Genomic DNA, 118,533 nt, shown 5'->3' on the forward strand with positions numbered 1-118,533 from the left:
CTTCGTTGCACGCAAAGCGTTTTAAACAGATCTTAGATCTTATATAATGGTTGATATTTACGGAAGAAGATATTCTTCTACCGGCGTTAAAAAAAGAAAGATGACATTGATCTGTCGAAGTACGCGACTAAAGATGAACTCGCTGATATTATGAATCTTGCTGGAGTTGACCCAGATGAGGTTGTTATTTTTCAGGATCGATATGGTAAGCTAAAAACTAGCAATATCAGGTGGAATGATATAGTTCGACGAGTACTCGGTGAAGTCACGGAAACATCCCTGTGTTTACTGACGGTGGTAGAACCAGGGATTCAAGTATGTCGTTTGCAACTATCAGAGATGAAATTGCAACAAGTGTTGCTAATCGTTCGAGAAACACCGGCGACACAATGACGGAAGAACTCAGTATGAACGGGAATAAGATAGTAGTTTTGAGAGATCCAACATCCGACGAAGATGCCGCAACAAAAAAAAATATGTTGACGTTAACTACAACACCGTGGATGGTAAACTATACACGTTGCGGGCCGAGTATGACGTTCACGTAAACGCGTTTGCAAATCTTCGCAGAAACTTTAGAAAAACCGATGAAGCCATACATAAATTCTTCGGCACTCCGCTCACCGTTGACGCAAAACTCTCTGATATCAAAACTAACATCGACACAATCAAGAAAACACAAGAAGATATCGTAAGTGGGATTCCTGGGATTGTCAACAAAATTAGTCTGATTAAAATTCCACCCGAAGTAACTCCCGGGCATATTACCAACATCGTATACACAGTATCATCTGGATTCGCAACATGGTCACAGCAAAATAATACTATCAGATATACCGCAACAGTCACTGGCGTGTACAGGCTGTCTGTGTTTAGTGCTGCAAAATTCGAAATATTTACAACGTATCCATGGCAGCATTCAACTGATAAGTTTTCTGGAGTTGTGTCTATCATATTAAACAAGGGAACCGAAGAAATATTTATTCTGGAAGCAGTTGATAAGAAATTAACCGCGGCATCTTACTGGTGGTGTCTGGAATTTGTAGCTGAAACACCTCAATTGGTCACTGTATAGAGTATAATGGACGTTCAAAATGATGTTGCATCGCAACATTATAGGTATAATCAAGCACGTGAATGGCAAACAGCGTTGAAAGATATCATCGAACAATATACAGTAAAAATAAAAAAATATCGACGACGACTAGTTATCGTCGACGTGATTGTTTATTCAGTATCCGCTGTTGTTGCTGGAACCGGTGTGTTATTATTAACAATGACAATGATGACACCAGTAGCCGTGACAATCTGTGTTTCAGCTACAACAACAATTGCAGGTGTTCATAATATCATCGCGAAAAAATATGTACTTGCACGAATAAAAAACTACCCGATTACACGATAAAATTACATAGGGAGACAACAGCATATTCCAAGTTATCTTCGTTGTTATCAGCAAGTCTCAGTGATGGAATAATTTCTGATTTCGAGTTTTCAGAGATGATTAAAATATACAACTACACTGGTATTAAAGGTACGAGTATAATCACTAATGACATCAGTAGAGCTACTTCAACAGATAGTGACAAACACAACTCCTTTGAAAACCACGATAATCTCAGTAAGCTCGACTGATCCTGAATTTAACATCAATTTTCCAACAGCAATTATAGTAAAAGAAATTGCACTAGCACAATTACGAGTATATCATAGTTGACCAAATATCAGATCGAAATCATTTAATGGTACACGAGCAAATAATTCACTCGTATTTGCTAATAAAAATAAACCCGATGGAACTCCCGATTGGCAGGTTGTTGGAATACCAACTGGTAGTTATGAGATTGAAGAGATCAATGAAGAATTTGCACGTAGAATAAAATCAATAACCGGAAGAGAGTAAAAAATATCAATTAACGTTCATGAACCGACTTTATCTGCCACGATTGAAATACACTCGCCTGATTATGCCGTAGATATTTATCAATCTTCAATCAGAACTGTTTTAGGTTGGCCAGATACTGCGCCAGAGTATCATGGACCACCAGAACCGAAGTTAAATGATTTTATCACGGACGAAAAATGTTTATAACTAATCCAGCATATTATGAGGACAAGGAGTTTCCATTACCTCCTTCTACTTCGCATTTATATAGCTTAAATCTATTATATCATAAAAGTGGTGGGTATTTTATCAATGAATAATTAATAAAATCACTAGCTGGAAAAATTAAAAATGAATATATACTTGTCTCTGCAAAATTAGAGCAACAATTTAAGGATTATATTTTTGAGTACCCCAATGACGATCTAGAAAAAAAGATCATTGAATCACAACAGCATTTATGTAAAATTGTACAAGATCTTTATTATGTTAACAAAACATTTGTTGACATTGTCACAAGTAGGGGTATTAAAGAAATTAAACAGGCATTTCTTGATCATTATAAAATAACCGAAGTAGATATAACAACGTTCATAATACCAGATTTTTCCACGGACGACTTAAGAAGATCAATTAATAATATTATCAACAAATATTTTCCTAGAATACTCGATGCGTGGCCTCGGATACAATAACGATCCATACGGAGGCGGACACCACATCTCACCGGGAATCGTCAACATAACTTCAACGATCGCGATTAATCTCGTTTGTGATGTGATTGATGGTATCTATCAAATAGATCTTGGAAAATCAAATCAGGTTCAGCAGGGATATATCTTATACACGTTCACTCCACAAGTTCCCCCTGGGAATTTGATCGTGCAAGAACCAACTAATCCTGTTTATCTACTGTGTCATAATAGTGCATTATCACGAAAAATTTTAAACTCACTGATCACCCCGGACGCTTAATTGACCTGCGTGGGGAAGAATTAATTGTGAATCTCTATGTAAAATCGTAGATTTTTATCATAGATTTTTATCAGAAATATTTTTTTTATCAGAAATATTTTATTATTATTCTGAAATATTTTTTATCAGAAATATTTTATTATTATTATGAAATATTTTATTATCAGATATATTTTATTATCAGAAATATTCTGAAATATTTTATTATCAGAAATATTTTGTTTTTTATGAAATTGATGGGGTAGTTAGGTAGTCAAAATCATGTAAATCGATCGGTTTAATAATTCTGATGGGTAGTTAGGTAGTCAAAATCATGTAAATCGTTCGGTTTTGCAAAAAATACTACAAAAAATATCTTATTATTATTCTAAAATATTTTTTTATTATTATGAAATATTATTCTGAAATTGATGGGGTGGTTGGTACTCAAAATTAACAAAATCAATCAATTTTGTATTTCTGATGGGGTGGTTGGTACTCAAAATTGTAAAAATCAATCAATTTTGTAATTCTGAAGGGTAGTTATATACTCAAAATTATACAAATCAATCAGTTTTGCAAAAAATGCTACAAAAAATATTTCAGAATAAATAAAATATTTCAGAATAATACAAAATATTTCAGAATAATAAGAATATTCCACGTGCTCGGTCGTTTCATGACCTGACATAATTTTTCTTAATTGTCTTATAGGAGTATTAATTGTTTTCTTTGCCTCATATTCACGAGATAACTCAAATCTATTTTTTTCTACTGCGGCAGAGAGAATGGGACGAATTCCTTGACCTAATCATCTTCTACAGTAGCTAGTGACTGGAACATCGCCGCCTGAATTCGTTTTATAAACTTGTATTCAGACGGCAGTGTGTATCCGTTCTCACTTTTGCGATCTTCTAAAATGTCAAAATCAGAAATAATTTTTTCAGGATTCTGTTCATCAGATATATTAATACCGTCTTTTCTAATTTTTTAATAGCAGAAATAACATCATTGATATTTTCATGGTTCATTATAAAGTGTATATATATCTTTAAAACAAAAAAAAAAATAATCCCCATGTAAACTCCTAGCCTGCCACCGCATTCTAGCAAGTTTAGAGGATACACGAAACACAACCCCCTATGAGAGACCTAACCCGTCAAACAACGGTCTAGCAGGCTCAAGAGGGCGTGCTTGGTGAATGACGACACAGACAGCACAACCTTCATATAAACTCCTAGCCTGCCACCGCATTCTAGCAAGTTTAGAGGACAGCACAAACATATAATTCTCATATAAACTCCTAGCCTGCCACCGCATTCTAGCAAGATTAGAGGACAGTACAAACGAATAAATCTTAACTAATGTAAGGACAGTACAATATATAAATCTTAATTAAGGACAGTACGACATTAAGGACAGTACAAACATATACGGTGCCATTCTATACACTCAACATATTTTTTCACACCCCACCATAATCAACCTATGGGTGATGTAAAAACATACATCCACCACATAGTGACATGGTGGGAGGGTGTTTTTTCTGTTGAGTGTCGGGGGTTTGGTGGAGCCCCCAATTAATTATAAAAATCGCAAATAAGCGTAACCACCGACGGTTGTCAGTCATGGGACTCAATCGCCAGACGTCGAGTTTCATACTTCAACGCTCTAGCAATGAGCTACTGAAGCATCTGACAGATACACGTTTCAGAAATTATTATATAGTTACCTATAGTTACGGTTTCTGAATAGATTGTAAACTATACATATCTCTGCATTAAAACAGCGGTTTATGAATAGATCGTAAATATTTCTGCATTAAAACAGCTTGTTCTGCCTTGATCTCGTAACAGATCTAAAAAAAACTTACTATATTGTACAATGTAACCACATTTATTTTTCTATTTTGTAAGTTAGAAACCCTAAATATCCTTCTACTAGTACAATTATGTTACATTATTGATATTAATTATGACGTAGATGGTTTATTAACTAATTACGACCATAAAATCTCAATCTACGGAGAAAGACATATTTACAGAATTATCTCCCTTCGCTCAAGTCGAAAAATAAGTAGCATGCGAGTGGAGAATGCTGACCCCCCAAAAATAAAAAATTAAATAAATAGTTAATAAATATAATTCGAGGTAATTACTTGCTAAAGATGATAGTTTATCTCCCTAACAATAATATAAAATATTTTTTTGTTTATAATTTTTGGAAAAGGTAGTCTTGGTTATATTTTCTGCGACGTATTTTACCACACGCGAGTTAATATCAAAATATTTGCCAGCTGAATTTATTGATTGAAAAATTCTCTCTTCGCAAGTCTCTGTATTGAAGGATTTAATTGCTCTAGGAATGTTTGAGTGTTTACCAGTCCCTCCTCGTGTAGAGTTCTCACTCTGCGTAATAGCCTGAAGGTTGTGTAGAGAATTGTTCTGAGGGTCTGCGTCAATATGATCGATCACAAGACCATCTTTGACCACTCCGAAGAAACACTCGTATGTGAATCGATGACAGAGATACTTTTTCTTCCCAGCACCAAACATTAGATAGCCAGTATTACTAACGGAACCAACTGGTTTTTTTTCAATCTACAGTGTCTAATCACACCATCACGACTTGCTTCGTAGTTCGTTATTATAGGATGTTTTACAAAATCCTGGTTTATATTTTGCTCCATATATTTTAATATTATTTGTTTAAGTCATAATTTACCTGCAAACCTATTTAGATAGTCCTCTACGGATTTCATAGTTCCGTCCCTGACAGAGTCAGGTTATTATTTTTTTATCATAATATCTGTTAAGTTCTCTGTATCTTTTTCGATCACATTGTGCACACAACTGTGTTTTACTTCTATCTCCGACACCATATCGCAGACACGGTATTGGTCCTAGACTTCCACCACGAATGCTTTGCAAGTGTTGTCCGCAGAATTCCTTTTTACAGGATTTATTACAAGGAGTTAATGAACCGATCATCAACCATTTGCATTGAGACATTGTATATATAGTATTTTAATTTATATATTTGTTTGAAATATAATATGAACGAATTCGATAGATTATCCAGAATCAAGCCCTGGAAAACATATAAATTTAATCTCGACAGGAGATTTCCTGACCTACCGATTCGAGATCTGGTTGATCCGAAAAAAAAAAGTTTGATTAGTAAAATTCACAGCGCCAAGAAAGAATTTCACGCAGATGGCGCATATCACGTATGGTCAACGTTCAAGAATATGCACAACACCAAAGGTGTCATCGATGCTACGATGAATGACGAACGAGCAGCAACTATCATTAACCACCTCCTTGATGAATATCAAGGCAATCGAAAATATCTTTTCAGAATAAAATTTTTCGTGCTAACAGAAACAGATAATTGGATTATCCGTGACAAATATGATCCTGTACACCATGGTGAAAAATTGCCATACTGAGTAAAAATTGCAAACCAGGAATGTTGACTGGTATTGACAAACCGTATTATGAGCGAGCATATCCTGTAACAGCAGTTATTTATGGAATCTATCCGATAAATGAAAAACACAGCGTTGATAATCTGAAGCCGATGAAATTTTCAAAAATAAACGAGTAATACAACATTTTACCGTTTCGACTCGTGGAAACGGTTTAACAGATAAAAGACGTAAAATAATAAACGAGTGGGGAGAAATGGTTAAAGATAGCGGGGCGTCTATCAAAGATGTCGCTGAGTTAGGAAAAAAATTAAAATTCCCAATAACTGTAAAAACGATAACTGGAGAGATTTTGTATGAATCAAAATATAAATCAAAAGGAGCTTCGATTGAAATTATTGATCATAACGCGCACGCGTGGACTAGCGCAGTAACAGTGTTTCCACGACATCGAACTGTTAAATTTTAACCCCCAGATAATTCTGGGGGAGGCATGTTTGATTTTATTAACGAATTAAGTGAAGTGATCTTGTGTCGGTATGGTTATTTCAGAGTTCTGAGAACGACGAATCAGATGGAAATACGTTTATGGAAGAAAAAAGTAAATTTGATCAGTTTGTACGACCTAATGGCGTTATTTATCGAACAGATCGTCTTCACACAAAAATGAAAAATCTTGCGCTGCGATATACTGATGATACTGACGAACTATTGAGCAACTGTTTTACTGTTCCGTCAGTTGCGGCACATTTTGCTAGAAAGAAAAATTCGTGGGAACCAACTAGATTTAATTTTCTTGATGATATAATATCGAGTTGTGTCGAATAAGGACACGGTGGACTATGGAATAGTAAATACGATCATAAAGATGTTATTTCGTTTGATATGGCTGCATGTTATCCGGGAAGTTTTCTCGGATACGGAGATTGTTCTGTATACTTCAGGAGATTCGGTCATCCGACACACGAAATGTCAGTTTAAAATCCGGTAATGGTCTATTTATCGATACTCTGTATAGTGTATCGATAAATAGACCATTACCGGATTTTAAACTGACTGGATTCACTTGTATCGAGTCATTCGAGTTTGCTAAAGATCTCCATACGATTTGTTATGTTTTGTTCGGTAGGCATTTTTCGGAAAAACGTTGGGTACCAATAGTACTATTACGATATATGCATGATTGTGCGATGATAATATCGCTGACGATCAGTGAAGCAATTATATCATATCGGAAACAAACCGAAGTTTGGTTACCACAACAAAAATAATATTCCGATGATGAAAATCCTGATAAAACCGATTACGAGAATAAAATCGCAAAAGATCTTGATAGAAAATAATTGGCAAGTTCACCCAAGGAGGATCATATGATCATAAACGACATTGTACAAGATTGATTATGGACGATGCTGAGTTAGATTTTATAATCGCTGATACAACGAACAGAAACACGTTTATAAGTCGAGAAATAGCTTTCTTGCCAAATGGAAATAAACTAGGTACAATTGTGAGCTACATGGACGGTGAGTCACCTCAATATACTCATTTAAGATCTTCTGTGTTAGCGTACGTTTCGATAAATCTATTATCGATGATAAATAACGTTTCTGAGTTTTGCTGTCAAAGTCGCTACGGATTCGTTTTATATCAAAAAAAATATTCAGGATTGTTGGAAATATAAAATATCGATACTTGTGCATCATGGGGTTCGTGGAGAATAAAAAAGAAAATATGCTTAATTATTCCGAATCCGCTGATGCTGAAGTTAAAGATATTTATTGTAAAAAATATCAAACATTAAAGCAATCGTCTGCACCATCGGTGTACGATCCAATAACCAGAAATAAAACGGTTTATCTAAACGGACCTGGAAGTTCTGGTAAAACCACTCGAGCGATCGAACTATTTGAGAACTCAGATATATCGTGCTAACACCTACACACAGACTCGCGCGAGAAATGAAACAACGAGGAGTACAATCATGTACTTATCACAGCTTCTTCCGATAGAAGGGTGATGCATGGACTCCTGATCGAATGGGAGAAAAATACATTCCAAGGATTATAATCTGGAATGAAATATGTACAGTATCATCAGAAACATTAAAAACATTTCTTGATTGGTTATTAACAAGAAATATTGCTATGATAATGTGCGGCGATCATGGTCAACCACCACCCGTAGCTGGACCATCTCCACATGATTGGCTGAGAAATTTCGTTGATTATTACGAAGAAATAAATGATGATCATAGAGCACTTGATGCTGAATTAAGTGAGTTAAAAAAAATTAATCAGACTACAGCCGAATAAAACCCAGTGTGAAATTATGCGTAAAATAATTTCAGAAACTTCAATGAACGACTTTCTGCAAACGTGGAGGCCAAACGATTTGATAGTGGCAAGTAGAAAGATAGTTCGTGATACACTTCAGCAGCGGTTGTTTTAGTTACATAAAGAAAAGTTTCCAACGTTACCAGATCCTTTATGTTATGGACCAGCAGATACACGGCGGCAGAATATTGACGTTGATATACCAAGAGAGTCAAGGAAGAAACAAAATCTCGTTCTTAATGATATTGTCGCAGTTGATGTCAATGTTGTTGAAGATGCATTGCGCGCTGATAAATCCCTGTGGATGCTAGGATACGCGATGACGATTCATTCATCTCAAGGATTAACTATTTACCGATACAGTTGTTTGGATTATAGATGATCGTATCGAGTGGTCAAATTTAGTTTATCTCGCAGTATCCAGAGTCAGAAGAATATCTCAACTGAGGAGAATTGTCTTGGACGTTACAGAAACCACTGGCGGTGTCCTCGATGACAATGATATAAAAAGAAAAAAATTAGCTAGTTATAAGCAAAGTGAAAAAAAATAAATAAACGCGATTTTAATCTTGATGTTGAATTTATCAAAACGCTGAAACAACGGCAGAATAATCATTGTGCAAGTTGTAATTGTATAATGCTGTGGCAGTACTCGAATAATAATCCAAGACAATTTACCGTAGATAGAAAAGATAATCGTCTTGTCCATACACGCGAAAATGTGATGTTGACCTGTCTTGAATGTAATCGTAGTAGGAATGCTGGTACCCTTGGTGCTAGTTAAGTGATTGCGGTGGTAATTGAGTGTCTTCGGGAATTACTTGTAATTGTTCACGTACAAATCCACGCTGAATAGCAGTTGAATCCAGACTGAAGATTGCAGGTCTACCAGTAGATCTTGTTATGTTAGATATCTTGTGCGTCGTAATACTCCAAATAGAATCAGTCGCTCTTTTTTTACCACCTTCAAGTTCACCGGGCTCATTTAAATATCTTACAGTGGTATTACTAAATACTGGCTGCGCTGAAAAATCACGCTGTATTGGTATATGCGCTTTTGTAATTGCATCAATGGGTTTCATGTTGGTTGTTCGAGTAATCTCATTATTTAACGCGGTTATCACACTTGGTAATCTTGCAACCCATTCCCGAGATCTCTTGTCTTGAATAAATTCCTTCGCGTATTGATATCCGAATAACCGCTCAGCGAGTGTTCGATTAAATCGTTCAACAATTGCCTGATCACGATGAATTGTAGTATGCCCACGTCGTATTTTGACATTATGTCGCTTCATCAACGATGATACTGGACGAAGAAATTCCTTGCCAGGATCAACCTGTAATAGTTGTGGCCATTGCAGACCACCTTGTGGTCCAAGTCCTCGTTGATAAATTCGTTCAAACGCAGAAGATACTTCAGATGATGTTTTCGTTGATAGCGGTTCTGCATCTTTATATCTACTTGCAACATCAACAACCGTTAGCGCGTATTTGTATGTTATTTGACGTCTACGTGCTTTAATCTTATCATGAGGTATAAACAGAATATCAGCCTGATGAACTTCATTAGGAACACTAACATCGAAACACGCGTACTGAATTCGTTTCGGTGGTGGTACGTAAATTTGCCATATTGCCTGTTTGGATAACCACGCGTTAGCAGTAGAACGTGTAACCGCAGCTGCATCAGCCAGTTTACTAATTGCTGCTTTACCCCTCCAGTATCCTCTTGGAGAATAATAAATCGATTCCATTTATACATTACCAGCCCCTAGCGCTAATTTACCTTTCATTGCTGATTTTACTAGCCAGTTAGATAATGATTCTCTGATATTTTTTTTATATAGAATTTAATGAATAAATCAACTTCACATCTGCAATATGTCTGTCTTGTAGGTTTTTGCTTTTATATGCTACATCATGAACGTGACATCCTTTATCAATATCATTTATAGGATATTCACCTGGTTTTGGTTGATCCTGATTATCAAGCCTGATATCGAGTCGAGTACCAGGACCGCTATAATTATATCTTTGTAGATGTTTTTCTCCTGGGTATTTAGCCCACGGAGTGCTTGGGAACTTTGATATTAATTTAGCAATATCACCACCATCTTTTTTAGGTAAAAAAGAAAACTATTTTTCTGTTACATGCTGCACATTTTCCACCATATGCTGTTCTCGCATTTTTTGTTGTAACCGTGGATAGATTATTAGTTGGGTTTTAGTTCTACAACGTAAACAATAGAGATTCATATATTTATATAATATGGATATAATTGATTTCTCAGCGACTCGAAAACGAGAACCTGTCAAACACCATCCTGCGTTACCAAATTCCATCAGAATGATTATAATAGGGCCATCTGGAAGTGGAAAGACACAGTTGTTACTTAATCTTATAATGAGATGGTTAAAATGGGATAAGTTGTATTTGGTAGCCCCGTCTGCAGATGATCAACAATGTTATGATGTATTTAAAGATTTTAATGAAAAAGCAAGATTATTGGATGAAGATAACGATGTTATCGAGTTTATAACGGATATTGATGAAGCACTATCCGTAGATGATTTTGACGGATTTAATAATTGGGTTGTATATGATGATGTGATGCTGGACAAACAATCAAATCCAGTTAGGATTTTTTCTCGAGGTAGACATAAACATTCTGATGTGATCTATGTTACTCAACGATATGTACAAATACCAAAAGTGATAAGAGATAACTGTAATATTTTAGTTGTGTTTAATGGAGTCGATACGCATACGTTGCAAAATATTCATCAGACTTGGTGTGGCGGTGACATGGACATAATTAAATTTAAAAACTTCTTTTCACGAGCGCAAGCTACTCCACACGGATTTATAACAATAAACACTTACATGATCCCAGAACAAGATATCGTGTGGGCCTTGATAAAATGTTTGGATAAATTAATAGCAGCAGAGGAGGTGCGACCTCAAGTTCGTTCGTTTTTGTAATGTACTTGCTATTGACGAGTTTACGGTCGGAGAAATAGTGTGGATAACCCCCCAAGAGGGACTATTAGAGAGGACCTATCGGAGAGAGTCCTCAATGTAGTTAGTTATTTTGATTTTTAAGGTTATTAATCCCTTTTTTTAGGAAGGTTTATTTCGGTATTTGGACGCTTCTACAAAAAGGTCTGTTCACCACCTCTGCTGCTCTATTCGTTGTCATCAACTGAAGTTTAGTGGATGCTGGGAACAAATGTTATTTCAAGTTAATGCCTGTTTGAGAGTGAGTTATAAGGATGGAAGTTAATCGTGAATATAGACATTCATGCGTAACAGACGCTAGCATGATGACCCAACCACATATAACACACGCACAAGTTTAGGACCCGTAAAAACAGTTTTATTATCACAACAGATGGAAAATACACAGTGTATACGTGTGCATATCTTTTGGTACAGAAATTTAAAAAGAATCTCTTCTACATGTATATTAAAGCTATGAACCTGAATAAAATATATTTGAACCAATAAATCACCGAAACAAAAAAGTCGAAATCCGAGAGTGTCTAGCTCCAGTGACGTTGAATGCAAACTTCCACATTAGCTTCTTCGAACGGTATCCCACTTTATAGAATATCTATATTCATTTTGAATACAAAGTTTATTATTCCTGAACCGTTCAACGGGGAACAATTAAAGTTGCTAAAAAAACACAGTTAAAAATACATATACACTAACTCTTGATTGTATGAACAAGCATAAACATACAACCTTCTCCTGTTCTTTGGAACCATCATAGATTACCTGAACCAAATCATGGATAATTATCGGAAATTAACGTAGCTTGCAGTTTGCATTAGGTGGGTTTTAAAACAAAAAAAAAGTTCTTTATCATTTTCAAACAGATTTACATCAAAGATAATGAAAAACTCCAAAATTGAGGAAAAGAGTTTTCGTCGATTTTAACAATTTGGAACAAAGGGAATTTATATATATTTTCTTTTAGTTTAAAGATTACGAGATTCACAAACAGTGTAAATCTAGTTTAAATATCTATCTATACTGGCAAACTATTTCTCAGTCCGAGTAACGAGTCAATTACTATGTGGATACCGTACAATGTACAGTATTCACATGATGTTATGGTAGTGTGGATCAGTCTTCTAAAATTGACTCTCAATCCGTCCATAAACAATTATCGGGATATTGTCACGTTTAATATTTCGGTGATTTCGGATAAGAATAATTCGAAGTGTTGGTCGCTTGAGTCTAGTTTTCGAGTACTTGGTATAAAATACCGATCTGAGGCGTAGAAACGTGTACCATGCTTGGTGTACAAGATCAGTAAAGAAATGATGTTACATGCAACTAAAGTGCTGATAAGATTCGTTAATGCAAAGACAGATAACGCTTGGGTGGACTGAAGTATATACGTTCCAAAAATCAATCAAAAGAAGAAATGAAAATTTTACAAAATAATTTATTCATCTCATAAATAAAATCAATTTGGGATTCGATTCAAGGAACAAGTGTTATGACTCACGATTTTGTTACTTTTACCTTTTGTTTTCTTTTCCTGTGTTAACTTTTATGTTTTATTCATGAGCGTCTACCTTGAGCAAAATGGACTAGTTTTTACCCTAGCACACAAATTAAAATATTAAGCAATATACCCGAGACATGTACTGAAAATATTTTCCCAAAGAAATTATATAGTCTATTAGAGTTTCCTTTTCGTGACAAGACTGAACAAGAAAATAAATATTACTTGTTACAAATCTTTGGGGAGTATGTCTGGGATATTCATTTTCAAGGATGCATAAATGTCCAGTTAAAGCTCTAGAGAAAAATTAAGAATAAATTGATGATTGATGATGCCTAATTAGATGCTAATTTCATCTTGTGCAAAAAACTGCATTTTAAAAACTTGTCCCATTGAAAGTGTTCCACCGCTTCGAAATATGAAACAAATAAAAGAAATAGGTTACTTAATGTTATTGATGAAAAGAGTTTAAAAATAATTTAGAAACTAGAAGAGATGACTAAATAAATTTTTTCGAATACAATTGGCTTTGCATCTCTTGATTGGTTAACAGTTGTCACTTACACTTTGCTTAACAACCAAAGGGTAATATTCAGATCATTAAGTGTCAAGAAAGCAATGAAGCCCTTATGTACAAAATGTAGGTTTGTGGCGTTATTGTTACCGCTTTGCTGCCTAAAAACAAATGACTAATGCAACACAGTTCAAAAACAAAGCGCACAAATATATACATGTAAAAACTGTTACTTACTTTTTCAACCAGTATTGGGTATTTATATGATATCATTAGGGAAACGATTTGAACAAACAAATATTTAAAATGTATTGCTAAATCTCTCAGGGAACAAGGCAAGAAAATAACTTAGTCATGCATTAGAACGATTATATATAATGGATTTCGTTGACGTGTATAGCGTAACCTAGGGAATTGTTTTTGTTGACTAACACTAACTGATTATATGTTCATCTCGTTGCAGGTCGTTGGCCGCAAAATGCCCCTATTTTATAATGTGCACTGGTACTTTACCCTTGGGTCTTGCGCGTGACTTTTAGTACTTATAGGATGCATATGCTGTAGTCAATGCATATACTTACCTAAACTACATTCATATTTTATTAATAAGATGTTCAAAACTGGAGAATACATCACTCATTTATTGTATATGACAACGTCAATATTATATCATTTGGTGAATTGTTTTCATGGTGCGTAAGACAATGCATTATTATATTATTCGCGTTTTTCTGTTGTTGTTGCTGTTTCGTTTTTACCATATTTGTGTTTATTTCACTGTTGCATTAAGATTTATAGAGAGAGCTTGTAGAGACTCTCGTACTTCATTATTATAATTATTTTTTATTCGCATACATTATGTTCGGTGTAATCACATAATCCATGTCCATTCTGTTTGTATTTTGTTATAGCAAGAACAGAACAGTAATTTTGGAACCAAGAAGACAAGTTGTCTTCTCTTTTCATCACCTAAATCAAATTGTATAAACTCATCTGTTAAACAATATAACTATGACATTATTGAAGAACTAACCCAAAGCAAATATCTAGTACACTGAAACTATTATAAATGTCAATGTTTTCATGTGGAGTTTAAAAGAAGTGTTTATATCTTAATTAAATCCCAAATATGAGGGTAGAAATTGTTTTTTTTTTTTAAAAGCATGTGTCTTTAATAAAAGCCAATACATCAGGTTGCAATTCTTGCAAAAACGTGTTATCTTATATTGTTTTCGTTGTAGATGTTCGCAGGTATTTGTTCCATTCGGTTCCTCTATCCCGGAAAACAGTCAAGGATATTGTAAGAGAGTCAAACTTTACGAATGCCAAAAATATTCTTGAATAATGGAAAACGCTGTTTTGTGCATATAATCGAATGCTAGTTATCTAACCCGTCAAAAGCATTGAATTATAGCGGCCAATAATTCTCATCCTTTAATGTAACTTACTTAAAATATTAACTCTTGGTTGATATAACAGACTATTTACAACTTCAGTTTTTCTATTTGGTAAGGATACAATCTCCATGGGTATCAATTTAAAATTGGATTATCTAACTTTTCTCCATAGCCTATTAAATAATATCAAATTTGATGAAATCTTGCTAAAAGAGATTTCGATCACCGAATAAAAACATCAGAGAATGTTGTTACGTGTTTAGGCTCGAATAAACAGTAAAATAAGAGCGGAAACAACAAGCTTTGAAAAAATAACAAATAATTTTTCCCTGGAACAATTCTGTAAAAATAAAAAAGGAACATACAGTTTTGAGAATCAAATCCAAAAATAATCCAAGAATATTCCACTAATTAAATTTTACAAGTCCAATACATAAAATGTTGTAATGAATTCAAGTTCGAGTCCCGATAAAATCCATAATGGAAGGCGATGACATATACTGTATCCTTTGTGGTGTTGTAAAGTCAACAGTTCTGTGTTATTCACAAGTAATAATCCGGTGTCTGAATTAATAAAATGTCTTTGTCCAAGAATTTTGTATAAGCACTCAAAATTTTCCAGGAAAACGAATTATCCTTCGGAATCAAAATATTCAGAATAAACAATAAAATGTAAATCCCAAAACTGGTCACAAACAAACGAACACCTTAACATCAAGTATTTTAAGCCCAAACTGAGAAATATCTCTATAGACTTCGGTATAAACCCTGACTACTGCACAGTTTCGGAAGACCAAGAATTGAGAAAAATAGGCTGTTTACATATAAAAAATAACGTAGCCCCCGTATGACATTGATATAAACCAATCATTTTATTCCCAGAATAAAAAAATAAAAAGTTGTTTTCTTCTCTCACTGATTACTAAATCAAGGTCGGGAACTAGGTCAGGTTTAGGTGTTTACAACTGAAGAGTCGAGGTCAAACTATTTTCTGGAAAATATAAAATTCCTAGTAAAAAAAATTAAAATTAAAATTAAAATTAATTAAAATTTACAAACAGACAATTAAATTAAATCAAATGTACATAACAGTGCCTAAGTAGTTTTCGAAGAAGAAGGTTGTGCCCAAAATACCTACCTCGACATTGTAATTTTTTCTTATGACATATAGGTATAAAACAGATACATAAAATGTTAGGTATAGTAAATAATTAAGCCTGTAAAATATTTAACTGTCAGATCATTATTTGGTAATGCTCTCATCAAAAGAGTCACTTGAATGTCTTTCACTGTATGCATCTTCCCGTCTGACATCGGGAAAAAGCATAAGCATACAAAGTGAGTTCGTCCCTTCGTGGCAATAGTTATGATTATGATCACCATAGGAGGTTTGAACATTATTCATTGAATGCTGACACACATTTGCTCCTGATAAAACTGCAAAATTACTATTTGCGGCTTTGGTGCAGACATTTGTTCGGATAGACTGATCTGAAAGACAAGTGCCTGAACTCCTTCGTTTTGTGCATGCTTGCAATTTGTGTTGATAGATACAACAGGTTGTTGGTATTCCGGTTGATTTGGTTCGCCGGCGCCCATGTAGTTCCGACGATTCGTTTGTGCAGTTTTTAGTGATAGATTCAATGTATGTTTCGCTGCTAACCTCTGTAATAATCAAGCTTGGCATGGTGTCAATGAATCTTTGTTCCAGACCTGCTGGAATAGGAGTGACATCCATATCTGAAACATTTAGTTCACATCATTTGCATGTTGTCTGTATCAGTTTCAATATATGTGTCTGTTTCAATAACATATTCGAAGGTCATAACCTTTTAGTACCCTTCGTAGGTTTACGTGTTGTTAGAATATAAACATATATATACAGGCTCTAGAGTGTGTGTGTGCGTATTTGTCAGAGCAATAAAATGGGAGTAAATAGTTACGCTTTAAAGGAAACATCAAATTCGAATGGGTCGTGCAGATTCTATGCTACATTGTACATATATTTTCATTATATTTCTTTGCTTGTTTTGGTTATTGTTTAAATTGTTTTAAATTGAAGCAGCTCTACTTTTTTGAAAAAATATTTAAATTCAGTTTAATCTTGAAGGAAAACATTTAATTAATGATATAGAATCTGTGACGTGCGTAGTTTCTTTAAAAATGTATATTTAGTAGTTAGTACAACGCCAGTGCATTATATAGTTATCATGTAATGTTCATAATTCTACAGCCTGCCACAGGAGAAGAAATTGATTCCTCTTTCCAGTGCAGCGAGCTGAATTTATTATTTATTAGCTAAATTATTGTTTCACCTAATAAGACAATTCATTTATCGACATAGTTGACACGTACATTAGGGTAGATGTATCCTTTAGACTTTAAATATTTTCGCCCATTAGAGGGGATGCTTGTGTATAAGTCTAACCAATTTAACTAAATTTCTACCAGCTGATACAGAAAATGACAGTCGTTTCTTACTAGGAACATTTTTGTTTAAAACAAGAAATGTTTAGATTTTCCTCAAGTATTTAACCAAATTCAAAAGATTAAATATGTTTCTCACTTTGAAAATTGAGATAAATTTGAAGTTACATCCACACAATAAAATAAAATTCAGTGTTGATAAGACTTCAATTTATTTTTGCCCTTAACAAGTTATCTTACATATTTGAATATGTGCAAAAATGTATTTACTGAAATTGTTCTCAATTATATCTTGCTGCTGCTGTGTCGTGGCACTATCATTGGCGTATTTAGTTACAAAAAAACAAACAATTGACCACATGTGATACAGCGGTAAATTCGGCCATTTCGTTCATCTTTGATGCAGTAGACCATATCAACTTTCCTTTTCAAAGACTTGCAATGTTAGTCGTCGCGAAAATACTAATCTTCAAATCAACGCAATGAATAGTGATCGTTCTTGCTGATTATTGTTGATAGTTTCTTCCAACATGTTCATTTGTTCAATTTATAAATCTGTCCTAAGTATTTCCTAACACTATTGTATATCTTGGAATATTACAATAAATCATATGAAATTTATTTATATAACGCCACATAATTAATGAAACTTGTTATAATATCATCTGTAATACCAAAATGATTGTTACCTCTGAATTTAAAATGATAAACGCTGCGGTCATTTGTATATTATTTTTCGTTATTTCGCAAGTGAAATAAAAATAATAGTACACTATTAGATATAATTATACAATTTCTTTAAGCAAAGAAATCAATAGTATTCATTATTGACATAAATAAGTCCTTACTATCTTAGTGGAATTTTTCTTCCATTGATTGTGAGGTGGAGACCGAAAAAAAATTTCTTATTGAGCCTGGACTTGTTATACAGACCTTGATACTCTGATTGCTTCGGCGTTGTCTCACAATTGTGTTGAACATTTTCCTCTGCACTCGGAATGGGTTTTTGCTCGTCTTCTGAGGATTGTAACCAGCGCATAACCTTTTCGTGAGGGACGATTGTACGTAGAGGAATAGATTCTGAGTCCCAATATGGCAGGGGATTTTCCAAAAGTGTATATTCCTTTTCAGAACAATTATCCGTGATGTGCTGATCTAAAATAAAAAATATATCTAATTTAGAAATGAACACTTTTCTGCTTCTAAAGTGTTTATCCTTTTAAAACCTAACCATTGGCACCACTTGTATATAAACATCATGCTAGCTTAATGATTCTGTAAAAAATGTATTTTTTAAAATTAAGAATGATACAAATTTGCTATTATTCTTGTTTTTTGTTGACGGTTTTTAGGTAAGCATATAAATATGCAAGTCGAAATATTTTGTTGGATTTATTTGAATAAGCAAATTAATTTACTTATTCAGATGCTTTTTGGAAAATATCAGAATTTTCCGGTGAGACATATACATATATAAGTTTAATGGGACTGTATTGATATTGTCGTGTTAGATGTACATTAGAAAACAATCACTAGTTTCAATGCTCTAAGGACGACTTACACTAAATACAGCAATTCAGTAAAAAATATTGGGAAACTAATTAAAACAATGCATCGAATACAATTAAGATGAGTGCCATTTAGAACCTATCTTTAAAATAAGTTAAATTAATCATTTTTCTTTAGCTTTTCTGGCAAATATATTTGGAGAATAGTTTATTTTTTTAGGTGTATCATTTGCCGCTTTCCTGTCTAAAGGAAAGTCAAATGTATCAGTTAAAAAATAGCGTTAAAACAATGCCTTGTTTTCTTATCTGATTTTCTGTATTTTCTTCGTATTTTTATTTAAGGAATTCTATGCAAGTAGGACAACTCTGTTGGGCATTAATACATTTGTTTCCGAGGGCTACATCACGTATCTGTTATAAGTTGCACACGTGAGTTATGACGGGTTAGTTGCGATTTGCATTTACAAATGACAAACTGCACACATAGAAAGGACGAGTAAATCTTTGATGAGGTTTCATCCCTTATAAAGGGTTTATCATGACAAATCGCATCAGGTGTTTGTTTTTTGTCGAGCACCATTTTCATGAATCTGGAATCACTTAAAAATATGTGATAAGTGAAAGGTTTATTATGACTCGAGAGAAATAGAAAAGGAGAAAGATACTTTTTAATTTGATTTTGAGACTCTTGGCGTTCTGTTTCAGATACTGGGAATACTGGACTATGTGTAGCACGACCTACAAGCGTGCTCATTATGCTGGATGTTACACAATTGGATCGCATGCTATATATCGATTAAAAAAGAAACTTTCACTGATATTGCAAAGCTGAATACCTCTTTAATTTGTCTTTATGATGAAGCTGTTTTATACAATATTCTATGAAGGAAACCTTTTGGAGGTTCATCGTATATTTTGTTTTAAGGTTAGGAAAATCCCCAGACATTTGCAACATACGAACAAAAGGACTCGTTAGATTCTTTGTTTGAGTTTTGATAAGAACTGTAATCTCATGTGTTTTTTTCCTAATACAAAAATAGGCGCTATGGAATGACTAATACCTTTAAAGATTTGGGTCCACAAAATATACTTTTTGGTGCCAAACATCAGCTTATATTGGAATAAATACCCTACATTTTCGGCCTTAACATTTTCTATCAACCCTTTCATATACTTTAAGTATTTCGAAAACTTACCGATTATGACGCGTGCATCTAGTATTGTAGTCATCAATATACATTGGCTGGAATCTACCGCAGGCAAATTTCCTTCTTCCTCCCCTATAAAATAAAAATGTATAGCATCGATTTGAAACAAACGTTTCATCTTTTAAGGGCCCATTTCCTCTAAATTAGATTATCAGCTGATATGATGATAACATTTCTTGAAGCTCCTTAAAAATATAAAATGATTGCTTAATTTAGAAATCAACTTTCATTAATAACGGCTCTCAAGTGCTCATGCGACCTCATATAACCCAATAAGAACATTCGAAGCCTGTTCAATCGCATGATAAAAATACTTTGGACGTAAATAGTGACCATTTTAAACTGCCCTCAAACCTATGGCTGGTATTACATCATATCAACCTCAATGATGATACTATGACTAGGTTGGATGTGATAACTAACAGCAGAGTAATCAATAGTTTTACGCTGTTCAAACCGAATGATTTCTTCGATTATTTATTATAACGTTGCATGAATGACTTTACAAATTAAATCTGTATATATTTCATTGATTATTTAAACGTAGACGAGTGTAATCGGCAGCACCTATCGTTTGCCGGATGTTTGTCCCCCAAAATCTTACCAATTTGGGATGTATCACCACGATTTTCTCCGAAGCTCTTTCAGAGTATTCAGGTTTTCGACTAGGATCGGAATCAGGCGAGGGTGTTCCGAATGCAGATAACAATATTCCTCTATCGTAATGAAAGTAACAATTCTCTGTACCTATTTGCTGTGATGCGCCGCGTTGATGCGAAGCTAACACCATTCACACCCGTTCTGTGAGACGTTTTCAAGCTAGCCATTGTTGGAATGATGTTACTGGTGCACTAAGGATGTCATTGACTGTTCATTGGGAAGAGAGTTCTGACTAGTTACAGGCCTATGATAATAACTTGCAAATTCAGGCCTCGTACCAGCGAGACTCGCGATGTATTTAGTTTTCAGTTTCAATTGCAAAACATTTCAGTAACATGTGATTGAAACGCGTTTACCGAGTTAACCCTATGTATATTTGTGCTGGAGGGCAGGGTGATGATGCTGTTATGTTCTGTTTGTAGTATCGAGGATCGTCCAATCGTCATCATTTCGGCCTTCAATAATGTCAGTGGCGAGTAAAAGGGCTGGCATTGATGCATTTATTTTGCGCTATTTGGATTTCAATAAGTAAATCAGGTTGTGTACATCATCTGGCATATACGTCATACAATGGTTTACGAAAATTATGCACATGCAGGAATTTATTGACTAAAATCATCACCAACAAAACAGAGTGTAATCAATGAAGAGAGTTCACCACAACATAGCTTTCAATAGTCTCCGGTAGTCACTGCAAACATTTGTGATCATGCAGAAAAAACGACGTTAAGACGGAAGTGATTTTTATAATTAAATGTTGGATCTGTTCCAGTTTATGTGATCCTTTTACAATCCTGTCTCTTTACATGTTAACTTTCAAGATTAAATTTTTTGCGCATTGCATTCCATATCGTGCTGACATACCGTTAAGCTCTCTACAGACATGCACACATATATAATGGGACAAAGCATAATAGACACAGAGCAATAAAAATTATTTTTTAATGGCATCAAAGTGGAGATACTATCAGTTCTTAGAAATGATGCTTTTGTATTTTTCAAAATCACTGTTCTTAAAATCTTCTTCAGAAACTATAATCATTGTCCACTAACGGAAGCCAGAATATGAGTGGTGAAGGTCACAGGGTTTGAGTAACCTTGTAGTGACCCCCCAGTATTTGGCAGATTTCATGCATTAGCAAATGCATTAATAAGTAAATATAAATGACCCCAACACGAAACGCGCACAGCATGCTGTCCACTCGTCTCATTCCTATTCTCATTCACATATAGAATATTATACACATTTAACAAGCTTATTTTACACAGAATTTTTCATAGCAATAATCCAAATGCGCATGGTTTAATGTGACGTCATAAAGGATACTCTTAAAACCTTGAATAGTTAAGCAAGAGTAGAAGAAATCTAACGAAGCTTGTTTAATGTATGGTACTCATAAATCATAAAAAGAGAACTAATGTATTAATTATGACTATTTCCCCCTTCTCCCCTTGTTGGTTCACTGATATAAATTACCAGAGCAACTATAATGTCCCGGCATGGCAATTTAAACTACATAATGCCTATCATATTCTGCACTTTCAACCCTCATCCTCAACTTGAACAGTGAACCAGCACAACCTGAAATTATTTCGGTTATTCCTGCTAGGTAGAAGGAAGGTATACAAGTTGGTGAAAAATATTAAAAATGACACCGTCACTGAAACATGTGTATAATTTGAATTCTGACCCCTTCCCAAGTACACTACGCCATTCCCCAACCCCACACCATTAAAAGAGCTAAATAATATCTCCGCTGCTCCAAATATACCACATGGTGCAAATTTATAGTTTCATGATATTTTACAAAGCGGCTTATAAGTAAACAACCATAACATAGACAACCATATTAACTGACTGGAATTGGGAATTTGTGTTCTGGGTACATTGGTGGTTTTATAGCAAGCAAATAAAGAATTAAAGGATATTTCAGTATAGCGTTATTTACTCCTCTAACCCCAATTCATCCCCCATTGCAAATAAAGAGTTAGCTTTCAATTAAAATACATTTGAACATGTAACTGAGATTATTTTCACAATTAATACAGTTTAATTCTAGCGTCAGTTATTTGCTTGAATTTAGGGCTTTTTTCGACAGGATCAAATCAGGAACAAGTTTCACTTCATCTTTTGGTTGACTGTTTTGGCGACCGTATCGGTAGTTATCTGACGTCCATGGTCCTAAGTGTAAACGAGGTATATTCACGGTTCAAGGGAATGAAGCAAACGGACACTGGGTGCCTCTATATCTGGACATAGTACATACGCTGATGGTGGACAAGAGGATGTTTTCTTTATCCTGCGATACCGGTTTTCGAACGTGAATAAACCATGTATCTAGCTTAATGACTCTTGGTAAAAACAGATAGCTTTGTCACAGCACACACACACACCCGGGTAGTGACACTTGGATGGTTAGAGCAGGTGCCGAAGACTTTTCGGTATGCCAACCCTGGAGTTAATGGCTGTGGAAGTTTTACCGGCATTTGCTACGCTGAACATTTGGTAGCTTTATTTACATTGTTATTCTTGTGCACGGAGCATACTATTTTGATGAAAAACCTGGTGTCTTGTATTTGCTTCAAGGGAAGATCTTTGATTTGGCAATAAAGATTATGAGAGTACTTACCATCAAGCATGTAAAAGTCGTTCTCTAAGCTATGTGCCAGTTGCTCACTTCCCGTTCTTCGGAGTACCCACAAGAACGTTTTCAGGGCAAAAATACTATCTCCGTGAAGAAGTCGTTTTAAAAAGGCTGCAGCTCTATTGCTCTTCAAACTAATTTTCATCAGGTCATCATACTCCTGGACTGTGAAGATCTTTCGCTCCACAAAGGTATCCTTATATGCCTCAGGATCTATCTCTTCAATGATTTCAGTGTACTTCTCGCATATTGCAGCTTTCATTGACACCAGCATTGATTGTGATTCTACATATACATGAAAAGCGATATATGATATGCGTGACCCACAAATACGAAGAGTAGAATAGTTTCCTCTTTCAAACCTTTATATACGAATAAATTTAAGTATCGGTGAAAATGTAATACTTTGGAGAATCACGAATATTAATACCTACAAATTGCATGAATCCATAACTTTGACATTTTGACTAAAGGAAGCAAATATGTTTAAAAAATGCAAGGGGTTGCAATAGGAACTAAACAGTTAACCCTTCTTATATTTCACAGCAAATATCAGAGTACCTTCTTTTAATATTTTTGACTCGGTTATAAATACCGTACATTGATAGTGGCAACGATGCATTTATATTTGTATTAGACGACATGAACATACCAAGGTACATATATAACCTACTTAAATGCTTTTATTTTACACTCTATTGAATGATCATACCTTGGTTTGTCTTAAGTGAGTTCCTCGTTGACAACAAAATGTTGTAAATTGCCTGATGTTTGCTTTCTAATTGTTTGAAAAAGAAACTTCGTGTTTCATCATTGCTAGACAGGACAAAGTCCACAAAACGTTTTGTTCTCTCGTGACGGTTTGGTGACTTTAAAATGTTTTCAAATATTTCATCTTCGAGGAAGCCCTTTTTCGCAAATACTTTCAGAAACTCCCGGCTGTCCAGTTCTTCAGGTAGGTAAGAATAATTCATCCGAATTTCATCTTCTCCAAGCTTTATTTCGAACACTGAATCTGCAATGAAATTAAAGATTTAAAAATTAAGTAACGAATATACAGCAGATACAAGACAACATAATATGTTATGATTAACATATGTCCTGCTTGTGTAGTCTGGTCTATTGATATCTCAAGATGACTGGCACTATATAACGTGAAAGAAGATATCTGAACTTGAATATTTTTAAAAACAAAACATCACTTGTATGAATTGTCACTATATAAAGAGCGGTCATAGTACTTTATAATGTGTAATAGTCACATGAAGGCAAATTTGATTTTGCACGATGTGGATTGCTAATTAGCAGATGTTGTTATCTCAGCGATGGCGATAAGGTACTTATAATTGGCTGCCATAAGAGTGCATCGTTTCCGCATGTCGGAGGTATTCGAATGTAACGGACTATAACAATACTTTTATATTCTTGCAGTAACTTTAAGTGAACTCTTTTATTAAAGGATTTATTCATAAAAGAGATACCATAGGAAATATTTCCGTTATGGTTGGTTGAAAATTTAAAGTTTGAAAGTTTTTTCCCTCCTAAACACGAGTTGTTACTAATATTTTTAGCGTGTTCTTTACAACGCGTATCACTGTATATACATATCTATCTATCAATCTATCTATCTATCTATCTATCTATCTATATATATATATATATATATATATATATATATATATATATATATATATATATATATATATATATATATATATATATATATATATATATATATATATATATATATATATTCAATACTATTCTTTATAATGGTAACCAGAATATGACATGCCATTGTCTGAATTTCGATCTTTTTATTGCAATCAAATGCAAAATTTAGTAAGTATATAAAGTTTAAATTTGTGAACAATGCAAATAAAAAACTACTTTTTTCTTTCGGGAGCTAAATATGCAACTATTCTCCCCAAATAAATCACGATTTGTTATATTTGCAGAATTGAACTAGGTGAGTTTTCATCCGAACAAATTATTAAGCATTTACATAGTTTAGAACAAAAGAAAAATCATAATTTAAAGACCCACCTGTCTCACTCGTATTATCCAATATTTGTAACATTGACGTGCATTCCATTTTCCTGAGCTGGCGCCTAAAAATGACCCTCGATCTTCCTGTGTCTTCTTGCAGAAGAAACCTTAAAAACATATCATTTCTGTCTTCGCCTCTTACTGTCAAAGCCTGTTTTAGATTTTGCTTCGACGCCTCGGATAGCATTTTGTCTTGGAAAATTGCTTTTATGAACTCGGAAACGTTTGGCAAAGATTTCGAGAGGTGGGTAAAGTGACGTACAATGGCCTCCTTTGTGATACTCTCTTCCTTTATCGGAATTGGTGCTGAAATTATGTATTTAGAAATGTAAGAAGCAAGTAGTAAAGCAATATTACGTCTTAGTTTATACGCAGTGATACTAAAATTTAACATTTGCATAGTAGAGCATAAAACTCAGTTCCTCATCATTTACTTTTAATAAAAAAGAAAGCATGAGGACATATTTTACAAATTTATGAGGTCACTGCAGAGTAAATATAAATATAGAGATAGCTGAAAGCTCTTAGTAATATTCCATAATACAACATTTTAAAACCATTTAATTTTGGACGATTATGTCTTAATTAGCAATATTGATTTCTCTTTCACTAAATATTTTATTCAAATAGTTAAACCTTTTCCAATTTTCATACTTGGTAATGATGTCTCAGATGCTTGAATTTTTATTTGGATTGCCGTAAGTTTTGCATCCTTCAGTTTCTGCAAATTTTCTGCCGTCAAAAGGCTTTCTACGACAGCAATAATATCTTCCGGCTTAGAACCTTGCAACTTCTTCAGTGCCATAGACGAAATGGCTGCATACGAATTACTATCGAACCATCAATTATTCCGTCGCATTTAAAGTGCATTTTAGACATGGTTTCTTCCAGGTTGAGATTTGGCGAGTTTTCGTGGTGTCCGACCACTTCGCTTTCCACGCCCGTTTCCTTTTCTGTGGTAAATTCAATATGTAGCTTGATATCTGGTTGGTTTTTGAAAGATCCTGTAAACACAAATGCTATACATAAATTAAATCATATTTCATATTAGCTGTATAATTCAAAAGCTCTATTCATTTTATACATTTTGAAATGTGTTATTAGACTTGTTGCCATTTCTGTAAGAATGTATATACCACTGATCATACTAAGACTTTTTGTTCCATAACAAAATCGATTTACACGTTTATCAATTATTTTGCATTTAATGTACAATTCTTACATCACATCATTACCTAGAACAAAATCGAAAACTGAGGTAATGTAGCGAACTGATTGTATAATTCCACTAGTGAGTAGCTGTGAAATTACTTTGAATCATGGTACACCAGGATCAAGGAAAAAGAAAAGGGATATTAGAGCGGAGACGTAAAACATCAGGCAACCAACAAAGTATTCGAATAAGGTGCGACATTTCTCTTTCGCTCGATCTTCATACACTCGAATTACAGTGTCCACAAATCATCAACGATGTCACCGTGGCACCATCTATTTTAGATAGGTAACCCAAAAAATAGATAACTCGTACTCTCAATGTCAAACATGTTGCATTAAGACGATTTGTGACTGAATTACTAACTATTCTACCTATGCAAATGAAGTGGACCAAACGAAAAATGAAGACAATCATCCTAGCACATTGCATGTTATAGTCCGTTTTAGTCTCTTAAGCGGCCATACAACTAACTTTTCTCCATATTTTCAATATCCAGATCATTGTTACTGGATTTAATGCTTAATATATTATTGAATACCTTTATATTTAAAGTTTCCATAATTAAAACGTTAAACATTATGCAATATTTCACACAGAAGCACTTTGGAAGAATTACCATATAGTTTTTCCTCCGTAGATTTAACATGACGAGGAGAAGCTATAATTGGCTACTACCCCAAATTAACCTGTCGTATCACGTGCATGGAGCTGGCATTGTTGGCAATGGGCGGATCGACTGTTCCTTGACAATACGTTATAGTTTAATGGGTATAAAATGAGGATACCATAAAATATTTTTTTTAAAACTTGAAATTAACAAATTATAGAATATACAATCCTCACCTTTTTATGGATTTTTTAGTTGCATAGGCAGTCTGTGATCATCAAAAAGACAATTCATTTTAGAGACAGCGAGTCTCTGTAATGCCAACGTCATTGACTGGACATTGCTATTTTTAAACCGCAGCATAAGGATTACACAAAGTAACATGGCAGATCCAGGTAGAAGAGGGTTGTAGGTTCATCGTTTACATTATTATCCCTTGCAACGAACACTCGTAATATTGGTTAACAAAGAAGTCAGGAAAGAACGCAGCTTTAAAAACCGTTAAATCATTCAGTAAAAGAATCAAAGTATTATTATCTAGAGCTATTATTAATTTCTGTCCTTATAATGAATATGCATTGTGATGGCACACGCAAAAATAGTATAATACCTTCTTGATGTAATGTCCAATTTCCGTTCTTACAAGAGAGCTTCAGCACGGCTGAGAAAGAAAACAAATATATATATATATATATATATATATATATATATATATATATATATATATATATATATATATATATATATATATATATAATATGTGTGTGTATGTGTGTGGGTGTGGGTGTATATAACTCGTTCGATATGCCTTATGAATACGTCTCGATCTGACAGCGATGGCATATTCCTATGCCTTATCAAACTCGTTCTTTCCACTGACTCAGAACTAAACATGTATGCACTTTTATGTATTGCTTACATACACACATCGGCTTTGAGGTAAACAAAGTACATTTAGCATATCTCTGTGAGTAAAATTCAAGTCGAATTTAGGTTATGCATTTCGAATTCACTGCGACTATATGACTCGACGCGCGGATATCAAAGAAGACATAAAAAAGAGATCCAATCAGTATATCTGACACGGAATCCAAATAAGCAGCTCGTGTCGAACGCGAGATCAGGCATGTAAGATTAAGTGAGTATGTAATAATATTAAATCTTTTACCATGATTAGAAATAAATAAATTGTTCTCACATGTACATCTGTATTATTCTAAAAAATGCTTGAATCGTTCATAATCACACGCTTTCCTTTCAGAAGATAAAACAGAAGATTTTGTTAAGCGTTTGTGCGTTTGTGTGTTCGTTCTTGCACACGGTTATGAACATTATTAGGCAATGTCTAACATTGTTGTTATTTACTTGGAAGGGAATGGTTTTAATTTTAATTCTTTGGCGCCGTTATCTTGGAATTAAGATCAGATCCCTAAAGCGTCACGAAGGGATCTATGGACATGCTGTCTACTAAAGTTACAAGAAAATTTCTAGGTTTTCTGCTTTGCTTATTACTTTGTCATTCGATTATTCTGTTATATTGTTATGCATTGAAGGGATAAAATGTTAATATGACAAACGTAAAAACCTTTGCAATGCATGCTTTATAGTTACCCTTTGTATCGGAATATGGAAGAAGTTCCTGTTCCTTAGAGAGAAGATCAATTATGCCTGCAAAACTTCGAAAGCTCCTTTGCAAGATGCGGCAGAATGATACTAGGTTGTTTCGAACATTTTTCTCCACACAGCGTAATAAAAAGTCGATACGCTTTTCGTTGGATGGAGTAGTCCAAATGTCCTCATGATTGATGAAACTAATAACTTCCACTTCTAAAAGATCGTCTATGAATGTCTTTGGTTCGAAACCATGCTTATGAAGCAAATCTTTGAGCTGTCCGAATTTACCTTGCAGAGACATACAATTCTTGGATTCTGATTCATCTGAAAAATATAACCCACAATGACATGCAAACCTTTATACAGAACTGAATACAAATAATTATAAAAGAGACTAATGTGCAGCCTGTTTAAACGTCCGCTTGAATATTAATAATGGCCAAATGTATTTAACAAATGTGTACAGTAGTAAACATCTGGAATATTTAGAGGTGCATAATGTATCAGTTAGATTTTAGATATACAGGGACATCAAAAGTTCACTTTGTTTAACACATAACACAAGTAACCTTGTGCAAATTAAGGCAGTATAGAAGAGCGAAACTTTGATCTGTATTAAAGAAAATAACAAGACTCTGAAACAAGGTGTTTATATTTGGTTTGGATTGTTAAACTCGGCCAAACATTTTCTATCAGTTTATAACTTAATATGAAACAGACACAGTGCTCTTCTATAAACTAAAATGAAGGTCAATTTAGACAGTAATTTCAGATAATTAGTACAAAGTAAAAAAATACCTGTAGACGAATGTCTTCTAGTATAATGTGTCACAGGTCAACAAAACAATGTTTGAATAAGTAGCCGTAGTTCGTATTGATAATAAGAAGGGCATATATTTTCATGGTGGATTTTTTCAACAATGACATGGTGGACGCTAAATTATTGTCTCGCCAATGTACCGTTTTGGGCGCTTTACTCACTGTTGTAGGGTTGCGTACGTGTCACTTTAGCAATTATTATTATTATTATTATTATTATTATTATTATTAATTTATTTATTTATTTATTTATTTGAGCTATTCAAAGCTCAAGAATTGAAATAATGATTGTACTGTACATACCAAAACTCACTGCAGCACTATGTTCTGTTAACTCACTTAAATTAATTAACATGTTTGTTTGTTTTACTTCTCTTCAGCAATATGTCGGACAGCCACTCGTCATTGACAACAACATCATGTGTAAACAGTAATTAAAATTACTGGCATTTAAATTTAACATGGAGAAGAATTTTGACGATGTGCATGAGGACAGATAACTCATATTCTAACCTGTTTGATTCTTATTCTGAGTATAGTTGTTCCCGGTCTGACTCAACAGAAGTTCTGCAATATAATCATAACCACATTTTCTGAGAGCATCCATGAATTGATTCCACTTCAGCTGAGTGATATCGCAAGCTACTGCCTTTATGAGTAGGTCTGCACTCCTGCTTCGTACATCTCGTGTTGATCTGATTTTTTCCTGGTCGTCTTGGCTTATTATCCCGGCTTGGAAGAGCTCATCTGCAAGACCCAATGCTGGGTCAATTTCACTTTTTATTTTCTTGTAGTTTCTTTGCAAAATGTTGATAAGATTGACCCTAGCCGATTCGTCTCTTAAGTAATCATAAACCAGTTCCCTGAAAATGAAGTGGAAGAACGTTCATGAATGTAACGCATATAACTTTAAATAAATTAATAAGTTGTCACTTACTAGTAAGATGTGGTGGGTTTAAATCCACTTGTAATGTATGGGCAATGCATTTAGAGACGAAGAGAAATGAAAATTAATTATAAATGAATGTAAATAATGAGTGTCTATATAGACAAATCAATTGAATACATATACTAATAAATAGCGTAGTTACTGAATTGAACAGTTCAAATAATTGGTATCCAAATGTATATTAAATAACTTATGGGATGCATACTATATTTGAATTTATTCACTTTACAGAGTTCGAAGCTTTCATGCAGCTATTGCTGCCATTCGGAAGGGTGTTATTGGGAGTAACCTTTTTGCCTTTAAGATATTCAAAAATTTGAAATTGCTATTTGTGTCGATACACTTTCTCATGAAGACATACTGTGAGCACTCTTATTATTAGCAATGAATATAAACGTAAACCTGCCAAGAGACATTTTCCAAAACATCTTTATTTACATATTAGTAAGTTTCCAGGCACAAATTTACCTTAAAATGATGCAGTGAAAACAGAAATGATATTAAGATAAAATCAGTAGGTTACAATCTTATTGGAGGTGTGGTAATACAGTTATACAGCCGCAAACATATGCAAAATACGTACGAATATTAGAAAAAAATATTATTGTCCAGAATACATTTTCCATGGCAAACACTTTGCATAAATATCTATAACATACGTGACATCTGACAAAGGAATGTAGGAGATCTCCAGGAACAAAAATACTATATTAAGATGATATAGCGATATATATCTAAAGCATTAAGATATGGTTCTGTAAACAGGAATAAAAGAAAAAGGTTGGTGAAATAATTTTGATTGTAGGTCTTCCCAAAACATAATTCCCATATTAAACTATTTTTTAGGAATGAGAATTTATTACACATATGTAAATCAATAGTGACATATTATGGGAGCCGCGACTAAGATGACAAGTTATATGCGTTCAGTTCACAAACCCCTACCGACGAATTCAACTTATTTTTAAAATAGCTGTAAGTAAAGTAAATGTGTAACGCCTGTTCATGAAAAACAATACAGTAGAATGAGAAAATCTTGTATTATTTATTTTCAAGTGTAATTTATCTGCATATTAGTTAGAGTTTAGGCTGACATTTCAGTTCCATATTGCTTTTCTCCGGTTGGGAGGGGAAGTCAATCATCAAATTAAGTGCAACAGAGATCAAGTACTATACCCGCAAAATGTAGCCCGTGGGGCTCGAATCGCAGGGCCCCACTTCAGAATGTTCGATCATTCATCCAATTAGGTCACAATTGTTCAAGCACTTATAAAGAACTTACTTGTGCTTTCTCATATCGCACCTATTTCATGGTATATCATCGTATCAGCGTATTAATTAGTATAGATTTAGAAAATGTAAAATTAATTTTAAATCGGTTAAGGAGTTAATGCAAAATCAAACGTTTATACAATTTATATCTGTTGCGCACATATTTACTGAACATATACCCTGCTGGAATAAACTTAAAACACTGAGGTCAGGGTGTTCATTAACTGCTGCTAAATAAAGACTAAGTAAGAATCACGCTTGTTTTAACTGGTTTTGGGAAGTCGAAAAGATGTTTAAACCTATTTGTAAAGAAAATCATGCTCTTGTTTGGAAAGCTTTCATGGATCTAATTTTGGGAGAGCATATACTAAGGATGAGTCGCTCAACGTTGATCAAAATCAACTCAATTGTTTTCGCAAAGTTAAAACTTAAATTTTCCACCAGAAAGCTATGAAAGCTACACAGCGGCAAAGAACTATGTCCTGACACAATGTTAATACAGCATAGCCTATTAAACAACCATGTAAAGCTTATTCAAAAATGGTACAGGGTGTCTGCAGAAACTACGAAAACTACAGGTATTAAGAAAGGCATACTGGGCAAAATTAGTTTACATCATGACCGAAGGAGCACTCCTAATAAATTGGATCAATACAGGCCTGGATCAACCGGTCTACAGAGGAAGTCACAGTAATGTTTGTTCTCGTATTCACATGCTTGTCATGTCGCCCAGAGTGATTAAAGAAGCATCTCGATTCACAGATTTGATAGAATTTGGACTGATGAATATGCCCACCAAGTTTGACACAAAGATATGCAATGGTTCTGAAAATCACTTAGAAATATATTGCAGAGGAAGCTACCGCGGACTAACTTTTCATAGGGCATGACTTACATAACATTGTTTTAGTTTTCTTTTAAATTGGCTCAATCAACAGGGATGCTACATAATATATACCATATATATATATGGAAGCTACAAAGAACATGGAATATGGAATATTTCTACCAAATTTATAAATAATTGGGCTAAATGTTGTTTAGAGCAAAAATTCGAAAACAGATTTTTAATTTGGCTGTTATGGAGCCACAGAGATCATATAAACTCCATCTCAAACTAAAGTAGTAATTCACGTCTTTAGGAAAATTTCTAAATTAATGGTTTCTTATAAATTGGGTCAGCGGTGCTCAGAGTAGTCTAAATTGAAAACTTCTGCCGAAGGATGAATGGATAAGAAACACTAGACTGACAAAGGTTGGTAACAAGTGCCATTGGCTAGATGAGCTACAATGATATAGTGATAGCAGAAGCAAAATCAAAAGAAAAGAAGATCGAAAATTTATTTACTGGTCAAATTTTATTTTTAGTGACCTCCGTTAGACCGTTAGAAATTCAGAGTTTAAACATCGGACATGGCAAATTCTTCATCTTTTCTGAGAGTTCTGTACACTATTTGGAACTAATTCATCTTGAACTATGTATATGCCTCTAGGTGTTTGTGTGTGTGATTTGGATTTTAACGTAGCTTTAACATTTTTTTCAGTCATATCGCTTCGATGTCTGCAGTGTGACAGTTTTATTGTGATGTCTAGCACAGGGACATCATGCCGCAGACATGTAGCATGATGTCTCACCCAGTCACATTATCCTGATACCAGGTAGACCAGTCCTAAATCTAACCTCTTAATGCTGAGCGACAAGCAAGGCAACTGTTAGTACCATCTTTGGTATGACTCGGCCGGGGATCGAACCCACGATCTCCCGCATCCGAGGCGGACGCTCTAACCACTAGGCCACCGCAGCGGTATCTAACGAAATAGGCATCGATATCATAATTAATAAATGTAATTAAGGGTAACACGATTTATGGTTCAGGTATTAACGTAATTTAAGTTACTGTAAGGCATGTGCATTTAGTTTATTGTTGCATGCATACGTGTACCAATCTTGTTTTGGTTTACTGATGCATGCATACGTGTGCCTATATAATGTTGGCTTATTATTGCATATATATATATATATATATATATATATATATATATATATATATATATATATATATATATATGTTTTTAATTTGATTTACCATATATATTTGTGTCACACAGTAAATGATAAATCTAGGAAAGAAAAGAAGAGGTCTTGAAGCAAATAAAAAAGATATATCCATACGTTTCTACCATAGTGATGGCATTGCCTCTTTTATTTATCGACAAAGGTGTTCCCAAATCTGTTAAAAATAAAAATATAAATTGTCGATTAAACGAAGTTGAATAACGTCCAACTAGTTAAATAACATACATTTTAAACTCCTCGATGCAAGCAGTAGCTGCGTCCATAGCTCAACATAAACAAAATTCCGACTCATTATATTTCAGTTCGCTCCAATACCATCCAGCTTCCCCTTTCTGGAACGTGACCCATGGACGTAACCCTAAATTCCTTACAAATGTTATATGTCCTTCTGGTATGCATAGGGTTTGAATAAAAATGTTCAGAACTGTTCTTTCATTGCAATTGACTTTAGAGTTATCCTTTGACCCCGTCCGATGAACCTTAGGAAAGGGACCACAACGATGACACTTTCTGATAGCTATCACGTGGGGAACCTTATAATACCTAAAAGCTTAGCAGGCTGGATGGGCACAATATGTAACTGCAAATTTTGACAAAAAGTAAAGTGAAGAAACATTGACCCTGATAATACACGATAGAGAATTTTTAATTCGTACTCTAAGGAGATTCTAACCCAGGTCCGCGGGTAAATGGCACTCATTGCTTTGCCTGCACACACGAGCCCATATTCCCTCACGACTAAGCAAACCGTATAGTACGAATCTCCGTAGAGTACGAATTAAAAAATCTCTAACCTGTATGATAGTATTATTTGTATTAAAATATTAACTCTGCCTACTATTATCAAGGATTCTTATATAGAATACAAGGATGGCACTTTCAGATCTGTCTGGTGTATATTTATAATTCTCTATAATTAATTCTATATACCTTGATTTCTTTCATAGAAATCCGGAACGACTGTGCAGATAGATGATAATTAATTATTAGTTCGTCATGCGAGTGTGTCTGCTACACACGAGTGCATATAACACCGACTGAGTATTGGTGATGTGTGCTTAGTCGTTAGGGAATATGGGCTCGTGTGTGGAGGCAAGGCGATGGGTGCCGTTTACTCGCAGACCTGGGTTCGAATCTCCGTAGATTACGAATTAAAATTTCTCTAACCTGTATGATAGTATTATTTGTATTAAAATATTAATTATGCCTACTATTATCAAGCATTCTTCTATAAAATCCAGGGATAGCACTTCCCACTCTATCCATAAATATTGAGTCGAAACGTAGAATAAACAAAGAAGAAAATATAAATCAAAGCAAATGTCGTATGTCATGCCTGTCTGCGTTAAATCTAAACAATTTGTATGTTGCGCATATCAGCAAATGGTTATAGCTATATTGCTTGAATTAAAAGTCGATTACCTGTACCAAATCCAGATGATGGTGTCTTTTCAGTCAAACTTGCGCATGGGTGCATTGGTGATTCAAGCCCGGAATCAAGAGACGGTGATGTGTTAACTGTAAAAGACTTACTTCATTTAGCCGTATCTGCAACAATTATTCGACATAACTTTACACAGTCCTGATTAAAGAAATAACAATAATAATATTGTTATGGCCGTACATTGTTTGAAAAGCGAAGAAAATAAAGGTTATATATATGATGAGCAGAGAATATGTAGATTTATCACGTGTAAGCTACATTGTAATAAGGCAAGGAAAATATACCGGAAGTATTATTCAAATATGGTGTCAGTGCTGCCATTGCGGATTAGCAGGTTTAGTTAGGGAATTTTGTCACGGGCGAAATTATGTCCTCCCCCAAATAAGTAGGATATTAACCTGTTATCAGTAGAAACTCTATCCAGATTTTGTCTCAGCAAACTCTTTTCAAACAAGTACGGCTGCATGAAATGAAACATATGGATATATCGCAGTTTGTTCCACTGCTTTAAAATGGTTATAGACGTGAGAAATTATGTGAGAAGTCACTACAGTTCTAATATCCGCATTAACAGTAACAACACAAACAATAAAAAAAGAAAAATATGGAATCGTTAAGAAAAAATTATTCACCTCTCCTCCTCGCCTGATTATGTTTGTTTCTCACCTATTGACAGAACGTTTGTGATTGGCAAACGAAATATTTAACTTAACTGCTTGTGTTATTATTTTTATGTAGTTATCATGTTTTGATAACCAAAGATGTATTGCTATCTTTGCTAGGAAAGGCTTGTCGTTTTATTTTATTTCACACAGACCCATGCTAGAGATATCTAGCTGAAAGGGTATTTTCAGCAAATGCTCTCTTGTGAATGAAATTTCGTCTGAAGCCAGCAAATGTATTCAATTACTGAGAGGGCTAAACACTTAACATTTAAGAGAGAACTTATTATGTGTCCTGTTAATCATTGTTTATAGCAATATTTCTGACGTTTATCTATCTTCACTAGAAAGAAAATTGTATGTGAATGTTTAATTGTGAGAAATGTTTATGCTACAAATGAAGTTCTTTACGGAGACCGCGATGGTTATTCCCTATTATCTTCCTCCATACAATATAACAGGTAATCTGACTGGCTCAGTTTGTTCAGTTAAATTCTGTCAGATATTGGAACCCCATCTGGCGGGCAACGAATATCCGAGATCAATATGGAATGGAATGAATCATCGTCCCATGGCCGGCGAAGATGGTAAACTACCTGATCATTGTTCTTGAAATATTTTATGGATGATTAACTCTCGGATATTGTTGAAGAAAATAAAAATAAAAAAACTGATAGGGAATGTATAAGTATATTGCAGAACGTGGCTTTTAAGAGTTAAGTGAAATACACGAAAATGATATTGTTCAGATCATGTGGGTGTGACAGAAAATTTTGGAATTACGATGTGCGTGATTTATACATTGTTGATTATTTTAATTATTTACGTTAAGTGTTGATCGAACATCTGAAATTTACTACTATATTCCTGGTTTATACAAAAATGGTCGGTGGAGTCTGGGACATAAAGGGAATTTAACATAGACAAAAAATGTCTATAGGTTTAAAATTGATAGAACTGTTTGGTGTGAAATGTAGCATTGTAACATTATAGGCCACGTCAGGCTCTCTACTTTGAAATGACATTACGCCGAGGGTTTAAAAACGTTCGGCACTGGGGCCTGTGGCAATAATGTAACATGGGAATGGTACTCTGGTTTTTAACAGTCAACGTGGAGATGTCACTCGGTGCAAACAAATGCCACTTGGGGATTAAAGACAAATTAGCACCATTATGACTTCTAACAGAAATTATTATTATGATCCAACAGTGTCGATTCTGGGCAAATAGGGGTGTCAAGGAAATATAGAAATATATTGTCTAACGGAAAATGTAATGGTAAAACTACACTTACTAGTTCTATGTTGCTTAATATGCATTATCCTTCCATCCATAACATACAATACCCCTTCATCTACTAATCGCAGCACGGTTTTGTTTCTGAACAATAATCATAGTTTCTCATCAAGACGGGGCAAGGGAAGGGATGTAATTTAAATTCATTATAAGCAAAAATCAACTTTCGTATCCCTTTCTGTCCCTAGAAGAGGTGGGCGGTATTACCGGTTCACCGGTTTATTTGGTGATACCACGGTACATTTTCACTGTACCGGTACTCCGGCAGTTTCCGTTAGTAAGTAAGGAAACCCCCAAGCAATCTTGTTAAGCATTTAATATTAACACGATGTTTCATTGTTCATAAGCAAACAATTAAAATATCATATATATGTTTTTGTACAAATAAGTTGTATCTTTCATAAATTAATTTTGAATATTACAATAACATTATATGTATGATTCTTTGATCAAGCATTTGACACGTGTCACATGGTGGCCAAATGGGATTTGTGACACATTTATATTCAAATTGAACTTCTGGAAACCTTTAGGATCGAAACATTTTTGGGTTTCAGCTATTTAATAGCGTATGTTTATGTGTTAAGTATACTCATTCCTTTAGTAAGACTGCAAGTCATCGATAGATTTCAGGAGAGCAGATGACTTTTGTTTGAATTTGGCATTATTTCTTTAGTCCATTAAATATTGTCTCGTTTCTCGAGTAAGTGTGTTTTATGTTTACTTGCCCCATCCAAAAATATCTTGCCTGGAAGTATCGCACTTAAAGTTTCCAAGCCTATTAAATCAATACTATAGACTGTACATTTTAAGCATCATTGTCAACACTTCCCAACTTTATGAGCAAGCTCTCTAATTTCAGCATGTCTTTTTTAGGGTATCAACTAATGTGTAAGCAGAATCATCTGTCTTAGTTACAGTTTTTAGATTATAACATATACAACAATTACCATATACATGGCAAATTCATTTGCTGTGTACTGACCATTTACTTTCGGGGGAACTGCAATTTTCTTTTGCGCTGAGAAATATTTTTTCTGTATCTCAGGTTAATTTTTTTTAAAGAATTAGTTTAACAAAATAATATGGCGTTATTCTGCTATAAATAAGAACACATATATTTTTCCAGCAATTAAGAGACAAAATGTTAAAATGTTGTCCCAGGCCCCTGCCCCAGAGCATTCAATTGTTGGTCCATAAAAGAATTGCGGTATACCGTGGTACGTATCGCGGTATATGCACCGCGATACAAAATGTTTCGTGGTACCCAGATCAAGTTGCTAGAATCCTCTTGTAAACAAACTAATACCTCCTCTCCTATCATCACCCGTTAAACAAAATGTCCATTCCCTACCACCATCCTATTCCCTATAATTTTATCGGCGGATTGAAGAAAAGAAAATACCAAGGCACAAGTACAAATATGACTTTCAAATACATAAACATATCAGTTATAAATTCTGTTCTCAAGCGCCTCACCATACTACTGCTGATTTGATTTACTCGCGCATTAAATGAGAAAGGCAGCTTTGAATAGATGCATTCATTATCTATCCAAGGGAACTTTGGATATTTCACGCGCGAGTGGATATTGACAGAGTGCACAGAATTTGTCAATAAACATTACAAATTTATCTAAATACCACTTCACAGAACATTATCCCAACTATGTAGATACATATACATTTTAAACTATTTGATTGAACTAAGAAACTCAAATGCCATTCCTAAAGAAGAAAAAGTGTTGCTCTATGTATGTTGACAATTTTACTGGAAGTGGAAATACTTCCAATCAGTGACTTGAAACTCTCAGTTTTGTCACATCCAGAATCGTACACAGGAAAAAAACATGCCCTCGTGATTCAGATCATCCCTAATCCTTTCGCAAAATATTTTGGAAAAAGCGTACACTACTATTATTTAACAACCGATTACAGTAATTAAAAAAATAGTATTCAATAATTTAATGTTCTTTGATTTTTCTAGTGATCAGTAATATAATTTCAGATATTTGTTTCCTATTATACTTCTGGACTGCTTTTAATTTAACACAAATGTGCAACACAGTTCATGGAGGAATACATTATGCTTCGACAGTTGTTAACATATTTCAAGAAAGAGTTCTTGCTTTTGAAACTCCTATCTTTTAAACACAATCTCAGAAAATGTTTTTTGATAACAGGTTTTAATTATAATTAATTTTACAAATAGTCTAGATATGAAGACATTGGATGAAATATTTCGACATGTAACTTTCAACCTATGAAAAGATAGGGAAGAAATAATTTCATTGCACTATTGTAATTTTTTAAGAAAGTTGTAACCAACAAGTTGACCAGTGTACTTAATTATCAGATTTTTATAAGCACAGCAATAATAATAATAATAATCATCTAAAAATAATATTTAACAGCAACTATAATATAATACGTTTATTGCTCTTATTTTCATTATTGTTTATTATTATTATTATTTTTATTGTTATTATTATTGTATTAATTTCTTTGTAAATATTGCAAACATTACGATAAAAAAGATTGAAATAAACACAAAACGATACTTAAGCATACAAAAGATATGCCTAGGACACACTATTTAATCACTGATCATTGCTTTGAGAAAAAATGAAGGTAGACAATTCTGGATTCATTTACAGTGCAGATATGTATTGCAAAATATTAGCTTTTCGAAGTAATGGTAAGAAAGATAAAATTTAAACAAAACTGATTAATCCACAAAATGTGTTAAAGCACAAAATATCTGAAACTAACATTCTTAATATAACTTCCCTAATGGGGGGGGGGGGGTCGGATGGCATATTTTGTAAAGCAATCACGTTGCTTTGCTTATAATTAGCAGTACATTTGTAGAGAATGCATAACGCCGTTAACGATATATGCAGGGTATATATTATGATAATTTACTAAATTTTAGTTTATGAACAACTTGATGATCTTGAGTTATTGTAGTACACATTGCCAGTGTTCCAATGGGGTTGGTCTGTTAATGACCATTGAGGGAGGAGATGGTGGGTGGTAAGATGATGTAATGTCAAATTATAAGGCTTAATCAGTAGCTAACACTTGGATAGGGGTGTTGTACATGTACCTTGAAAAGGAGAGGCAAACAAGGAATTATGCAAGAGACTGTTATTAGCCTCTTACTTGCTGTTTTCATGGTGCTTGTTGGAGTGGGGGATGAGCAGAACTATTCCTATTAGTTGGAATTGGCAGCAGAATTCAAAGAGCCAACCTAATTAGATAATCTTATGTAACATTGCATGATCATATAGAGTACCATGTGATCAGTCAATTATCTGGTTTTTCAAATGTACAGACAATGAATGTAGAGTTTCACTTCTCTGGCTTTTCAAAGGCACACACAATAGATGTTGAGTGTCCGCATCAAACTTTTCTTATAGTACTGTGTTGGAACTTTTCTTATGGATTTGTACTGGATTTCAATCTGATGGTTTTCCATATCATGCAAACTGATTTTCTGTTCATCTTCCTGATCTTGCGTCGTAATAGTCGAGTTGACCCTCTTGCTCATCAGCAACGGCCAATTATAATGTGACATTACCGGTGAATTGGTCTTTGCCAAACATATACAAGAACCTTCTATTCCAGGCATTCATTTCAGCCCGGGAGTAACGAAATCTCGTCAATTCCTTTGTTCAGGGAATGTAGCAGCAACGGTGTTAATGATAATCAAACAGTTCTCGGAACAGACAAGTTCGCCCATGCGCAACCAGAAGTGCCTTCAACACATCCTAATATTTCGACAGCTACCCAATTGTCCAGGATGGTGGTGGCATTGCAAAATACTCTGACTACATTATCTGAAACTGTTTCGCTCCTTGACTGACTCTAATAATAGTGGCACGAGGGAAGCAAGGATCAATCTGACACGCTATTCTTTAAGGCATGCAGAATCATTGCCGCCGGATGTCCCCGTCATGGACAATAATGCAGCCCTAGGCAAGGCAATTTCCATCTCTTCAGTGACGGTTACAACATACGAGGCAGAATGCTTGCCATTCGTGGTGATAGTGCATCGGAATCTTCGCCAACAAATTCAAGGTGCACAGATTCCTCCAGCTCTCGCCTTATGCAGAGGTAATTGCAGTACAGGTATGGGAACTTCCGGCATTAATGTCTGGGAGTAATACAATTGTCCATTTTGGTAAAAAGTGCTCTTTCTCCATGTACCTCGGAAGCTTACAGGCGCAGTTGGAAACACTACATCTGTTTTTTCAACCACTTAAAAAACTCCACAGCACTATCCTTTTTTCTTTCTTCTCCATGTACCAGTTTGGCAAATTTTTTCATATCTTTTTGAAAAACACTATGCGGTATCTACCATATCTACCTATGTCTCGGCTATTGGCAATGTACAGAAACGAACAATATCTCGGATCCAATCAATTCCTTTTTTTCTCAAAAACTTCTGCAAACACTTCATAACATTTGCAACAGACTACCTTTGATAAATGTATTCTACAACAAAAAAAAAATCATTCTAGTCCTGCCTAGATTCACTCACAACGCCATTAGTGTTGCTCTATTTAAGTCCATGTTTCTCCTTGCCCTTCATACATTCTTGCAGTTAGGGGAATTGGCAGACAACCTTATTGCGAAAAACCCAACTTTAGTTTTCTCGGGTTCAGATAAGTGACGTTGGTTTAATTGTCAAGTTTACACATTACAAACACTCCAAGGGTATCCCTTTTGCATAAGTGTCATGCCCCAAAAAGTACAAGACATGTGCCCTGTTCATGCGCTTCGTCACTATTTACAGCTATTGGGGTGGCATTTGGGACCACTTTTCCTTCAATCTTGGGGGAGGGGGGATTTTCCTATAACTAGTCAGGAGTTCAACTAAGCCTTGCATACATTGCTCATGCTATGCAGTTTTAATCCTACTTTATTGAAAAGTCATACTTTTAAGATTAGCGCAGCATCAGGGTGCTGACTATTGTCTATCAGACAGTACTAGTTGGGTCTTGGGTATGGGCCAGTCATATTCCTTTCAGAAATATATCTGCATGAACGATACAATTTCAAGTTTGTAATATTGTGCTGACTTCAGGTCTTTTGTGCACATCATCATATCATTTCCTACTGCCTGGTTCTGCTTTTTAATTTTCTTCTTTCAGGTCTTGTAGATGCACATACCGGTACCAATGTCCACATCATATGGACACTGCACTTCACATAGGTTCATTGGAGAGCACATCACTTCATATGGGTTCATGCAAGACATGACCATCTTACAACACGTCATTCTCTCACTTGTGTTCTGTGACAGGGAAATGCAAACATGTTTTGGATAGTGAATGCACAGCTCGGCAGTCTCGTGCGTGCACAGACCGATACAGCCGTCCACATCATATGGCACTGCTCTTCATATAGGTTTTACTGGAGAGCATTTCATATGGGTTCATTGGAGGCGTGACCATCTTACAACATATCGTTCTTCCACTGTCGTTCAGTGGCATGGAATACAAACATTTCTGGATATTGTGTGTCATTTTGACACAACATGTGCAGGACTGGAGGTGTTAATGGGGAAATCAGTGGCTAAAGAAGAGAATTCCGGTGAACTGTTACAATTCTGCAACTGCTGAAATCATTAACAAAGGCCGATCCAAAATACCTCTTATAATGAAATTTGTTACAAGACTAATTTGGTGTGCTGCCAAAGGACAATTCGTTATGCAGGCTCGCCATATACCTGGTAAGAATAACCTTATAGCTGATGCTCTTTCTCGATTTCAGAACGAGAAATTCCGGCACTTGGTACCCCAAGCAGATCAAACTCCAGATGTGTGTCCCCCCCCCCTCCCCGGCCTCCGGTTACAGAGTTGATGCTATTTTGACACTGTGTGTGCAGGACTTGTGGTGTTTATTAGTGTCCAATATTACTAGATCAGTGTACAGAAATGACTTACAGTGTTTGGTGAATTTTCGGCCATGTCAGGCAGTGTTACGAGTGCTTACTCTTTACCCGTACTTTTAAAGATGTTTTGATTTATTTCGCCACATACTGTGATTCAAGATGTGACATTTTCAACAGACAAATCTATGTTTTACTGACGTGGCCATCTTTAACAAATGGACCAATTTTGTGCTAGTTTCAAGATTTCATTCTTTCGGAACTCGTGGTTTTGCCCCGGCCCTGTATGGATCTGTATTTTAGTCAGCGGCGGAAGGGTACTTTAGCTGGAGGTCATTGTGCAAATGCTCCTCTATTTGTGGATTCCATGGGCCGTCCATTTAGTAGGGAACTTTTTTCTGTCGTACTTGAAGCTTCTACCGGCACGCATGGGCTTTGATGAGCAAAAAGTGTTCTCGTCATTCGTTTTGTATTCGATCAGCCACACCTGCACCTGCAGTTGGTTAGGATGACCATCTAATTAGGACTTTAGAACAATGGTCTTCGTCATGTTATTCGTGCTACATCAGAGTTCACTCTAACCTTTACGCTCAGGAAGAGTTGTGTACATACAATAAGTATCGTGCTTTGGACGCCAGTCCTTCCAAACACTACAAACTGTCATCCTCTTGTGGGCCCTCACATATTATTATGTTTTTAATTTATCAGTAGCAGTTTATTTACTTTAATATTTAAAACGCAGGCAATTTTATTCTAGATTTTGTAGTAGCTATTAAATCTGAGAGATAATTTATGTCATAGATCAGACGTTTTAATACAAAATATATTTTATTTCCGATTAGCAGTTTTCAAAAAACAATTCCTCGTTTTAAAGATTATGTTATTGGAAGAAGTGAGTAAATTTAGGATGAAGTCAAACAGAAAACGGAACTATAAACAATTAACAAAAGAATTAAAGGAAAGCATGGGGAAAAAACTCAGTTATGTACAATATTTAAGAAAGTGTTATGGTTTTGAAGCCATTCAGTGTGCCACATACTTTTTATGATTAAGCGCTTTGCATAACAAATTCCTATCACAAGAATGCACAACCACGTGTTTACAAAAGTACCATACAACAGAAAGTAGAGGATGTGATGTAATTAGAAACTATCAATGTGTTGCAACTTTACTTATTATAAGACGGGTAGACCAATTAGTAATATGGTTCATCATGGAAAAACACGCTTTAACTGAAGATAGGTTATTTTAAAATGATGCATACCTTGGGTGATCTTACTTTGTCCTATGGCATCATGATATGTAGTAAATATGTCACTAGAATCAAGGCTGGTCTGCGGACTTTCATGAGCTGACTTCACAGGTGAAGATGAAGGTAACGGATTACGTTCTGTCATTCCTAGAAATAATAAAAAGGAACATATATGAATATTAGAAGTTGCATTATTTGAATGTTTTATCGACTCTTCGATAAGTACTGAAAGATAAATTTGAGTAAATTTGCGCATGCTTTGCAACAAAAAGTATCTTGAGTTTCATTCAGCTATAATAAGAAGCTGTTGGTGTATTAGAATGTATTACACTGCTTGAAAATATTTTTCGTTTAAGAGTTTACTATTAAATATCATATGGTCAGTTATTTTATCATTCGAGTTTATCCTCAAATATTTATACTGGAGGTATAAGGCTAATTTTTATATAAAATATCTGCGCAGACATTATCATCAGTACTGATTATGTAAAACTCTTGGGCTTTTAAAATTTATAAGTTTACACGGGGCAAGTTAATATACCTTTTGAACTCCGCAAGTAAACTGTTTCAACAATGGCTTCAGGCTTTGAGCGAATTACTTCTTGGTTAGTTTCCATTGAAAAAAGCATCGATAAATCTTTAGGAAGCATGCATGTTCTGGTGTCCACTTTTCTCATATTGTTGTGTGTTCCACAATCACTAACTGAAAGTCAAAGTAAACATATCTTCTATGAATATATTCGCTCTATACATAAGGTTTTAACATTATGCCAGTAGTGACTAATATATTAACTCTTATAAGTTAATCATTACTTCAATGTGAAAGGGGCTATACAATAAATAACTTTTATTTATTGTGAAACCCCTTTTACATTGAAGTAATGATTAACTTTTAAAGTGTGTTACCGTTGCAGACATTGAGCTTAATTTCATTCTGTATTACTTTAAAGTAATTAACTGTCGCTTTGTTTGTTAATAGTAACACAAAGATTAAGTGCACTCATGCAGTAGAATTGGTAATAAGCAACTTTGAGATAGTGTTACTCTCAGCCTTCAAACATCAACATCATTCTCTGGTTCCTGTTAACGAAATTAGACAGCTTAGTTTGAAATAGTGTTCATATCCAATACCACAAGAAAAACAATGACCGGTTGATGAATCGAGCGTTTGTTCAATTCTGTTTAGAAATTTAAATTCCATTATTAAACTTAAATGAATCAAGACATCTATCATTTTATTTCATTAGCCTGCGGTTATATTAGTGAAACGTATGTCTAAATCGAAAGAATAACAACAAATTAATTAACCAATATACGAAGTGATTTAAAACTTTCTGTTCATTACGACCAATGCAGTTATAAGACTTTAATATATATATATATATATATATATATATATATATATATATATATATATATATATATATATATATATATATATATATATATATATATATATATAATCACTTAAAATGCTGTTGGTTAATACTGTGAATCGATTATTGTCCGTGGTTTCCACGTTTCATGAATTTCATGGTTGTTACAGATCACGAATATAACGACCCACCGAATAATTATCTTTCTGTGGAACAATAGGATCATTTTCTAATCAGTTAAAATTAGTACAAATAAAGTAGCACGAAAATGAAAAACTTCGGAGTCTTTGTGAATGCTGGTACAATTACCACTTTTAACCCTCTTCCTCTGTTTTTTACACTTAGGTATCTCTTGCTGCCGACAAGATAGAGGTGTACTTTTCCTGCAGAGAAATATTAGTATAAAAACTAAATATATATTGCTTAATTAACAATCAATAAATGATGAACACATATGGTCAATGTTTTCATGATTGCTGTTATTGAGTTTCAGATTCACTTTCATTTTATATTCATACTTACGTTCAGTCTCTGCAAGATAAAAATAATTAAACAATCTAAACACATTTTGTTTGCAAAGTTATATTATCCTGTGAGGTAGCTTTTGTCATCGCACTGACACCTTTGAATCGTACTAATATGCTTATTTTGTTTTATATAAACGTTCGCAGTTCTTTTAAGATCATCATCGACAATTGTCCTTGTATGCCGAATTAGATGCAATTATATTTGAAATTTATCAATTCTAAATTTAACAGGAGAAACCTCAATTTGTAATTTACTACACATTCTCTTGTCAAACGTTGCTGATGCATGTAAACAAATATATTATTATTATTATTATTATTATTATTATTATTATTTTTATAGATCACGTTTCAATAAAAATTAGCGATGCCAGACTGAGTCAGATATCGATACGGTAAGACTATATCCGACTGACTGAGCACGATATCAGTTCCAGGAGGTCAAATCAACTCGAGTCAGGTATAAGTCTGAGTGAACGGTGTCATTCCAAGGACAAAGAGGTAGGACGACGTTGTAATATAAACACAAGCTTATACACACACAATATTGAGAGCAACAATTTGTGATGATGACACATTTGAAGACAACACTACAGTTGTGTAATATCAAACATCCTTATTTTAAGTTTGAATCAAACTTGTATTGGGGGTGGGACGAATACAAATATGCCAGTATTATGTTGTATATGGTCTACAAAACAAACAAACGAAAAATAAACAAGAAAGGAAGACTTACTTAAATATGTATGCTGTATATTAATTACAAACTAAGTACATGTACCCAAATATTTTGCTGAGTTAAGTTAATATTGAGAAAATGTACCAAATTCTAAAAACAAATATAAAATCACTGTTTTTTCTTACAGACAGCAAATGCTGCTTTTCCTGTAATTAAATGGAAACTACAGAATTTAAATGTGTACAAGAAATACTCACAAGAACTAATTTGATGGAATGAATTAATGCAATAAACATACAAAACCTGAAAATAATTTCAATAAAATCCACGACAGAATATCATCTGTTTCACTAGTTATCACTAGTTATATAAAAATACGTATGAAACATAAACGGTCAGGTTACAAAAGTACTTGCCTATCCTTGCATATAGTCACACATACAATCTCTCCTCAAGTGAGGTCAAATAACTTAAGTCCATATTGGGTTACATACATTTATGAAAGTGCTTTGTAAGAGCAACATACACTTCACATTATAAGTAAGATTCATTGATTGGTTGCATTTTAACGGCGCATCAGCACTGTTAGGCTATTTGGCGACAAACAAAATGTTATCTGTATAATCTTTTAAAAATTATAAAAGGTCTCATATCGACCAGCGATATCAAAACCAAATAGTTGAAATTAAAACGATAAGATGGTAACGGTGAAAAATAAAGCTTCCCGATCAACGGGGGATGTAAAAAGTGCATGTTAAGAAAGAGTGAAGAAAAGGTATTAAAAAACGGACGGTATATATATTTCATAAAACTGTACAAGGTGATAGCATAAAAATTAGAGTTTAGGGTAAATATTCACTGCTTTCAGGAACTCTATAATACAAGTGATGTTTATTGTATCAAAAAGTTCCTTCATGTCATGCACATTGTAATACTGATCGCGCGTAGGTTGCACGTCGAAACACTCTATCATAAAGTGCTTAACAGTGATTGGTTCATTGCAAGAAACGCACTCTGGTGGGTCATCACCTTTTAGTATGTGGGAGTGGGTTATATAAGTATGACCAATTCGAATTCTTGCAATGACTACCTCCTCCCTACGCATGATTCTGTCGGAAGGAGTCCATTCTCCTAGGGTTGGCTTGGCGTGAAGTTTATTATTCACTGCATCATTCCATGATGCCTGCCACTTCGGACGTAAAGCCTCTTTGATACTAGGTTTAAAATCAGTATACGGTATTTTAAAATCAGATGGTTCATGAGATGGGGCCATTTTAGCAGCGCGATCTGCCTTTTCATTACCTTTAATACCAACATGACTAGGTAAGAAGGGGAACAACTGCTATACGAAGACATACAAGTTATCTCTCTTTTGCCATTGATATATTTTGCTATTAACATAATGTGCGTAGATGTATGTTTCAGTTCACTCTAAGCCATTAATGTTAGACTAACAAAATGATTAGATTATTCTAAAATAATTATATATCGATCATTATGTGTCAAAACTATAAATACTAAAAGCATACAAGAATTAAAATACACTTGCCTCTTTTTTTCGCGACATTTTTCCAATGGCTCTCCTCTATCTGCTTTATTAATGTTTGACAGGTCTTCCTTAACCATTACATCGCCATCAATTTCAGAAAGAACTTCCGGGAATAAAGCATTCGCCACATTTGTTTCATCTTTATCTATGAAATAAGAAATTCCTTTATCCAAGTTATCATCATGTTCTTCTAGTGGATCTGTACTTCCTTTATTATCAGTGTAATCCTTCGCGATATGAATGTTATGATGAGCGTCACAAATTGTTTTCTTTGACGTTGACTTTATTGATTGATTAACTCCAATGAATGGATCAAAGTCCTTTTTATCAAATGTGCTAGAATTCTGGTTCTCGGATTCCATGTTGACACGATGATCAGACTGTGAATGTCTTCACATTGTTTTTCTGAAAATGATCGTATGTATCAACTGTATCATACGACTACAAGCTAGTTCAGTGATACGAGCTATTAAAGTAAGCATAGTCGATGACGACAATTAAATTGTATATTAGTACTAAAATTAAACCTAATTTGTTTTAAAGCGTACTTGTTCAATATTTGGCAGACACAATTGCCATTAATTCATTATATTTGCAAACGTTTCGAACATTGCTAACATTCCGATATGGCCAATGACTTGGATAAAAATGAGCCTCATTAGCAGAATATTGTAGGCATGATGGATTACAAGACCATCTTTATTTCTATTGTAAAAGACATAAGGTTGACAAGCCTAAGAACGTTGATAATTAAACATAAGCATTTAAATTTCAAACGTTCAAGTAAATATTATACTTATCAAGGTGAATTTCCTGAAAATTTATAAATTCAATCCAAAGCTCCTTTTATTCTAAGAATAAAGATTTTATGATGTTACTTAAATTCATTTCGTTTAATAATACAGGCAATAATAAGAACATGCCATGTTTAATTCGACTCTAATTGAACTTAAAACCTACAAATGTTATTTAAGTTCGTTAAATGTTTTGTTTTGGTCTCTATATTCAGCTGCGGAATTTAAATAATCGTTGGTGTTAAATTTTGTTCTAATTAGTAACATTTTTCTTTGCACATTCAAAGGCGTGGTATGAATGCATGATTTAGTGCATGCTTTAAATGCAAATTTATGCATATATTAGAATCATATACCCTAAAATAAATTACAAGAAGGGAATAACAAAAATGAATAATGTTGTATGTGAAATTTATTTGTTCATTAGGGTCCAAAAAGAGACGTTTGTATGAAATTCAAACTCAAACTAGAAGAATTAACGTTACATGATGAAATACCTTAAAAACAATGCCTATTACATGGTATGTGATTATACTGTAAATGTTTGCTTATGGAAAATGAGAAGGACACGTACGGAAAGAACAAATACTTGTTTCCTTAAAACCAGAACATTGCCAGCTCTACTGTATAACTGAATGGCCTTATTTTAATATATTGTGCAAGAAAATCTCGATATTCCGACAGATGTCTCTTTTACTACAATGACCGCACACACCCTTGCTGTTTGTTTTAATCGTGCAGCAATCCAGTGAGACCTGTGCAAATAAAAAAAAATAAACTTTGCATTAATCTGGGGAAAATGCTTTAGATTAGAGAGAGAGCCACATTAAAATGTCTAACCATAAAGAGGTGATGACTTACTGTCTTACATATATAATCTGCATTTAATCTGCAATTTTTTGTTTGAAAAAGATTTTCAATGTATCATTAAATCAGTTGAATATATCAGCATTACTTCAAATCACAACGTTTTGTGACCACATCAAAGCTGAAATGGCGCACACTAGTTGCAAAGCGCAGTCTGAGAAACCTAATGTAACCGATGTGTTCAAAGTATAACATTTCAAAGTTTGGTGACTCTTTGGACACTTTATTGAGTAGCTATGACATTCAATGACAGCTGTTGACATATCTTAATGCTGAGCGCCAAGCAAGGCAGCTGTTAGTACCATTTTTGTAAGTCTTTGGTGGAACAAATGTAGATACGGATATATCAAATATATTATTTTGATTAAATTGTGATGTAACAAACCTCTCGTGTTGCAATACACACATTCCAGTGCGTATAGTAGAACATTGCGAGTACTGATCCATGTGTCGGAGTGCAATCTGAATGTACAGGTTCGAACAATCGAGCAGAGAACTATTGATTAAATATGATGATATTTAATAATATAGTCCGAATATTAGTAGTGATTTATTTCTTTTGAGACAGTCGACAAGTTTTGCTTTGTATTTAAGGAAATGCTTTATTGACTGCAAGCTTACCTAAACACCAGCCTACAAAATCTAAGGAACTTTTCCACAAAGTCAGCTCAACAATGTTCTGCAATGCTTCCATTTGGTGATTTCACAGTACATGAATATACCATAATTTACACAGATCTTTCGAAACTTATACCATCATATTGCTACAGCCCTCGAATAAGTTGAGACAAGTTTATTTTTATTTCCCTTGTGGAGCCTCACGATGTACCGTCTGCACCAAACAACAGGTGCTCGTCGATTCTCGCGTTTGATAGCTCAATTTAGTAACGAGTAGCCAACAATTGTAGATATTGTGTATTTCTCCCGAGTTAATGATTACAAAAGGGTTGTAGTCAACAGGAATGAGCGCTAGAAATATCAGTAAAGGTTCCTTTATTGTAATAATTCAGTCACGAGGCATCTCGGCTATTTTTGGCGTCTCCCATAATTCCTTTCGGTAGTCAATGTTTCCGATCCGTGACGTCAGGGGTTACAGGGGTTATGGATTTGGGTCTGATTATATCAAGCTCGACAGGAGGGCAGAGTTCGAGTCATAGGTTTGTGTGTGTGTGTCTGAGAGAGAGAGAGAGATATTTTGATTTTTAACGTAGCTTTACCAATTTTTCAGTTATATCGCTACGATGTCTTGTTGTTGTTGTTAAGTTTAATTATAGTGGCGTGCGCACAATTGTGCATGTACCACTTTTTTCTGACTGCACCGCAGTCTGCTAGTTGTTCCTGGGGAAGGGGATGGTGCCACCTCCCCCAGGCTTTTATGGATTCAAGGAACCCTGATAGTTTGGCCCCAATCTGTAGGTCCATAAAGGTCCCTACAGTTGAATGGTTTTGGCTGTCGTTAGTGGGAAGGTGAGCTCGGGAACGGTCCTGCTTGCTTTACATCGCTGGTTTCTTGTTGCATTTGCCTGGTGTTTCTTGCGATTTTTTTTTTTTTTTGTTGTTATTTTTGTTATTTTTTTTTTTTTTCGATTTTTTTTTCTTCTTCAAAATGTTCTGAAAGGAAGGGGGGGATGTTCTATGCTGTTTATAGAGGTTCTTAGTAGAAATCATGTATGAAGCTACGATGTCTGCAGTGTGGCAGTTTATAGCGATGTCTAGTACTGGGGCATCATGCCGCAGACATGTAGCATGATGTCCCACTCAGTCACATTATCCTGACACCAGGCCGACCAGCCCTTACACTAACCTCTTAATGCTGAGCGCCAAGCGAGGCAGCTGTTATTAACATTTTTCTAACTCTTTGGCATGACTCGGCCGGGGATAGAACCCACGACCTCCCGCATCCGAGGCGGACGCTTGACGTGATGGTCTAGAGTGCGGATGTTGGGTTGGACAAATTTAGAAAAATGTAACAAAAAAAACCAAAAAAAACTTGCTTGAGGAATAATAGTTGTAATCAGTCGTTACTTAGCACTAATTGTCATTAAGATTTAGAGAAACTTTGATAGATATTTATCCTTATACTCAGGTAACTTCACACAAACTGAAACGACAGTGATCCAAATGCAGCAGACTACAGGTTATTGCAGTACTGTGCAGCTTATACACTTTCTTCAAAACATCGATACACAATATACTTTTTCTTCTAATTGAAACTTACGCTGCTCATAAAAAGTTCTTTTCAAATTGATTTCAAAGGTTTTATATTATTGTCGATTTGAGCAGACTTACGACTCCCCATGCGCCAGTTTGTTTTAACTTTAAGGTGATTTATAGGTTAGGTGTAAGTACACGCAAAGATTTTAAGGAGTTGTGATAATTTTCTTTCATCCAGAATTATAATATAAGTTCTTGACTGTCGAGTCAATATCAGTTCTGAACACTTTGATAAAAAAAATAATACTGCATTGGTCTTCGTCAGGCACAATTTTTGTTCTGTTGAAGGTTGTTTCCTACTCCTTTTCTTTTTTCTCCTCCTCCCTCCCCCCTCTCTCTCTCTCTCTCACTCACACACACACACACACACACACACTACTTATACGGTATTTCCAGAAGTAGTATGCAGGTTCGTGCAAGAAACACTAAGCAGTCTCATATATGCTATTCAGTCTTGTTATTTTTCGCCTCTTCGTCTCACCTCATTCTTCACAAATTTCTTCTCTTTTCTTAGGGGTGGTGATAGTTTCACTATTACGTATACTGGTGATCACATATTTTGTCTGAATCGCAGTGGTATATGTCTGTGAAAGGTTCGCATTCGTAAAGCTGAGCCACGGCACGGTACAATACGTTCAAACAATAATTTTAATGTCAATTTAAAAATTTGCATTTATTGATAACTATTTGATATTATATAAAAAGGCAGTTAAAGAAAGAGAAAGAAACAGAGAGACAGACGGGAGGATTGAAAAATACAATAAAAACGTTCTCCTGCAATATGTGTTCCCTCTATTGTATAATTTTACTTTTGCCTCTTATGTTCTTTGTATGTAACAAATATGAAACATGAAACCTGAGATCAATTTGATGCTGAATTGTAAATTATAGAAACATTCACGTGAGTGGACAATGTAAATATATTCAACAGACCAAACTTGTGGTCAAAAGAATATGTTAACGAAATTGTGTTGCTGGTTCGTGTGTTACTTGCATAGATTAGAGTGTCTATCTTATGATTAGCAATGCCTTATTTTATACGAGGGTCTGTTACATCATAAAACACTTACTGGCCTTATTTAACCTATTTAGTACACAGAATGTTAACATTTCCTTTGTTAGAAAATGGCAACGTAAGGCGACCGAGCTGGAGATATTAATCGCATCTATTCTATAAAGTCGGAGTATGTTTTCAAATGTAAGAAACCGGCCATTAGAAATACTTACTTTTTATCACTGTCACGTTAGGATAAGCTCAGTAATTCACTTATTCCTTCACACCAGTACGAATGAAATATATCTTGTTATGATGTTTTCACGTCCATATCAGCAACCCGGATGTAGCCAAAAATAGCATAAAAAGTGGGAAATTCCAACCTTTGATTGCAGGTATCCCAAAGGGTTTCGAAACTACTTTTGAACTGAAAATATTTAATTGACCGTAAATGTTCTTTATTATAAATAATACGTTTACGTGTATTTTTTAGTTAGAAAAATGAGAAATAAAGTTCAAAAATTATATTTCACAATTTCCTTAGTGTTTGTTAAAATATCCAAACAACATAGCTATTTGTAAAATTAGCATACATATATTTGCATATCGTTGCCCTATTTTGAACACCAATAGATTTAAAATGCATTTAAGCAAGGACAAGGAAGTATAATTGTAAAGTGTATCATATTCACAACCACTATGCACATAGCAAGGCTGCTTTTATTCTTTTGAAACGATGTATGCAGCTCTGAATGATCTTTCGACAGCGTTTACCTTTTTGGGTTGGCATAGAACCTGACGTAAACTTAATTTACTAGACATCGCCCATTACTTTCAGCATTTACTTAAGTTTCTAGTCTACTAAGTTTCTGATCTACTATGGGATATATATTTGCCGTATACAGCCTTATGGATGCACTTAACTGTTGTTGGAGATTTTCTCACTCGGGTTAATGTTAATAACATGTTTGATTGTCTTTCTTCTTGCAAGTGGTACAGTCCTGCATTCTTACTTCAAGCATGCATGAGCTGAAGGCTTTTGTGATTTAAACAGGTACTTAGCAACAAGTTCTTAATTCGAAAATATTTTTAATTTGAAACTTATACTTTGGACTATTCTTATGAGTTCTTATCTATTCTCTTCTTTTGTTTCTTAATTACTCCTTAAATATTGACAAGCACTTTTGGAAAAAAGCACATAATATTACCTATCATTTAGTAAATTGTTAGTTACTACCGCTACTCAATAATCTTCAACCAAAACACGTCGATATGAACCTACATAACTATCTGATATGTTTCAGTACATATCATTCACTTCTAATACTACTCGGGGCTTAAATAGGGAAGAAAGATTTATATCGTTTAATACTGTTTAAAGAAGAAAGTGTATGAAGTAATACGCTTTTTGGCAAATAGCTAAACTTTAATTCCGGTATACAAAGTAATCAATTCAGGTACCATAAAGTTGATATGAAATATATCCATATCATATTTCATATCGAATGTACAAAAAGTATAGCCGCAATGACAACTTGAGCGCTGTATTAAAATAAAAACTAATTTCATCAAAGTAAGACCTCGAAGCTAACTCATGAAATAAAATGACAACCTGAAAAGTTTGTTGTCTCAATCCGTTACAAATACTGACCACGAATATATATTCTGTGCAATATATATATATATATATATATATATATATATATATATATATATATATATATATATATATATATATATATAATAATAATAATAATGAGGACTTTGTATAGCGCCTAATCTTTAGAAGCTCTAAGCGCTTTACAACATTAGACAACACCTATAAGATAAAAAAACATATATAATGATATGATTACAAACACAAACACCATGAAATTATAAAACATAACAAATATGCTGAGAATATTAAAGGCAGGAAACATTATTAGGTCTTTAAGCTTGTTCTTGCAGTTGAAATAAGTGAGTTTTGAGAGCACTCTTGAATGTGATCACTGTATCTTTGTGTCTAAGTTCAGTGGGCAATTCATTCCACATTGCTGGGCCCTGGTATGCAAAAGAACACTGTCCATATGACTTTGTTTTCATATTAGGAATAATGAGTATACGATTGTCAGAAGAGGAGCGTAAGTATCTTGCTGGTGTGTACACGTGGGTGAGGTCGGATAGGTATGTTGGACTAGAGTCCGTCAGTGAAACGTAGCACAGAGAACAAATTTTGTGTTTGATTCTGGATCGAATGGATAGCCAGTGTAGGGTACACAGCAGCGGGGAGGTGTGCTCTGATCGTGGTATCTAAGCATGATCCAAGCAGCTGTGTTTTGAACTTTTAGAAGTCTTTGGAGTAGATATTGAGATGAACCAGACAGAATTGAGTTAGCATAGTCCAGTCTTGAAAGTACTAATGAACACACAAGTGTTTTAGTGGCATCAGCTGAAAGATATTTGCTAATGGAGGTGATGCGTCTCAGCTCAAGATATGCAGCCTTGCATATGTTCATGACATGTTGGTGCAATGTGAGAGTACTGTCCAGAGTAACACCTAAGTTTCGTACTGATTGTGTGAATTTAATGTTGGTGTTGCTGATATTTATTGCTTGAGGTAAAGGATGTGAATGAGAAGTCTTTGTGTTGTAATCAGAATGGCCTCAGTTTTATCATATTCATCTGCAGCTTGTTACATGTCATTCATGATTTCACATCAGAAATGCACCTCTCTACACCTTGGATGGTAGCATCAACTTAAGTTGGATGGCTAGATTTGTATATTTGGGTGTCATCAGCGTACAATTGGCGAGACACTGGATGATGATCTATGACATTTGAGAGCGGCTGAGTGTATAGAATGAATAGAACAGGTCCAAGAACAGACCCCTGTGGAATATCACAACATAGATCAACAGGGCTGGAGTGTATTCCATTTGCATACACAATTTGTGTCCTGTTGACCAAGTAGAACTTGAACCACAGTAAGGCTGTGTCATGAATGCCAAAAACATGATGGAGACGGTGAAGTAATATAGCATGGTCTATTGTGTTAAATTCTGCAGACAAATCAAGGAGGAGGGTGAGGACTGTAATCTTTCCGCTATCCAACGCAGAGAGAATGTCAGTAACTACTTTTAGAAGAGTGGTTTCAGTACTGTGGCAAGGGCGATATGCAGATTGTTCATTGCTAAAAAGACTGTTTGAATTCAGATGAGATACAAGCTGGGATAGAACAACCTTTTCTAACATTTTTCATATGAATGGGAGACTAGAAACTGGGCGGTAGTTCTTTAAATCGTTATGGTCTAGTGTTGGTTTCTTCAGCAGAGGCTTTACAATGGCAGTTTTGAAAAATGATGGGAATTTCCAGGATGAGAGAGAGGCCTTAATATAATCAGTTAGTGAAGGCAATACTGGATCTGAGCACTCAGTCAGCAGTTATGTTGGAACTGGATCAAGTTCACATGACTTTAGTGCACTCTTCATCAGGATTGTACGTACGAAACCCATAGAGACAGGTTCAAATGCTGCTAATGGTTGCCGCTCAAATTCAGTATCCCGACTTGACTCTAATGGCTTGTACTTTGTCACGGAAGAAATGTACAAACATGTCCGGAAGGTCAACTGGAGAGAAGGTAGTTGGAAGTGGTGTAGATTTGTTCCTTGACATTAGCTTGTTAGTAATCTCGAAGAGCTCTTTGCAGCTGGAACTTTCCATGATCTTAGTAGTGTAGTGTGTTGATTTCGCTGCATGGACTATATTTGTGACATTTTTCATCGCGGTTTCATATATTTGCGTATGAATAGTGAGTCTGGTGGAAAGCCAAAGCCTTTCAGCTTTACGGCGGTCTCTTTTAGCAGTGCGAAGCCTGTCCCTAACACTTCTATACCATGTAGAACACTTTTGAATTGATACTCTGCACTTGGTAGCTGGGGCATGTTTGTCGTGCAATGAACACAGGCAGTTATCGAGTTGTTCTGCTGTAGGAGGTAAACAAGTTGTTAGGTTTGCTTGGATGTCATGCATTAGTTTGGTTCTATTTATCATACAGAGGTTTCTCTTAGTAGCAGATAAAGGTGGAGGGTTAGGGACTGATACGTCAAGATGGCATATAATGCAGAGGTGATCTGATGCAAGGTCATGGGATACCAGGAAGGACCGTAGAATGTTATCATCAGGTCTATGAAGAATCCAGTCTAAAATGTGACCATTTTTATGGGTGGGTTGGTTGACTGACTGTTTAAGGTTGAAAACATTAATGGAATCTATGAGTTTTGATGTGTTTGGGTTTCCGGGACAGTAAAAGTGAAAGTTGAAATCTCCAAGAATAATTAGGTTGCTAACTATCGAATTTCCATACTCCAGGAGATTCGGAAACTGCTCCAAAAAGAGAGATTCAATCAGCTTGTTTTTTCTACTAGGAGGAGGGCGGTATAGGCAGAAAAAATGGATTGACCTTTGCTCCAGTGTGAGTGTGGTTTGGACTAGTTCAAACGATGTGTGGTCGAAATTTAACGTTGTGGTGTGGTTAAGACGTTTGATCATGGAGTTCTTTGTGATGACAGCAATTCCACCTTCGCGAGAGTTACGGGGGAACGACTTGATGGAGTAACCAGTGGGTGTTAGATCTGCGCACTTGGGCTCATCGCCTGATGTTTTTAGCCATGTTTCTGTCAGGAAAAAGACGTCAATATTCTGGTCGTTGAAAAAAATTAACTATTTCTATGCGCTTCTCCAGTGGTCCTACTGATTGGGCATTGAATAATGCAATGCGCAGAGGTATCTCTTGGATAGTTGACACGAAGGTTGACGAAATAATAAGGATTTAATTAGGTTATCTAAATTAACGGTCGAATTTTTAAATTATCGAGCCGGAAAGGTCATAAGGGAGATAACTGGAATTCTTCTTCCTGTTCTACGCCGGCCTGTTTTGAAACAACGTTTCTTTTCTCGCTTCTGTTTACATTTAGGTAATGAAGAATGTAGTCCCACTTCGTTTAGTCTAGAGCACAGTGTAGTGCGGAGAGCCAATGAGTGGTCATTTAAAGCAATAAATGAGGGTCCATCGTAGCATAGACGGGTTGACTGGCGAGTATAACGTGATGGCGATTTGTTCAAATGGAAGTTGTAGCAGTGGAGCAAGACAGCTGAGAAAAAGTATAATTGTTCTCATTTCCAAAACAAGGAGATGAAGAAACACATACGAACTGAACAGCCAATACATGATGAACACAATAACGTAGACGAAGACAGGCAACAAGCACAAATATCATGAAAACGGCACAAAAACGGAACAGCTGCGCTTCATCAAGCCGGTTAAGCGATAGCGGCCATCTTGAATTCCTGTCCATATATATATATATATATATATATATATATATATATATATATATATATATATATAGCAACAGATTAAGTAACCATTTAATATGTTAACCAAAATATATAATGAAATAGAATCTCAAAACGACATGAAAATCAGCAGTACTGACCTGAGTGATAAAAAACAGTGACTAATAGTTTTTCCTTTATGCACGTATCACCAGAAGTTATTTTATTTATGATGTGTGCAGATAAAATCCAGAGTCTTACAGATAAGAGTTTCATATTTAAATGCCTTCTTTTAAGTTGGGATGCTAGGCTTTGTACTATTGAGCAACCGTCTAATTTAAATTTGTTGGAAACAAACTATGCAGGATGAATTTCCAGTACAAAGTATCTCTCCTACAACAGCATGTGCGAAACTGAAAATAAAATGTATCATGTTTCTAAATAGTACATGGATACACCTCAACCTCTTCTCAGAACAAATGTCTGAAGCATTTTCCTAAGTACAAAGTTATTTTACTGGTATTGCAGACATACAAAGCTCAAGGTGCTTATAGGCAAAACTCACTGTACTATCATTGTACCAGATTTTTGAAACCTATATGGATAAAGTACATAGAGGTAAAATGCATGTAAAAATTATTTGAATATTATTGTAATTTATCTGGATAGAATCTGATTATTTGTCAGCATAATAATAGAACAAAGTCTAGTCCTGTTTCGTTGTCTACTTTGGTATTAAATCTTAATTCCCCGTCCTACCCCTTATCAATCTGCAATGAAAACAAGGAATGTAGTCATATAAATAATATAATATTAAATCACATTTTAGGGATCGTGCGCAAAATTCTTGGGAGACTTGGGCTCAAATTCAGTGAATGTGGGTGATATACTTTGCAACCACCTAAGTTAGCTCAACCTGTCAACCTTATGCAAATTTTGTACACGCCCTTATTACGGTAATGGAAGTATACAAAACTTACACAAAATAGTGTTCCAGTGATAACTCCTCAACTTTTATTTTGACTAGATATTCACCTACCGAGCAATTCAGAGCTTAAAATGGTATAAGCAGTAATGAAATATGATGTAAGTTTAAATCAAGAAAACTGGGATACGTTCGTTTTCAACGGTATCATTTGTAATGGAATTGTAAACAAGAAAATTGTGTAGATGATTGAGTTCGTTTATTCCCGTTTGTCTATAGCTTCATTTATCCACTAGATATGTGTACTGCCAACTGGATAAGTTTACATTACTGTATGATGCTACAGACTTCTTGTAAGTTCGGAAATGAACTGTCGAACTCTCTTATGGTACGACACGTCTTAATGATTAAGAGTTCATTATACACTTTGTCAGAATTAAATGAAGCAATAGTTTGCAAAAATATTGTTAGTAAATTAGTTATATATGTATAACTAAACTCTAATTTATCTTTAGATATATGAGTTAAATTAAAAAGTGACAGTCCTACACTGCTATGCACGAAATTGCTAAATTATTAAGTAGTTACAAAGTTATTGTATTACACATGGCAGTCCGTAAGTCCGGTAGATCACTAATTTCTGTCCTATAGTAGATATATCCTCATGACAATCTGACATTAAATGACAATGGTCCACATAACATATATTTGCTTTCATTTCCTACATATTTACATGCATCATAATTTGAAATAACTCTTAAATTTTAAACTCTGACCTGGGCAAGTGTGCTACCATTTACTGCAAACGTTTTGGGGATCCCGGACCTATCTCTCTTATAATACCAAAGGCTCACCCAAGGAAAGATCTATTGTTTATGGTAAGGCATGCATATTGTTTCATATTAGACAGAGAGTGCTGATCCAATCATTTAACGCCCATAAGACCACAATTCCTGTCTTGGTAAACATAAAATTGCTGATACCGTTCTCCAAAGAAGTGTACTTCCTACAAATAGATGAATTATTTCAAAATTATAATTATAATTAAATGAAGCTTAAAAGTCCTTATAAGGCCAATGAAGCCTGTCACACTAGACCAACTAGTTGAGAAAACGTGTACCAGTCGCAAACCCGGTTTTATGTGGGAACAAAGGATGCGTTAAGGTCTGGTTGGAATGCGATAATGATGCTCTTTCAAACTAGATTTCTTCCTGGAGTTATTCCAGTAAGTCATTAGTATTAGTATGGAGATGAGTAAATTGTAACACTTTTATTAAAAATGTACCAGTGGTCCTGTGTATTTTGATCAGAATCCTTTGTTATTTCCGTAGGTCTAAATTTACATTGCTGCAAGTATAGACGTGTAGGGATTTTTTTCTGCTGACAAAATTTATTGTGAAATCTCCTTGCGCTCAAAGGCCAATGGAAGGGATGCTAAACCTCTGAAGGTCTAGAGGCGAAGGGAAGACTGAAAGAGTGCTTTTGTCGGAAGGTTTGTCATTCAAGTGGGGACTTTATTATTTCTTCTTCTTTCGCACTCAAATACATGTTCATGTTTTAAAATTCCAACATGAAATTTGCTTCTATCCTATTTGCTAAAAAAGAGAGGCAACTCCAATCGAGTGGGCAGGAATACATTTTGCAGTAAAGATTACTGCTGTTATAACAGATTTTGCACCAGGCGTTTTATAATAGACTAACTGATTGGTACTGAAATGAAACTTCTACTACTCCGACGACTACTACTACTACCACCAGCTATTTCAACATGCTTCAGAAAATCAATAATGATTTTAATTTCTCTCATTGTCATCATTTTCCACCAAAAAAAATCTCTTCATTCTCGACCAGTCTACCAAGATTACCTAAGAAATAAAACTGCTCAAACTAATATAATTCTCTCGCTGTAAAAGTTAATAGTTATCCATTTAGTTTCACACTTAAGAAACAGACTTTACACAAAACTCAACATCGTCAGTTTTTCCTTTGTTGTTCAGCCTTTTTTTATCCTGATAACAAGAATATGTGTTCTAACTCCATTGCACATCACGAGTTTGCTAACTTATTTATGATCTACGATTCATATACCCGTCAACTGATAATTATGCGGCTAAGCACCAAAGTGTAGTTTCTCCAAGTTATCTTTATAATTTCATTTCAAACTGTTGATTTTACTTCCATTGTCATCGTCTATTCTTTAAAGAAATTTTTTCATCTCTGTATGATTCTTTATTTTTGTCGTTTAGCTAGTGTGGTTAGCCATTTTATATGTGACTTAAGCACTTCGTGGGCAAGAAATATGTAAAGATGAAACCTACGGGTGGGGTTCTCGTTCTACAAATATTAGGATGTAAAATCCTGTCATAATATCGAGTAAAAAAGAGGCCCCACACCCTTTACTATTTCTGTCTGTAAGAAACACATTGCATTACTTACGGAATATTTTATCATCTTTTTATAGATTGTAAAAACTGCTTGATGATTCCAAAGAATCCACCAGACGTAAACACCGTCTTCTTTATATTTCAGGCAAAATATAAAGAAACTATCAACTTCATTTGAAGTGGTGGAAAGTTTCTTAAGTTAGTTCTTATATATTCAGAGAGAATTGTGTTCAACATCATGCGGAATATTACATCTTTGGACAGAAGAAAGAATCGAGAATGTAATGTATTCAGTGCTGCAGGAATAATACACCACGCATATACGAATTTACTCAATTTTCCTACATCATATTGACATAAATCAAGACGACTGGAGATGTAACTTTAAAAAAAAGTAATTTTGGATCACAGGATGGCAGATTTCAACGTAGAAGGGCAAAGGCATACCCTGCAAGGGGACGACGGCTCTGGAATTCCGTTCAAGAGACTCAAACCAAATGAAACAGGTAAATATTCCTTGTCAAAATATACTATGTACAAATGTGTATAACTTTCTTGTTATTTTATATTTGTTTCAAATTGTACAATTACGCATTTGCTGATATTTCCGTTAGCATTTTTGTACTTGTATTAAATGAGCATTCTCTATTGTTTGATGACTTACGCTGATTTTAATAAGCATTTTTACCAAGAATGTTTGCATAGTTTAGAGAATTTCTAATAAATGTGCTTTGTACACAGAAACAAAACTGTCGATAGTCTAACCATTTTCTTTAAACTTAACCAAGAGGGCATGCAATTGTTTAATCAAAACCAAACGATTCCGTGATTCCACCACATAGTTCATCTTGGACACTCTTCTTGTAGCAAACAGTGGTCAAGAACAAACAGATTGAGATATGTGGATACAACGTTACATGAGGTGCATACCTTCCAGAACTTGTGAACTGTCTTCATGTTTGAGGTACTGGACTGACGTGCCTCTGACACCTATGCCACAACTTCACGAGGCAAAGCACTTGCAAAGTTCAAAAGGTATTTATCTTTAAAATAGCACAGCACAGCTTACCTTATAAGGAATTTCATAAATTGAAAAGCATAAGACGAAATTAAACACAGAGACCTGAGGCAGTCCTAGACTTATATGCACGAAATTACTAATCGGTTTTGAAGTTACTATCTTACACTCTGGATTCTTTTAGCATGAGTGATCGCTAATTTCTTTTCTATAGGATGCATTCCCTAATGCAGACTCTGATGTGAAATACAAACATTTTAAGCGTGGTGGGGATGTCTGGCAGTAGTCATGGTCTGAATAAGCAATAGTTGAGCAAGTATGTTCAAGTGGGATCTAAACATCTTTTAATCCATCCTAAATTTGTATATTTTCAAAAAGTTCAAAGTAACCATATCAGCCTGAAACATAATGATCTATTGCATTCAGGAGCAGTTTCGTCCATGTATCTACGTCAAATTGCAGGTATACGTGTCGGTAACAGCACATTCACCAAACAAATGGTCCACACATGCGGACGCACCACTCACATATGTGCGTGTGTGTGATTTGATTTCGAAGTAGATTTAACAATTTTTCATTCATATCGCTACGATGTCTGCAGTGTGGCAGTTTATAGTGATGTCTAGCACACAGGGACATCATGCTACATGTCTGCTGCATGTCACATTATCCTGACACCAGGTCGACCAGTCCTAAATCTAACCTCTTAATGCTGAGCGGCAAGCGAGGCAGCTGTTAGTACCATTTTTGTAAGTCTTTGGTATGACTCGGCCGGGGACCGAACCCACGACCTCCTGCGGACGCTCTAACCACTAGGCCACCGCAGCGGTATCTAACGAAATAGGCATCGATATCATAATTAATAAATGTCATTAAGGGTAACACGATTTATGGTTCAGGTATTAACGTAATTTAAGTTACTGTAAGGCATGTGCATTTAGTACCAAGTCTTTGGTATGACTCGGCCGGGGATCGAACCCACGACCTCCCGCATGCAAGGCGGATGCTCTAACAACTAGGCCACCGGAGCGGTCCCCACTCACATATACACACACGCATGCATATATATATATATATATATATATATATATATATATATATATATATATATATATATATATATATATATATAGTGCTGAGGACTTAGTACAGTGCATACTCTTTGGAAGCTCTAAGCGCTGTACAATATTAGATAACACATAAAAACGTATACACCGACAAAACTATAAACACAACACCATGAAATTACAAAACAAAAACATGCTGATAATACATGAGGAAGTAAAGATTATTAGGTCTTTAAGCCTGTTTTTGCAGTAGAAATCGGTACGTTTTAAGAGCAATATTTCATGAGATCACATAGTCCAGTGTCTAAGATCATGGGCAATTGATTCCACGCAGCTGGGCCATGTTAACGCAAAAGAATATTGTCCGTATGACTTTGTTTCCACCGTGGGAACAATGAGAATGCGAGTGTCGGAACAGGCGCATAAGTTTCTAGAAGGCGTACACACATGGGTGAGGTCAACGAAATATAGCATAGTAAAGAGATTTGTCTTTGATTCTGGATCGAACGAGTAGTTCGTAAAGTGTTTAGGGCAACGGGAGTTGTTTAGCACATGCTGAGCGCTCTTCGTGCTCTAATGCGTCTCAACTCTATGCATGCAGTCTTACATATGTTCATTACATGTTTGTATAATGAGAGAGTGCTGTCGAGAATAACACCGTCTGGGTTTCGTACTGACTATAAAATAGTTTGAGGTTAAGGATGTGGATTATAAAGTCTTTGCTTGGTGATCAGGATAGCTTCAGTTTTATCATTAGTCATTTGCAGCTTGTTGCACGTAATCCGTAACTTCATATCGGATATACACATCTTTACGCCTTGAATCGTAGCCCCAACAACAGTTGGGCAACCATATTTGTATATTTGAGTGTCATCTGTGTACAAGTAGTAAAACAATGAATGTCTGTCTATGATATTTGAGAGTGGTTGAGTCTATAGAATGAAGAGAAAGGGGCCAAGAATAGAGCCTCGTGAAACACTAAAACATAGATCAACTGGGTTGGAATGTTTTCCATTGCTGACACAATTTGTGACTTGTTGACTATGTTGAACTTGAACCATGATAATACCGGATCGTGAATATCAAATAAGTGATGGAGACGGTGAAGTAATATATCATGGTCAAAACAGACCAGTCTATGAGAGCGAGGGCTGTAATCTTTCTAATATCATAATCAAAGAGAAGTTCGTTAGCTACTCTCAAAAGGTTAGCGTTGGTACTATGGCGAGGACGACATGCAGACTGTACATTGCTAAACCACTGTTTGAATTCAGATGAGATAGAGTTGGGATAGAACAACTTTCTCTAAAAAATATTAAATGAATGACAGGTTAGAAATAGGGTTGCAATTCTTTAAATCGTTAGGGTCAAGTGTCATCAACAAAGGACTTACAATGGCAGTTTTGAAAAATGATAATAATTATCCGGATGCGCAATAAGCAACATCGATTAGTGAAGGCAATATTAAATATAAACACTCAAGTAGCAGTAATGTAGGAGTCGGATCGAGTTCAAATGACTTGGAGGCGCTTTTCATGACAATTATATGAAACAAACATTTAAGGTATTCATATCAGTCTCGGGGAGATGCAGTCCACTTCATGCTGAGAATAATGCATTTCTGGTTTTTAAATATGCCAAAACCGTAGTGCTTTTCTTCTCGCTTGAGTTAATTTATTCATATGTGATTCTCTAGTGTGTCTTTTCTGGAATGCGACTACATCACTTATGTTGATGAATGAAATATTCCTATTAGAAATGATGAAATTATTAGAGATTTACTGAAAATAAAAAGCACAACCCCTGGACTTGATATGATACCTACTCGTTTTTATCAGTGCACGATTGAAACGATCTTATCATTCCTTAACGCTCTTTTGAATACAATCTTTGAAGATAGCTGTTTTCCTACACACTGGAAGAAGAGTATTATCTGTCCTATACGTACGTGCGGTAACAAGAGGTATCCAAATCATGACAGAGGGATATAATTTATTGATGCTTTATGCGCGATCTTTTCCGATATATTGAACAAGTTGTCAGAGGACAATGGTCTGAAAAATGAAGTTCAAGCAGGGTTTAGGAAAAATTAATCCGTATGCAATACTATCTTTATTCTTCAGTCACATATATCTTCTTTGAATTCTCTAAATCGTTAGGAGCAAGTGCCGGTTTCATCATCAGCGTATATATATATATATATATATATATATATATATATATATATATATATATATATATATATATATATAAGGAAAATAGATGGTTGACTGTATTGCCTTTTTGTCGATTTAAAAACAAATCTTTTGATAAAGTACAGCATGATAAATTATGGTCGTCATTAATACCCAAGGGTATGAATGGTAAAACAGTAAACATTTTAACAGTTATGTATAGAAACCTATAAAGCTGCGTCAGAACACCTAAGTTTTAACTAGTTACTTTGAATGTACATTAGATACAAGGAAAGATTGTGTTTTGGGCCCTGTCATGTTTATCATTTTTATCAGTGACTTGATTACACAGCTGAAGCTCGAATGCAACAAAAGGTTTATTTATCTCAGAAGTTATTGATGATATTTTGTAATACTTTGCGCTGATGATGTTGCTAATTACGTTGATATAAAGCTTCTGTCGAACCAAATGAATGTTATTGAATGTTTCTGTCATAAAACTGGTATGTTAGTCAATCTCAATAAAACAAAAATGATTGTTTACAGAAATTGGGGATATCTCAAACAAAACGAGGTATGGTTTTTCAAAGTACATCGTATTGAGTGTGTGCATTATTACAAGTATATGCGTCTATTTTTCATCCCAAAGTTGGTTGCTTTGGACAAAAGCTAAGCAGATACAAGCAGCTCAGACATAAAAAGCAACTTCAAGAATTTTTAAATATAAAAATTGATCTGGCTGTTTTAGTGTATTGGATGCTTTTAAACTTGTTGGTTCTGTAATAAATCAAATTGCTTGAGATTAGTAAGAAATATGAGGATATGAATTTAGTTCAGATAGTGAAATACAACGTTTGTAAACAGTATTTAGGTGTTCCTAAAACTACCAATAATGCAATTGTGGCAGGGGAGTGTGGATGATACCAGCTTTGTGCCTGTTGGTTTTTACGCTGAATTAAATACTGGTCGAAGTTTGTAAGAATGCCTTCAACTCGCTACCCACACCAATGTTATTTAATGATAAGTCCAATTTTTATAAATGAAACGGATTTTCTGCAACACGATTGGCTGTAAACGGTCACGTGATACTGATTCTGGAATTTTTTACACATCGATAAATTCTGACTACTTTCGTTTTTTGTGCTCTTTGCAGTATAAATAAACATTGCAGACAAATCATTGTGAAACGATTGTTTCATCTTTTAAATTTTTTATTCAGCAAATAAATATAAATTATACCCTTTTTATACTTTTTCAAATATTCTTTGATTGTAATGCATAGTTTACAATTTGGCGTTCGTCTGCTACATAGTCGCGCAAAATGGCCGATTACGGTGATTTTTCACTGCAATTTTCTGCGGAGTTTTCTTGAACAATTAGATGAAAAGGAGTTAAAAGAAATAATAGCAACGATTGAAGCAGATGAAGATGGATTTGACTATAATGTGGATGGATGTTACAAACACTGAAAATGAAACAGAACAACAGAGATTGATAAATTCCCTCACACAGCTCCCCATGACATCATTCACCCTAGCCATACACAACAACAACAATAAAAGTGTTCGGAACTGGGCCAGTTAATTTTGAGGCCGCTGTGGGACATAAACCAAGATTCGAGAAATTATCTGAGGATGACTTAAAAGCTATTGAAATAAATCAATGCTCAGAGGCTACTAAACGAAACACAAAATGGGGTATTGGCGTTTTAAGTGGTAATTTTTTGTAAATTTTTCAGTTTTAATTTTGTTTGCTTATTTAAAAAACGTGAAACGTGTGTGGATGTTGGAGGTTTGGTCAATATGACCACTTACACAAATATAAAAACAAATATTTATGAGACCATTATTCAAAGACTGAATAAAGGTTTTTAAATGGTAAAACTACCATCTCCACCAATGTGACTTGAAAATTATATATAATAATCCATAAAGGTGATTGTTTTGTTAATTTAAATTATTTTGGATGTGTAGTCATTAATTCCTTCCAGCACTCCAGAACTCAACCATGCAACCAAACAAAATATATGGCAGGTTTTGCGAGCAACTCTACATTTAACAACCGCACATTTAATTTCAGATTAGATAACTGAAAGGGTCTTGGTAAGTATTAACGCTGATGAAAAATATATGAAATGTTATTCCTGTATAGGACATACTATAATAAATAAAAGAATGTTATTTTCTTATATGAAAAGAAATGTGCTGACACCACGAGTAGCCATTGCCTAAGATGTAAAGTATGAAGTTGCAGAATAAACGTAACTGTGACAGTAGTTACATTTCATTTGACATTAGATCACTGAAAGGGTCTTCATAAGTATTAACGCTGTTGAGAATGATATAAAATATTATTTCAGTATACAATGTATTTAATTGTTACCTTTATGTTAGTAAGGGATATCATCATCTTGTTCATATTTCCATGTTGCTCATTGATAAAATCCACTATGATTTAAGGTTTGATTAAACATTTAATCTAGCACACTAGTTCATTCTGTATCAGCTGTTATTATGTAGGGTCATGATCATCTGACGTAGCAGATGAGACTGACTAAAATTGAACAAGAATTTTGTAAATGAACTAAATGTGTTGAAACCATCGGTAGCCGTTGCCAAAGATGTAAAGTATAAAGTTTCTGAATAAACGTAACTGTGACATTAGTCAATATGTTCTGTACAGTTCTGTATTATAGGGCGATGTGAAGCGGCGAATGAAAGGAAAGTACGCGCTGCTCGGAATGCATTGTTGATGGAATAAGGTGATTTGACGAAGAAAGGACGCAGTTGGAATTATAAGGATTAAATGATCATGGTTGTGTATTTATCAATGTGTAATTTTTATCTAATCACTCACAAAGTTAACATAAAGTCCTATATTGAAAAGATTAGATGACTAGCCTTATCACCTGGGCTGACAAAGTTAAAGACGTCATTTCGCTTCGGTTTTGGGTATGTCTGCTAAATCAAAATGTGGGAGAGAAAAACAATTTTTCTCATTATTTTTGCAAACAAATGAGGATTAGACATTCCAAAACTTTCAAAGTTAAATTAACAATTTACGTAACTGTGTGTATTATAGCATGTATAAAACCGACATAGAATCGAAAAAATACCTCTTATGTCGATTATCACATTATCTTAGGAACTTACTTGCTAAATGTAGGTGTTCAGCGCATACCATGAAAATAGAGACAGGTAAGCAACGCAGAATTGAGAGAAATAATAGGTATTGTGAAGTATGCCGAGTATTTATTTGGTAGAATATGAATTCCATTTTGTTTGTGTTTGTCCAGCTTATGAAAATTTCAGAAAGATATACTTTAATGAAGTTTGTTATCTTTATCCGTCTGTAAAAGAATTGCATCTCTCATGAGTCATATTAAAATATTAATTATAAGAAATCTTTCTTACTATATCAGTGCGGTTTTGTTTCTTAGATAATATTTGATAACTCAAACAAATGGTGGATAATTTACTTCGAGGTAGTAACATCTTTAAAATATTATGCACCGATTATAGGAAATTATGTACGTATATTCATCATGAACGCCCTACTTAACATCTTTGCACCATGGCGTACATAATATTTACTTGTATTGTATTTCGTAATATGGGCCGATGGCCTAAATTACTGAACAAAGTATTAATATTAGTAGTAGCAGTAGTAGTAGTAGTAGCAGTAGTAGTAGTAGTATTACTATTATTATTGTGTCTGTATGCACCAAATCCATAGAGACAGGTTCAAATGATGTTAAAGTTTGTTTGTATATTCTGTTCGCAACTGTATAGTGATGAGTCAATTGAAATTATGTTGTCAAGCGTATCTCTAATATATTAAACTTCTTCAAGGAAGACATTTGCAAACAGGTCCGAAAGATCGACTAGAAAGAAGGAAGTTGTCTACATTTACTCCCTAGAATGAGCTTATTCGTAATCTTGAATGCCTCATTGCAGCTGAAACTTTCACGGATCTTATTACCATAGTAGATTGATTTTACTGCATGAACTATGTTTGTAACATTCTTCTTGGCAGCTTCATATAATATTGAGATTGCTGGAAAGCCAAATCCTCTCAACTTTACAGTGTTCTCTTTTAGCAGTGCGAAGCTGATCAATAATGCTACTATACCAGGAAGAACACTTTTGAATTGAAAATCCGCATTTGGTAGTTGGGGTATGTTTGTCGAGCAATAAATCCAAGCACTTGTCAAGTTGTACTGCTGTGGGAGGTAACGGAGGTAACACAGTTGCTGGATTTACTTTAATGTCATGCATTAGCTGGGTTATATTTATTATACGGATTTTCCTCTTAATAGCAAACTGAGATTATTAGCTAGAGACTGATGCATGAGATGGCATATGACGCATAGCTGACCTGATGCAAATTTGTGGGACACCAATGAAGACTGTAGAATATTATCGTCAGGTCTATGAAGCATGCAGTCTAAAATGTAACCTTGTTTATGGGTAGGTTGGCTAACTGACTGTTTCATGTTGCAAACGTGAATAGATTATAGAAGTTTTCATAGGTTCCCAATACACTCAAAGTGAAAGTTGAAATTTCTCAAAAAAATAAAGTTGAGACCCAGGAGTTTAGGAAACTGTTCGACAAAGAGAGACTCAGTCAGCTTCATTTTGTTTTGACTAGGTGATGGTTGGCGGGGGGGGGGGGGGAGTAGAGGCAGAAAAATATACTGACCTTTGTTCCATTGCGGGAATGTCGTGTGTACAACTTGATGAAATAACCTGAGGGATTTATATATACACTCTTCAAATGTTTCTAAGCCATGTTTCTGCTACGAAATGATGTCAATATCCTGACTGTTAATAAAGTTAATTCCTTTGCTCCTTTCCAATGGTCGTACTGACTGGGCGTTGAATAATGCAGGTAAGAACTGATCTCTTAATTGAATTAATGGTGCTTTTTAGATCAAAGCGAAAATAGTGTACATATGTAAAATAATTTTATTGATTTTTTTTCATTCGGTTCTAGTATATCTAAGAAAAAAGAAGTTAAGAAAGCAAAGTAGCAATGATTGTATCACGTCGCTTATGATTCTAACTGTGGTATGTGCTAGACTGTTCCAGACAGCTGCTTTTATTTGCTAAGCTACCCATATTTGGCAACAAGATTTTGGAAAATACAGCTAAAATAACATACGCATTATCCTTTGTGGCTTTATCTCTTGGCTTTTAACTTTCAGTCATTCCCATTTTCTGCTTTAGCACAGATAGAGTAATATAAACTGAAATCATCAGATGATTATCAGCATTAACACGGTAATCTGCCTTATCAAAGATTATAGCGGATTTTATCTTTTTTTTTTTTTATCCCACTTACCGATCGTCTATCAGAACGACAGTGTCTGAAATAATCGTGTTTATGTTAAAAGCCACTGGTTGTGTGTCCAATGTTACAGTATTATTTTATTGATAATAATAGTTATTGGAAACAAACCGTCGTTATATAGATCCGCGTGTGTCTTGTAAACACTGGTTAATCATTTTTATAATATGAAAACGTCTCCTTCTTTATAGGCCTCTCAATTAGGATAAATATCGTGATCAGTGTGTATTTGTAGTTCTCTCTTCTCCATTAAAAGTCTTTAAAGAGTCCGTCTTTATAGTCCCAACCCAATATGTTCATGCTGAAAGTGTAATCATCTGAATGTTTAATTTGTATTTATATGTGCCATTTAAGTTATTCTTGTTTGAAACGTGAAGACATATTTAAAACTGTATCGTGATGAATCTAATATCCTAAACATGAATCAATACTTTTTGTATACTGCAATATAAATATTTGGAACAAATGCTAGAATTATTTATACACAAGGTCTATCTATTAATCAAGACTTAACGAATTACAAGTGTAATATATATATATATATATATATATATATATATATATATATATATATATATATATATATATATATATATATATATATATTCTCAAACGATTTGAAAGTTACAATAACCAAGAATTATACAATGTAAATAATCTGTTTATATTCTAAGCGACTTTGTTTTCAAGGTGGTAGGTGACATATACTCTTCGGGGCAAGTCAGAAGAGGAAACCATGGTCTCGACAAAACGTAATTAATTATACTACTACTACCACCGCCTTATTGTTTCAATAGTTATTCTTATTCTGCATTGGACGAGGAACAGTTAATTCTGGATGTGACTTTATAACAGTGAATGTTTTGAATTTATGATTTATGATGATACAAATCACATTTCTCTTCAGATAGTGAACAAAGTGTTAAGGCTATTCAGCAAACTTGGTACGGTGTTATTTTGCAAGGTATTCCTTTTGTGGGCTTAATAAGTCTCCAATATGGGCTACACCTGATTACCCGTACAATAATAACCTTCTATTATTCTTTTCTTATATATATTTCGTGACTAATTTAGAATAAAGTATGGGCAGATCATTTATTTATTTAACATACCTATAGCCTTATATAGTATGATTTGCACTCTGTCTTTGTAAGCTAGATTTGATTATGTCAAAAGTATGCGATAGTCTGGTTATCAATGTCTACGATTTCAGGTGTTCATAGTCTACAAAAACCGAGGTTTGCAAAATCAAGGGCATCAGGACCTTGCAAGAAAATTATATTTCATGTAAAAGGGAAATTCTGCCAAATTCTGGACTTGCAGATGAACTCATTCAGATCGTAATCATAGTACAAACGAATACGAAGATATCAGCGGACATCCTTTTTTAAATTTTAGCTTACAATCTTTCTTCCTCAAGAATGGATGCGTTTATTGGGGCCTTAAAGAATTGCAGTCATGGTCATGTTGCTGATCTGTTAGAAAAAGAAACAAACAAGGGAGAGCTCGAATATCTCAGCAGTGAACATAAGTTTTTGTTTCTTTTACATCTCTCCTTCGTTTATAAGTTTTGTGATTTCTTATCATAAAAGTTGTTCGCCAAACTGTATTGTAACACTTAACGACATCATCGGGTACTGCAAAGTATTTAACATTATGTGTGAAATAAAATCATTGCTTGTGCTCATGTGAAATAAGTATGTGATCAATATAATCTTACATCTGTGTTCACTTAATCTTAAACATATAAAACTCGTTGAAAAGCATAAAATCTCCACTCGCTTCATGCAACTTTGCATAAAATATTGTCCAATTCCTTTCACAAATTTTATATCAAATAAATGTGCGAGTAAGATTCACTATATATTAAAAAGTCATTTTATGTAAACTATTTTCCATTCAAAAGATAAAATAAGATGTTTCTGACAATGATCTTGGACGAATAAATGCCAAACACTTTGACCTATATGAGACACATTTGGAGTTAAGAGTAAGTCCTAATATAAAGTCTTTAGCAAGGCTCAGCAATTCCCTATATCACGGAAAGATGAAAGTAAAACTTGAGAAAATACTCGAAGTACATTAAGGTACGCTGAAAGTAAATTTTACCTTCATTTGTGATGAGAGCTGAGGACGATTTATTTTTTAACATGAATATAGAAATTTATCATAAAACTGTGCTACCCTCTCCTGAGATGAAACATTTTATGCATGACACGATTTATCACTGAAACTTATTGTTTGCAAACATGTCAGTAACATTGGTAAAGTTACTACCTTTCACAACGTTATTTTTAGTACCTGTAAAGCTGTAGTGTGGGAAATCAACTCTGATGGAATACAAACTTGTTATTGATGACTTGATCTTTCCGATCATTTTGGCATTCAATTTGAAAGCTTTGAGGGTAATGCCTTAACAAAGGAAACAAATCTTTGGATGTTAAACTTTATAAAAATCAAAGCAAAACCAAACAAGCGCAGGAGATACTTTTTCGCCTTTCTTCCTTTATCGAGGTTTATAAAACAAAGTGCATCACTGAATGAGAGAGCATATAGCCAATCTTCTACAAAAGTCGCTTTTAAGCAAGAAATAAGCATGTACGTACAAATACACTCGCATACACACACCCATATATATATATCTATATCTATCTATCTATCTATCTATCTATCTATCTATCTATATATATATATATATATATATATATATATATATATATATATATATATATATATATATATATATATATATATATATATATATATATATAATTGATTTTCAGTACTACTACTTCATCTGCTACGTATCGTAGATGTAATTTCGCATCCATTCATCCACGTTTGTAAGTTTGTAATGCAGTAAATATATTATGTGCAATTTTAGATTCTTCGACACATCAGAGGTTTGCACCACTGAAAATGAAACTGTATATGGTCAAAACTTTGCTTATTCATGATTTTGAACCTAGGTGTGTTATAGATCAGCAATTAGAGAAAGATATAATACATTTCATAGAACATTAAGATATTTACACCATGCCACGCAACACAGATAGGATAAATGCAACACTGGACTGCGTTAAGAAAAGATTAGAGAATTTAGGACCATTTTTTTCACGTACACCAGCAGCACTCTTATACGTTGACTTAAGAAATAGAACACCTCCTGAAAGATACTGAGTTTTTACAAGAGTCGGCTAGAGAGGATAATATTCTTATATATTCACATTATATATATATATATATATATATATATATATATATATATATATATATATATATATATATATATATATATATATATATATATATATATATATATACAGAAAGCTGAGATTTATAGTTCAGTAAAATTTCGTTCGAGTAGATCTAACTATCCATAACTCCACAACAGGATGTTGTAACTATAATTTAAATTTTATATAGAATTAAAACCGAATCATTATACTGATGTTACAGGTTTATTTCTGCCTCCCCCCTGAAAATGAAAACATATACTATTTAAATCTTCATATTCATTTCCTGAGGTATGAGAGTGAATTTAAATTTTAATGATTATTGAACATGAACATCTAGCCTATAATAAAAAAATAAACTTTATTTTTATAAAGAGATTTTAGATGTTGTCCTTGTTTCAACATTCTGTCAGCAATACTATTATTATCCAGCTGTATAAGTTCAAATGGAAATAAGTTCAAGGTTCAATCTGGGCAATTTCACAAAAATACTGCTTCAAAGTAAGATAAAATATAATTGTAGTAGGGTAACATGTTAGAACTTATCATCAATTAGAGTCTATAATTTTGTTTTTAAATTCAAACTTAAACTGGCATAAGATTGAACAAGTACACTATTACTGCAGACTTTTCATTTATGTTTGAAACATTCTTAATATATATATCTTTGGGCTGATAGCATCGAATCCTTCTTTTACTGTCAGATCCGTTGCAGCTGCAAATGACTTTACCGAACGGAAGGTGGGACGTTCAGCGAAAAGGTGTGACTATTTCTTTTTCTTAATTGTATTTTTCTATTTATAAATCGATTTCGAAAACAATAATATGTTTTATTAAATTCTTGTTTTGAAACATCAATTTTGTATCATGAAAGTTAAATACATTTTACTATAAACAGTTTAATTGATTTTCTGGTATAATAGCAGATTACGATTCACGTAACGAAAATTGAATTTGCTGGGATATAAAATTATGGCAAGAAACGAAATCTTGAAAAACGTAAAACGGAACCACATGAGTGTCAATTTTGAAAGACCTCCTTGGTATAATTTAAACAAGTTGGATGCATTAATAACATGTTCTTGATAGAAGATATATAGCGACTTGGACTTTGATATGAAAATAGGTTCGTTCGAGAACTGTCAAAATATGACAATCCATATCAGCTTCAATATGGATGTGGAACATGGGGTCAATGACGAGGTCGTGAAACGTCACAAAAACAACACTCCAAACCCCACTCTAGATATAAAGCTGGCGGAGTTCAGTATGCAGAATGGTGATATTGACAAAGGATCTGTGGTTATTCGTTTACAGTCCTTGTCATGGAAAGCCTTGAACAAGCTTAAATCGGCCAAACCAGATGATATTGAAACCATAGTCAGATAGATTTTGACTTAACAAGATATGGAGAATATAAAGGAATCAGGACTCAAGTCTGTCAACGTAAAAATTGTCGCATACACAAACATGTCAAGTATGAATGTGTTTTTTATCATGTAATATAATGTAAAATGTAAAACGTTTTTAAAATTGATCATTTGTTTCAAAAAGGAATAAGTGGAAGTAAAGCGTATATGACATTAAATGTAATTGTGTCATGACGGAACAATTGTGCAAAAAGGCTTTAATAAATAAATGTGTATTGCAGGAAGAATTCGAATATTTCATGCATTAATCTCAGACTATGCTGTGAATACGATATTGAGGAAATCACATAAATTTAATGGATTATATGCTGCCATTCTTCTAGTATCATTAGGATAAGAAGAAAAACATATTACATGAAATTTCTCACCCACCCTTTCTGTTGGAAGCGGAATGTATTGTAATATAGTACATCAGGCAGAGATGCATGACAGACAGATGGGGTACTCATAATCCACTATCGTGTTCTGTAACAAACATAATATGTAAATGCCCCAAGAAACTGCTTTCCTATCTGTAGATATCATGTATATATCTATATTGCAGCACCAAAAGAAGCAATCCAAGAAGAAAGTGTTAGAAAGGAAGCAATAGCGAAGCACTTTACATATCTCAGCAAATCCTTGCCTAATATGTGGGAACTTATACCAGCATTTATTCAAGATGATCAAATCAGAGACTCAGCAAAAGCTCTCCCAAAATTGTTGATGCATCTTAAAAGAGACGCAAGGAACAAAACATGTATTCGTTTTCTCCTAGAGGAAGAATCTGACAGGGTGCGTGTCATATTCAAACATCAACTTAAACAGAGAAGAATGATACACTATGTAAAGATATTGAAAAGTCAAGGAGACGGATGTTTGTTAAAACAATTTATAGATGTATAAGGACGCGAAACTATTCAGAAGCAAATCCTTCTTAAATAGCGGCTTGTAGGCTGTTTCTGTGAATTGAGTAGAAATAATTTATACCATGCTAGTGGACATAAGCGTCAAAATTGTCAAAATTGTCAAAATTAAGCACTGTTATTCTTCTTAGTACATCTCCATGTCGTATTCCGTTTACACACACACACACACACACACACACACACACACATATATATATATATATATATATATATATATATATATATATATATATATATATATATATATATATATATATATATATATATATATGAAAAAGTCTTTATTCTTACATGTTATATTCACTACGGGCAATTTTACAACAAGAGATATACCATTCAATGTTGTGCCGTTATGAACCAGTCAGTACAGTTTGACCTAATTCAAAGTTATGAACAAAGGACGAGACAAAACTTTGTGAGAGATCAACTCCAAAAATTATAACCCCGTAGAGTTATGCAAGAAAGTTTTGAATTAAAGATGTTACAATAAGTATGAGTCGCAATAATTGACAATAATAATAATAATAACAACAACAACAAATGTAATTGCTTGGGTAGATATTACTGCACCCTTTCCGTCGCTTGCAAAATTAATGACTGGCAGTAATTTTCACAAGTCTGCAACGGGAAGATTAGATTTTTTCATTTAGGCCAAATGCCCCTTGAGCTTTTAATTGTAGTATCCAGTAACGTTTCGTACGTATGCGTTCTGTGTATGTCCACCTTATGTTAGATCGCTAAAACCTCGATCAACTCGACTAAATGTCCGTTCGAGTTGTAGTGGATGGAGACTTTTCGTGTCGATATTGCTACGAATGTAGCCTTTTCATTCGCTCTCTGAAATCAATGGTTTCGCAAACACTTTGAATGGCACAGATCTCGCCTGTCAGGAGATAGATTGTATTATTTGCTTGACCTTCAATCTTCTGATTAATCATGTAAGTAACTCCTGAACTTGTTATCGGACATATGTTCGCAAATTAGGCAACGCTTGCCTCTACAATGGTATGCACCTGAATATGTGGTCTTGTTTGAAGTTACTCAGACACGTACCAGATAGTGCTTGAGATTTTTAGGTCTATGGTACGCAATCATATGAAGTTTGTGAAATATACCTTTGAAGCATTCAGACGATACAATAAGGTGCCAATTCTTGCGTATGATCTGTTGTAGGTTTGAGTAATTGGGCTGAAAAATCAGCACGAAAGGGGCACACTTGTTGGATTTCCTAGTCTATATTTCAGGACTGTTCCTCTGTCGAGGAGTCTAGTTTTATTAATAGCCTACTCAATGCAGCTCCTTTTGTAAGGTGGCAGGAATAGAACATACGTGTTTGGTTCAAACGCACATACCATAAGGGAGATTTTTTATTACGCTCTGTAGGTGGAAGCTGGTCGGGAGTAGATATTGGTGATAGTCATTAGGTTTAGAGTTTATGTCAGTTTCTATGTTCCTCTCCGGAAGAGTAGATTGAGTATCCAAAAACATACTTGACCTATTCGATGACACCGACGTAAATTTAATAGTAGGGTGAAAGTTAACAGCAAATTCAAAAAATATTTTGAAATTATCGCTTGTTTCGATCCATTTTGATTCTATGTAGTCAATGAATCTACACCAGCTCTGGGGTCCATATGATGTTTCGTTCAGAAAATTTCGCTCTAGTCTTCCCATCTAAACATTGCATACAAAGGTGCAATTTTAGTGCCCATTGCAGTCCCATTAATTTGTAAGAAGTTTCATTGTTGAATTGTTAAACTGGAGAACGTGTGTTAAGCGTTTGACCAATTAGGACATTGGAAGGGATGGGTCAAATCAACTGTCTCGTGTTTCCTTCCAGGCAGTGATACCTTCCTCGTGTGGGATGTTCGTAAATAAGAAACATACATCCATGGTGATGAGGAGAGTGTTATTTGGCAGGTTAGTTTTGGGTGTTTTGTTAAGATATTTCCTGGTATCATGGATATACGAAGCGAGTTTTTCAACGAACTGCCAAAGGTGAACATCAACTAACTCAGATATTTTTTTCAGTGGAACGGCTGTCTCCTGAGATTATCGGCCTCCCCGGGTTACCCTCTTTGTGTAGTTTAGGGAGAAATTAAGATCTCCCTGGTTTGGAGTCCACTGGTAGGAGGTAAGCTAGCATTGTGTCATCAATGTTTTCTGCGTAATGCCTGTCTTTTAGTGTCCGACACACAGTTTCAGTGTTCAGCTGTTGGATCGTGACTGAGTTTTGTAAAATCTCTAGTTCACAAGTTGCCTGGTCGACTCAAGTGATGAAGTCAGATGTAATTATGACAACAGCAGAGGACCACTTTTCTTTTGGCTTGATGTCAATATCTTCCATCTAGTGAATTTTTTTAGGGACTGCATTACTTGTGGGGTTAAAAAGTCCTTTTTGGTGTGGCTTTGTTCGTGAGAATTTATCTTATATTTAACCGCGGACAAGAGTGTCTCCAGAGATGGAACCTTTCTAGAGGGTGGAATTTAATCGCTTTTTTGCGGAATAAGTTACACTCATTGGAACCGACGCTGAAATCTTCAGCCTCATCACTTAACGTCTTTTTTAGTCCCATCCTTCTTGGAAAACTCGCAAAGTCTTCTGTCAATTCCCGTACATTGTACTTTTTCGGCCTGGGACAAAAGAACAAATCAAAACAGTTAACTATCTGAGAGAAGATCAGTCTGTTTTCTTAAAGATAGTTGTACATTAATCAAAAGAAATGCATCTTAACAGGTACATCACCACTTCCAGCAGTAGATTTATTTTGGAATACCACTAAAGTTTATTGAGGACTTAATAGGACTTGTGTTAGTAATTCTAGTAATAATCGGGATTTAGTTCGCAATACAGTACAATCTTTTTACTTTTTTCATTTTGTATTTGATGGAAATAAATTATTTTTTTTAAAATTGTACACAGCTTGTTGCTTCTCACTCTTTTCTACTGCCTATATTAATACCATATATTCGTAAGATTAAAACACCCTTGTACATTAAACATGTTTTAAAATACTTCTGTCTTGTTTGTTGCGATTAATTTAGTAGAATAGCATCTGAGACTGCAGTACAACAGTACAATTATTCATATAATATGGTATCATTTTGTTCTAAACTTTGTACAAGATGACTTATTCATTAAATTTTGCTCTATCGTTTATGTGTAACAATTTCTGTTTTCCAAATGAAGCTTCACTGGGTGCTGAATATTTTTAAAAATCTAAATGAGTTCTATCACATTTGTTCACATGCATTCAATGTGCTTTAAAAGATGTGATAACCAATGTACCAAATTATCGGAACAATAATAAAATGAGGAAATTTGAAACAATTTTGAAATTTAATTTTTAAATGGCATTACAAATCATTAATTCTTTTCCAGTTGCTACATACAGAATTTATTTATTTATTCCATGAATGAATACCGTCAAATTTGAATCCTAGACGTTTTCCATGTCAAAAGAACAAATCAAAACAATTGACTTAACTGTTGTAAAGAAGATTAGTCTGTACTCTTAAAGATAGTTGTACATTAATCAAAAGAAATGCATTTTAACACGTATCATTCAGTTGTGCAAAGTAGTTTCATTAATAGTTATCCCTTGTATTCAGGTGATTGTTTTGTCGGTGCTAATAGTTTTGAAGACAAACCACTTTCAAACAGCTTGAAAAAGTGATAATTCAATAACCTTTATAAAGAGAAAAGTATCCGTGACAAAATGTTTTCTTTAAATAATTCTGGTTTTAATGCAAAATGCTAGATCCCACCTCTTTTACAAATATAGAACTCAGTTATAGCATTTGCTATTGTAAGAAAAAAGTAGATTCAAATGTTACAAGAAAGTGACATGAACCTCTAAAAGTTACATTGTCACTAAATTTCCGTATATATTTGCATTTATATAATGTATGTGCAGACAAGGAAACAGACAGTGACCTAGGGGCAGGTGAAATTAAGAAGAACTACTCTTTCCTGCTGGAGTTAGATGGTCTTGAGTTTCTACCAACATTTGCAGAAAAGGGGCTACTTGGTGAAGATATCATTGAAAAGATGATTGGTTCACTACACCGACGAGACAGAACAAAACTGTTCATTGATTGTGTTCTCTCCAGTGGGGATGAAACAATTTATCTATTTTACAAGTAACGGCACAAAAGACAGAAAGAAAACATCTACTGTGTATTGTGGTCAACAAAATATCCGTTACCAGGTTCCACAGGTAAGAAAAATAGGCGGAAATAACTTAACCAGGGAAATTGATGCAACAAAAGTTCAATACAAAAGATTCACACACGTTCAAACCATTGAAACATGTCTATAGTATTACTTGTAAATTGTCTCAGAAAAATAATAGTGTAATTCCCATCTATCTTTCGGATTAAGCTTCTAATACGTTTTACAAAAGTTTAAAAGTATGCATACAATTACTGTATTGATCGAAGTTATGCTTTTGTATTAATTTAATGTTACCCATGGATTGTTTTGTTTTCGAAATGTGCTTAATATTGTCAATTAAGGTTTTATTAACTATATAAAGATCATTCTGCGTGAATTTATCATACACAGATTTCTTATACAGGTGTTTCTTTATCGGCATAGACATGTGCATCGTTAATGTTGTTGAAGAACGCGATATGTGAAAACTACACCATGCTCATTGAAGAAATCGAGCCCAGGGAGTACCGTGATGTGTTTGTTGAGAGATAAATATTTGAAGCTAAAGAATACGACGAGCTAATAAAAAATTTAGAGCAGGAAATTGAGAGCAGCTGCCTTCTTAAACCGACTCCTTCAGATAGATACACTGTTAGCTCTAAAAACTTTTACTAGATATTGTGCAGTTGGTTGACATATTGGAATTCGGAGAAGATACTGTTGAAGGAAATTATCCTAATGCAATGGTATACATTATACAATAAAAAATAGTATTAAACGCATGGATGCAATTAGATAATTATATCCATGCAGTCTCTTTATAATCTATTTCTTGAATAAAGAATATAAGAGGAGTATCGATTCAAAACTTATCATGTTCAAAATATAAAGTTAACACAACATATAAATATTCATTATTATCTATCTTCGTGCTATCTATCTTGTCTATTATTCATATCCGTCTTTCCTCGAACACATCCAACAATATATGTCCACCTCGTTGTAATCAAAGCTTGAAGTATAAAGCTTATTGGTTAATTTTGGCAATTTGAATTTGTAAATTACGAACAAAAGCACCCGTATGTCTCAAGAATAATGGTAACTTTATTCAGAGTCAGAACCTCTAGCCATGTGGTAGTCAACACGCTTGTAAGTCCATACTTTGGATGTCATGACATATTTTGTACTCAAACAATTCATATGAAAGCTAGTGTTTCAGTTTACACAACAATATGCGAAAATGTTGAGCAAGTCTGCGCACAGAGCTGGTTTCACTGTCATTTTCTTCCAGAAGGAAGATACTGAATATACTTGATTGGTTCACTTTGAAGCTGAAGATATCTCAAGAAGTATCCAGTAATCTTGATGTAAACGCTCTTATATCTTTGAGTAGTACATCTTGTTGTGCTTTGGGTACATTTGCCAACATATATCGTATTCCTGTGCCAACTTTCATCTGAGAATCAGGAAGATGGATTAATGGGTTAGTTTATATACAGTAAGTGATATCGCCTACTTCACTTGCTTTTAGGAATATTCCGATAACAGTACGGACGAAACTGAAACATTCCTCCGAGAGCGAAATGATAATTGTTTCTTCTGGAGTGTTTGAAGGAAGAAAGTTGAACTGTTGCAGGGGGTGGTTACAAGCATCTGCTTGCTACATACCTGATAACGAGATTTTAGTCTACTTAAAATACTAATTGCTGTTTTATGATGTCGTCCCTTTGAGGTTGAAATCGGCTATAAAACTGGTGCATTTAAACTTGAACAGTATCTGGTTCTGCTCCATATACGTTTAAACCTGCCTGAATACATTCTTACCAGCATGGAGATTACATGGTAACACTTCTGATGACCAGCAAATCATATGACTTTAAGGCTACTTTAACCACATTTGGGAATAGACTTGTTTAAATTAGGGCCATCAGTGAACAGATTGATTAGATGTTTTAGACGCAGTTTGGTGTCTGCATCTTTTTCCAGTTGTAGAAGGATATCTTACACTGTTTCCGCTTTGTTCTTGTGGAAAAACAGAAGCATTAAAAATATTACATTCAACTCATTAGCGCCTTGGTTTGCAAATAAGGACAACTGTTTGCCTTTCTCTCAATGGTTATGGTTTCATTATACATGAGCCAAGTTCCAATCAATCGCCTCGTTTACTATTCCTTTAAGCATAAACGGTCCAGTTCTATCTGATATTGAAAAACTGGCTTTATATCTACCTAATCCAATGTTGTCTACTGGCACATTTTCATATTATATCAACAGGTGCCAGTCCAGCAATAGATCTAAAGGAAGAGTCTCTTGCTGCAACCTTGCCGTACCACATGTGTTCTAGCTCTGTGACCTGATGACGCAGTGATGATCATGTAACTAAAACATTACTTTCTGACCTTTTCTCCTTTTTCGTTCTCTTCCTGTGTTTGCTTTCTTGGCGATCGGAAGCACCAACATTGTGGATCATCTGACCAGACTTTGAATTACCGATTTTTGTTTCAGTAATACTTTTGTGTCTGGAGGTTTTATTGTGCTGCTTTATTTCAATGATTTCATTGTTCTCTGTGAAGCATGTATTTGCAACGTGATGTGCAGAAAACTCTTCTGGGATTCTTTGGTATGTTTTTGCATCACAAGCCAGCTTGAAAGGTTACACCATCTTTCATGTTGAATCATTTATCCTGCCACGTGTTTTGATCCATTGATCTGATGTCTTCATACAATCTACCATATCTGTGGATCACATACTAAATAAAAGTTAAGAATGCTAAAACAATAGCGGCTTATTATTACAGTAACTGCCAGGTATCTGCAAAGCTCTGAGCTGAAGTGATCTATACACCATGCACCATCAATTAATTAGGCAATTGCTACACTGGATAAAAACAATTTAGACTAAATGTTACCTTGTTTATTATGAACCACGTGGCAGTAAATGCCATCTTACAGCTTGTTTTATACATAAATTCACTAGGTTGGGTTGACTACACAAATATAACACAATCTAGTGGATATGCAACTACCTGATAACAATTAAGATACCAGGACTCAGATAACAGAAATACAGTTTGAGGCCCAGAAAATGGAGGCAATAACAGGTAGTTCTCTATTAATACATTTCACTTATCATAATATGTTATTTAATGGATGTTCAAACATCATTAGGTAACTTCAAATCATAGCTAATGCATAATACTTTACGATCCCAAACAATTCTTGCTATTTCTGACTCTGTAACATCCTAGATAGTTAAGAAATAATGACAGCAAAAGTTCTTTGATTTCAATTATATAAACTGTTAATTTTGTCTCGCTGAAAATATAGGGGAATATGCAAAAATATAGAAATATAGGGTCACAATTACAAAAACAAATATAGAAAATATTGGAGAGGCAACACAATTATAGGAAGATAAAGGAACAAAGGGTCCTCTGCTTATGGACTTTATAGCCTTCCAATTTGCATATGATTATTTTAGTCTAGATGATAAGAATTGCCATTAGTTGATGCACTTGTATTCTCAGAAATATGAAAATAAATCATTGGTGTTGACTTGTATTTTTTGTATACAAGTGTTTTTGATTTAAAGCTATAGATTCTATGGAGATTTGTTACAATCTTTAATAATCTCTCCATGATATCTAACATTCAATCTATGGCAACAGTTATCAAATAAATTTGTTTTCTTCCAGTCTGCACTGGTCGCAGCTAGCATGTTGGATGCTTTTGAATGTTATGCATTCATATGTAGTTAATCGTGAAATTTGTTTAATAATTGGTCTGAAACTTAGAACTTAGATTATGAAGAGTAAACCAGAGCAGCACACAAAACAGCGATACTGACAGCTATGTTTGATGCAAGGATAGTGAGCTGTGTGTACAAGTAATGAAATATTGTTTAAAGTGCAAGCCTAGCGTTCAGCAATAAATCAAATCCCGATACAACATTTCCTGTATCTGGTCTCAAGTGGCATCAAACAAAATAGTTATTAATGTATATAAACACGTGTCCTATAAAGTAAATTAAATATCAAAACATACAACAAAGTCCATATATCATAAATAGGTTTTGCAATAGTCAAGTTAGTTACCATCAGCATATGTAGTGAACGATTGCTGATAAGAAGGATAAGTAATGCAAGCGTTTGACCTTTTTACGTGTTATTTTGAGATAACTGATATTTTGGGAATTACTTCAGATAAATTACACTTTGTCACATGGAAGAAAGCATCTGTTTCTTTTGCCCATTTTAGTTTAATATTCAAAAGTAAAAACGAAAGTGTAACTAAGTTTTGAGCTTCAGCACAAAGTAGATTACTTTTCTTTGCAAATAGGTCTCTAATAAGGATGAAATTTCTTCTTTAGTCAGAAGGAAAAGATTGGTTTATTGTTGCTAGATGGAAACAATGTGCATGTCATTTAGTACGTACTGGGCAACTTTGACAACGGGTGTTGTCACTTTACTCTATATGATGAATAAAGTAATGTTCCACGTAAGACAAATTGTGAATCAATTCGGTCCTAGAACACTGGCTTCATAAGTGGGAATTAAGTGCATACACAAACTCGCCGCATGTTCTAAATATTATTTATTACTGTTCCAAAAACTGCTCTGATGTTTCAGGAAAGACCAGAGACTCACATTCCCCAGATGGAGATGTTAGAATCAAAATCGGTCACCCTTTCTATGCTATACATGATCCTTTGCAGCGTTCGGATTTGGAGCTGGCGACGAACCAATCTCTAGATCTCTAGAGATTTCAATAGATGGCAACACCACGGAAAGCAAATATATACTTCATATGATGAGAAACTCAACCAGATACCATCATCTCTCAGTACGGAACAACGTACGTTTTAATACCTTGTAATGTGATAATGATAATGTTATGAATTGTTCCTCGAAGAGGCCCTTTTGTTTAATCTGAGAGTAAGAAAGTCATCGACATATAAAAATAGTATAAATACTTGTGACACGATGCAAATGCGCCAAATGGTTTTATTGTAAAATAAGAAAATCACATGTATTTATGTAGCATACATATACTACTGGATAGTTATAAACGAGATCAAAAAGGAGCAATTTTGAAAAACTACGATAGATATTTCCAATGTAGACATGAATACTAAAGTACAAATTACTAGTAATTGTTGTTAAAGTTGGTATTCTCCTTAGCGTTGCCAATGCAAACGTTTCAATATATATTACAACAGCTACTGAAAATATTGTGTGGGTGCTACTGTATAAACTAGTGACAATAATATTAACGATGCCAAAATAATTTAACAAAATCATATGTTTTATTGTTATAGCTGTATTTGTACCCTGAAACATTCGTTGGCAATGGCTCGTTGATGTCGATAATTTATTTTACACATTTGGCAGAAGTATAATATCAATAAAATTTAAAAAATGAAATATCGTTTCAGCTACTGCCGTCAGTGGACGTGTACCAATATATGCCGTATCACCCAAAGCTCAGCAACCTTTTGTTGCGCCTGCACAAATAACGCTTAATAGAGAAATCAGAAAAACCAAGAAAGCGTCAGATTTGAATGAAATATCACTGCCACATTCAAAGTCGTCTGATGTCCTTAAACCAATCCAGCAAAAATATAATGGTAAGAAACTGCTGCTCAAAAGTCTCGATTCCAATTGCTGACATCAATAAAGCAGTAGTGCAACTATTATTGCTGACAACGTTTTCGGTCGAGCTTCATCAGTTACGCAAATTAGTGTGCTTATCTGATATTACATTCAAATGAGCGCCGTATCTGGGTCAAACTATCGCTCGATCAAAAAGGTTCATTTAGAAATATAATTATATGTTACTGCATTTGTATTGAAATTATGAACTCGTTGTTTTCGGATATATACTCACGACCTTCGGGAGTGAAGTATTTATCCGAGAAAATGAGTTTATATTTGCTCATACAAATACAGTTATCTCTTATTACATATTCATTTTCTTGTTCTTCCTAAGTCATAAATATACAAAAATACACTACAAGCAACAAAGTAATTGAATGCATGCTGTATTAAAAAGTAAATACACAAACATAGATTCATCAATACACAATAATAATATCAATGCGCAAAGAGCACCGCCCAGCGACCTTTGAATTCGTCCCGCGCTGGGCAGAAGTTTCAAAAGAACTGTCATTTTGGTATACTTAAAATTGAAATTTAGAATCATATTGTGAATGAATGCGCATTGCAACAACTTTTCTATTTGGTCTGGAATAGATGGAGTTTGCTTTTATACTGATCCAACTTAATTCTGCTTTTCTGATTATGATGAACTGGATTAGTAGGTCAATTCAGTGCAGTAAGGAGAATAGATTTCAGCTGGGAATGTACCCCAAATTCCAGTACGGTTTCGGTGAGTATCACGTTTTGCAGGATATGTCATTCGGATTTGCAGAACAGGCTAAGAATGCACATTTTAAGGAAATTCAATATGCATAAGTGTAAGTATATTTATTACCATTTTTATTATCAGCTAAGGAGGACATGTTTATACCTGTCAATCTCCTTGTTGGAAGGACCCCAACTATAGCCTTTATCATACAGTGTCTGTCTTCTATCGCTAGTCTAACATAATATTAAAAAAGTAACACGGGGAAAACTGCAGATCAGCTGTTCTGCGAAAGTTCATTTAGCCCGAGGAAATAATACTTCTTCATCGGCTTGGTTTGTTGCTCTAAGGCTCTTAGATTCCTACCAAAACCTTCAACTGTATTTGTTTCTCGAATTTAGTATTTGAAGACTTGTGAAATGGTACGTCTCTGATACATATGCGGTAGCCCTTGTCCACAATATGCTTCTCTATGCTATACTTTTACAGACCCTAGAGAGTACTCGTCATAGTCTGAACTATTCTATGTGCGAGGAAATACTATTATTTCTCCTAAATAACTGTTTCGATGATCAGAACGGCTTTTTCAATTATTGCGTCTCTCAAGTTAGTTGCTGACATTGTGTATATCACGTTCATTTTATTGTTTCTGACTCGTCCACATTTTTAAATTTATGATCGTTACTCTCAAATGCACAAAACAGCTCGTTTAGTTCATTCACAAACCAATCTAATCAACTATAATCTAAAGCATCTACTACATGAGTGTAAATGGTTTGTTTACAAAGGAATTCCTAATACACTATACTATTTTAGGCACAGTAGTCCTGCACGTATGTTCAATATCAAGATGTTCATTATCGTAACATACTGCACGATTCTGACAATGTAAAGTTAACAGACACAATAATAAGCATATAATAAACTAGAATAATTGTCCCAAAAATTAATCTGACGTATCATGTGCTGTCAGACACGTGTTCGATACGAAAGAATCGTTCGAATGTACGGAATGTCATTAATAAGAATATATAAAACCCTAATATTTTTATATAAAAATTTTACTGAGCCATGTACCTTTACAGCTAAAACAACAAAACAACAAAGGCAGCAAACATAACTGTACCAGAAGATAATAATCCGAACAAGCTTTTTGTACAAATTAAAGAGATTTAGTGAAACATCCTAAAATGATATCGTAAAAAGTTACCTCACCAAAACTATTATTCTTATTTCATAGAAGTGCTCTAAATGTGTCAAGAATTTTTCCAGTACTTCTGAGTTGAGAAGAACATGTAATTTATATCAATATAATTCTATAAATTTGCATACTTTAATCAAAGAATACAAACTTTTCATGGTAAACAAGCTGTGCATATTTAGTGAATCGTGAATTCGAATGATTCTTTGAAAATTTTATGGTGAACTATGTTGAAAATAGTAAACACGCAAAAATAATACTTTTGGCTTTGTTTGATGCCAGTATAGTCAGCGATGTGTACTAGTAATGAAATAATGCCCCAGGTGAAGGTTTCGAGTTCATTAACAACAAATCATGATACTATACTAAATTTTTCTATCTGGTCTCAATTGGCACCTTAACCAGAGTCAATAATGTTTGAAAAATGTGTACAATAACCGATATTGTTCAATTTTACTTTGCCATATGACCCTTTCGCTCTTAAAAGTTGAAAGATCAAACATAATTTACAGCATCAATAGCTTTTGCAATTATATCATACCTATATCTAGTAGCCTCCTCCATGAAACTATCTACATATTACTTAACACACTGTCTCAAAAGAAAGAGATGTCGTGGGAGCATTTCAATCGTTTTATACGATAAATCATGCTTTTTTCACATGAATCATATCATTTGTATGCCTTGCCATTCATATGCCATTGCTGACGTAACATAGGAACAGTGCTGGAATCTGTTGCTTTTTGTGCCACTTAGAGCTTACAAGTAAATTCTAACAACTGTTATATCTTTAGTTATCACTGTACAATGAACGATGATTAACGTACCATTCAACGAAAGACTAACTGTAAATTATTTCAGTTTCTAGTTTATTAGCCTTGTGCAGTGGAAATTATGTGCATTTAAAAACTCACCACATGTTCCAAGTATTATTTACTACTGTTAACTACTGTTCTTATACTACTCTGGTGTTTCAGGCATGTCCAGCTCCTTAAATGCCCCAATATGTGATGATGCCATTACTGTCCACTACCCTTTCGATGATTCTTTGCAGCATTGGGTTTCTGAGTCAGTTCCACTTTGTATTCCTGAATGAATTGCAAATGAATCAATGTCATCTGAAGAAAAGGCCATGGGCTGGTTAAGGTCTACTTTGAAAGACGAGACACACAACTAGACACCATAAACCTTGAGTACGCATAATTTTATAAAATAATGTACTTAATAATGATCATTTTATAAAAACTGTTTGGACATCCACCACTGTTTTACTGTAAATAAAGACTGACACCCAAATATAATTGTGTTAACAGTACTTATGACGCAATGACTAAATGTCTAAGAGATTTATTTTAAACATGATAATTGCCTAAACTGATATAAAAATATAATGATGGATAGTAATATATTAGTTTTGGTAGGGGTTTAAAGGACGAACGATGGATAATTTCAAGGAATACATGAATACTAACGTAGAAAGAGGCATTTTTCGGTGCTGAAGTTGATATTCTTCTGGGAGTTGGCAATGTAAGAACATTCATTTTGCAGCATGTATAGTAACGTCCATGTCAACTAATTACACTGGACAACAAATTTTTACAAAAGTCATGTTACTGAAATAAAATTAGTCAATTCTTATCAATTTTTATGTGCTGAACACGAATATGACAGTCAAATTGCAAAATTGGCTCTAGTTTTTTTGTAATCTGCAAGAAATTAATGTTTACATAACGAAATGCATTCCAATAGTAAAAGGTCAACTGTAATAGCCTACCTATAAAAAATCAAGTCATTGACTACATCTTAGATTTCTTCGCCTGTCTCTTGTACAGCTGTTCGGGAGCATCTCTGAGGAGTGTCCAGCAGTAGTCAGCCAGCATTGTAGTGGACCATTTTCCCTGGTATCTTTGTTCCATTGTTGCGATATCTTGATGAAAACGTTCGCCGTGTTCATCACTAACAATACCACAGTTGCTAGGAAAGAAATCCAAATGGGAATGAAGGAAGTGAATCTTTAGAGACATATTGCAGCCAAGTTTCTTATACTTCATCAACATGTCTTCTACTAGTTCCTTATAGTTTTCTGCCCTAACATTTCCGAGGAAGTTTGTAGAAACTAGGCGAAAAGCATTCCATGCTTGTTTCGCGTCACCTTCCAGCAAGTTGTTGAACCGGTCATCTTTGAAAAGCTCTCGAATCTGAGGACCCACAAAAACTCCCTCTTTAATCTTTGCTTCGCTGAGTCGAGGGAATTTTTCATGCAGGTATCGGAATGCTGGCAAAGTCCGGTCAATGGCTTTCACGAAGTTCTTCATCAAACCTAGTTTGATGTGAAGGGGTGGTAGCAAGATTTTCTGAGCCTCAACCAGAGCTGGGTGTTGGATATTCTTCTCTCCAATGGCTACATTCTGCCTGTGAGTCCATTCCTTCCTCATGTAGTGCATTTCCCTTGCTCGGCTATCCCACTCGCATAAGAAACACATGTATTTTGTATATCCTTACTGCAGTCCCATTAAAAGGGCAACTACCTTCAAATCACCACAGAGGTGCCAGCTGTACTTGTTATACTCAATGGAATTCAGTAGCTGCCTTAAGTTATCGTATGTCTCTTTCATGTGGACAGCATACGCTACTGGAATAGATGGAAGAATGTTTCCATTGTGCAAAAGCACAGCCTTGAGACTCAGTTTCGAAGAGTCCACAAATAGTCTCCATTCTTGTGGGTCATGAGTGATTTTTAAAGCATTCATGAGGCCCTCAATATCGGAACAGAATATCAGATTACTTTCCTTTCTGAAGAAAGGCTCCAATTGCTGGTGGCGCTTTCGATATGCAGTAATTGTGACATCTTCTTCTAGAAGATTCCATTGTTGGAGTCTTGATCCTAGCAATTCTGCCTTGTTCTTTGATAAGTCCAAATCACGAATCAGGTCATTTAGTTCTTCCTGTGTTATTCTGTGTGGGGTTGATGATGCACCACAGTGAAAATCTGGATCACTGCATGCTGATGGACCAGGAGAAGAACAGGTCGACTCACCTTTGTCTTCGTCAGATGAATCAAGAGAATATTCTGCTGGAGGTTCTGGAATAGGAAGTCCCTCACCATGTGGAACTGGTCTCAATGCAGACGGAATGTTTGGGTAGACTATTCTCGACTTCTTTCGCTTCGTTATTCCGCCGGAAAGAGGAGGAACCAAGCAGAAGTAACAGTCATTTAGGTGGTTGCTTGGCTCTCTCCACACCATTGGGACTGCAAACGGCATTGATGACCTTTTGCAATTCAACCACTGTGAAAGCTGTGTTGTACATGTAGCACAGCATATATGCGGAGCCCAAGGCTTGTCTTGGTCACCAACCTTGCATCCGAAGTAAAGATGATATGCCTTCTTCACTTGAGAATTGATACTTTTCTTCTGGTTGGCAAATGTCACTTCCCCACAAATATAGCAAAAATTGTCCGCGGTATTAACACACTTTCGAGGCATTACTGTTCTTTATTGTACGTAAATGGATAAAATAATAAGTTTTATGTAACAGTAGCTTGAACTGTCTCGCACAACGTCTAAAATATTTTAAATGCTGAACCTATCTGATTGGGCTTTATATAGTACACTGCTTACGTCAGCTTCAGCAGCCGCCTGGCATTAGTATAATAGGCCTACACATGTATAGTACACTGCTGACGTCAACTTACTTCAGCAGCCGCATGGCATTAGTATTGCATTTCATCAGAAAATGATGCAATCAACTGTGGATGATGTGAGCATGATGGTATTATGCAATGTTACATCATTATTCCGGATGTTGCTGCAGTCCTACTGGAGAAATTTACACAGTGAAACATAGAAAATGAGGTATATGAATATCTTCAAAACGAGAGCCAATACAAATTTTTCACGGTTATATTCGTGTTCGGCACACCAAAATACTACAGATTAGGGCCTTTTCAAGTCAGTAATGATTTCACTGTTGACCAGTGTTATCAGACATTCCTTTAGAAGTGAGTAAAGATCATATTTTATACGCAAAATGAAAATAATGTGATGTATTATTCTAAATATAATTCTTTTGCTGGATCATTGCAACATAATTTCCAGTTACCGTTGATAATTTTTCCAAACACTTGTTAAAAATACAATATCACAACAGTTTAAAAATAAAGTTTATATTTCTGCTTCTACGGAGAGTGGACGTTCACTGAAATACACAGTGTCACTAAATGCTCCGATACCTTCTTTGGTGTCTGTACGAGTAGTACCTGATGGCTAAACTCCCGTTTATCTTCCTGAATTCAGACAATCCAAGAATGTGTCACATTTGAAAGATAAATCACTTCCACGTTCAAAGTCTACATACGTCCTTAAATCAAACCAGCGAAAATGCCTAGGTATGAAACTGTGACGCAGAAGTATTGATTCCAGTTGTTCACACCAACGCAGCTGTAGTGTAACCACTATTGCAGACAAATGTACGAGTCCTGCATCATCAGGTACGCAAATCTTTGAGCCTTCTCTGATTGACCAATCGGGGAGTAACAATGCGAATGATGTTTTTTTTTTTTTTTGTAGCGACATATCCTGAAAGGATAAGTTCTCAATAGGGCTACATCAAGAAGATTCATTTAGTGATATAAATTCCAATGTTTCTCCATCAAAGTTTGTCGGACGTACCATCTGCTGTGAGATATCTATTTGCCACAAGGGAACCATTGGAATAAACGGAATGTCACCAAGAAAATTATTAAAGCCCAAACAGTTTTATCCAATGAATTGCTAAAGAATATACCCTCAGCAACAGAAACAACGGTAGCAAAATATGAAAATAGTATCGAAACAACATTAACAGAACTAGTGATCTAACACGGACTACTTTTTTATTTCAAAATTAATGAGTCAAACAGTCACAAAAGGAGGTTGTAAAAATCATTTGCACCATAACTGACATTTACTTCTGTAGCAGTTTTCAGTACTCGGCGGTTTGTTTCGATATTCGGAAATTTTAACGCACCTTTGAATTTATATGATCATGCTTTGTATGTAAATTTAATGATATAAAATTGGCATCTTTAATCCAAACATGCAAACTCTGTGTGGCAAATTGCTGGAGATTTATATCAGTTCCCAATCACATCAGCAAAGGTTTTCGTTGTGTGAATATTTGTACATATGAAATAATAGATGTAAGGACAAGAAAATTCACAATGTATTCACATGGGTATTTAGATTTAACGAGGATAATTCATTTTTAGGCACATAAGTGATATGCAAGTTAAAATTGTAGTCATCATAAGTAGATGGTATTTGTCATCTTATACCATCAATAGCTTAATTATTATCGATGATACTAGTGATGATTCACTTTGCATTATGTGCCAATTTACAGATGTGCATATTAGTTTTTGTTATTAACACACCATGCAAATTTGCCACACGTGTGGAAAGCCATTCAAACTTATCTTTGTGTATGAACAGCTAATACATGTCCAATGGGTGCTAGCTGGCCAAACATTAGCATGAATCTTCGAAAGATAATTGTATATTACCAATAAATAAAATGTGACTAATATGTGCTTGTATTGGTTTCTTGGAGAAGAAATCAGTATCTTTGCAAAAAATTGAGAGAGAGAGAGAGAGAGAGAGCTTGTTAGGAACATGATGTGCTTTCAAACGTTTATACAATATTACGCTTTTTCTTGTATTGTATGCAGTACAGGAAGATAGCTAAGATGCTCTAAATACGAGCACCAAGATGATGTTCCTCACTAAGTTATACTAAAAACTAAAACAACTGGTTTCCAACTCTGAATATTTTTGGTCTCTGGATCCCAAAGATGTTTGGACACTTGAGTATACGAACAGGATTTGTATAATGACACCAATATATTCAAACAGGTTAGAGAATTATAGCTCGCACAAAGCAAGGATCAAATCGCAAGTAACGGCAGCTCTCGCATAGCTCACATGGACCAGCATCTAACCCACTAGGCCATGCGCTAATCCTCAAGGAACGAAATAAAAAAAGTCAAAGATAAAGACATGAGGTGCACCAAAACTCACCCGATATACACTCAGAGAGTTAGAGAGACAGATCGCCAGAGAGATGGATAAAGAGATGAAATTCCATACTAAAGTTTAAGTCTGTATGAATGATGTTGATGTGTTCTTGAATACAAAATAAAACATGATTAGGATCTGCCCCTATGTCACCTATTTAAGTCTTGAAGTTAGCACAGTCTAAGTTAGATTTAAATTTCAGTCAGTCAGATAGCTACTCAATCTTAAGTAAGACTTCCGTATTGCTTGTGAAATCTAGACCTGGTATATCAGTAATCTACCTCATCCAAATTACCAAGTTTTCGTCAGCCGACCGATGCTAGGTCGCGTTTGTATTATCATGGATTGTCTCCTGCTTTCAAAGGTACCAGAAAAAGAAGAAGAAAAAAAAATTCACCAAACAAGATGACGCGACAATATTATCTGATTGATGAACGCTGCAAATTCTGGTAGGATTCCGTTTAGTAACAAGAGCAACACAGATTGGAATCTAATCAGTTGTCTATTTCCTTTTGATGGACGATTCATATCATATCAATATTTCAATATACGTTCATTTTGGTACAAATGATGCAATTACTAAAACAATTAAAGCCACTGCTTCTGGAAATAGAAAAACTTTGAATAAACTTAATACGTGTCCCACACCTAATTTTGACTAGATTTTTCTCTTAAGGTTTTGACCTTGATGTGTTTGCATAATGCACTGATGATGTAAAACTACCATCAATACAATCGCCCTAACTAACAATAGACAAAAAATAACCTGTACTGAAAAATGTGACTGAAATTTACCATTTGATGGACAGCTTCATGATATGAGGTAAAATATGCATAATTCAAAACCACGTCTAGAAACAAGAAATTTAAAGACTTTGCTGACAGAAAGAACCATGCCATCAAGACCTTCCCAGTATGTACAAAAACGGTTTCAAGGTGCAATCAAATATGGTGCGTTTACAAACTCTGATTACGTCCTGTTTGTTACTCCATCCTGTCTTTTTAATAAAGTCTTTTAAAGCTATAGGGATGTTTTGCTTTTGTTAAAATGTCATGTCATTTCAGATGTCTGATAGTTCCCACCTTTATCCTTCAATACTCTCTTGTATAAAAATAAATAGGTCTCTGACGCCCATTTCATTTCATTATATGGTACCAACGAACGCAGATCTAGGAACTGACTAATGGTGTATTTCACGGTTTCAATCTGATTGCACTTAAGTCTTTTCAGTGCTAATTTCTTCAAAAAGACCTTCACTCACTTCACGCAAAAAGGGTGGAGATATAATGAGTGAAATTACGAAACCCCGACGTGTATCATTCGCATCATGAAGTAAAAAATTAAATATTGTTAAAATACTTAAGTTGTGTGTTTAGTATTTTTACTCACAAATATATACACGTGATTGAGAATGTATGTATGTATCAATCAAATTTTATCTGTCCATTTTAAAGTGCTGTCGTATTTTTTCTATCTTTGCAATCAATTTGTATTTTTCTTGTACTAAATTAAAATAATATGTAGTATATGAAGAATTAATATAATTGGGAGCATCAGGCCGAATACTAACAGTTAAAATATACAAATTAGATTAAAGAAAGTAAAACCTTGAGTCTGGACGTGTGCCAAGTGTAATTTATTTTTCAAGTGTAGATTTTGATAAATTTTCAACTACAAATGATGTACCAGACTGACAGATTTGCACATATGAATAGATTTTGTGAGACTGGTAATATTAATTCATTGTGAAAATTAATGCAAATTAGTATGCTGTTATCAATGTTGTGTTTATACTTGTTAATTCCTGACATTTCAAAAGGTAATCATATTCATCTCCTAGGTCAGCATGACACAAGTGACGCTCACGATATTCTTGTTCGATCTTAAGCCATTGCCCAATTTATTACTTTGAAATCTAGATCGGTGTATACATTTAGGAAACGATTCATGCATATATATGCATTTGACAATAAAATAACCCCAAGATCATCTGTTTAAAAGCATGGCGACGTATAGGTACATCGAATAGCAAAACATAAAATATCATAATAATAGCGACTTTTGGCGTTCCACCCCCACCCCCAGGCTGCCAGATATTGGTATTTGAAGATGCCCAGAATTGCCCTAGGCAATCAGAGATACGAATGGCGTTCAAAACACGGGGAATTAAGATTTACGCAACTGATGGACTGAAAAACGTGGGGATAAACAAGTATATATTATGCCCCAGTGACCCTGAGACTTCAATCCTACAGGTACAAAGTATAGAAGTAAATGGAGTCAGGGCACAGGTGAACAAGACTACACCAATTATTAGAGAGGTAGAGGCCATGCGAGGAGCGGAATGCTGGACATACCACAGACCTGTACGAACTACCCTAAAGCTGCGCATTGCCCCGCATCATCCAAGGCGTCCTCAGCTTATGCGCATAGCTTTCAACATTGTCAAACTCCAGTTGCCTTCCACAAAAGCTCAATTTCTAGAAGAACCTATTTGACAAGCTGTCCACCAACATACCTATATGTGGAAATGCATCCAATAAATGGAATAGGCTCAGGGACATGATAAGAGAAACAAGTATGGCCATTCTAGGCCCCTAGAAGCGAATCCATCAAGACTGGTTCGACGAGAACAACGGTGTCATTGAAGATCTGCTTGCCATAAAGAACAAAGAATTCATGGGCTGGCAGAATGACACAAACTCCATCCCCACAAAAAGACCGCTTCAAATCCTATCAAGCTGAGGCTTAGAGAGAAATCCGCAAGATGCATGACCATGTGTGGGAAAGGAAAGCTGATGAAGTGCAACGCCTTGCCGACTCTAACAACTCCAAAGAGTTCTACAACGCCATCAACGCAATCTTCAGCCCTTCAAAGTCTGGCTCTGCCCCCTTGCTTGCTGCAGATGGCAGTAAAGTAATAAAGGACAAGACTGGCATTAAGGACAGATGGAAAGAACACTTTAGTCAGCTCCTAAACCTGCCCTCACCGGTCAGCCAATCTAGCCTTGACCAAATACCTCAACAGCCAACGCACTACCAACTGGATGTTCCGCAAACGATAGAGGAGTTACGGAAGGCCATTAAACAAATGAACTGTGGCAGGGCACATGGAAAGGATGGTATTTCAGCGGAGGTGTACAAGGCTGTCAGTGAACAGACATTGGAGGCATTCCACGATTTTCTAATCAGCATCTGGACGGAAGATGAGATGCCAGAATACCTACGCGACGCATCAATTGTGACCCTCTATAAGAATAAAGACACACGTGCGGACTGCAGTAACTACAGAGGCACCTCCTTGCTCTCCATAGCTGGCAAAATACTTGCTCGAAACATTTTCAACAGGCTTATTGCGGCAGTGTCAGAAAATAACCTTTCCGAGTCTCATTGTGGTTTTCGCCCAGATCGCAGCACCGTTGGCATGATCTTCGCAGTTCTATATTTTCGGACTTCTGATATGACATTTATAATTATCTGAGATTAAATTCATATTAATCTTCAAGTTTTATTTTGTTATGTTGGAAAATAAATAGCTTGTTTATTTTGCTTAAATTGTTGATTTCACTTCATTTTATTTTAAAACCTAGATTCGTAACATTTAGATAAATTGACATGGTTCTTTAGTCTTGTTTTTTTTTTTTTTTTTTTTATTTCTGTATTTACTGCATTGACTAGAAGTAGACAGACGCGTACAGATAAAATGTCCCTTATTTGGCAAGACGTCTTTTCCAAAACCATGTTTGATGAGTGGGAATAAATTCCCGATAGTTGTTCGAAAGTCAAACATTCTACATATAAATGTTAATATTTGCATCATGGTGATTATGGTGAGTATTGTGGCATAAAGTGAAATTAACTCAAACGATGAATCATATGTATAAGAAAGAGGAATTCGTTACTTTGTCTAAGTCATTTATCATGCAGTGAAAAGCGCTACAACTATCACATTATCTCAAATATAGTTAAAAAGGCTATACTTGATCTCTCGGGATCCATCTATCTTGACGTTCAGCAAATAATGATGCTGTTTACTCAGTATAGTCTATTTGGAAATTTGAAAACACATCCCAAGGTATGATGTTACGTTGAGACTGTTATTTTAGAACTTTGAAAGTAAAAGGAAAGGTTTGATTTGGTTTTAAAAGCAATAGGAAGATTGATCTTATTCCGTAAACAAAACGACATATTTTGTTAAATTTGTCCTTAAAAAATACTCTCGAGCTCTAAATTCGGCATAATTTATATTAAATGGGTAGTTACATTTCCGACTATCTTATCAGCAGCAGAAGTACATAAGTGAAGAAGTGGAAATGATCGTGGCCTTAAAGTAAAAGAGAAGTGATATAGTAAGATTGCTAGCATACACGCAGGCTAGCGCACACACAAACACACTTGGAAATTAATGCCGGTTCTTTCACACGAGCAATTTTCACTCAATAGGATAACACTTTTACTTTGGATTTGTATACAGTGAGAGAGTAGACTCGAATAAATTGTGTATTGCAAGCTATTGTCATGGTTACGGGATGAGATAATCTATACGAATACACCATCCTCACGACCGTGAGAATCACAGTCATTCCAAGAGTGTATATTGCGCTTTAAAACGAATAATTATTTTCCTGTCCAGCCAGCGATGAAGTTGATGTCCTAAAATTTCGAAAGAAAGCATGCACTTAATAGCACTGTCAGATTCAAGAATTTAAAATTCTCTTTCGTTAACATGTGTTTGCATGTCTGTCATGTTGCACTGCAAATAAGTGTGTTAGTTTTTTATGACAACATCCTCAATAAGTCCTCAACTGTTTTGTTTGTTAGTGACTACCACATGATTCTGCATTGTCTCATCCGTTTTTGTTTCCTGTTTTAAAAGTGGGGGTTTGATGATTAAAGTCTGTGTTGGACTCCACTTATGCGTGTTAATGACCATCGCAAAATGTATATTGGCCAAGTCAATTTTCTTTGTAGTGGTTGGTGTCGGATGATAAACTGGTGTATTATTGACAATTACCTATCCCCTACCTTCTCACTTTCGATTTGGCTGTAAGGGTGCGTGCTGGATGGCAAAGATAGGTTTTTGTTTGCAATTATATGTGTGAGTGAACCATTACATGTCTCTATCTTTCATCATGCACTTCGTCCCCACTGTGTGTGTTTAATTAGCATTTCTATTGTTAGTGGCTATCACATAACTCCCATTTTAAGCACTGACTGTCCCTTACCTTCCATGTTTGTAAGTGTGAGTTTTAGATTGTAATCATTTGTTACCACTACATACATCTTCATTCCTTTGTATATTTTGCTTGTAACGATGGGTGCTGGATGCTAAAGATGGGTGTGAGATTGAAATTATCTGTGATAGTTACAATCGTATGACACTGGTTTCCCTCATAAGTTTTTTTTACACTGCCTTTCCTCATCTGCAGTAACGTTCAAACTCCATATGACCAACCCTTGTACAAAGTTGAATAATTCTTATTATTCTCATTCCCCACACCATTCCCCATTACCGTTCCAACTAGAATTGTGGTAGATAGCACACACACACACTCATGCATGGATATATAAGAAATGTTAAATAGAGACCCATTAGTTTATTTATTAAAGGATCTTTATATTAGTTTGGATTGCCACTGTAGCTTATGTATTCAATGAACTATATTGATAACAGACTATATGAAAATTAAGGAGGGTGGAGGCGGATTCGACTAATGTTGAATGTGATTCCAAGCCCATGGGCCGAACTGGGAGTGGGATGAGGAGAGGAGTGGTGGTATTTCTAAGGGAATGATTGCTTGTGGACCCATTTGGAGTAGTGTAGGCGAAACGGACATATAACGGGAAAAGATTGAGAGTCACGGTATCTCGGGAGTAATCACAATACCTACATGTACAAACAGTATAATTTATTTATTGTATATTCATTTAATAAAATCATAATTGTATTTAATGGTTGTTCCCAACAATTACAAAATATACAGATGTTAATTAAAATACATCTTCTTAAAGTATTCATTAATGAATTAATGTCACATAAATTTATATTTTGACGTCTGTGAATTTACATACTGTTACGTCGTGAAAGACCTGATGTGATGTCATCTTACGCAGCAACGAATTTACTGGGAGCTGTATTCTTAAAAACACCCATTAATTACTTAATGATGTCCAATAAATTGAAATTTTACTGGATGATGCAAAACAGAGCATTTGAATAGAAAGCAACGAACTGGTTCAATTATAAAAAGACGGCTAAATGAAAATATAAAGTTTGCTTTGGTGATAACAAATCGTATCTTCCTTACCCCTTTCCTTTGGCTCCAGAATCCAACAATAAGGCCAACAGAATGACCAGCATTGTCGTTTAATTTTCCTCTATGTCTATAAAATTGCACCTGAAATGAAAATGAGAGTCTATAAATATTAAAGAATAAAAACAGTTCACATTTAAATACATTATTAAGTAAGTAATAAAGGTGATATAATACGAAATTAAACCAAATATCCACCCTTATGACAATGGTGTTGGTAATATCCTTTTGCAACAAACTTGTGTATATTCCTATTCTTCTTCATCTACATTTTCTTAGAAAACAATCGATATAATTTTAAATAGTTTAGCTCGGAAGACTTCTTCATGACACTTTCAGATTTCCTTCGAAACGAGAATGCCAGACGTAATGTGATTCTTTCTTCTCGCCAAGCCATTTAAATACAGAAGGAAATCTCCGAAAGTTTTTTTCCATCTAGGTTGGTTGGAACAAACAAATACAGTCTTAGTCATAGTCTTAGCTACATGGAGCTATACACTTAGAACACTTTCTCGCACCATATTTCTCAACGAATTATATCTTAAGAGCAAAGTAAATATCATGAATACAATGCATTCATTTCAAACGAAAGAAACTAGAACACACCTAATGCTTAAATGCAAGACAATCTACTTGTTTCTTCTAATTAACCTAGCTCCATAATCATATAATGGCCGCACTGCAGAATAGCTAACCTCCAAATTTACTTCAGAAATTCTTTCTTATCTCGTTTTATTACTCACCTTATTTATAGAGTGTTCCACACAGCATTACTCGACCTATTTCAAGTATTTTCCCCACCAACGAAACGAGTGGATCATAGTCCGTTTTCTTCGTACAAAGACTCTGGGGCTTTTTAAATTAATGGCTTGAAGTAAATTATCAATACAGTTATAGTTATTGCTATTTCGCATAGGTAATTATTCTAGAAATTGTTTTCAATATATATTTTAAGTTTTCTACTTTCTTTCCTAAATTAAGCTTACCAAATAGTAACCCTCATCAATCACGTCAAGTACACTTTTCCCACGAGCCAATTTGACTTCATATATTTGTATACTGGTTCACAATATCGAGCTTATTCTGACCTTTCCCAGTCCATTTTTACGGTTATGTTAGTACAGGAGGGTGATAGGTTACTTCCTATCATACAGCTGAAATTTGCAGAAACCACGCTATATTTTCTGATTCATAAGGATTAAACATCTTTTCTTCTCTTTAGTTGTTGTTGTTGTTGTTTAGGGTTTAACGCCATTTTTCAGCACTCGATAGGCTATACATGGCGGCCAGTATTAATGGTGGAGGAAGAACCCGGGAAAACACCGGAAAGAACCACCGACCCTCGAGAAGCTACTGGCAAGCTTTCTCACATACCCACATTGGCTGAATCCGAGACTCGAACCTACGCAGACAGAGGTGAGATGGCAGTGATCCGTAACGGAGAGCGCTTTAGACCACTCGGCCACTCGGGGCCCCTCTTCTCTTTAGTAAAACTACGCACAAGCTAAATTAAGAAAACCAACTCTACACCGTACTTTGTCATACCTTACATTGTATGATCAAAAGATCCAGGATCTCATTCCCTACATTTTCCTTACGTTATAAGTCAAAGGAACTAGTGATAGAAACAACCTAGGTAGGGAGAAGACATATTACAATAGACTACTGACACCGCTATCTGGCGATCATGTTATTAGCAAATGTTTCATGGTCGACCTGAGTCTGTTCTTAAATGACGGATATTCGGCTCAGACATCGGCTTATGAAAATTATAAATTATATTTCAATTGTTTCAATTGTTATGTCGGAGAAGATATATATTCTACCTATCGGTTATGATATTCCCTGTTAGACTATTTTCTCTATGTCGCTATCGCGCAGTTTCGGGTGCAATAAGCATTTTCGAGAGGTAGCAAGCTTTGCTTTCACACCCGACATAACTATCAATATATATAGAAAACGATGGCAATAGTCCGATGAATAAGCCCCAAAACGTATAGTTTGCGGTCTGATCTCAACCATTCATCAAATATTACACTTATTGCGGACCGACTTACATGCATCGCTTATCGACCACATCTTTTTGGCGGTTGTTGATTTATGGTCCGTTCAAAGGGGCCTTTCTGTGATCGATATAGCATATTCTTTGAAAACTTGTAATACATGTGAACTCATGTAACCCAACCATCGCTCGCTATTTCAACGTACTTATGGCGTTTATGGGCTTTTCTTTCAATATCGAGGGATCAGTGAGAAGCGATTTTCGCTCATCCCAATTAATTTGTTTGCTTTGGTCATATAGCTTAATCGTTTGAACATTGATCACAGAGCTCTTACCTGACCCATAGATATTATACAACAGAGTCGTTCCGATTAAACGCGTAATTACGTAAAAAACTTAGATCGTGGAGAAACGTGTTCGATTGGTGGTTCTGGCCTATGTGAAATAATACAAAGAAATTAAACGGAATATTTAGACAACGGGCAGATTCTGTCAAACATATTTTCCATTGAGCACATCACTCATATATGTTGATAAATCCATGCATGTCATCATTATATCCGTTGTGCCATTTGTTGATTAACCATGAACCTATTGCATCGCTTAAAGAAGGCTAAAACTTTTTATTTATGTTACATTGCTGTCGGGCATTTCTGCGCACCTAAGGTTTTCGTTTCCAATATTGAAGCAAAACGCATACCGAATTCGAGCGATTGACAAAAATAAAATACAGCAATGCTTACCATTTGAAAAGATGCAATTGTCACCAGAATATTCTGTTCAAAATCATATTAATTTTGGACACAGATGATACCACCCCCCTGTTTTCCTGACTTGCGATGTTTTGGCCTATTCTGCGCATAGCTTTGAAAAGATGCAATGTTTATCCATCGGGCTACATAAATGAAATATATTACTTTGGACTGTTTCTGTCAGCAGTTTAGTCGAGTAATTAGGTCAGGTTTAAAGCTAGTTTTACAAAATTCAACGTAAAAATGCCAATAAATGGCAAGAGATATTAAACAAACTAAACTAATCTTGTAAACAAATTAGTAAAGTTCAACATTTTATGAAAAATAAGCTATTACGTGGAAGAGAAACAACAATGAATAGGATGTAATGTTTTTACAACGTCTTGTTGATGGGGAAAAATTACTACAGAATTTAGAAACAGACTCTACGCCGGGGAATTTGTTGAGAATTTATGTTCTAGCGGCAAGTAGACACGTTGGGTAGCAGACAAATGTGTACGTGTGGGACAACTTCTTGCAAAATTGGAAACTTGGATTAAAATACAGTTTTGTTTTAAGGTACACATTTCCATCTTTTAGATAATGTATTTATTTGTATGATTCTAAAAGATGCATAGTAAATCAAATGTTCTTGGTTATAGGTTCAAGAAGGTCATGGAGTGGGTCTTCGCGTTACCATTTAGAAATCACATTTTTATGTGCATTTCGAGTCTAAATATGGGATATTTTTTTACACTTTATGAATATCACTTTTCTTAATTAATGTACGATTGTTCTTTCTGGATACAAAATTGATTTTTGATCCAAAACAGCACGTGATGCAATGTTTTCAGAAATGACGTATCTTTGCGCAGAATTACCCGACGCGCAGAATTGGCCGACATGGTGGTATATATATATATATATATATATATATATATATATATATATATATATATATATATATATATGTGTGTGTGTGTGTGTGTGTGTGTGTGTGTGTGTGTGTGTGTGTTTTAGTTAAAATCCCAATGGCATTAAACTTTCACCTCTCTGCACCTAAAAAAATAATATGTTCCTTTCTTTCTCAACGTGCAAATCATTCACAAAGTTTGCATATAGTGAACAACATTTTGTTTTACTTGCTCATGAAGTAATATATTACGTAGACACTATTAATCTTCTTTAGTAGGTGTCAACTTTAGGAAGAGCTTTCATATTTTGACACAAAAGTTAATATATTTCTTCCCAACCTGTAGTGCAAGCCAGTCACAATGTTTAGTGTGTGTACATGGTAAGAAGTATTGCTATTCTATATAAATTATAAGTGCCACATGAAAAGGCAGATATATATCATAATAATATCACATGCTCATCCTAATGTCGCGCATACAAAAACTGTTATTGCGACATGTTTGTGGTAGTCATTATATTCGAGTCAAATTCAAATGCAAATTTATGTTAGGTTAATATCACATTACCAAATTGTTAATCCAATATTAATTTATTGTTCATGAAAAACCGAAAGAGAAAACAAAACACATGCGCAGTTTTCAACCTGATATTATTTCATACAGAAGCATCATGAGCCGTATATTATTCACCCGCACCGTACATGTAGACATTGGTAAAGCATGGATGAGTATGAATAACATTGAAACAAAGGGCATAAATAATCTTATCCATAGCACACGTTTCATTTCGGAATTTTTAATATCGAATATGGTGTAGGAGCCACGTGTCTTGACACACCTGCTGGGATCATACTTAGAGTACCACGATCAGAGCACACCTCCCCGCTGCTCTGTACCCTATACTGGCTATCCATTCGATCCAGAATCAAACACAAAATTTGTTCTCTGTGCTTCGTTTCACTGTCGGACTCTAGTCTAACATACCTATCCGACCTCACCCATGTGAAAACACCAGCAAGATACTTACGCTCCTCTTCTGACAATCGTATACTCATTATTCCCACTATGAAAACAAAGTCATATGGACAGCGTTATTTTGCATACCAGGGCCCAGCAACGTGGAATGAATTGCCCACTGAACTTAGACACAAAGACACAGTGATCCCATTCAAGAGTGCTCTCAAAACTCACTTATTTCGACTGCAAGAAAAAACTTAAAGACCTAATAATGTTTCCTACCTTAAATATTCTCAGCATGTTTTTTTAATGTTTGCTAATTTCATGGTGTTTGTTTTTGTAATCATATCATTATATGTTTTTATCTTACAGGTGTTGTCTAATGTTGCAAAGCGCTTAGAGCTTCTAAAGATTAGGCGCTATACAAAGTCCTCATTATTATTATTATTATTATTTGATTCACTGTGGCATTGACATGTAAGCTATGAAATCAGTTATCCATATCATATTTTCCTATCCGTGCAATTTTAGCCCTCTTCAAGGTCTCGTGGTATGATTCGGTTTACAACGAAAATATATTTTACAGACACCACACATCTTCGACATTTTGACCCCAAATTTAACTGGTTTCTTATTTATCCCATCTGCAAGCAGTACACAACGTCTGGTTGAAGTGTTTGATCTAAAACTAAACTTAACCTATGTAACCATTGTTTTCTTATAACACATTTTAATGAACTTGACTTCTGATCTTTCGACCGCATAATATACAAATATCCTTTAGTTTTGTGTACAGACGGATGCCTCTGAACTCTCACACATTTGCGGGTAGTCTGCCAAACGCAATGATTGCTTTAGCAACTCAATCACCATCAATGGCAACTGCATGTGACAGAGTACTGCCAAAATATATGAACTTTTTCCGCTGCAAGGATGGATTGGCATTTACTGTGATGGTAAGTTCGGCGTAAGGCTTTTCTGGTGCAGGTTTGTGCAACACTTCTGTCTTCTTGATATTGATTGTGAGACCGAAATTGTCGCAAGCAGAAGAGAAATAATCACCACTCTCTGACATCTCAGTCTCATGTTTTTCCTTCAGAGAACAGTCGTCAGTCAATAGGAGATCACGAACAGTCACTTCCTGTAGCATACTCTTTGAATGTGGTCTCCTCAGATTGAAATGAGGTATCTGATGTCAATCCAAGTGGCATTGTCACGGTAGGCGTCTGCAAGCATGCCAGAGAACATCATGCTGAAGAGTGTTTGGGCCAAAACACAGTCTTGTTTGATCCCCGTGAAATGGTTTAGACGACTTGTTGTCGTCCTCGACACGAAAGAGTTTGTCAATATACCAAAACCATTACGATGCATTTCTCTGGGTAACCTAATTGTGCCATGATCTTCACGATGACCCCACGACTTACTGTGTCAAAAGCTTTTGTCGAGTCGATGAATGAATGTCTTGTACAGATTGAGGCAGATTCCTGTTATATATCCAGGAGATAACTAGCTGCAAATGCCATATATGTAGTATCTCGTACCTTCCTGCAGCAAAAATAACACTCAGGAAAAAGACGATTCAGCAGAATTTCAGCGACGATTTTGCTAGCTGTTGACAACAAGGAGATGTCCCAATAACTGGTATGAGTGGACAATGGATGCCTTATTGTACTCCTGGGGAAGAGTTCAGACAGCGCGTCAGATGATACCGGATGATACCCAGTTACTCCCAGCATATGTGACATTGCCCACAAAAGGCAATACATTTGTGCACATTTCTTGCGTGTGTGTTTGTTGCTGTGGCATCCAATTAGCACGATTTTATTATGTTAAGCGAGGGCGTAGGGATCTCACCGCTCCGAGTAGAGACCAAACCTTATTGTGTTTGGTGCTATCCACTTTTTTGAGAGGTCTAAAACGATTTTTGGCGCATCAAACTGCCACAATAATATGCGGCGAGATGGCGCCTCAAACAGTTAAATACCGGATGGAACCAGTTACTTACAACGTTCTTTCGTATGCCTAGCTGGATGGCCTTGGAATTGTGTGACCGTAGACAAATGTATCGATCCACTTCTTCACTATCTACTTTGTGGCGTCCAGCGGACTTATACCACTAATGCATGCCGGATATACGTCAATGTCGTGGCGTTCACTGCGGATGTCCAATATATCCTGTAAGGTCGATCGTCTCTGGGTAAACACATTCTCAGTAATTTTCATTCTTCAACTTTTTCACCACGATGGTTCTTGACACTCCTTTTCTCTTGCGGGTTTCCTTTTCTCCAGTCATGAGTATGAGGTACATCAAAGGCCCAAAAACCTATACATTCTGTTATAGCCTGACCTTTCAGTTTGTCTTTAAATTTGTCTATAACGCTTTTATTGTCGTGCTATGCAGTCGACTAAATTTTGGATAGTTGCTTAGGCCGTAGCAGTCTGCTTCCTCTGCCATACCATAATGGATATCTGGCGTAGATGTCTGGTGTCTCTAACTGCATCAGCAGGCTGTCTGTATCTGCCTATAGCAGGCGATGTTTCATTGTTTCCACATTTTTATGTTGTGATAGTGAAAGTCGTACATGTATAGCTTGATGAGGTCAAAAACGAGAATTCCGATGCAAACAGGCGTTTTGAGCTGAAGAGGATGTTTAGGTACGGTGGACGGATACAAGTTTGTTGTCGAATATTCTTCTTTTCCTAACGCCTGGGTCTGATATAAGCTTTCTAAGCTTATCAGATTCATCTGCTGGTCTTACAAGCAAAACGTTCATTCTGTTTCTGAGATTTGCAATGATCTTACCAGACACGGCATTGTTCATTTTCTTCAAGAATTCATCACCAAAGTCGTCCTTTGCCTCAGTGGTCTTGGTACTCAGGGCTGCATTCGTCGATGTATGCGGCTCCATCCATGGTGACTGAATAAACGTAAGATATATGTGGACCTTTGTTATATATAAATCTTGGTCCATACCCTGGTGGAATGTAATAATACCAGTACTGCAGTGCATGTATTTATGTCTTTCTACGATTAGTTATAAGTTTCTACGAGGTGTTATATTTAACATAAGGCTCTTTAATCAGGTTTATCTGAGTCTTTCCCAGGGAGATCCTCATTTGCTATACGTCTATCAGGCACTAAGAAGTAGTCATAATGGCTCTCATATTTGTTTTCATTATATTTCATATCAACCTTGAAAAGTTGCCCTTTCTCGAATCGCAGGTAGGGTTACAATGTTCTGTGACTGTGCACCATCTAAAGCCTCCTGTAGACAGGTACTTGCACATTGCCCAGTCATACAAGTTATGTCTATAATGATATGTTATTCAGGAATTTGGCTTAATGAGGTTGTAGTCATGACATTCGAGTTTCGTGGGTTTGGCAAACATTTTAATGACCATCGACAATCCACTTCGAATGCCTCTTTCAAAAACAGATCCTGGTCTATGTCTGTTAACAGTACAAGGCATTCTTTAGTCTTTTTCATGCAGCCATACGAGATGAACTGATGTAACGGGTATGGACTAGCCCATATTTTTGATGAACTATTTTGAGGAATTTTTAAATAATATGGCAGCGGAAGAGGACTTTCGATCTCAGCCATAAGTCTGCGCGTCATAGTGGACTATATCTTAGTGGCATGCTCATATTAACGGGATGTCACTGTTTTGGGTTTAAGTTTGATGTAGAACACCTCAATGGGCGGTAGGGTCTTTCCTTCCAACCCGTCCCAGCTGCACATGTACTCACAGGGTTATGCACCATTTTGATGAGCAGCGGAAAAACTTCAGGCGTTGAGTTTTGCCTGTCGCTATGAAGTTTCCTTTTTGTACATTTTCTGATCTTCTTGCAAGGCCCTATGTTAGAGGCATGGTAGGTAGTAACATAAAAAGAGCCTGAAACGTGGCAATGGACCTGAACTCTGCAGTTGTCTATTGCACACTTGGCATAGAACTACAGAACTAAACTATATTACGTCATCCTTTTTAAATACCATTTATGGAGGATGCTTCAGAAATACACGTATTACCACAATATCTTCTCCAAAGGATTGAAGAAACTTTTTTACGTTGCCATGACCCCACTAGAGATTTCTTGTTGTTTTCGCTACTTCTGAATACTAATTCGCAAAGGTGCCCTGGGATGCCGAGTGTTCTAAAGCGCTAGCCTTTACATCTAGCTGACATCTCACATCTCTCCGCTTGGGTTCGAGAATCGAGCTCGGCCAACGTGGGTATGGAAAAAACCATGCCAGTAGCTTCCAGTGGGCCATAGTTCTTTCCGGGAATTTCTCTGGTATAGTCAATCAAACGCATAAAATCAAACACATCTGCATAAATTCGTGATCCAGGAGTATTGGTACTTTTCCTAGTAGTACGTTACTTCGCTAAGCAGGAAAAGGTCCATCTCGTGTTCGCTATATACTTTTGATATTCTGATCTGATTGAGACATTCGTTCCAGTCAAAACATTTAATGAATATCGATGGATTCAGTCTCACGAACAGCGATATATGCAATACCTGAATGTGAAACTTAATGCTTGTAAAATCGAATTTGCCTCATTTCTTTATATATATATATATATATATATATATATATATATATATATATATATATATATATATATATATATATATATATATATATATATATGTCAAACTCAAATGAAAATCCGTGACATAAATTCTTCGTTCCGAGCGTAAAACCGACCATGGGCAATATAGCATGTACGTTGCAGGAAAAGTAGGTAAGCATCGTTTTGGCTTCTGTCATCTAAAAAGGCTGTTTCCTTGTTGTATATTACATCAAAACCTGGCGCTGCCTTTCCATCTTAGAGGTTAGGATAAGGGTACAATTTGTTTGGATAAATGAGTTGAACTTCTGTAATCATGTAAATAATCTTGTATGTCATGCCGTTCATGAGGGAGGTTGCGTCATTGGCGATTTTCAAGTGAGCAGACGCATATATCCTAAAGTCTAATAGGCTGGGTTTTACTTGTGTTTACCTTTTGTAAATATTTAGGCCTTTACTCTTAATAAGGTCGGAAACGCTCACGTTAATAAACCTAAGTATTCCTTAACGGTACTCGACCATTGGAATAAACGGGACAGTATGAGATCTAATGGCTATATGCTGCGTAGCAGGAGTTCGACACCTCTGTGAAGTTCACAAAATATAGTTGAATAGCTATCTTTTTATATAGTGCTGTGGGAATGTGGTGATGTCGCGTGGTGTTGCGGTTTCATCTGGCTCGTCTCCGTGTCGCAGTACCGAACTGCAGTTGATATGGGTTCAAGATTCTCTTATGTTTTGGGGGCACTCTGGCAAGTAACTGGTCAGCTTTTGATATTTCAGACGACGGTCCAGGGCTTTATAGTAAAAGGTGAGCATGATTCAAATGAATACATATCGATGACAACCACCTAATAAAATAAATTCTCTCAACACTGCAAGACGTTGGGTGATGCAACGGAGTCGCTCTACTACGTTAGTCTGAACCGAGGGTACACGACATCTTAGACAGAATGCCTCTAGTGGATAATGCTATATTAGAACTGGCTTATTTCGTGGAACTGAAATGCCATTGCGAGACTAGCCGTGTGGCGGGGATGGCGTGCGTGATAAACTGTTGGTAAAGGCTGGCAGATCTAAATAACTTCCCAGCAGTGTGAAGCGCCTAATGGTGCGTATTGTACGGATGCCTGGTTAACACCTGGCTGAACCGAAGCCCAGTTGTGTGTAGAGCTTAACTTTGGGTACCTGGCAGTGGCGAGTTCAGCATCAGTAAAGTAAATGGCTATTGGGCGCCTGGTTGGGGTTGTGATTAGAGAAGCCGTTGCTTGTCTGTGTGATGGTAGCAGTGAAGCACAGAAGTGGATTCGGACGTTTCATTTCTTCTGCCGTTATAGAGGGTCAGTCTCCCCATTTCTACGAGCATAGTTTTGTTTAGTATGTGATGACGATTTTCTCTGTCAAATTTATAATAAAATTTCTGCCCCTAAACCTTTCACGTCTGGTAAGTCCTGCTGAAGTTTCTTTGAATAAAATTGTATTGATTGGAGCTGGGTAACTGACTTCTATTTGCCTGGTTGCTACGCTGGGTCTTGAAGTTTGCAAAAGTCTGCCATACGCGCGACAATACCGCTACGAGTGTTGAACATGCCTATAGTGTATTTGCGTTCTGCTTAATCGATTTCGTGTTAGAATTTCAAAGGGTTGTCCTTATGCAATTTGAATCATTTCTTATTGTCCGTTGTGCTCTTTTGTCGATTCCGTTGATAAGCATACCTCAGGAATAATAACGGTACTCCATTCACAACCGAAGTAGAGATATATGCGACACAGTATCCCCATTTGCTGATTGGTAAAGGCGGCTTAATTTATGTTATTGTTCACATCATAAACCTTTCCAGCGTCTATAGGATACCATTGTACAGTAAATTAAAGATGGTCCTGTTCAAGAAAAGATATCCGTCTTTTGCAGTAGAAGTGGAATGGAGTGGTATATGAGCTGAACTGTTCAAATTGATTTCTTCTTCGGAGACGATGGTTGCTTGATTGTGAATCCCTGTGATAAAATCTAATAAGTTCTAAACTGGAAGCAATGGTGGTATATGGTATAATAAAGGATTATACAAAATCCTGGATCTTACAACCAACCAACGTGTTGATTTGCAACCCCCAGGTAAGGTGACCATTTTAGGAATTGTTTCTGTCCAGGCTCTTTGACTTTGTACATAACAATCGAATATTCCTTTATATGTTTAACTATTTGTATCTTTATATGTTTAACAATTCATTGTTTATTTTATGTGTTTTTACATGGGTATGTGATATACTAGCTCCACCAAGGCCTGCAGCTTCTACATCAGTGTTCAGTCTGCCTGACGATAATTGATTTTTGGCGTTGTTGTTGACAACTTTAAATGCAATTGATAATTCCAATCCCCAATTGTCGTCAATTTATATTATATCATTCGGGGTTGCTCCGAATTCTGTCAAAAACTTATCTAATACTTCTTGTTCGGCAGGTCATAATTGCTGTTTTGTACATCTATAAATAGATCTATAACATTAAACCACTTATATATGTATTTAAAGCGCTTACACTTTAGCAAATAAATGTTCCGGTATTAAACATATCTTTGTCTCTTTGTGTTTATGGCATGTCTCTCCAAATTCCGATACTTGTAAATATGCCAAAAGTTGACGACATAATGAAGAAGCACAAAATTCCAGAATACATGAGAATAGTGAGAGAGTAAGAATAAGAAATAATGTATGAACGAATGAACCCAAACATTAATCTACAAGAAAAGTGATATATTGATGAATTATAAATATACGATTGACACACAAATTGCAATGAACAAGGTCATGTATAAAAAAAAATTGTCAGGTGTAACATACAAGATATGATCCAAGTTGTTTCTGTGTTTCCAATAGATTGATAGATGGACAAACAAATCACTTATATTAATATCTTGACCTCAGGTGCTTACAATAAACTTTAACTTGAGACAATAAAAGCGTTTTCGTTTATCTATTATGCAGCATCTAGTCATTTTTACCCTTATGTCCCTTTTTGTACATGTCACAATTTAAAATAGTAAAATATATATAAAAGTAGCGTGAACGTGTTTCGTGTAAACTTGATGAACACCTTATAAATCAGTGCTTTTTAAAATAATACTTTTACAAAAAATAAAAGACAGTAGTAAACAGGCGTGCACAGACTTAAACGTTTGTAAAACTTTTATTCAGTATTAGTTAGTTTGTTAGCTAGCCAACCAAGAACTAAGTCCCCTTGTTCTCTCACTAAAAAGCGTGCGACATTGGGGACAAAATCACACCAATATATTTGCTTCAACAATAACAGTGCAACTAAACCTTGAAACCGTAGAATGAATCAATTTACGCACTAGATTCATGACTCATCTTACAGTGCGAACTTAAGAATATATGATATTAGTATTAAAATGTCATTAATTAAATGACCCATACAAAAACTAGTATTGTGAAACTAATACACATAAAATAGATACACATAACAAACCGCAATCATCCGGTGTTCTACACTGGAAAACACGATTATGAACGTATAGGAATGGTAGATACATATGCTTTTACAACTGCAACTTGTAGAATATACGTCATGAACTGCAAATTTCAACCGCAATTATCCATGTCAATCCACATTACAAGCGATCGAACTTGACGATTCAGTACGTGCATTATTTTGTACGACAAAGATCTATCCTAAGATTCCCAGGACAACAATTGTTTTCTTCTCGAGTTTAACATAAAATCTCCAGTCCATTAAATATGTTCTCGTTTGTTGATTCAGTGTGTTTTATGTTTTCTGGCTTTTATCAACAAGCTATGTAATGTTAACACGGTGTTTTACAGGGTGTCAGCTATAGTGTAAGCTTCATCATCCTACTTTAGGTAGGGTTTTTAGATGTCATATTATATAACAGTAAACATAAACATAGCAAATTCATCTACTATACCTGTACCATTCATTGTTCAAAGGGTGGGTGGGGGCTAAGATTTTCTTTCGAGCCAATATATTTTTTATTTTTCTCAAATTATATAATGGATATATGTTGCTATTTTGGTTTAAATGACAACAATATATTTTCTAACTATCTGAAAGCCGCAAATGTGAGGGATAAAAATAAAACATATTCCAGGCCCCGACCTCATAAATTCAATTGTTTGATCGCTAATATACTTGCGGTAAACTGTGATAAGTATCACGGTTTGTTCATAAATGCTGCGATATACCGCGGTACAAAAACTTTCATGGCACCCAGCTCTATCTGATAGTAGCTCCTACAAATTGGCAGGGATGCCTTTACTGGCCATTAGAAGCATTTTATAATGAAGACAATGACACAACTGTACGTGTATTTTAGTAATAATGACAAAAATAACACAAGTTTCAGTCCCAAACGTTATGATGATCACCAAAATGAAACAACTGGAGTATTTCAATATGTTCAACTCATATATCCTTCTGTACAAGTTGTACATCTATCTATCAGTTTAAATCTTGTGGACTACAATTGATAATTATTTTTCTATTACTTTACTTATTAATGAGTCTTGAGTTTAATTATGTTTCTTTGTATCTTCGTAACGTGTTCAAGGCGAATGTACAAAATGCAAGAGTGTGGTCAAATATTCCCCCTTTATGATTCTTTTATGAAAGCACATATGTGGAAAGATGACGTGTACAGTATTACCCGTATTTTAGGTGGTACGTACCACTATATTTTTTTCACTGTACCGGTATTTTGTTAGGTTCCGTCAGTAAGGAATGTAATAAAATTTCAGATTAATCTTGTCACGAATAAATGATATTATGTTTTCATTTATCATGACAAAAGAATTCAAAAACTTGTTTTTGTCAGAACTGTCACAAATGATTTTTCTGTAATATCACAATTATAATTATGTTTCTGATCCTCTCATCACATATCATATTTACCAACGTTGTGGCGAAATGGGATGTTGTGAAAAATATTCGAGCCAACTTTTGGAAATGTTTCGGATTTTATAGAATAACCATGTCATTTTTAGTTATAAACTAGGGCATGGCAATGTAGTAAGTACATTTATTCCTTTGCTAAAATACAAATCATTCTTAGATTTTTTGGAAAGCAGTGTTTCTTTTTGAATTTTACTTAATTTCTCTAGTCCACATAACGTGTCTGTTGTGTGTGTTTTATGTTTACTACACCTCTCTGATAAATATCTTGCTTGGATGGTGACATCCCATTCAAAGTTTCCCTGCCTATTATATCAGTAGTGTAGCTAATAAATTGTAGGCTTCAGTGTCAACTCTTCCTGTTTAGCATCAATACGCTCTTCAGCATCAACACAATGTCTTTCACATAGTGTCGGCTGTATTATAAGCTTAATCATCCCACTTTTCTTACAGATTTTCGATTACAACAATTGACATACGCATACCAAACTCATCTGCTATAAGATATTGATAATCTAAGTTTCTTAGGGTGGGTCTGCGATTTTCTGTTGAGCTGAGATATTGTATTTTTCCGAATAATGTCACCATATCAACAGTAATATGTATATAACTGATTCCAACTCGTGGTCGATTCAGCACACCATAGAATCCACTGTAGAAATAAACATAATATTTATGTATAAAGCCAAAGAGCATGTTGCACTATCAGTAGTGTAACGTTCACGATTTGTGGAAATCGCAACATCCATTAGAACTGAACGATGTACCTTTTTCTAAAGTATGCAACTGCTTATATATATTACATAACCAGATTGTAATTTTCATCTAACTTTGCTTTTTTCTTAATTTGAACCACACTCTTGTTTCGCGGGAAGTGCCTTTTCACATATTAGCGGAAATATGTCACAGTTGCAATATTGATCATACTTAGAAGCATATTCTATATATCGCATTTATACATAAACATAAGTTTTTGTAAGGATAAATGGATAAATTCTAATTATTTTCATTATCTTCTGACGGGTATTAAGAACGAAGGACTGTAATACCCAAAGATATAAAATTCTGCGGATTAATATTTACAGAAATACGTGCGGTGAAAGTTGTTGTTGTTGTTGTTGTAGGGTTTAACGCCATTTTTCAGCACACGATAGGCTATACATGGCGGCTAGTATTAATGGTGGAGGAAGAACCCGGGAAAACCTCCGGAAAGAACCACCGACCCAAGAGAAGCTACTGGCAGGCTTTCTCACATACCCACATTGGCCGAATCTGAGACTCGAACCCACGCAAACAGGTGAGATGGCAGTGATCCATAACGGAGAGCGCCTTAGACCACTCGGCCACCCGGGGCCCCCGTGTGGTGAAAGAATGGAGCACAAAAAGTTGCTTCGTGGTAAATGTTCTGACAAGGCCCACAGTGCAGCCAATATTGTATAAGAAAAATGTTCCTTGTGTACGCACGCTAGTTCTTCATCTTAATATTTAGCGACTGTTGTCTTCGCCGTCCGAGCTCGTTTTACTTCTGGCAGACGTTTCGCTCTTTTAAATTTTTCAAGTTTTGTTTTGGGTTAGTATCCCTTCCCTGCCCAATTAGCTTTTTTCTGTTTCCACTGTTTACTCAACAGGCAAAGCTATGTTTATAGTCAGTTCCTTCAGTAAGGCAGAATAATCAGGCATGTTTACATACTTATTAACATCAAGCCATTTTACATATAAGAATTGTGTAAGAAAGTTATTGGAGTTCATCAGTGACATAAATTATTGAATGTCTTTCTATTTTAGTCAGTAGAAGATAATAACTATTGAATACGTTACATGGTTCCCTTCGGTGTAATAATGTCTTTTCGTTAGTTTCATTGGCGGCACATAAAATTATATTGAATGCTAATCGCAAACTTTGTTTAGTAATATTTACATGTATCAGATTATAATCAAATATGATATGACGAGTACCCCCTCCTCTCCAATGAAAGCCAATACCAAATCCTGAAACGTAATATACAACTTTGACTTTTTATTCAGTTCTGTTTTTGTTTTTTTCTATAAGTCGATTCTATTGACATTTTGTATTTCTCACGTTCGCTTTGCATTTTTTTCTCTCTGGTAGATATTATTTACATCAAATACTAAAATGTACGAAATTCTGCTATCGTCCAAAAATTAGAATTAATCGATACGATTAATTCTGATTTTTGGACGATAGCAGAATTTCGTACATTTTAGTATTTGAAGTAAAGAAGAAACTCAATTTCTTGCGGATTTCTTTCTCGCAAATACATGAACAAGTAAAATGTGCTTATATTATATTTTGCGGTTTTGCATAGTTCACCAGTATGTCTTGTGCAACCTCCTGTCCTTTGCTTTCATAACTAATCGAATAATTATGAGACTTAATTGTAGATGTAATGGATAGGATGAAAATCCATGCAACCAAGCTCAAGGCTTGCCCATGTTTCGCAATCTTTAAACATTAATTTCTTTATATATATATATATATATATATATATATATATATATATATATATATATATATACAACATATATTATCTGATCTCCTTGGACTGAACATATTTTATTTTTTCAATCCTCGAACGACAGAGCCGACAGAACATACTTTTCATATAATACTTTACCCATTGCTGAATCGGGAAGTTTCATTTAGGTATGTTGTGCTGAACATGCGTGACGCCATTAGTACCAAAAGACAATACTTTACTGTCGTATGTTCTCGAAATAACGAAGGTTAGCATGGTCCAGTCAGTAGCACTACATTGTTCTAATCGACAAATAACCATTTTAATATACATACTTTCTGGTCAAAATGATACTTGAGCAATTCAAAAAAAAAATTATACTATCGCTTGTATACTTCCAGTGGAATGAGGTCAGTGA

At 35.0% G+C, this 118,533-nt stretch overlaps 1 protein-coding gene and 3 long non-coding RNA genes across 7 annotated transcripts; 2 read left to right on the forward strand and 2 right to left on the reverse strand.

Annotated features, from left to right (window-relative positions):
- Positions 1-26,194: 26,194 nt before the first annotated feature.
- On the reverse strand, positions 26,195-46,418 carry LOC149775893 (uncharacterized). The gene is made up of 9 exons (XM_089943130.1): positions 46,325-46,418; positions 45,181-45,342; positions 44,652-44,786; positions 35,510-35,605; positions 34,184-34,241; positions 30,303-30,652; positions 28,968-29,294; positions 27,967-28,017; positions 26,195-26,537 (listed from the first exon to the last, which is right to left on the reverse strand). The coding sequence occupies exons 2-9, from the start codon at positions 45,314-45,316 to the stop codon at positions 26,329-26,331; spliced, it is 1,362 nt and encodes a 453-aa protein (XP_089799256.1). The 5' UTR covers positions 45,317-45,342; positions 46,325-46,418; the 3' UTR covers positions 26,195-26,328.
- A 2,354-nt stretch (positions 46,419-48,772) lies between these two features.
- LOC149775894 (uncharacterized) lies at positions 48,773-53,977 on the reverse strand. The gene is made up of 3 exons (XR_016416458.1): positions 53,873-53,977; positions 50,139-50,319; positions 48,773-49,175 (listed from the first exon to the last, which is right to left on the reverse strand). It is a non-coding gene; the product is annotated as an uncharacterized LOC149775894 (long non-coding RNA).
- On the forward strand, positions 50,826-80,365 carry LOC149775895 (uncharacterized). 4 transcript variants are annotated; one of them, XR_016416455.1, is made up of 8 exons: positions 50,830-51,588; positions 62,411-62,771; positions 63,133-63,300; positions 68,604-68,626; positions 69,220-70,993; positions 72,564-72,625; positions 75,814-75,870; positions 77,084-80,365. It is a non-coding gene; the product is annotated as an uncharacterized LOC149775895 (long non-coding RNA). The 4 variants fall into 4 exon arrangements; XR_016416454.1 differs by having other exon boundaries at positions 50,826-51,588; positions 68,604-70,993; XR_016416456.1 differs by lacking the exon at positions 50,830-51,588 and adding an exon at positions 54,334-54,693 and having other exon boundaries at positions 68,604-70,993.
- Positions 80,366-81,368: 1,003 nt separating this feature from the next.
- Positions 81,369-87,196, forward strand: LOC149775896 (uncharacterized). The gene is made up of 4 exons (XR_016416629.1): positions 81,369-81,667; positions 83,878-83,978; positions 86,232-86,457; positions 87,038-87,196. It is a non-coding gene; the product is annotated as an uncharacterized LOC149775896 (long non-coding RNA).
- Positions 87,197-118,533: the final 31,337 nt, after the last annotated feature.

This window comes from Sinohyriopsis cumingii, chromosome 19, assembly GCF_028554795.1.
Source record: "Sinohyriopsis cumingii isolate HCF-2022 chromosome 19, ASM2855479v2, whole genome shotgun sequence".
Lineage (NCBI taxonomy): Eukaryota > Metazoa > Mollusca > Bivalvia > Unionida > Unionidae > Sinohyriopsis > Sinohyriopsis cumingii.

What these genes read in the sequence shown, in the direction of transcription:
- LOC149775893 (XM_089943130.1), bottom strand. Translation starts at nt 45,316, where the DNA reads ATGAGAAAAGTGGACACCAGAACATGCATGCTTCCTAAAGATTTATCG. An exon ending in TCCATATTCCGATACAAAGG is followed by an intron (nt 28,018 to 28,967) that starts GTAACTATAAAG and finishes TTTCTTTCTCAG; the next exon opens with CCGTGCTGAAGCTCTCTTGT. An exon ending in TTGGACATTACATCAAGAAG is followed by an intron (nt 26,538 to 27,966) that starts GTATTATACTAT and finishes TTGTGTTTACAG; the next exon opens with GATCTTTCAAAAACCAACCA.